At 40.0% G+C, this 137061-nt stretch overlaps 3 protein-coding genes across 19 annotated transcripts; 1 reads left to right on the top strand and 2 right to left on the bottom strand.

Moving 5' to 3' along the window:
• Window positions 1–47929: 47929 nt before the first annotated feature.
• btbd10b (BTB (POZ) domain containing 10b) lies at window positions 47930–56650 on the top strand. 11 transcript variants are annotated; one of them, XM_072380595.1, is made up of 9 exons: window positions 47930–48138; window positions 48568–48770; window positions 50705–50901; window positions 51342–51657; window positions 51834–51936; window positions 52715–52835; window positions 54402–54599; window positions 54709–54819; window positions 55605–56650. In XM_072380595.1, exons 2-9 carry the CDS (start codon window positions 48670–48672, stop codon window positions 55934–55936), a joined length of 1479 nt encoding a protein of 492 aa, XP_072236696.1. In that variant the 5' UTR covers window positions 47930–48138; window positions 48568–48669; the 3' UTR covers window positions 55937–56650. The 11 variants fall into 11 exon arrangements, with proteins under 11 accessions (XP_072236696.1, XP_072236701.1, XP_072236698.1 ...); XM_072380597.1 differs by having other exon boundaries at window positions 48133–48208; window positions 50708–50901; XM_072380593.1 differs by having other exon boundaries at window positions 48133–48208.
• A 20979-nt stretch (window positions 56651–77629) lies between these two features.
• rassf10b (Ras association domain family member 10b) lies at window positions 77630–79197 on the bottom strand. The gene has a single exon (XM_072381254.1). It carries the CDS (start codon window positions 79107–79109, stop codon window positions 77781–77783), a length of 1329 nt encoding a protein of 442 aa, XP_072237355.1. The 5' UTR covers window positions 79110–79197; the 3' UTR covers window positions 77630–77780.
• A 3598-nt stretch (window positions 79198–82795) lies between these two features.
• Window positions 82796–135944, bottom strand: tead1b (TEA domain family member 1b). 7 transcript variants are annotated; one of them, XM_072380589.1, is made up of 15 exons: window positions 135757–135943; window positions 135137–135275; window positions 117994–118246; window positions 98029–98093; window positions 95561–95623; window positions 95408–95470; window positions 92981–92992; window positions 91911–92042; window positions 91582–91628; window positions 91415–91473; window positions 90733–90857; window positions 89500–89673; window positions 87486–87626; window positions 87221–87373; window positions 82796–86017 (listed from the first exon to the last, which is right to left on the bottom strand). In XM_072380589.1, exons 3-15 carry the CDS (start codon window positions 118148–118150, stop codon window positions 85904–85906), a joined length of 1305 nt encoding a protein of 434 aa, XP_072236690.1. In that variant the 5' UTR covers window positions 118151–118246; window positions 135137–135275; window positions 135757–135943; the 3' UTR covers window positions 82796–85903. The 7 variants fall into 7 exon arrangements, with proteins under 7 accessions (XP_072236690.1, XP_072236688.1, XP_072236689.1 ...); XM_072380587.1 differs by having other exon boundaries at window positions 95408–95623; window positions 135757–135944; XM_072380588.1 differs by lacking the exon at window positions 92981–92992 and having other exon boundaries at window positions 91911–92039; window positions 95393–95470.
• Between the last annotated feature and the right edge of the window lie 1117 nt (window positions 135945–137061).

Genomic DNA, 137061 nt, shown 5'->3' with positions numbered 1-137061 from the left:
AAACTAATATGCACAGATGGGGGAAGGAAATACCAATGGGATTTTTATTACATACTTGCCTCTGGCATCTAACATTGTTTTGTGTGTGATTCTCCCATCTTGTAGTGGTAGAATAGCTTTTTAAAAAATATTTTCAAATAGAATACGACAACTATCTCTGTACCGCTTGCATGTTTTGCTGTTTGGGATGCAGACACACTCAAGCTTTGGGCAAAGTTATACCATGCATGTATATTGGACTGCATGTTTGTCTGTCTTTGCCACAGCAGGGCTGTCACTTTTTCCAAAAATCAAGTTTAATGGTCTTTGAAATAAAAACGCAATTCTTTGAAATTATTCAACTGTATTTAAATGTTATCCCTAGAGAAATACAAATAATGTCCAGAACCTCTTTTCTTCCATTTTCTTAGTTACCAAGGTGACAGTTTCAGCTATATGATTGATCACCTGAAAAGTGGTGACAATGATTCCGGCATCTTTCTGAGACGTTTAAGTGCTTGGAGCAGCTACACAGACGCAGCAGAGCACGGTGGGTGCACAGCTTTTTATGTAGGCAGTCGCATGTTGAGCTCGTTTTTCTTCCTTGCAAACAATTAAAATTAGACAGAGCTGCTCAGAAAATAACTCTGTGTGTAAGCAAGCCAAGTCAGCTGCCTTCTGACTGTAGAATCGGGCCATTGTCCTCTGTATGTCCCATTCAAATTGATCCAAGGGGCAGTGTATCAAAGTGACGAAATCTTTAAAGTTAAAATCATATTGGTGAATCTTTACACTTACGGACTATCCAAATTCATTTGGAAAACCTTCTCAGAGTCAGGAATCTAGCTTTACAAATTACACTCACATTATTTCTAAATTACCAACATAAATGGAAACAAGACGATATCATTTAGAAGTCAAGTCATCATGTTTCCTGCCGAGGTCTGTCTTCCACCAGCTGACTGCATATACATGCATGGTATAATGTTCCACATATGGCAAGCCTCTACTCTACAAATCACATCAATCAGCCTGTGCATCTGTTTCTTTACTTGAAACGCGTCACCTGCTAAATGAGAAAGACAGTAAGATGAAGGAATGATGGTATACAGCTGTTGATGTCTCAAGATAAAAATCTTGACATCTTGAGAGTCCATCATTTAGATTTTTTCAGGAATCCTTGTTCCTGTTGTTGGTTCTACAGTTTTTTCTGATGTCATGTTGTGCATGAAGCACATACTATTTTTAGGCAATTATTAATAATCATCTTTGTAATTGTTGACAGAAATGGAGTTAATATCATGTGAAGGGCTTTACACGGATTTTAAAATGATTCATATATCATGTAACTAACCAGTGTTGTCAGCCAGTTTGTAGCATTCTGCAAGTTCAGCAGCAGTGTATGATAGCTGTGTGAGTCTTCATCCCACTTACAGTAATTTCATCCCTCTGGCCATGGCTTTTTTTTCCCCCTCCCAGTTGTTTGCTCTGTATTTAGAAACCAAATAATTTCAAGCTGCTACTAAACACCTCATATGTAGCCTGCAGACTTGAAACATTTATCATTTATACATATATCAGCCGCAACACAAAAAATAATTATATTAAAACACACACACACCAAGGCACACACTAGCCTACATTTAATCTCAGAGAATTGTTTCTCATTTTGTAGATAATCTCAAATCATTTTGACATTGTGCAGTGCAATGTAAACTATATGCTGCATTTAGACTTACACTGTGCACATAAACTGGAACAACCAGCAACAGAACACACACAGTGCACAGCAGTCCAGCACAAGCACAGTGTGGATGAGAACTGCACATGCTTTCCATTATGTTGTTATTTTGTCACTGGTGTAATTAAGAAACATGTCATTGTAAATCATTTGTGTTACGTGGAAGTGAGATAAGACCACATAACATTTAAACATTTTGATTTGGCAGGATTTGTTGTCTCAAAAACAAGCTGATGTTAATGATGCATATGATCTTGATCATATTTTCCACAGGCATGAAATGTGGCAAAATTACAATACTGTGACTATAGTTCATGAATTTATCATGAAGCACAACACCACCAATTTCTTGTGTCTGCATTGCACATAATGTGTTAGAAACATTTAAATGTCACATCATTAAAAAAAACAAAACAACAACAACTAGAATTCTCTATTATTATATGTATGACACTACAACTGCTGATAATGTAGATAATCCATCATTCCTCCAGAATTACATTTTCCAGGAGAGATACAATAACATGGAAGCACCTCTAAACCTAAACCAAAATTTTCAATCGAGTTGAGTTTTTGTACATAGAGGTACTATCAACATGGTGAGATGAGGCATGGAAGGCACAGAGTATTTGCCAGCGTTCGCATGGAAAATCTTTTAAAAATTCTTTTCCTTTTGGCTGAAGTGCTCCTGCTGTTTAGAGAGGAAAGCATAGCAACCGTTAGAGAAGAAGGTGTTCTTAACATCACTGAGCTCACAGCATGAAAATTAAGTCTGAAATTCTCTTCCATCCCTGGATACCAGTGGCTGTCAGCTCTTGGGAATATGAAGCTTTACTTTATCTACAGACCAAAGTTCTTTCTTCCTGCATGAGTGAGAGGATCTACTGAGGCAGGACATTGCAGAGTCTTGCCTAATTGCATTCAGGGATTCTATTGTTCTGGTTTTATCTGCAGGCTTTTTATTTTTTATTTAAACCACTTTTTCATTCACCCGTGGATCCTTACAGACACCACACTTTGACTGAGGCTTGCCAGTTTAAATGAATAAAGCTAATTCATTTGGGCAAACAAATGGTTGGCTGCAAATCAGTGTGACAATTAGCAGAATTTCGGTCATTCAGGGAAAAAAATGTAATGTTTCACTGCAGGACAGTTTGAGTGATGTACATAAGGACGTCTTTTTTTAATTCATTAAGACAGTCCTTATGGGAGAGTGCTGCAAAAATATCACACAGTGTCTCTGATGAATGCAAAACTCCTGAAATGGTATAAGTAAAGGTTTGACCGCTTGACAATTAAACATTCTAATCAAAAATAAGGTTTGAAAATATGCTAATCAAATGCGAAAGAGAAAAAAACATAAAAATATCAGGAACCCAAAGTGACGCAACAGTGTCTAAAGATTCTGAGCCACCTGAAGTGTCGACAATTTTAAGATGTTAAGTGCTCTGAGACAGGGCCAAGGTAAAGAAGGACAAATACTAACACTTCTGCATAAAATGTACAGGCTGTAACGTCAAGATTAGCCCAAGACATACCTGAAGATAGATTTTTTTAAATGGTTTTTCGTGTCGATGAAATGAAAGTGACCCTTGATGGAGCACCGGTGATCACGTGCTGTATTACAAATGAAAAGAGGGCACCACTTCAAGTCAGGCTCCTTCAGGGTAAAGGGTACAGGTGATGCTCTCATTAAGGAAGAGTTAGTTGGAACCGGTTTAAGTTTAAGATGGACAGAGTCAGCTATCGCTTTCTGTGAGTCACTGTTTTCAAGCAGTGGCACTGGAAGAAGGCAGAAACATTCAAGAAGGCAGTGCAGGACAATGCTGCATAACATGAGAGTACTCCACTGCCGACCCCCTTTCCTCACGTACTTACACCTTATACAGAATTTGTAGGTTCTTCTCAGATATGACATTTTATTGAGGGAAAACAACTCTTTAAACAACACGTTGGAGGCTGTGGTGTTGCTTCAGTGAGAATTGATAACAGAAAAAGAAGCGGACAGACTCCAGGGACACAATGACATGATTGTGCTTTCTTGTGCTATTGTGGTTTTGTTCTGAGTTCCAGTCAGGGCTGAGCAGGTATCCAGGAAGTCTGGGGCGGAGGCTGGAAAGCTCCTGCAAGCTGTGCCGTCTGTGCTCGTTAGAGCTGGCCTCTTAAAGATCTGCAGGAGCTCCAGTCTCCAGATTGTCTTACAGTCTCTGTTGGTAATCAGGCTTACCAGTGGTTCTCAGTGTTATTACAAAAACCTTCCTCGTCTTATTGTGCCTTTACTTGTGTTCCCTAGTGTAACCTTGCCTCTCCTGAGCTCTTTGGATACCTCCGCCAACCTCTTCCTTGTGTCCAGATTACAACCTGCATTCTTCATTGCTTTATACCTACCTGTTTGCCCCGCCGCCATCTCGGACAAACCACACCACAGCCAGTGTCATCACTACCCCTCCTATGTCACCTTCCTGGAGACATAATAAGCCCTCCCTGAGTAAAAAGCTATCTCTATTCGATTACTCCTTGGACCCATTAACTGTTCCTCCTCTCTTCCTAGAGATATTGCCGGACTGGACTCTCTGTGGACCTACCTTGCACCATTACAACCAATAAATCAGTTTCTTCCTCCCATCTCTCTGTGTCAGTCTGCTCTTGGGTCCCTCCTTGTGTGTAGCCGTGACGCGGAAGGCTAATTTATTAAGAATAAAAAGGACTTCAATGGTCGCTGAATATTTTCGAGACAGTTTATATAAATGTCATTTCATTTAACGTATTTCTTTCAAATACAAACAAATCTTTTATATACTTTGGTTTCTTGAAAAGAATCCCACTCATTGATTCTCCTGAGGAAAAAACTAACTTTTTCCTTCTAACAGTTGGGTCTGAGATCTGACAACATTTCATACTGACTTGGAGCACTATATTTGTCCAGAAATAAATAACCCTGGGAGAGAAATAATGACCCTGTCATGGATTTCAACAGAATTTGTACACACACTGGTTATTGCTATAGGATTTATCTTAATGACTTCAGTGATACTTTTTCTACTGCCAACATTTTGTCAATTTTTGGTTTATGAGTAGGCCTATAATCAGCATATTTGTAGCATATTAACATCAGGATTTCACTACCAAGTTAACCTCCACAAAAAAAAACTAATCCACAAAGACATTTCCACCTGACTGCATTTCCCTTTTGCTCACAGATCAGTTTAGTAATTTTCATTTAACAAGTTCAAAGCTATTTGGTTTGCTGATGGAATGAATAGTGATTACTGCTTTTAGTTGAACAAACTCAAATATCTGAGCCCCCACAAGATTCCTTTAATCCACAGCTGATTTTAGAGAAAATACCTGTAAACGACCAGCTCAAATTCAAACATCAGACACGTGCCGCAACTAGCTGGTCGCCGTAATGGAGAATTCACAAGCGAAAGATCCAGATAAATCCCTCAGGAGGGAGTAGTTATCAGCTAAAGAGAGAGCTGATATTGGTGGGGAAAAAAATAAGTTACTTATTAAGAAATTTTGAACAACAGTATACAAAGATAACCATAAATAAAACATTTTCTGGCCAAACAATTGCTCTGGCAACAGTAATAATATAAGTGTCACCTGACATATACCTGACTTGTGATAAGGAATGTGCAGAAGAAGTCGTCTTGTGCATGGTCTTTAAACTTTTAATCTGACAGCACTCTCAAACCAATTCCACCTTTCCTGACCTTGTGGTTATCATTCAGCTGGTATGACTGAGCTGAGCAGCTTGTCGTAAAGGACTCAAATGGATGGCTCTGTAAACACTCATGAGAATGACTTCCCTTTGCTTTTCATAAGCTGACTGATACTGAGCTGCTTTTCTCAAAATCTGAAAGTGAATCAAATCAATTTGATTCTCCAATCGTGCAAAAGCCATGCTCGATGCTCAACAGACCTCCCTAATGTTTGGACTGTTGTTGCAGCATTGACTCATCATTTTGGTCTCTGCACCCCCTACCTTTGCTGTAATAAAATATAGTCTTATTATCTTAGTTGTGGCTGGAATTGAATCCAAACTCAATCTGCTTGGGAGGGTATGGATGACAAGTGTAATTTGTTCCTGGTCAAGAAAAGTAGTGCTATTGTATGGATCATTACCGTGCTTATTCCATTGTTACTGCCTGTAGCTTTTGCTGCTTTAATTAAAAGAAAGCACACTGATATGATGTTTCAAGTGACCAAAAGTGGGCTTTGCATACTTTTGCATTGCATTCTAACGTGCTTTAAACCTTTTTGAATAAGTTTCATAGAGACTAGTTTGTTGGTTCTACTGAGGCAGGACATTGCAGAGTGATAGAAAACATGGATGGAAAAAGCAAGCTTTTACATTTATTTCAACAAATAAATACCCAGATTTATTAGGTAAATAAAAAGTCTGACACTGTAGACAGATGGAAGGTTGTACAGCCCCAGAGAAGCTTACCCAGCAACCTTTGACCACAACAGTCTGTTGCAAATGCAGTGCAATCTGTTGGTTTCTTAGCTAGGATATTGTTTTTGAATTGGCTCTGTATGTATGAATTATGTATGAAACTCATTTTGAATTGAATTAACTGGATTTGATTGGATTATGATTACAATGAATTGAATTCCAATTGGCTTGAATTGGACTGTGTCATTGAATTGTCTTGAGATTAACTTAATTGTAATTTGGCAGTATGCATATGAAACTGAATTGAATTGATTTGAACAAGAGTATGTTATGATTTAATGTTAAGTAATTTGATTCTTTTTGCAGGTTTCATGTACTTTTGTGCAGCATAGAACAAAAATGAAACTGCAGCAAGTGGTAATTTTCTAAATTTGGGCTCAATAAATATCCCAGTTCTCCACAGTAGATGTTATATCTTCAGGAGCACAGAGGTTAAAATACTGTTAGACTGGAAGTAATGAAAAAAGACAATGCAGATCAAATTCTTTATTACCACCCCAGGCAACTAAAAATGTAAATTTTGTTCATAAAAATAGCATCCCCTTGAGAGCGTGAATAAATTGAATGTCTTAGACCTGAGGATGCTGCTTCATTCTGCAAGCTGGAAAGAGTTTCAAGGAAATCTTCTCTTTAGGTTTTGCTACTTTTTTGTGTTCATTTTTTTCATAGGTGCAATGTGTGAAATTGTTATAGTCAAAAGAGTCACCTTTGTTTCTGTTGAGCAGCTCTGTGGCAGTGAAGCCACTTTCATAACCAACTACCCATATTTGCGTTTCAATACCGATTCAAAGGATTCTCACCATGGAATTTATCCAACAACAAACAAGCATGATGATCAGGTGGATTTCCAAGACCATCAGCCGTTATTGTGTTTCCTGTTTCAATCACTTTCAACATATTGACAGGAGGTACAAATCGTGGACATCTCTGTAGTGCTACTTATTCCGTTTTAGTTGGACTGAGGACATACTGGAAGCTACACTGACTAACTTTTTCATCTCGAGATATAAAGAGATATAACGCAAAGGTGTAAGACAGCACTAGTTGGTTCCAACTTCTCTCAATCAAACAAACAACTTTGTCTTAAAGTCCCTGCTATTGTTTCCTCAGATTCTGCAAAAGATAAAAGAGAAACATTATTTGCATGAACAAAGCCTAAAGAATCATCACACTGCAATAACACACCTGCACACTACAATATAACTACAAAAAAATACAAAATGGTTGCCAATTAATGCACAGTGTACAGTGTCACTCTAAACAAACCCTTAATGGAACTAAAGAATTCCCTTAATAGGGAAAAAATTTTGAGAGACTTAAGAGACAGAAACCAAGTAATAACAGCAGGGTAGACGATGTTCTGTGCTTACAGTGCACCACAATCTTTTAGACCAGTTATAAATCCTGCCTTATGAGCTCAAATTCCAGGGCAAAGAGTGATGGATGAAAAAAAAATGCATTTCCCTTATTGCTAAAGGAGAGTGCAAAATATATATCAGGGTTATGCTCAAGTTTTGGACACTGAAGAGAAACCGAGGCGCTTTCAGCTGGTAACCTGTCCAGGTGTACTGTGTCTTATGCCCCACTGGTCAGGATGGGTTCCAGCCACCCATAAACCTCAACTGGTTGATGCTGAAATGGAGACTGGGTGGATCATGGATGACTGGTAAGAACTATTTTCAAAAACAATGACAGTGATTCTCAATTGTTTGCTTTTTTAACCTCACGTGTCTATGCAATGCATGTATTAAAGAACATGAAATACATTTTTCGTGGAACTTGGTAGGTGGGTTCTTCCAGGCATCTTGTTACCGTGTGTAGTCTGTCTTAGTTTATTTTGTTTCTATGTGTAATGGTTCACTGACTTCAAGATGTTGAAATCTGGACTCAGTGGGGGCCATACCATCTGCTGCATAACTCATTCAGTCTTTTGTCTGCAGTTTTTGTCATGCTACAGAATAAATCTGAGAACCTGATAGTTTTGCACCACCTGGTGTCACAGAAACGTGAAATGAACACAACATTTTATTCACTTGATTCTTTGTAGGATACATGTGTTAAAACTTTATGTTGGAACAACAAAAAACAACAAGCTTTTCTCCTTTTGACTCGATCATCAGTGCAATGATTCTCGCCCCAGGTGGTGATGACATCATCAACGACTCTGTACATAAGCACAAAAACTTTACAAACAATTCAAACTTTTATTTTCCTGGAAACAATACTTGTACAATCTTTTTCAAAACTGAACCGTTTTTTTTTCCTCTTCAGCCAAACACAGACAGAATCTTTGAAGGATCTCCTCCAAACATGGTATTCCAGTGCATTTCAAACCCAAGAACACCCTCGGACAAAGACTGGTTCACCCTAAGGCAAGGCAAGGCAAGGCAAGTTTATTTGTATAGCACAATTCAACAACAAGGTGATTCAAAGTGCTTTACAGAGACATTAAAACAGAAGAAATAAAAAGCATGATTTAAAATTTAAACAAAAGAAGGAAATAAGAACAATAGATAAAATCAGAAAAAATTATATATATGAAAGATAAAATCAATAGTTAAAACATGATTCCATTTTGAAACTCAAGCTTATTCAAATGCAGCTGAAAATAGATGTGTCTTCAACCTGGACTTAAATACACTGAGTGTTTCAGCTGATCTGAGGCTTTCTGGGAGTTTGTTCCAGACATGTGGAGCATAGAAGCTGAATGCAGCTTCTCCATGTCTGGTTTTGACTCTGGGAACTGATAAAAAACCGGATCCAGATGACCTGAGGGGTCTGGAAGGTTCATAGTGGGTCAGGAGGTCACTGATGTATTTTGGTCCTTGACCATTCAGAGCTTTATAGACCAGCATCATAACTTTAAAGTCTATCCTCTGATGGACAGGCAGCCAATGTAAAGACTTCAGAGCTGGACTGATGTGCTCCACTTTTTTGGTCTTAGTGAGGACTCGAGCAACTGAGTTCTGGATGAGCTGCAGTTGTCTAACTGACTTTTTAGGCAGACCTGTAAAGATGCTGTTACAATAATCAAGCCTACTAAAGATGAATACATGGACTAGTTTTTCCAGGTCCTGCTGAGACATCAGATCTTTTAGCCTTGATATATTCTTAAGGTGATAGTAGGCTGACTTTGTTATTGCCTTAATGTGTTTGTCCAAATTTAGGTCTGAGTCCATCACTACACCCAGATTTCTGGCCTGGTTGGTAGTTTTTAGATTTATAGATTGAAGCTCTGTGGTGACTTTCAATCGTTTATCTTTGGCTCCAAAGACAATTACCTCAGTTTTGTTTTTGTTTAGCTGGAGGAAGTTGTGGCACATCCAGTCATTAATCTCCTCAATGCATTTTCCAAGGGCCTGTACAGGCCCTCGGTCTCCTGGTGACATTGTTATATACATCTGTGTGTCATCTGTATAGCTATGGTAGTTTATTTGGTTGTTTTTTATAATCTGTGCCAGTGGGAGCATGTAGATGTTAAACAGAAGAGGTCCCAGGATGGAACCTTGGGGAACTCCACATGTGATTCTTGTCTGCTCAGATGTAAAGTTACCTATTGACACAAAGTACTTCCTGTTCTATAAGTATGTTTTAAACCAGTTTAGTACAGTTCTGGAAAGACCAGCCCAGTTCTCCAGTCGTTTGAGTAATATATTGTGGTCAACTGTATCAAAGGCAGCACTGAGATCCAGTAAAACTAAGACTGACATTTTTCCACTGTCTGTATTCAGACATATGTCATTAAACACTTTGGTCAGAGCAGTCTCAGTGCTGTGGTGCTGTCTAAAGCCTGACTGGAAGGTATCATAGCAGTTATTTTGTGTTAAAAAGTAATTAAGCTGTTGAAAAACCGCTTTTTCAATGATCTTACCTAAAAATGGGAGATTGAGATGGGCCTGTAGTTGTTCATTTGCGTCTTGTCAAGATTGTCCTTTTTTGATTACAGCTGTTTTTAGTGGCTCTGGAAACACACCTGACGTTAAGGACAAGTTCACAATCAGTAACAGGTCTGACTTCAAAGTCTTTGAGACCCCTTTGAAAAAATCTGTTGGTAGGATGTCTAAACAGCAAGAGGAGGACTTCAGGTGACGTAAGATGTCCTCCAGGTCTTTACTGTTAATGGGTTGAAATAGTGTCATGGTGTTTAAACCGGTTTTCGGTGGACACAGTACATATGCTGAACCTGCTGCTGATGTACCAACTGCTTGTCTAATATTTTGGACTTTGTCTATGAAGAATTTGGCAAAGTCATTGCAGGCCATGGTGGAATGGAGTTCAGTTGCCACTGACACAGGAGGGTTTGTTAGCCTGTCAACTGTAGCAAATAAGGCCCGAGCATTATGACTGTTTTTGGTGATGATGTCAGAGAAGTAGGATTTCCTTGCATTCCTCAGTTGTAAATTATAAGAGTGAAGTTTGTCTTTATAGATGTCATAATGAACCTGGAGATTTGTTTTTCTCCATCTGCGCTCAGCTTTCCGACACTCTCTTTTCCCATTTTTCACCAGTGTGGAATTTCGCCATGGAGACTTCTTCCTTCCAGAGATAACCTTCACCTTAATGGGAGCAATAGTATCCATAACATTTAACATTTTAGTATTAAAGCTACTGACGAGCTCACTGACTGAACCCCCGGACAGGGCAGGTGTTAAAGAGAAGACCTGGTTAAAGATCTTACTACTGTTTTCAGTTATACACCGTTTTGAGATCACTGCTGTTGAGACATTTGTGTGCACTGAAATCTTACTCTCAAAGAAAATACAGGAATGGTCAGACAGGCCCACATCAGACACAGTAATCTTTGAAATGCTTAGACCCTTAGAGATCACTAAGTCTAGAGTGTGCCCCCTATTGTGCGTGGGCTCTGTTATATGCTGAGTCAGCCCAAAGTTGTCCAGAGTGTTACTCAGGTCTTTAGTCCCTCTGTCCTGAGGGTTGTCCATATGGATGTTAAAATCACCAACAATAATTATACAGTCAAAATCAACACAGATCATAGACAGCAGTTCACTGAGGTCTTCAGAAAAATCTGCACAGTATTTATTGGGCCTGTAAATATTCAGAAACAGGACTCTGGGTGAGGCCTTCAGCTGTATAGCCATATAATCAAAGGACTGAAAACTTCCAGGAGATAACTGCTTACATTGAAATGATTCATTGAATAAGACTGCGACCCCTCCTCCTCTCCTGCTCACTCTGGCCTCGCTGATAAAACTGTAACCAGGAGGGGTTGACAAAACACCCAAAAATAAACTGCATGGTGCAGTAGAGCACCCTAAAGTAAAATATAAAATAGATGTTAATGCAGAACTTGACCTTCGAGGCAGCTTAAAGTATCAAAATGAAGAGGCTCGAGGCTCAAGGCTATGTGGCACCCAGTTTGGAAAATGACCATCAGAAGAAGAAAAAAGGTTAAATCAAGACAAAGGGAGTCATCTTGCATAATGTAATGTTTCTCTTCCTCTTTTATCACCGTCACACTGTCATCTAAATAAGATAAGACTAAAAATAGGTTGTTACTCGTTCCTTTCTTCTTCACACATATGTTATGTTTATTGTACTTTGAATGATATGTTCTTTGCAAGCTCATGTCTTTTTTAGGATCACTGATTATACCAGATTTTTACTTTTAGCTTATTAGTAGTGGCCTATGTTGAAATATTTATTCCCTAACACTGTTTTTGGGTGGTAGTGACGAGGTTAGCGTAGGACTTGACATGAGTTTATCCAACACTGTCCACAGCTATTCTCCTCTGGCCCCAAAAAGTGCAGTTTAGTGGCTTTTCATATCACTTGAGTGACTTGAGGAATGACGAAGATGTTGATTTGATTTCTACTAGCACATCATTTCAACAAGTTTTGTGCTTGCTCCATATGTCAAAGAGGTTGCCCATTTCACATTTTTTGTAAGACCTAGTGGTCCTGAGTGAATGGATAGCCAGTTATAGCTAGTTTGACCATGTTTGAAACCTTTTTTCACCCAATTATTACATTGCAACACATCCATTGTGTTGGTAATCAGTAATCAGTCTCTGGGTAAATAATCAGTCATTTCAGTGATTGTAGCAATGTAGTGATAAAGCAAGAAAGTCAAATCAGAGAAGATATCAGGCCATTCTCTATGTTTTTTTTCCCCCTAAATACATGTCTTCTTGATCATCACTTTTTATGATTTATAATATTCTCCCTGAAAACTCACTTGAAGCAGTCACTTCAAGACTTTGTCACAGTTTTGGAAGAAAACTGCGGGGCTGGAGCCTATTCTAGCTGTCACTGGGCGAGAGGCAAGGTTGACAATACGTTGACAATACGACATCTAATTATTTCTATTTTGAAAATGTAAATGTATTGCTGCTTTTCATTTTGTTTTGCATCTCTCCCATATTTAAGGACATTTCTATTTGGCAGATCATGCAAACAGAAAGACAGTTTCTGTTTCTCTTGATTTATTAGTTTACTCTTACTTTGCAGGTTGAGAGATGCATATTTATCCATAATCCTCTCTTTGGAAATGTGGAGCTTACGAGCTGTGATGCTTCTAAAGATTCCATATGGCAAACCCTGCTCTCAAATGATCATTTTAAATATCAGTGTACCCACCATGAATATCTAATAAGCAAGCTATTGCCAGACTTTCACTCTACAACCTAATGACACCCATTTCTTCCCTAGTTTCATATGTGATTAAGTCTCTCTAGTGTGACAGCGTCCCAGTGAAAGCTGATTTCTAAATGCCAGGGCATCCAGTGAACTGCAGCAATGCTGAGCAAACAGCACACCAAAGCTGGACTGCTGTGACACCTCTGGATGACAGAGGATGCAGACTGAGTCCTCTGTCCACTGCACAACAAAATGCGTTGCTGAAATATGGACACGGATCTCTGAGAAAAGTCTTCAGTTTCACTATGGGGAATCTGAGGTATAAGCTTGACAAGCACCGAGCTGTCAGAGTGGTCAAAGCTGTCCATGCTCATAACTGATTCTATACCATGCACCAGTATGTTATGACAAACCTAAGCTTAAGAGACACAATTAGGAGAAGGCAAGAATAGCCAGTTATCGGTTGGAGGGAGAGCAGATTGATGGCTTAGAAGACGCAAAGCAGCATTAAAGATCAACTCTGTCAGGTGGATGGGGACACAGCTCTGTCATTTCTCCAGACCCCTCACTCTATGCTTTTCATTTTCATATCAGCATAGGATATAGGCAGGGGGCCAAACTGCCTAAATAGGCTAGCTTAAGAAAGCAAGTCAAGTTCTTTTTTTATCCTGAGCTCAAGGTGGAGTTAATAGCGGAAAAGCTTTTTTCAAAAACCCTTAATGATGAGCTTATTGAACAGGAGAAAAGGAAAAGATGTGAAGGCAGAGAAATCAGAGAAATTCATGTCCATCTTGACAAAAAGAAATGTCCTGGACTTTTGGTCGTTGCACCTCACCTTTACACACCAACAACACAAATTAAAAAGAAGATGTGTAGGCCCCTGAGCAGATCTCCGTTTGGAATGGGTGGAAAATGTTTATTATTAAAATAACTACCAGTATTAAGATGGAGTGTGGTGGTGATGTCAGTGTTATCAGGGTGTTTGAAGTCAATGGTGGTGGGTGATGGGCTTTTATTGTCACTGGTGTGCAGTTTGTAGAGAAATGCACTCAGTATACAATCCTGAAGTGCACAAGTGTGGGTGGAGTGAGTGTGATCAATGTTAATATGCAAACAGACTATTTGCCATCTGTCTCTTAGGAATTGTGGTGAATCAGATGATGTTGAAAGCAGAGCAAAAATCCAACAAGAGTATCATGGAAACGTCACCTGAGGAGGTGCTGGAGCCAAAGATGCAAAGGGCATCTCTGCCCCTCTTTGCCCTGTAGGCAATTGCACTGTTAGCGCTTTCTTGCCACATTGAACACTGCCGTAGGAAGGCTGAGAACAGCTGGGATTCAGCAACAACCAAGACGCTCATTTGGGGTGAGGGAGAAACCCGGGGAGTCTAGTGCTCCATGGTTTGAGGAATACGGCTGAGTCCATAATTGGACTACACTCTGTAACATGAAATTGGAAACGGAGATAAGAGATGCTATTTGTAACTCATGTAAACACCATAATATTCAAAATAGATTTTAAAGATATATCGTGATGATATATCATATAGAACAAAGTAAATAGTCAGAATATTACTGTGTGCGTACATGAAGCCATGAAGCTATCAAGACATAGTGCCACAAACCTTGGCCAAACACAAAACACTAAGATGCTGATATTTTCCTGGGTTTCCTTTTAAGTTAGTTAATGTTTAACACTATGATCTGCAAGGCTGATATTATAAAATACATAGAAGAGAGGGTAATTAGTTATTCTTCGAGTGTTTGTTGATTAACTGAATTGTAAAAGAAAATGTGAAAAGTCAAGCATTTTTTTCATTTCATGCTCTGGATTAGGGTTAGAGGACCATAAAAATCACGTGAGGAAATAGTCAGGATGGAAGGGATTTCAAGGTTTTATATCTAATAATGAAATAGTCATCCAAATTTAGAAATATCTATGTTTTGCCACCAACAACGACATCAGAACACACGTCGTGTAATCATAAGACCAATCAGTTCTGCATCATGTTACAACACCTGCTCTCAGTGAGATCAGAGGAGAGCAGGTGCATCTCACATGTCTGACAGTTGGGTATGTTAATAAGGATAGAGCATGAGTCTGTGTAAACTGATAAAGAAACAGAGAAGTCATTGTGTGCGGAAAAAGTTGAGTTTGAGGTTAGTGGGTTGGTTCCTCAAGGAGCCATTGTTTATTGTGACAGCTGGGGAGGTTGTTCCCCCATCACTGGAGGGGACTATTATTAAATCTGCAGCTTCGTCTAGAACACTGAGTCTGATAATATTTCAGTAAAAGTTTGAAATACAGCGGAGAGAAGATAAAACCAAATACCATGGTCAGGGTAAAAGGTCTATAGAAACCCTGAACTGTGAATTTATGTTAGAAATAACTTTTGACTGTAAGCTAATCTGTTGAATTGATCTAAGAGTAACATCCCTGTCCAATTATTCAGATTCAACTGTGCATTGTTTTTTTTAATGTAATTTGCTATTCATTGCTCTCATATTGGAGTTTCACTTTATCTGCTATGCTCAAATGCTTGTTTTCCTTTATTTATTCAAGTCTTCTAACAGTTTATCTTCTGTGTAAAGCACGTTTATGTAAATAATGTGAAGTACAAGCTGTTAAATATTGGTGTGAAATCACTTTGTAAACATAAAAGATACATAAAAAAGTAGTCTATGAAAGATGAAAAAGCTTGTTTTCCATTTAAACTATGCCCTGCAAGTGTCTACAAGGATAGGCTTAGCTGGAAAGAATTTTAGATGATGGTGGCTTCCAGGATTAGATCAGACATTAGGATTTTGTTTTCAAGGGCCTTTCTCACAAAGCAGGATTACTGGGTTACCATGCTGCAGTTGGGTTTGGCAACAGTGACATAGTTTCAAGCTAATACGCTCAGGGTATACAGATCAAAATCTAAAATTATGAGAACTTTGTGGAAGGAGGACCATCTCTATCACCAGAATCAGGTGGACAAAAGAGGGAAAGAGACGATTAATTGTCACAAATATAAATATAAAGTATTTTTTTCCAGACTAAAAATTGAGTTGTACTGCTAGAGTATACTTGCACAATAAGATTTGCACAATATGATCTGTTGAATACATCTGAAGTAATGAATTGCAATCACATTCACATCAGCTCAGCCTTGAGGGGACGCACAGCATCGCAAACTTTGAGAAATGATAATCCTACACCGCCTCAGTGTGAAGACATCATACCGTATTAATGGGGAAAAAAAATCCCCAAAGCACTGTAATGACTTGACAGTGATTAGCCTGTTTACTTAAACATGCAGATTTCCTTTAGCCTTCTTTTTCAAGTTTGGCACCAGCCACTGATGTTTTGCCCTGAAGATAGAGTCAATCTTATTTCTATTTGTTCTTTAGAGACAAATGAAGAATTACAAGTTGCACGTGTCAGACTTTTTCTGCCTTCAGAACAGTTTTCAGTAGTAGCCTGGTGTCAGAGAAAGTCATTTGTTTCATGAAATTACTGTTTTTGTCTGAAAGACAGATGTTGGAACATGCAACGTTTTATGGAGGGTGTTATGGCACTGATTCATTCTCATCCCAGTTCAGAGTCTAGCCGAACAGATGTGCATTTGTCGAAGCCATTGTAGTGCAGTTCCTTTGCTTTATTCAATGCATCCATTCATCCTTTGCTGTCTCAATCCACTGGGCTGCATCAGGAAAGGCTGTACGCTGATTTTATCACACAACTCACAGCATATATTCAGCAAGTTTCCATCTTAGTACATCTTGTATTTTATCTCATATATCCTTTCATTTTATTGTCATCACTCTGGATACTCAGACAAAGCACCATGTGTTATGTGCTATTTTACATACATTCATATGCTCTTTGGGGCTTTTTATGTGCATGTTCATGATGTAATTGTGCACTCAAAGTTGTCAGTCAAAGACTTCTTTTATTTCCATTTTTGCTCACATATAAAGCTCTTGTTAGGCATGAATGGGGAGAGTAAATTCAGAGATGTAGGCATCAGATTGTACAGATACAACATGTGATAATTCAGTTAAATTCCTCCCCAAGCTCATAGACTTTTGATTCAGCTTCCACTTATTCCTCAAAAAAGGTAAAACTTCAGAGTCTGAACTCAATACAATGTTTTAGATTGTCCAATAACCCTGTTTGAGTCTGTTTATTCTCTTCTCACTCTCTCTTCTTCCTAACACAGGATTATAATGGTCACTGACTGTTGGGAAGCCAATCTGTGGCTGCATCATTAGTCACTGCCTGTCTACTGTCTGTATGACAGTAAGTGTTGCTTACATAAGATCTCTCTGAGTGTCTGTTCAGCTATCTGTTCATCTCTTCTCCTTTTCAAATGCCTCCATTTCAGGAATTTCTGGTGGCAAGTTTGTAGGATAATCTTCTATTTATCTTATCTCAGTAATAAAAGGTGGATAATTAACATATCACAAATTAATAACTAAATTATCAATATGAGGTTCTGATGAGATGTGCTGTAACTGATCTGATCAGGATTATATCCACCCGTGGAAAGGACAGATGCAGCGACATACTGCAGGGATTATACATCCCATCTGATCTGTACTTGCCTGAGGATACCTCAGAGAATAGAGCATGCGGCTTAGGACAAAGTTTCCTTGGCTACATTTCTGATCTTACTGCCTCAGTACTTCAGGCAATGTACCTGAATAACTGTCAGATCATAAAAAAGAATGAAATTTTAGAGAAAATATTTTGACGATTTTAGCTAAGTAATGTTGGAAAAACCATGATGAATCAATTTATCATGTGAATAAAAATGAAAACTTTAGATTTTACCAGACAGTTGATTCGTGTGATATAGATAAAGGAGAATCATTTTCAACACAACCCTTCTCTTCACATTTCCCCCTATTTTCTCCTAACAGGACTCCAATAATCTCTTTTTTATTGTTTCACATATGATAGGAACTCCCTTGGTGGTCTTATATTTAGAAACAAAACAGATGATAGACAGATTGCTTTAATCACCCCATTTAAAGCTGGCTTTAAATTATCTGGATATATCACCTGGATCAAGACAAATGCATGATTATGCAGAATGTGATGCAGCCTGACTGTATCGTATGGTGAGCGCAAGCCTTCAGCTGTTCTCAATCAGGTGTAATTTTGGTCCATAAACTGTAAGCTTAAAGTCCCATAACTCTGCCTCCTCTTGCCAATTTGAGCAACTTCAACAAAAGCCACAGATGGCAGCAGTAATGTTAGTGCTGCCATAGGAAAAAGTGAGCCCATATGGTAATATGCGGGAGTATAAGTCTACAAGTCCACCCAACAATCGTATGTATTTATGGCCAATCACAAAGTGGGTGCAGTCAAGGAAAGAAAGAAACTTTTTTGTACCAATATGAATGCACATACCGTTTATCCCACATCTTTGCCCAACCTGCCTTGGTTCACCACCTCCAACCCCATCTGTCAATTAATGTATGTGGTGCTGTACTGTAAGCATAAACCTGAAGGAAGGCTGGAGATAGATACTTCAGTCCTGTAATGGCAGTCATATTCTTTCTGGATGCATGACTATCTCAGAATAGGCTTTATTCTGTGGAGGTGATGTAAGAGAGAAGGGTCTGGTTGAAGACTAAGAATGAGCGATGAGGCCATTTGAACTAGCACAGAGCACACATACATTACTTGAAATTACTAGTGTGTGAATAAGTGACATTTACACAGTGCCTCAGACTTTCGGCACCCTAGGAACAAAGGGACTTCAGTGTCCTCATTTTAAATTTTCATATATTATTCATCAAATGGTCAGTCATTACATGTGACAGAAAACGTTTCAGAATCTCAGAGATGGAGATGTTGTGGGTTCTGATGAAAGCTTGTCTTTTAGGTCATTCTTTTACTTTGTTTTGATCAAAATCAAACAACGATTTTGAGAAATAAAATGTTGTCACTGAATTCACTGAACTCACAGAGTCAGCCATGATGTAGGATTCATTTACACATCATTTATATCACAACATCTGAAAAACAAAAAATCTATAAAAATATGTCAAATGGCATTATCAATGTTTAATGCCAGACCTACTTTTTAGGTCTGGCAGTAAAACGTTATTCAAAAAAATATATATATATACAAGAATGACCTTTAAACAGCAAATTTGTGGGCAAGAAAAAAAAACAGTGAGCATAAAGATGGGCCAAGGGCCCTTAGTTATTCAAATTTGTGTCCCCTGTGGACATGACTGATAGAGGTCCACCTTGGAGAAAGCTGAAGCAGCTATTATTACTTATTACACAGGAGGAAAGTAAGTATGAAAAAAAAAGTGAGACAATCCTCTTTTGAAGGTAGCACAGTTGGCTTTAGATAAAGTCAATCATTAGCAGGGGCGGAGTGGCCATCGGGACAACTGGTAGATTTCCGGCCCATGAGCTCAAGAGAACCAGCTTGCATGCAGACTGCTCTGCGCAGTCGTGTGAAGTTCATGAGTGGCCTATTGTTAAGACTGTTATCAAGCATGTTCCTGTGAAAATCTTGTATATTTACAATCAACCAACAAACCAACTTACAAATCCACCTACCAACCAACCAACGAATATCACACTTGTTGTCTCTCCAAATCTCACTCATGGTTGCTGGAGTGTCAAACTCACCCTCATTCATCCAGCCTACTGATTTTTCTTTAGCCTCCTATCTTGATCTAAGTCTTTTTATTCTGACGTTACATAACTTTCATCACCACAAATATAAATTGGCCAGCGATTTAATTTGTTTGTTGTTCATAGATTAATGTAGAATGGTCGGAGCAAAGCCTCATGGGAAATGGAACCTGCTATCGCTCTGCATTTATCCAATGAACTAGGGAGATGAATAAGCGGCTGTCAGAGACAGCTATAGAGTATATAGCTGTGGTCAGAGATAAGTGGGCAAGGTTGAAGTAGCAGATTTTCTTACAGTTGAAGAGGAATCAGATTTGCATGTTAGTTTTGCTCTGTGTTACACCTGATGGAGGGAAAGAAGAGAAAAGAGAAAGGAGGGGCCGAAAAGGTGAATCAAAATAGTCAAAAATCATGGATTTATTCCGAAACCAGGCGACATGAATTGACAGGACACATTGTTGCGAATTAGCATAACATTTGAGCTGAGTTCTACGTCATATTTCCGTTAAGTCCATAGATTTTGCTTGTGCAGTTGATATATGGGAGATCGAGGGGATGGGTTGGGCCAGTTGTGGGCTCGTTGTGGGCCGGTGTTGGGCCGGTGCAGTCAGAATTGTCCTGGTGGATTTTTGTGTCCTACTCCGCCCCTGATCATTAATATTTACTTTTAGACTTGTTTTAAATCTTTTTTTATTTTCAGTCACTGTATAGGTGGTTTTCTCCGACAAAACTAATTTGTTAGATTAAGGCTGGTTTGGTTTTAATTGAGACCTTTCGTAAAGCGAAGGAATAGAGGGAAGATTTTACATGCACTAGTTCAGAAGACTGCAAGATGTAACGTTCCTCATGCAACATGAATGACTTCTTGTTTCTGCGGGATCGGAATGTATAATGCACAGTTTCTGGCCTGTCAATTTGGGCAATCTGTGGCATAATGAGTGGTAAGAACAAATAACAGGTGTGTAATGGACTGAAAACTTTGCTGGCAGCTGAGGAGAAATGCAAAGTTTGAGGAAACCATCATTATTTAGGACTTTGTGATGACAAGAAATCCTTGTCACAAAAACATAGCCATGTGATTGATGGTTGACATATGGATTGTAACCTTCTACAAGGCCATTAATCACTATTCCATCATATTTCACTCATTTACACGTTTTCTGGAGCTAAAATGTCAATCTGGGTTATTTTGAAGTAAAAATTAGTTCAGTGATGGCTTTGGGGCATAAAAATGCATTAAATGTCATGCTGAAGGGCTGGTCCGAACACGTATTTTGATTAGTCTCTGAAGCCCGAGTTTGTTTTAGAAAAACTTTTTTTAACATTTGTCTTCAACTTCTTTTAATTAGCTTTCTTTTACCTTTCCTTTGACCTCGAGTGACACCCTTGAATAATTCCAATTAATGCAAACGCTCACATGGAAAGGTCTAATTACTCCTCTGCTGCCACTGCTCTGATGATGGCTCTATTGTGTTCTCCTGGGCTTTACCTAGCTGACTTCCTGTTTCACTCATCTAAATAGTTCAACTCCAACATATTCTAAAGCATTCATCTCCCTTGTGAATCATACTTGTTTGCAAGCAGCACCTCCCGCCTGAGGCATCAGGTATTTGTTTCCCATATGAGATCTCTGCTGCTGCATCTTCCACAGTGTTCTGGAGCTTTGCTAATTAACTGTTTCTTGTATTCATCCCAATGTTTTCATGGTCTTCAAGGCATCATTGTTGTTACATCCATGTCCTTAGGCTCACCGTTTGAAACAACTGACAGCAGTTTATGGTGAGCATGATGATGAGCGTCTGATTTGAGTCTTTGACTCCACAGCTTCTGCTAAATATTTTGTTTACTTTAATTATAATTTCTAAATAGATTTAAGATAAAACTGAATATATATTTGAATTAAACCAACTATATAAAACCAGATGCTTTGTTACATGGGACAATCAGAGCAGACTTCAGCTGTTTGGATAGTGTCAGACATTCCCAATAAACAGAGACTGTTTATTCTTGTGAGAATTCAGCTGCATCGCAAAATCAATTGTGTTTTTCTAATAACATTCTCATTAAGTTTAAACCCACAATAGGTGCCAATTATTAACTGTTTTTGAGCCCCTCGGGCTCCGAACATATCAATTTTAAAAGTCAAAAGTCTGATTCGCAAAAGAGATGAGTACGTGGTCAGTTCTAAGATGTGACCAGAAGCCTCGAAAAATACAATAGCACCATCTGATGAGACGCAAGATGGTATCATGAGCATGAAGCTGCACATTACATAATTCATACATATAGTAAAATGTGGAATTAATAGGATTATGATCAACAGTATCAGAAAAATCTACTGAGAGTGTAGTATTGTGGCTTTTTATTAAGTGACGTGATAATCTCAGAGATAGCTGTCGCAGCTCTTGTTCTGCTGTGGGTTATACATAGATTGCACCAGATGGGAAATTCAGTTCACTTTAATTCATCCAACCGAAAATAATAGCATAAATCATGACAGGGAAATTTGCACAAGTTAAAGATCTTGCAATAGCAAAGGCAGAGTAGGAAAAAAAAGCATAATGAGAGTTGTACTATAAACATTATAGAGCCCCTTAGTGACCATAGAGGATTAAGGGGTGGATTATTTTTCTAGGCCATGATTTACTGCACTGAATGCAGGGGACATATTAAGTGGTTAGTATCAACAGGAAGCATCTATGTAAATTGCAGGCTCAAGGTTGTCCCATCAGAACATTATTTTGTAAAAACATGATCAGTCTTACTCACTTTATCAGTAGTTGTCGGTGGTTTTAGTGTTCAGGCTAGTTAATGTTAATTGATAACATTAAGTAATGATGTGTGTTACTCCTTTTCGATTAATTCCTGAGGTGTGTAACATGCTTTTGGTCAAAATACTCCGGTGGCCCCCTGTATCTTTTCTTTCACCCCAGTCGAAACGACACAGTTCAGACTAGCTGTTTTAAGTGTGTGGGGTGGGGGGTGGGGGGTGTTAGGCTTAGCCAGTGCTCACCCCCTCAATTCCAGAGTGTGGAACACTTTTAGTACAGCTTTGGTTGACGCATCAGTGAAATGCACACACATATTGTGTACTTGATTCAACTCAACCAATGTGAATTTCATGGCCCAAATGTGACCCATGAAGTAAGTGAACAGTAAATCTTTTTGCACAGTGCAGTAGGTTGTGTTGGGTAATGTTGTCACTCGGTGACCTAATGCTTCTTAACAAATACTGCAAGCAGACACAGGACAGTTCCGTCAGAGCATCAGAGGTTACTTTATGTGTCATACTGTTGTTTACGAGTGTCTCACACTTCAGTTTTGTAGTGAGGTCAACAAACTAGTTTTCTGACAAATATTTGGCAGAACATGAAATAGATGGTTCGCTGTAGACTGAGTGACCTTGACAGGAGGACACAGACTATAGCTAGCAGCTTTGTTGTGCTAAAGACAGCCTCCTATTACAGAACACAAGTTACCCTCACAATGCAAAGCATGCAAGTTAACATACTGACATACTGTACATACATAAACATGTACTTTATTACTTCAGCTGTTAGCTTGAGCTTGTGCTATCTGGCCAAACAATAACAAACATATTATTTCTCAAATACTTACTTTTCCCACTTGTGCAGTTCAGCCATAGACAGTTGGTACCGATCCGTCCTTAAAGCACAGTGCTCTTGCGAGTGCGGTCTTGAGTTGAACTTGGTAGGTAAAACAGTTTGAGGAAAAGTGGCTGGCACTTAAAAACCGTCTGCGACTTTGCCCTCAAAAAGAAAGTCTGTGGACTGGGCTCTTAGGTCTTTTAATTCTGAGGTTCAGTGTAACCAAGCTCCTCTGTGTAGTTCATATGTGAAGCTCACCTCAGGTACAATGCACACAAGATAGTAGATGAAGTGGGACCTCAGAGGGAAGAGGTCAAGTAGTGGTCAGAGATAAAGATGGAGAGGATGGATAAATCTACTCTAAGCCGATACTTTGAAATTCTGCTGTGGCACCAAACAGAGTGACAGGGTTGCGTTGTGTCGGAATTGGTAGACATTTCCAAACATTTGCTCTTATCAAGAAGTGTTTTCCTTCTGGTATATTACATTCAAGGTAAAAAAAAGTAAATTTTTACTGATGAGCTACAATAAACATTGTAGAGTTTTTGCAGAATATGACATTTCAAAAGAAGATGAAGCCAGTCTTTCTCACAGAAGCATGTCTCAGTGATAAGTTTCTTTATTCAAATTCATTTGAGTTTCTGAAGAAATCTTCGGGCTGCACAGCCTTACAGATTAGGCTTTCCTCAAACTCCCTGCTCCTCTTTTCAGTGGGAGCAGGAGGCCTTGGAATAGATAAAAACCTGTAACTTCTCTCTTTTTTTTTCTTTTTTTTTGACAGCAGTCGTCTTGTCTGCAAGGCACATGGAAGGATGTGGTGCACAGAAAGATGAAATAGTGTGTGTCTTTGTGCCTGCGGATAAGCATTTTCACAGCTTCACGTCCAAGTAGAAAACATCAAGGTCATTATTCAGGAGTTGATTTGTAGCCCAATCAGCAGAGGCTTTCTCACAGTCAACTGTGCTGTGTCTTCACATTCATATTTCCACTTAGATAAGACCACATTAAAGGTGCAGACAGACCTGAACAATCAATATAAAGACTATAAAGAAAAACAAGTCAACAAGAACAGTAAAAAAAAAAATGCTTCACAAAGGTAGTCTATCTTCTAATTTTTTTTTCTACATTGTTTAAAGCATGGATTGCATGTCCACCCTCCGTAAATATGAACATCTACTACAAATTGAAGACAAGAAAGCAATTATTGGGAGATAAAAATCCATGAAAAAGAGACAAATCTGATGTGAAGTGATTTAGGCTCGGGTGTAGTTTTATTCCTGTCCACACAGCTGTCATCTGAAGCTCTTATTACATGAAGTCATGCAGCAGACACCCGGAAGCGTGTCTTCCTGAGTGATGGCAATTAATATGTCCCACACATTGCTTCAAATATTCAGTTTTTCTTAAATGTTCTTCTTCTGTTAACTTTTGGTAACAACTGATTTGCTTTCTGCTCCACCTCCTCTTTCTCACCTTGTTCTGAAATAGGCTAAGGGAGGAATAAAACTACGTGTCTGAAAGTTTGGAGGTTTTTGTCCTTTTGTCTTCAAAATCCAAAAGAAAGTCCAAGGGTTAAAAAAAATACATTGCATGTCTGCAGTGTAAACTGCAGACATTAGCCTGCCTGGCTTCCTACCCACATTAGCCTTAATCTCTCCAAAGGCAAAGTGCTTAGCTAATTACATTATTTCTTAAGTTAATAAGGAGTTTGTATTTGGTGTCACTTTTGGTGGGGGTGCATTTACAACTATTCTGTAGTGGTGTTTAGTTCTTTTCACAAAACAACAACATCAGTCCTGATGGCTATTTCTGCTGATGTCAGAAATTCCACAGATTTCAGAATTAAAGAGCTCTGAAAGCAGCTGTGTTCACTGCTGTAAACATAATAAAATACACTTGACTGGTCATTTAAATTAGAAAAACAATCCCTCATTTACAGCTTAAAGCAACTCGTCCACGTGACTTTTTTAATCAATTGTCTTGTTAAGCTAATTTATAAAACCACTGTGTGTTGAATTGAACATTGGCTTTATCCTTCTCTTTGTGGGAGGTTTTTTGCTCAAAGAGCGTAGTTTATGCAGTGGAGGAAAACCATCGAGTCCAGTCCAGACTGGACACCAGGGGCTCACGTGCACTAACATGCACAAATGGCTTTCTGCTACAACAAAGAACACATGACCACAGATTAAGAAACACAGAAGAAGAATGATTTCAGTCCACCACTATGTTCTCGCCTAACATGTTTTTCTGTTGTGTGAAGGTTCAATTTCTTACAATGTACCTTTAATTCTGTTTTCTTATCTTATAAAAAAATATTGTAATTACATTTTATAACATGATCATAATGTTAGATTTAGCAAAAAAGACAATTGCTTCTCTGCCTTTCTCTTCTGTTAGCTTGCAGTCATATAACTGTTTTTTTCATTTGCAGAGTTGGGTTGTTTTGTTTGAATGCTTTGTAAAATGTATATCCATATTTTTGTGACACCCAGCCCAGTGTTTAAGCAGACATGTTAAAGAATGCTTACATCACTGACACATGGCCTGATTCACTGGCTGCTGGACTTCTTATCATTGAGGTTACAACAGGTCAGTGTGAATGGTGTTTTGTTGGAGCTCCTATTCTCTTCCACCAGATTTCCCCATGGCTGCGCCCTGCCTCTAATTTGATTTGTTTTATATACAATTTAAAGCCAAAGCCATCATAAAAGGTGGCACATAATCAGATTTGCTGCTGAATCTGTTTATTGTGTTCCCCCTCAGCAGAGACAACTCTGAACATGATCCTATTGTGAGGGATTTTATTGACTGGAACCATTTATCCTTCTTAAACAAGAAAGTTGCAAAAACTACAGAATTGTGTATCGATTTCAAGAAAATTCTCCTCGTCATCCCCTCTGTTGTGGTACAGGGAGTTGAACTGCTGCAGCAGTACAAATATCTTGGTATTGTAATGGACAACAAACAATAAGTTGAGCCTCACATTGAGCCTCACAAGTTGAGCCTGAGTTGTGTAAAACTACAACTCAGGATATAAATTTTTTATTAATCATAAGCATCGTGACAGTTTCATTAACTACCATTAGACTGTGTTGAAATATGAGGTGTACAAACAGTTACACCTCCCAGCTTCCTGTACAGGGCTCTTTGTGTTCTCTACTATATATTAGGGGATTCATCAATTCACTTTACATTTTGTCAACTTCTCTGATGGAATTCAAACATTAGTTTCTTATGTTTATGCATTTAGCAGACACTTAAAAGCAGCTTACACAGGTAGGGTAAGGGGGTCTTGCCTAAGGAGATAGTACCTTCTGTGCAGCAGATTTGAACCCAGTCCACCCACATGAAGGGTGGCAATCTTACCTCGTGCCTGTGCAACAGAGCAAATGGTCTCTGCTTTTACATTTTGCCTACTTTGTTTGGTTTTGGCTCTGTTTTTGTTTGATTTATTTTAAAATGAATTTTTTTTATTATCATCTCGATCACACAACTGCTGTAGCCTACTTGCAACACACAGCATTGAGATTTGTATTATTCTAGAAACCTTCTAGTCTCACCAATGTAATTTGCTTTTGTTGTTGTCGTCATAGTTTTTCTCAAACATTGAATTGCATTCATTGGAACTAATATGATAGTAAATATCCTATTAAAAATAAACCTTTTGACATAGTCATTGTTGGTTAAAGTGCTATTTTTAAACCCTTCTTCAAAGATTACACTGCAAGCTTCAGTGTAGTTTGACTGAACTGAGAGCATGGGTGAAAGGGACTCTTGAAGGTGCCTTTTTTTTTTCAAAGTTTGAGATAGCAATTACACTTGGGTCTGTTAAACATGTGATATTGTTACACAAACCTGCAGCCCCATAATGCGAACAAATAAATCAATAAATAAAACAGCACTCAAGCAGTGTACACTGCTGTGACTGGATCATGTAAATCAATTAATTCAGATAATTTGTTGAGAGGGGTGCCGCAGTGTGACACCAAATATTCATCTAACATTTTTCAGCTGTTGAGAAGAATAATTCCATTTTGTGAATACTTAAAACATGTGATTAATATTTGTGCCTCTGCCACTAATGCAACCTCGAAGTCCTCCAACTGTAATGGAGTTTAACTTGATTTTGTTAACACAATGAAATGTTGTCACTTTCTGGTTTGCTTTATAAAGGAAGAAAGAAAAGAATAGAACTACTCGAGCTGGCTGAGACAACAGTCCTGGTTGGGGTTAATCATACATAGACGCCATTTTTAAACTTGAAATGCAGTTTCTCTCTCAGCCACTAGGGATTGCCTATTCATTAACCTTTATTATTGACGGTGTTTGCCTGCACAAATGCCACATGAGCATGTTTTGGGGAGGAGGAAAGTCTCAATGCAACATATAATAAGTGCACATGAAAGGGCCGACAAGACTAATCCCATTGTTCAGTCTGTGGAGTTATTGAGTCTCACTGGGTTATACATTTGAGCTCATCTGCTTAATGCTTCAAGCAGTGCAAACACAATGTTGGCACGAATAACAGGTTTTGTTGTGCCCAAGCATATGCAAATAGTTTTATGGCCGATTTAGTGTAGCCAACATACAAAACTGCAGGGAAGGATGCTCAGATCAGTCATTTTACACTCACAATATGTTACAACTGGGAGAATTAGAAGAGAAACACTTGCAAAGGGCATTATTTTTATATTACATAGGGTGATATATCTACCCTTGACAGAAGAACATGTAGGCTTTTAATTTAATTTGGGGCCTATGTATTAGAATTAATGTGTTTTTAAAATTCCATGAAGCCTAAATTCTACACATACTAATAGCATAGCACATGTTTGGTAATGGATCCACAATGTTGTGCTGTGTCATTCACAGAAAAGAGACGAAAGTAAAATCATTCAAATGCATGGGTCCTTTGTATCACCTGTGTTTATCAGCATTCTCCTGCCTGTTGACTAAAATAAATCTTCTCTGGGAGGGTTTTTGTCATTTTCAAAACTGTGAAATGTAATATTGCTATTGATCCATCTTTGCTTTTACAGCACGCAACCACAGGTAGAAATCATCCCTCCTCTACTGAGTGGAATGGACAATGGTCTGCACTGTATGAATGTCAAAGTGCCCCTGCCTCTATTCAAGTCATTTTGCTTGTTCGCGGCCTACAGTTTTTTTGTTGTTTTTTTCTCTCTTCTTGCATGGATGGGAATTGGCTTTGTCTCTTAGCTTGGACATGTTCGTTGATCTCCTGCAGCGTCAAAAATGGTTACTGTGCAAAATTTCTGATTGATTTTTTTTGTTTGTAACAATGATCAATCTCTGTTTAAATGTGGATAGAAGAGGTTTAAAAATTAATTAATTTTGTCCTTTTCAATCTCTACAGTTGAAGACCTACAGTGAGTACACCCAGCCTCTGCAGAATGACAACCAGCTTAATGCAGAGTCACAAAACCACTTTACAGAATAACCATTAAGCTTAAGACTTGCCAGGAACGTAGTGTGAGCCTGTATACAAAGCCAAACTGTAATATTTTTGCGACTTTTATAAAAACATTTTACATGTAACTGATAAGAGATGAAGTGTACTAAGTATTCTATCTTATGAAGGTGAAAACATGCACCCTGCCTAAACAAGGAGAAGCTGATTTTTTTTTAAGAGTGCTGAAACTTGGCCCATAACAAAAAAAAAAATCAGTGATTTAGAAATGTATTTAAAAGGGAATCGGTAATTACTTTGCTTTATTATAACACTGCTGTCAATGAACTCTTCTGTACTGTGTTTGTTCTTTTCAGAGGCACATTTGGAGTCTATCATGAGGTTTTTTAACATTTCCTTTATGTAGAGGAAGTCAAAATCCAACATTCATCATGTTGTACACTTAAGTGTAAAAAAACTGGTGTTAATATATCGAAATTTATTGTTTAAGTGCAAGTTGTGAAGCCTTTAATTTGTAATCTCAAGTCATGACTGTAGTTCTTGTGGCAGGTTTTTTATTTTCCTTTTGGTAGAAATACTAGGTCTGAACCTCTACACTGCAGCTTAAAAGACATAATATGTAAACTTGCACGGGAAGTCAAATGATATACATAGAGCAAAAAAAAGAAAATAAACTATGATAATGATGCTACAAAGATGTAATTTTTACATTAAAAAGCAAAAATGGACGAATTATGTTCTTAATATGTAGGGTTCAGCAGGTCTGATTACTATTACTCACAATAATGACAGTACTGTACTGTGTACAGCTACATGCATGTCAGAATTGTTCCTGTGTTCACAGGAAGTGTACATACTAAATTTAGAAGAACTGAAGTTGTTTGCATGAAGCATCCTACTGAGGCAGCTGAGGACGTTCGTACCTTAACCCCGATGATGATATGCGGAGAGGGTTATCAACTGCCTGTAACTGGGAGCCCACGTCAAGAGAGAAGCAACAGCTTTACTTCCTTTCTGAGGAGGTACGACTGAATATGCGCTCCTCGCGCTCAGTTAGACTTACAGCTCAGCAGGAGCATAACCAGACCTAGCAGGATTCAAACAAATCCTCAACAAGCTCAGCAGCAAACTATTCCTGCTTCCATGCCTCTGCAAGCCCAATTCCTACTTTGATCAGGATGGTGAACTCTCTGCTGTGGAGGCTCAACCTTAATCCTTTTTGAATTCTTTGAATTGTGCTCCACGTTTCCAGCTTGCATGCAAGGGCCCACAAATGTTTATTTGCATTTAATTCTTATTTGTGTGAAATTGTTTTTGTTTTTATACAGTGAACACAGCTTAGAGACATGAGTATCTCATGCAGCATTTTAAGACTTAAATTCTCATTCATTAAACATCATTTTTCATCAGATGTCTAATTTGTTTATTCATTTTTTTAAAGCCGGGCTCAAGGTTCTACCACCACATAATTCATTGCGCGTCTTGTGTGAGCATGTGACGTATGACAAACAGATCTTTCATTTCTGTCTGGATGAATCAATACCCTTCTGTTCTCTTCATTTTCAAAGGTGTAAATTGTACTTGCATGAAGTAATAGTAATAATTCCAGACACAACATACAGCATATCAGAGTGGCATGAAAACATGCTTCAGTAGCCTCTCAGTGTGTTTATACCTTTGGTAAGAAGCTAGGAGTGGTGCAAAAAAGAAAAAGAGTAGATTCTGAGGCCTTTGGGTAGACAGGAATCCATTACCTATTGAATCCATTCACCCAAATTCAGTTCATTTTTGTAAATTGGAAACGTCTGCATACAGAATTAAAGAATCCTGATCAGACACCACATTGGACTCTTCTTATTAAAACACAAACTCCTGTGAAAACAAGAAGAGTGAATTTCTGAATAATTTAGTAATAAAGAAGTTTCCTGGTGATTAATGAAAGATGTCCTATTGCACACTCACATGCAAATTGTAATGAAACATTTCCCCAAAATGACGGTCAATAGTTTAAACCCCCCTTTCTAAACTCGCTCAAAGACTGTTCAGGCAACAGTCTGTTAAAACTATTACAAAAACATTTTGTTTCTTCAGAGTCTACCAATGTAGAACACTTCCTGACTTCACTGCAGACTGCCATTTGGTGGTATTTTGAGGTTGATCACCACCGTGCGTGTTAGGCAGAATGTGAGCATTTGTCTTTTTTTACAAGCCAGAGTTTTTGCCTGTTCGGAGATAATTATAACAATCTCTCCTACAGTGTGGGATTTCTTCTTGAACTATAAATCTGGGTAATCTTAGAAACGAGAGTGTTGGGGAAATGTTTGCCTGTGAGCGCAGCCGTTTATTCTGTCTGACAGCTCTGCAATTTATTTCAGTCACAGCGCTCATCTTTGTCACCTGCTCAAGTCTGCAGGTTGGGAGTATGTTAGAGCACAGCCATTTTTTAATCTTTCTGCAAGGGCCCTTAAACTGGAGCTGCAAATAATCTTTGATCATTCTTGAATTCAGCCTCACCTTTAAAACTTTGCAGTTGGACAAGAATCACAGTTAGAGGACAACAAATGCTTAAGCTTAGTTTTAGTCTTCACTGTATGTCACTAAAAGAAACATTCACGTGTAACTTCTCATGCGGTCACCTTTCAGTAGAGACTGCATGTATGATTATAACAATGCAATTTCACCACATCTATGAATAAGCCCTTAATAATAATCAATTATAATCAACACTTATAGCAGCATACAACATAGCATATTACATTGTGTTAAAACGGACATAAATCACCTGGTGTCATCTAGTACATATCAGCAGAATTACCATCAAGTCATATTAGTTTTTCTGAGGTTATGAGACAGCAAACATCATCTTCTACACTTCACCATTACAATAGCTGACTCAGCTGCGTAACATGACAAGGAAACATGAGGCACACAGAGGGAGAGACACCCCACAGTTTGTTCCTGCATCAAGGTTATAATTTGGAACTGGGCGAAAGCAGCAGGTAGCCCCTTAAATGTTCCATTTATAGAACACATGTGTGTATGGAGAGAACTTGTGCTGATTACAAATGCACAACACTGTATTTTCCAGTTTCGAAATGTTAGAGACACCTGCTCGGTCGGTCTCAGTATCTGATGTTGTTTTTGTACCTGCAGGTTAAACCTCATAAGTTGCTTCTGCCATTTCCAAGAAACCAGCTCAGAAATTGCCTGAAAAGTTTGATCTAAGGTGTTCTGGGATTGCTTGATAAAATCAGATATAGTTCAGAAAGAGCTTTTCTTGAATATATGAGCTTCTGAATTCAATCCCTTGGAGGGCTCTGGTATGATATAAAATGGTCAGAAACAACCATCTGAGTTTGAGAGGAGAAACATTTCAGACCTTTTAATCAAAATAAGAAACTGAAGCTCGAACTGTATGTTTAGAAAATAAGATGCAGCTACAGATAATACAAGAAGTAGAAATAGTAAGGAGAAAATACGGTAATGTAAAACTTTAATGTCCCCAAGAGGCAGTATGGTAAACAGAGAGAAGCGAGACGCTAAAATGAATATGTTTTACATAGAATGCACTACAGTACCCTCCACACAGTGACCAGTATCACTACATAGAGACCTATTCTTACATGTGGACTTAATTGTAGTCGCACAATACGTATATGTATCAACATTTAGTAAGAATAGCAATCAATCTAAACACATACGTGTCAAAGACAGCTAAATGATAATGATGACAGTTGCAGTGACCATATTGAAATGTTCGTTTCAAACAAAAGCATAAGAACAGTGATATGATTTGTGATTTAGCAATAAAGACCCCACCAACATCTCAGAGTTTAAGCTGTTCTGTCTGCTGCTCAGCAGAAACCAACTGCTGTAATGGCTGCACAAAACACAGGCCATCATGCAAAGTACCATGAAATGCTGGCTCATTCTGCACAATGAATGAATTACCTCATATGACATTTTAGACTAATCCCAACAGCTTGATTGTTCTCTCTTTTTTCTGGTTTGACTTTCTTTGTTGGGTGGAAATCTGATGACTTTTCTCACATTTATGCTAAAAGCTTTAAAAGGTCTGACAACTGCAAAGCACCACATGGACTACTACAGTGATGTGAAGGAGAAAGTGATCTCTAATTCAGCTGTAGGGTTTGACATAATAGGACATATTTACACATCTGCTCCTTACCAAATCCTACAACTGGGTAAATATAACCTCAGATGAACAAAAACATATGACAGACCACATTTAGCAGCAAAGACTTGAAGCAATCGTTTTTCTGTGTGATGCTTTCAATCTCTCACATTAGTGTAGAAGAATTTTATCATTTTCTTTTTCAACCATCCTGTTGCAGATTTGCTGCTGTGTTTGGGATTGTATTTAGATTGTATATAGATTTCACATTTGACTCTGGGATACTCATAAAGGCAAAACGAGGGTCATGATACTCTCAAAGACTGCAAGCGGTCCAGGTCCCGATGCTACAAAATGATGGTGTTTGTGCTGATTAACCGTTTTTGCAAGTTTTCCACTTGTTAATAATATTACTCAGTGCAGAAAGATGCTCACACGCTGATGATTATTCTGTCAAGTGCACTTGATTAGCATTAGCACCAGCTGCGACATATATTCTAGATTCTTATGGAAGCAATGAGGTTATACTTTGCTTTTCACACACTGCTTCTGCATTTACATATTGATAAAGTGTAGTATGTGATGTGTTTTTGTTCAGCTGTGGTTGTATTTACTTCATTTCAAGACCTGGTAAGAACCTGAACATATTTTATGTCCAGATATATACAACCTGAAAGATGAAGGAGGGAATAGTTTCTTCTTCACATGATTATAGATGTAACTTATAGTTTAAAGCCTCAAAACTGAGTTGGATCTTGTTTTCACCCCATTTTCTCACCATATTCTTTTTTTTTTCTCAGCTCCTTTACTGAAAAATCTATTTTTAAAAAAAGCTTCAAAGAGACACTTGATTAAACAGGCTTGTCTGTCTTTGGGAGACCTTGAAAAGGTTATCCATCCATGCATCTCATCTTTCAGAGACTAAATCCCTCTGCTCTGACCAAAGCAGCAACTGCAACACTCTGAGCAAAGTCCTAAAATAAATGACACAGTAATTGCAATATTTCCTCTGTTGCCAAAACATTTTTTTCCTGTTTTCTGCCTTGTGCCATTTCATTCTTGTCATTTTCTAATGTTTGCATACATCTTTTATCCTTGATTCTAAAGTATGCTCTCTCTCTTTCTCTCTCTCTCTCTCTCTCTCTCTCTCTCTCTCTCTCTCTCTCTCTCTCTCTCTCTCTCTCTCTCTCTCTCTCGCTTCCTGTTGACATTAATACTTTTTTCAGACAGCCATTAATCGCTTGTTTACTGTAATGATTGCTCTTTTTGTCTTTTAAATAACCCGTTTTATTGCCTTGTTACCTTGTAAAACCTTTTATTCTCTTTGAACAGTGCATTCTCACCTAGCATATATGAAGATTTGCCTTTTATTCCTGTCATTCTAAGTTGTGAAGAGGTGAAAGCCATCAGTGTCATATCATTAAATGAAGGGACAGTAACAGAATGGTATTTTATGTATTATACTGAAATTACTGTAAAATCATCAAAAGCTTTAGAGTACTGAAATTATGAATTTCAATAGATTGTGAGGAATCAAGTGTTTTATTTTATTGTTCATTTGATGTTACATGTGAAACATGTATGTTTACACACTGAATTCATCTCTTTTGATAAGTTCTCTCAAAATATAAACTAATCAAATAAAAAGTGTTTTTTTTTTATGTTTTTTTACCCCACTTCCAGAAAAGCTGGGATGCCGTGCAAGAAATAAATATATACATGCAGAATGTAACCTCCTTTAAAACATTTAACTGAAAACAGTGTAAAGACAACAAATGTCTCTGAAATTCTGAATTGTGGAAGAATTGGAAAACTGTTTGCTTTCTAAACTACAAAGTGTGGTCTAAGCTCATATTCTGAGTTCCCGGTTGCTTAGGGTTCATAAACAGCAACATGCCCCAGTACCCAACTTTTTTTCTAAACATTTCCACAAGAAATCCAAAATCAGGACACATTTTTCAAAAATACGATGGAATCTAGGCTGCCATTTAGCTCACCGAGATGAGCGGGTGGCCCATGTATGGAGGCTCTCAGCCTTGTCACAGCTGTCCTGGGTTTGAGTCTGGCCTGTGCTCCTTTGCTGCATGTCATCCACCCTCTGTCTGTACCCCATTTCCTGTCAAGCTACTTTCAAATAAAGGCCACTAGAGTGGACAAAACTTAAAAAAATAAATCAAATCTGTCAAGTTTAAAAGGCTGTCATGGTCCTGTTTCCCTGAAAATATATATTTCAAATAATTCAGTTCTCTTTTTGTCTGAAGTGTTCTTTTTTTTTAAGTTTGGAGGAAAGGTTGTGACCGAATGAAAAATCATTCCAAGTAAAATTTGAATCACTTATCTTAAATATTAATACTTAACTGGTGCTACAGTGCAAAAAGACTTGAGAGAGTCTACTTTTTAACCTCCTGTCTTGCTCTGACATGTAATTTACATTCAGCTCCAGCTGGGCATTTATTACTGCATGGCACAATGTAAACTGGCTTTCCAATATGCATCACATCTGTCTTATTTTAGAAACTCATTAACTCTGGGAAGCAGTTGCCCATGATGATCAGCTTGCGCTTTGTTTTGTTTAAAGTACTTTCACATATTTGTGTGAAGAGTACAAAACAGCAAGTGGAGAATCAAAAGTGTGAATTGTTGTCTCAAGGTTTTTGCTCCACAGATTACTCTTGGGTCTGAGGGCATGGTGGGTAATGCCAGGCGGCTTTTGTAAAGGCCAAATCACAGTTGTTCCTTGTCGTACCTCCAGTGAGCATCTGAGTGTGCCTGCCAAACACTCGCTGAACTGTAAGTTTGTTATTTGACCTCAGTAAAGTGCTTTCAACTCAATTTAAGTTGGACCCTGCCCCGATCATTGAAAATGCTCCATGCATTATGTAGTTCCACTCCAAAGCTGCTGACCAGGCTTAAAAGTGCTCATCACTTATTTTATGCCATGACAGATGGGTAAAGTGACTGAGAAACAGAGCCATGCGTCATAATCCGTCACGAAATTATAGGTGCTTTAATAACACAACAGATCTGCAGCATAAACAGCTCAAACAAAACAATCTTCTGTCAGAGCTGATTTGAGTTCAATCTTCCCTCATAAACATACAGATGAATCTCTCCTCCCTCTGTCTACCCCTGCTTGGTTTCTGTCACTTTTAGTATTCAGAGGAGATTTTCCTTTCACAGCAAAAGAAGCTCCCCCAAGACACTTTTGGTCCAACACGTCTTTGACTGCCCTGCTAACAGTGTTATTAAAGCAACCTTACTCTGTATTAATATATTCTTCTGCTAGAAAGAGGAATGTTCTTCTCCCATTAAAAAATGATGTACCCAGTTTCATAGTCCAATGTCCCTACCAAGACTTCATATGATTTAATGTTGTTTGGATAAAATTTTGATGTATTTTTTTTTTTTCTTTAAAGGGGTGACACAAACATTTATTTGGGATGTTCCCCACAAGCCATTTCTGCGAGAAAACATGTTTATTTAAGCAAGAAATGCACTGACAGTACAAAATGTGTGTGCTTTCAAGTCCATAAATGTTAAAATGATCAAAAGCTTGGGGCTTCAAATGATGAATCACACACAAGCTCCGTCTGCTTCCAGCTTTGCTCAGTTTAGGGGAGTGAACAGAGGACAGTACCAGCCAATCAATATCAATCAATTGAATAAAATTAGTGCTTAAAAGTCAAATGTTTTACATGGGTCTTACTGTCTGAATTGCATACATATATTAACAACATACAGAATGTTTTATCTAAATCTTATTAAACAATGTTGCATCCTACATAATCAATTTGTAAACTTTCACTCATATTATTTTTTCAATGAACGACCAGTAAAGTCAATCTTTTCGGATGCACTGGAGTATGTATTAAAGGGGAACTCCGGTATTTTTAAACCTAGACCTTATTTCTGGCATGAAATACGTTTATCTACTCACCGAGAACAGTTTGGTGAAAGTCGGTGTCCTTCAGAAGATATTTAGATTCCTCGAGATCCTCGTATTTCCATATAAAAGAGTGAACTGGGCTTAGACGATGCAGCCTAAATAAGGCATTATCTGTCTTTATTTCACCAATATTTTAAGACAAATGAATGAATGAACACGTACTATTGCTCTGTTAGCTCATAGCTGCTGTGTTGTTGTTCTTGGCAGCTATCGGGGGCTTATAGAGGGCTTTCTACACATCGTCTACTAGGATGATATCATTGAGGTGCGCTGCTGCAACACAGCTTATTGTGCAACACAGCTTAAAATTGAGAAATTAAAAAGAATTGCCTTGGAGGCACATAAGGCTGGATACATGATTTCCACTTCTGCATACCTAAACCCTTTAGGACTCTGCAGCCATGCACATGGTCCTGTACATGGTCCAAGTATGGGAGACCATGTGGGCACATAATGGATTCACAGTACATTGCAGAGTTCTGGATGACAGCTACTGTTTGCAAAGCCTCTCCTCAAAAAAGGTTCCAAAAGTTGCTTTTCTGCTCCTTGTCTTTGTCTGTTTTTCAGTGAATGCAGATCGATTCAGGTGCATGCATACTCAGTATGCACAGTATGTGCGATTATAAATAATTCGGGGGTGCCCAGTCGGTCAGGGTCAGCCTCACGAACTGGTGAGGATAATGAAATTTACATGACAATAGGCAATAGTGGACAGAGAAACAGTGAATTGCTTCAAACTTGTCAACAGTGTATCTACATTAACTGATGTAACAACAACAACAAAAAAGTTACCTTGTGCCTTGCAAAGTGAAAGCAAATACTCTGAGTGCCACAGGATTAGCTCATCTTAAACTTTATTTTAGACTGTTAAATACAGTGACATGTTAGTTCCACGTTTGGCTGCAACCGAAGTGCCTGGCTTTGTGTCTGAACCCAGGAAAGAAATTGCCCGTGAAAATTACTGTGCACTGAGGATAGAAAATCGATCACACACTAAATAGTTTTCCAACATTAAACATACTGATCAGAACTAATTACGGTCTTGAACTTCCTCCATTTTCCCCAAGACTCCCATTTTGTGCTCTGAGCAATGCAGTAGTTTTAATACGTTTAATGTGTTAAAGCAGAACGCCAGCACACCCAAAAATACTGATACTTTCATGATTATAAGAAGACCATGCTGTTGTGATGTCGATCCCATGTAATATCAGAAGGGAAAAATGGGTTGCTCTCAGAAAAGGTGACCCAGTAACCATTTTTATCAAGTCAACCAAATATCTCTCGTCTAAGGAGCCTCTCAGAGCTAATTTGCTGCTCAGCTTTAGCACACTGAACAGCATTTAAACATACCTGTAAATGTCCCTTGCTGGTTTGATGCTGCTGTGGCTCCTTCATAAATGCTACAAGCGACGCCGCTGTCCAAGTTTGTTTACTTTGTCTCTTGTTTCCAGTTGTGTGTCACACCGGCACTCTGACAGCCTGTCAGATGCTGTCTGTCAAACACTGACAGGTCATTTCAGCTGTGAGAAAAAAAAAACAACAAGCATTTATGACTATTGGTAGCAGTTTAGTACAAATGGTACACAGAAAAAATATGTTTTTTAAGGTTTTTAACAAAATTTTTATTCATACATATTTTTTCAGTTTAAATTTATGCCGGCGGTCACTGCCATTAGCTCATCTTGAAATTGATGGCATGACAAAACCAAAAATCAATACTGGTGATGTTTAGGCTCTCAGGCAGCACTGCATTAAATATATTCATGGTTCTGTCATAAAAACCACTGCATGGGCTCAAGAACGCTTCCAAAAATCATTGTATGTGAACTGAACACAGCTCATCGTGCCATCTATAAATGCAAGCTAAAGCTCTATCACGCAAAGAAGAAGCCATATGTGAGGGTGATGCAGGACCACCGTCAACCTCCCTGGGCCAAAACTCCTTAGAAATGGACAGAGGCAGAGAGCAAAACAAATATATCAAAGTCTGAAGTGCTAACCCCACATACGGCAGCTATTATAACAGAATGGCTTCATAGTATAGGAGACTGGATGCTGGCCAGCCTGCAGTCCAGACCTTTCACCAAATTAAAACATTTTTGTGCTTTATGAAATTAAAAATACAACAAAGAAAAACCACGACTTTTGAGTAGCTGGAATCTTATATCAGACAAGGGTTCCTGTCCCAGAGGTCCAGCTGCTGATCTCCTCAGAGCCCAGATGTTCACAGACTGATGTTAGAATAGGAGGAGAGGCTACACAGTGGTAAACATGACATTTTTCTGTCATCAAATTCAAGATGAGCTAGTATTTTTCAGGAAATAGGAAAATGTCTCACTTTCAACATTTGATGTTCCCTGTGTTCAATTGCGATTGAAGATTAGTCTATGAGATTTACAAATCAGCCTTCTGTTTTTGGGAACATGTTAAACAACGTCCCAACTTTCTTGTATACTAAGACGTTCCCGTTTGTATGATTAGCTCAATATCTCTGATTGCATCCCACTGCCTAATGCTGCAGAAACCAGATCACCAGATGAGGATGCTCGTGTAAAAGAAACAAAAATGAGATTCAGTAAAAATGTAAGAAAAGTTAAAAAAAAAAAAGTAAGAATTTTTGTAGATAGCTGCAGTTTTCACAGCCAGTTTTTCCATCCTGCCTCCAGCAGGAAAAGTGGGTTAGTGAGCCAGCTGTGGCACTTTGCTTGCACAGCAATTTGAGTCAGGTCGCATTATTCTTATCAAGATAACATCTATGTGTCATAGATCCAAACAGAAAATATGAATAAGCTTCGTGGAAAAGTGTCAGCTGTCAGCATCTTTGTGGAACATTAATATTTATCCAAATCTACATGAACAGAATTATCTCTGCTACTGACACTTTGGTGTACTGTCAGACTGAGGTTTTCGTTATGAACTACTGCTTTTAATTTTCATTTAAAAGAGTGTTTCAACAAATAGGATGAGGCAAAAAGTTAAACTTGAAGTACTTTTTTTTTAAAACATCTTCTGTTTTTTTTCTTCATGCAGCAGCTTTCATGGACTTGGCAGCAACAGCACTAGTGGTGTTATATTATTTATATATATATTTATATATATATAGTGTGTGTTTTTTGTTGTTGGCCTTATATCTTTACCACAATTTGAATGTGACAAAAAAAATTCTATTGGATCATTTTTACTTTCATTCTTAGAATAACTTTATGCTGTAAAGTTGGAAACACATACATATATTGTAAAATGAATGTTTGGGGAGTAACTGCTAGAAAGCACAGTGATTTTAGAAGATTTAAGCACAGGGAGGATACAACAAGTGACAAGTGCCGAAACTCTGTTGGAAACAATCCAGCCTAGTTTAAAAACAAATCTTTACATGTCATGAAACTAAAGTAACTTTCTCATGGCTTTGACGGTTATGTATTTCAGGTGGACATTTGTGCTTGCACCAGTTTTGTGGCGTTACCATGGTAACCTGGAAAACTTGAGCTTTCTAGCCTGTGGTTAACATGCAAAGGTCTATTTCAATCAAAACCTGAATGTTTTACAAGATTACTTACCGGGTAGATTTTGATGCTCAAACCTAACAAAACAATTTAAATGCAAGTAAAAATGGAAGTGAAAGGCAAGAACACAAACGCTAATTATGATGCATCTGTTTGCATGTGAATCCACTTAAATTCATTCATTCATTCTGCTGCGTAATTCAATGGATTTCTTTCTTCTTTAGTTTTTTTTCTTTGGAGTTTGAGTTGAGAACGTTGAAATGTTTTAACATTTCAGTTGGATTTCACAGAGAGGCCATAAGTTGTGCCAGGAAGTTTCATAAGCAAATTAGAAATCAAGCTGACAAACTACGACCTCTGTAGTCACACTGTTTGATCACTGTCTTGAACTCAGTCAAGTGAAAACTTCACAGTCAAAGTGTGAAAATACACACGTGTTTATAGTGTGCTTATTCTACATCACAACAGGCAAATTACCTGGGTGGCCCCTCTGTGATGTATATGCAAAAATTTTCTTAAAGTATAAATGCACAGTTCACCAATTTAAATTAGTTGTAGTTCTGTTGTTGGACAAAAAAAAAATGGCTGTATATTTAAAAGGGGAAATGAAATGTACACAAAAGTAGATTACTATTGAAACTTTGTGTATTTTAACCGATTTGAGCTGACAGTCAAGGGATAATCAAAGATCGAACATGTTTATATGTCTCTGTGTTTCTTGCCAACCATAAAAAAAAACAAAAAACTTCCAGTTGATGCTCGGATTCGCCCTGTATTAAATACATAAGCTACAATGACAAGTTTCCCCCGAGCAAAAATGTGAGCAGAATCTTGACAAAGTAGTTCACATACATCTTAGTTTACATAATGATTTTCAGGGTGGAATGTTCTGGTTGCATTTATATTATTGTGCTTTCTACATTTTATATCATAATGTACTGCAGACTTTGAGCACAGTGTTGTCCAGAGTCCTTTTAGAACTACCCGTTTGAACAGCGACTGTTTTTGCTCTTAACTGTACTGTTGGACCACAGTGACCCCTTGTGGATCAAATCTATACTCATAAAGAGCAGTTGTGTGTTTTCAGTGTAGTTCAGATAACAAAACACAAATAACAACATGCTGCTGTTGTTTCCAAGGTGACTTGTCTGAAGCTGTTTCATGTACAGCAGTATAACACTTGTGATGGCTGAGCTGCAGGTGTGAAAGTGTAACTGTGGAGCACAACTGGATCAAAAAGCATCTGTATATGCCTTACTTCCTCCAAAAACTGCGTGCACTGAGATGTTCCTTTTGCTTCTGCGCTACCCATATATTAGACTTTTTGAACTGACTTTAACACAGATTTTTTTTTTTTAATGGTTACTGGTTATCTCACAAAATGTCCTTTTAAACGTTGCATTGTATCGCTCAAAGAAACACTTTGTTTATTTCTCCAATCTTTCTAAACATTTAGAGCAATTTTTGAAATGCAGACTTGAACAACGTTTACCCGAATATCTTGAAATACTGTTTACTTGTTTTGCAGTGAGCTACTAAACCAAATCATCATATATTTATCCCATCTGGATCAATCACCGTGCAGCACTGGATGGACCGGATTTGGACATCCAGTGGGGGTTTCAGATTTGAACATCTGAAACTGCAGGTTTCAGACGTGTCCCTGCTTCAACACACCTGATTCAAATCAGTGCATCGTTAGAAGGCTTGTGCAGAACTTAATCTTTTGAAGTGATTAATTTAATCGGAATCAGGTGTGCTGGAGCAGGGAAACATTTAAAACCTGCAGGATAGCGACCCTCGAGGACCGGATTTAGACATCCCTGCCATACAGTTACATGACAGATGGCCCATCTTGTGCTAGTGGAAGACCTTAGTGCAATGGGCTAAAACAATTGACAATGGTTGTCAATTCCTGTTGAACAGAGACAGAAATGAGAGAGCAGCTCAGCCAACTATTCTATAAACTGTGAAAGTGTTTCCTGCAATCCAAACATGCCTGTAGACAGAGTCATATTAAAAAGGATCAAACAATGGCTTCGTAGTTACGTAACATACTAGTAACATTCTAGAAACTAGTTAGCAACCTGAGGACAATGCTTGATTCACCGCTCAGCTGTGATAACAGGAGGGACATTGGGGAAAAAAATGTTATGGAGAGCAAGGAGCTCCCCAGTGTCAGGTGTAGGAGGTGGAGAGGAAGGAGGACCCAGGTGCAGACACAGCTTGAGAGCCAGGAAGTAAAATGAAAAAGTATTTATTTTAAACAAAAGGCACCACGAAGCCGGATAACCATTTCCAAAAAGAACAACAGCAGTAACAAAAGCAGACCAAACTAGGAAAGCGGGAATAACACAGAACCGAGCGAGGACAACCTGAAGAAAACAGGATCTGACAGAGAGTGAATGAAACCAGGAGTTTAAATACAGAGACCACTGGTGCCAACAAAAGTAGGTTGAAATGTTTCATCCCACAAAATCAGCCCTGTGGCACCTAATTTCAATCTCTTGCTGAATTTACATTTACATTGAGCTGAATTTAATAAAATAATGAGCAAATTTAGCCCCAGGAACAAGGAGTATTCTCATTAGGTTAATGGCTGTCACAGTGGGCTCTATCTTTGTGCTCTGTGGATTCAAAGCTCTGTGTGAAGACATTGAGGATATACTGAATACTAACTTGACACCACTAGCACCTGTGCCGGCTAGTCAGATGTACTCTGAGAAAATGTGTGATAGATTGATGTGACTGTGGGTGTTCCCCATAAAGTGGCCCTGACCAGAGTGGCATATCCCTACAAACCTGTTTCAAGATGAAATGAAAGATTTGGTTTGGTAAATCAACTGTTGCACAGCTCCAAGAAGACCAGATGGACTCTCGATCTGGAAGATGTGCTGCTGCGGTGGACTCGTCCCACTTATCATGTAATAAACAGTTATCCAGTTGTTATCATTTAGATGTGTTTTACATATGTTTGTTTGGTTTCACAAGCTAAGGTAGGATGATGTCAACCATCTAAATAAATCCTTTTTCGTTATATGATATCTTCAAGTGAGGTGACCTCATTTCATGAAAAAGTAACTCCATTTATAGATTTCAGGGAAAGCGTTATATGGTCCCAATGTCCTTCCATACCTTCAAACACACAATGCAGAGGCCAGAGAAATGCAGCTGTCTCGTTGCGAAAAGATCATGCATGCAACAAGAAAACATACCTTTCGTGCTGGATTAAAGTTTTTTCACAACTAATTACAATGTGACAAAACAGTGAAAAAAAATTGGATAAAAAAGATGACAAAGTTAATGAAAATTCTTTGAGGACCCAAATATGTTCACCGACAGCCTATTTACAGCCAACAAGCTTAAATATAGTTCAAAGAGATGAGTCATTTTATGTGTGTTACTTTCTTTGTGACATGGGGGTGACCCAAGTTAATGATTTACACGCGATTCTTCCCATCAATCCCTGACAAGTCCTCCTGCACACTAGCGGCATATCATAACTGAGATGGCTCACATTGTGAGCGCATGAGGTAATGAGAGCAACTTGGTTGAGTATACTACACGTGTGCAAAAAAATCTAGCCTAGTTGAAAGCACAGCTGGTGCTGAGTGCTGTTTATGTTCATGGCTGAGAAGCCTGATAAAGACACAGCTCATCAGAATGGCCCTACATGTACTTTCGTTCTGTTTCGCTAAGAGGAGGATGAGGCTGATCCCGCTACAATGGTCTGTTACAGTAATTCCTTTCACAGATGTCTGTGGAAACATTTGACATGATCACTTGTTCTGATGATGGTTTGATATAGGAGCTCTTCAAGTTGTGTTATAAAAGCGAACGTACACATGACCTTTATGTAGGTTGTAACTGCCGCATTATAAAAAAGATTAACGGTTTTGGAGTTGAATAATCAAGTGGGATAAAATTACACTCAACGGTGCAGAAAAGTATATCATGCATCGTAAAAGTGTGTGAGACTGCAATCAGATGGTATCATGCTGGAGACATCAATGACAGAGAGATATAGGTCTTTCTGTGGCACATATTCCTTCTGTCATGGCATAGCCATTCCTTTAGCCACATTTAGAAAACGTCTTTCATGGTTACCTAATGCTTCTGTGACACTGGGACAAGGTCATCCACGACTCATCCATCACTCAAATGTGATGCTACGCATTTCAAAGGAGGTTGACAATATGTTTTTTAAATGTCCAGTTATCCTTGGATTGATGTCACGAGTGAAACTACAGATGGGACTTGTGTGGAAATCAGGATACAGGCTTGGATCTCTGATTCCTTTGGAGGAGGAGATTTGTACATGTTCAAATTCTGCAACCAGATGCATCACATACAATTGAATAGACAGAAAGATTACTGAGATTTTGGGTTCATTGAATTAGGAAGAATTAGTTTATCTTGATTTTTTATTCAGACCAATCCACAACAGCTTCATAGATGACTCAAGATATCAATACTGATATGTTCGACAGTGGTCAAAAACTTGGAAAGTGCAGAAGAAGAGTTTCATTCAAAGAAGCAGTGCAGCCACTTGCCTCCATGAACATTATTGCAAAGCCCTAGAGGCAATCCCCCTAAGACCTAACTATTAACCAGCACTGGATGATGGTCTTTGCCTCATTCCCTTGGGGGTGGTCCAGTTGCACTTCTCAGTGACCCTTACATGCTTGCATGAGATGAACCATAAAATAAATTGCATTGCTAATAAATTCAGCTTGACAGTCACTGCCATTTCAAAGAGTATATGTTTTCACTGCAGTCCCACTGCATGAGGCATACCCAATTAAAGATATACTGACAAGAAACAACATCAGGTCTCATAAAATGTATCGTCCAATACACTTAAGTGTCATAACAAAAGTCTCGTTATTTAGTATGATGGGTGAAAATGAAGCAAGTTCAAAAACAGTGTGACGAACAGGGCCCTTTGCAGAGGTGTTGAAAGATGAGTTAGTAGTGAATTGTGGTGGAGGTGGTGTCATGCAGATGCCTGCTCCCATTGATGCATTGGAAAAGTGACATCAACATCAACTGTGAAATTTGCTTATTGATGACCAGGGGAGGGCTATCCTGTATATAAGGGAGAGAGTCTTCCTCACACGAAAGACTGATCAAGAACTTTGACTTCTGTACCCTGACTGATGAAGTTCTTTGAAAAAATTGGACCTGGCAAACTTTTTTGTGGATATAAGGACTGAAAACCTGGTAAGAGTTGGCATCGCCTTGGATAATTATTTTATCATAACATTGTACAATTGAATATGATTGGAAAGCATTGGTTATTACATTCTCAGGGGCAGTGAAATCATTGTTCTGACCAATAGTTCATGTGATTTATTTCAGTTGATCAACATGTTTTCAGTAAGATACGTGGAAACATTGGTTCTGATCATGTTCCTCGTCAGTATCTTCACAGAGGCGAACCCACTGAGGTAAATTCTCCTTTCAGTCTAAGATTTCATGATGTGCCTTTGTGTGCCTTAGAAGAGAAGAACAGAAAATCTATAAAGAACTATTCAAGTAATTGTTTAATTGTTGATAGAATTGACTCGATGATATCTTTCTGTTTCTGCAGAAAGAGATCCATCAGTGAGGTACAGCTTATGCACAATGTTCGGGAACACAAACAAGTGGGAGAAAGACAGGACTGGCTTCAGGAGAAGTTAAAGAAAATTATTGTTTCCGGCTCCAAACCACAACACGGGCAACCGGGAGATTTAAGAAATCTTCTGCCTAAAGATGTTTTTGGACACAACACATAGAAAAGTTAAGATTAAGATCTTACCCAATGCTAAGTTTTATTTTCATGATTGTAATGTCTTATTTGTTTGTCTGTCAACTGTCTATTTATTAACGTGTTCATTTTTTTACTTTATTTTACTATCTATTTATTCTTTTACTTATGATTTGTCTACTTTTCTATTTTTCATTGTAATGCACTTTTCTATGTATTTATATCGTGCTTGTATAAATATCTAAATTATTTTAATCGAACCATTTTTCATTATGTATTTTTGTTTTGTTGGGGTTTTTTTTGTTTGTTTTGTTTACATTATCTTACATTGTCCAGCAACAGCATTACAACAATTAAAGTCATCTCAGGCAAAATAGGGGAGAAAATAATGTTGCATTGTACCCACACTCACTATGTACTTCAATATGATGTTCTTCATAGTATTTTTTCTCATACATATATGTTTTATTGTGAAAATGAGGACCAACAAAACAACGAGTCTTACATATCTTTAACGTTTTATGTCGCTGCATATTCAAGGAATCTTTTCATGCATCTGATGTCAGCAATTTAAGGAATTGGAATATTTGTTTGTATATTAGCAAATTGGGAATTTCTTTTATCATACTTTCTTCAAGATTTGAACTGTTGTATATTCTTCTTGATTTTATTCATGCAATATGCTTATAAAACGAATAATACTTAAGCACCACTCCACAAACCTTTCTTGAAATCTTTGTTTGAAAGCTTTCATTTAATTCTTAGCAAATAATCTCACCAAAGATTCCCAACACAGCAATCAGTTTAATCTACAAAACTTTAATTGGGATACTTATTGAGATTTCAGTCTTTGGGTTGATATTAATATATTGCTTGCATTAAATGCAGAACACTTGTTATACTCATTCTTTATGTGAAATTCCACATCAAAAGTATTTGTGAGAAAATGATGGTGTTTATGCTCCATAATTAAATAAAGAAAGACACATCTGTTGTATAATCAGTTCTAGCATTTGCTTGTTTCCTTCTTGGTTTATATAGATTGTGTCTTTAAGTGTTCTCTTGTAAACTGACAAACATATTTTTGTTACTGATGTCTAAACTGTTTTATGCAGACAACAGATCCTGCACGCCTCAGATTTAGAATCTCCAAACATAAAGGACTTTTTTTTTTAAATTCTGCTTTATTCTCAGATCTTAACATACATATCATCTGACACTTCTGTAAAATCAGTCCAAAAATATTCATATGGAGCTTTCATTTGCCTTGCTGTCTCACACGGAAACAAACTTATATTAGTCTTCATTGATTTCCGCTCTCTCGTGAGAATTTTTACTGCAACGCAATTATGATGGCTACTTTTCTATTTTAATGTTATAAAGCCAGTGACTATTTCATGTTCGGCTATCTAAAGTTACCCTGTCCTTTTTCTTTAACACCCCTTGGTTGCTGCACTGCTCTGCCCTTCTGGATGTCCTCAAGCTTGGCCTGGTACATCCGCCATTTCATGACCCTGCAGTCCATTCACATGGTGACTGATCAACTGATGTTGCAGTGGCAAACCAATCATCTAATTTTCTTTCACTGTTAGTTTGTATGTTTATGAGTTCCTCCTCATCATGTCAGAGGTATCAGGCTTAGTTATAGACAGCAACACAGTACTACTGGACTACTTCCAAAAAAAAAAAAGGAAGTTCATCTATAGAGATTTTACCAAAACCTTGTTCTCCCATGATAAAACGTTTTACAGATTGCCAATTGATTTAAAACTTGCACCAGTAAAAGAGCAGAATGTATATATTTAAAAAAACTGTGCCAAAAAAAATCTAATTCATAACAAATTCCAAATATAAAGTTAGTTTTCTTTGTAAATCATCATTGTACCATTGTTCAAACTTTTCAAAAGCCTTGTTTATATTTTAACTGTTGGGTTTTTCATAATAAAATAATATAAAATATTATATTTATCTGCTTTAGTTATATTAACTAATTTACTCCTTTTCCTTTATTTTTGCCATGATATTTATCTATTGCAAAGTATTTGTGTCTGCACGTTTAAATTTTAAGTGCAGAAAAAAACGGAAAATATCGCGAGACCTATGGGAGTTAGTTATCGCTTGATTTCCTTTTAAGGAAAAAGTGAAAATCATTCTACCAGCTATTGTTCAACCATACGTTCTCGTTTATTCAATATTATTTTCATCCTTCAGAGAAAAGAAACGTGTAACTCGCAGGAGCAGATATAACCAACCTGTAATAACAGCTTTGTAGCTTTCGAGTGCGTCAGTACGTCAAGCCGTCAACGGTTTTCCTGTTTCACGTCATCAGGGTGAGTGTTTTGAAAGGAGATGACTGGTTAGCTGGTGATTTGGATTACAACGGAAAACGTAGCAAGCTTGGTAGATACTTTTTCATATTTTTACTGTATCTGCCGAGAATATGAAAACACCATGTCAACACGGTGGGGGTATCTTCACTACCCTCTCTGCCGTTGATGAATAATAGGTTAATACAGTTATAATGTGCCGCTAGCAAAAACAGCTAACATTAGCAAGCTAAGTATGCTAGCATAGCAAAGTATGTAGCCTAATCGTGGGCTGACTCAGTCTGACAGCAACATTGATTACTATTTGTTCAGAGATTAATAAATGTTAGGCATCCGTTAAATGGTCCTAACAGGCGTGATAGTTGACCTCTTTTTACAGTGTGTCACATGTAGTCAGTTACACATTGTGTAAGGTTGTCCATGGTTTCCCAGGGGCTGCCAGGGGGGTCGAACTAAGTTCTTGATTTCGCCCTTTACTGCTGACCAGATTATGCACGGTGAAAGATCCAGATCGGAGTCCCCCCTATACGGGTGATGGCCGCAGGTCTGCAGTCATATGACAGTAACTCCAGTGACACCGAAAATTGGGAACGCAAAGTAACGAGCCGACCTCGCAAACTCTGCAAGCATTCGAGGTGAGCCAGATGAAAAACTGTGGGGTATTCTGAGGAGGAACATACCAGACATTTTGTGTCACCCACTGTCAGAGGTACAGGCTTTGTGCTGGATTTTAAAGCAGTCAGTCACAAATTTGTTTGTTGAGCTGTGAAATGATTTGCTGTTAGCACCCGCTTCTAGTCCTGTGGTTTAGTGGCACCAACCTATACGGAGGCCTTTAACTTCTAATAGACTACATTTAGATGAGTAGTTTTTTTTTTTTAATAAAACACTTTATAACCACTGTGGGGAGATTTCTGTTTACACGGAAAATGAATAGCAAACATTTGTAATACAGCTAACTGGTAACTAAAATGCCATTGTTGTGACAGCTTTAACCACTGTTAATATTGTTGAAGCACACATAGCTTGCTGTTTTATGGCATTATTAGATGTTTTTGGAAATCTGAGGTTCGCTGGTTTTTACTTGACTGCACTGGTCAAATGCAGTGTCCCACCTGTGTTGTGATCATGATGAAACTCTTTTCCACAATGGCAAAGTGGTTTTGAAATACACTAACTGATTACTTGTTCATTGCAGTATAAGGGTTTTGTGTCTGTCAAAGCCAGTAATTTTGACTACTGTTGAAGATGTTAATAGTTTTCATCTAATTCGTAGTCTAGTTTTCTTTTTTCCCCCATGATGACTTTTCTTGTTGCGTTCCAAGGACATGGAAAGGGTGCTTGGATAGCAGAGAGGTGTATACACAAGTACCTGAGATGTGTATGTCTGGTCTTAGGCCTCTGGTGTACCACCTTGCTGATCAGTGCCTTTGAATGACTAAGCAGTCTGTACGTTCACTTCCACAGTTGGAGTGAGCATGCACAGTTCCACCTCGTGCTACTGTCCTTAACCCAGGATACAGGCACGGGAGAGAAATTCATTTATTGACTGATGTATATCTGCCATCAGTGGCGATATGCCCCCTTTTAGCTTTTTAGTATTGGCGTTTTCCAGTTGACCTGTTACATCACTGACTAAAACAATTGGCAAACAATTTAGTTGGCAGCAAATTTCTCATTTTGAGCAACAAGTTGAACAGCTGGACAGCTCTGTTAATTTTTGCTGTATGCTTTACTTTTTCATATATGAGATTTGTGCTGTCCGTTGTGGTTATTCTCTGTTGTTACTGGCTTCTTCTTCTGTGTACCTGCATTTTCTCTCACTCTCTGGTCAGTGGGGGGCAGAACTATGGAGCATACCCAGAGCCCCTTGGTCACTTCAGGTCCAATTAAATCTATTCATGCAATAGTAATTAAGACTACTAACTGCCTTATCTGAGTGTAGTAGACTGAGTTTGAGGGATTCAGTTTAATAAGAGTCCAGTGAACGTGTTTATATGCATTTAAAAAGTTTGGGTTCAGAGGCACAAACACAATTATTATTTATTTATCTATTTTCTGTCTTTGTCTCGCTCTCTGACATGTAGTTAAATGTACCGACTGTTACCCACTGTCATCCCAGTTTATTTTCTTTTAATGAAATGAATAACAGGAATAACTTGTATACTAGTGTTTTTCTCTTGATAAGCAGTATTTCCTCAGTTCTCACTTTATTTTGATCACTAGCGTTAGAAAACACATTTTAATATAGCGTCAGATCAGGAATTGAAGGTGAGGGCAACGATACTGGGCTGCATTGAAAGCTTATGTGTCACGCTGTTGTTTGAATCCTACAGAAATGGGGTTGGTCCGATTGGTTAGGATATCACATGTTTTCATGGTCTCCTTCACAGTCTTGTTAAAGCACATATATGTTAAATTACAATGATGTTTGACATCTTCTCAGGAAGTAGTTGTGTGTAGAGGAGGTGATTCCATGTTGTGATGATTGTCATGTCGGTGAAATAAAAAAAAAATCCTCTGACTTTACAAAAAAGAGAAGCATTACACGTGCTTTTGTCTTGAAAAGCAGCAGTCAGCCCATAGCTTCTCGAGTGGAGGCAGAACAGAGGAAGATGAGCCTGCATGGTGCCAGCGGGGGCTGTGACCGTTCACGTGACCGCCGTCGTTCCAGCGATCGCTCTCGGGACTCCTCGCATGAGAGAGAAGGCCAGCTTACCCCCTGCATTCGGAACGTCACTTCACCCACACGCCAACACAACAGTGGTGAGTATGCATGGAAAGAATATGGGACTCACATGAATGTCATGTTAGAGCTCTGCAGCTCTCTTCATTAAATGTGGAGAACAGCTGACTGCAACATGAATCTCAGACATGGTTCACATATCTCTGATCTTTTTGGCTGTGAATTGATCAAGGCTGTTATGCACCTGTTTGTGTTTCTACCAAAGCTGCTAGATATGAGACATACATTCTGAGTAGGACCCTCTCCAGTCTGGTTGTTCAGTTGGAAGACATCAAACCTGAAATGTTTCATATGAACACAAAAATAATGTTTGTCAGTAATTAAGTTGTTTCTTCTTTCTAACTTGATGTTTGCTGTGTCATTTGTGACCCAACAACAAAAGGCAACTATTCTTTGTGATTCATTGTTCTTCCTGTGTGTGTGTGTGTGTGTGTGTGTGTCTATGTGAATGGGTGTGTAGACCGTGAGCGAGATGGTGGCCCATCATCAAGGCCCAGTAGTCCAAGGCCTCAGAGAGTCTCACCCAGTGGTTCCAGCAGTAGCGGCGTGGTGAGCAGTCGCAATAGTAGCTTGTCCAGTACTGAAGGCACCTTCAAAAGCTTGGGAGTTGGAGAAATGGTTTTCGTCTACGAGAATCCTAAGGAAGGAGGTGCAAGTGCCACAGTTGGAAACCGAAACATTAGGACCTCAGAGAGAGTCACTCTGATTGTTGACAACACACGTTTTGTAGTAGATCCTTCCATCTTCACTGCACAACCCAATACAATGTTGGGAAGGTAAAGAACACTCAGTATCACTGTTATTTATTATGCAAGTCGCAGTAATTAAAATTGTTCTACCTATTTTTAACATTTTCATTTGGAATTATTTGGTGTGTCCAAACTTTTAAAAATGCAAGCATTTTTGTCTGTGCCTTTATTGAGAGAATAAACCAACGTTTCTTTATTTTTAGAATGTTTGGATCTGGAAGAGAACATAATTTCACACGGCCTAACGAGAAAGGAGAGTATGAGGTGGCGGAAGGTATCAGCTCAACAGTTTTCAGAGCAATTCTGGTTAGTTTCTCTCTGATATTTTTCTCCTTTTCTATAAATGATGGTAGACTAAAAATAAGACACTCACAGCTAATACAGCTCTGGCTCTCCACTCTACTGCCGTTATAATTAGTAACGTCTAAGAAACTGACAGAAAAGGCTAAAATGACTGTTAGACTAAATGCAGAAATGTGTGATTGTGATGAAGGAAACTAGCGCTGTGCAGTTTTCTGAGGAAGCTGCTCTTAATGACTTCTTTGTAACGGTAGGATTAGATAACATCACATTTTACACCCATCTTAAATGCTTCAGAAACTGATTCTGCAGTAAGAGACGTTCAACTCATAAACCAGGACAAATGGAACATAGACTTTATTAGAAACACCTTGTGCTGTAGGTTAAGTGTTTGTAATACACAATCTGGAGTGAAATGAAAAAGTACAATGTTATGAAAAGTTAGATTGATTTCAGTGCTTGCCAGTTATTGCCTGGCATACCTCACCAACTGCTGTAAATGGTCAACTGGTGAGTCTCATTTTGGCTTCACGTTACCTTCTGCCTACCAAGAACCCATCTGCTAACAATTGAACATACATTAACATATGTTATATGAGTTCAGTAACACGTGAATGTATAAATCTTCTGTATGTCAAAATACTTGCCCAAAGACAGATTCCGTCAGTCTTCTTTATGGGCTGATTTTTGAATACTTTTATTTTTTTCTTATTTGAATTTTATTAGTTAATGGAGCGACACTGTCTGAGAATGCTGCCCTCTTAAATGTCTATCTAATTGACAGGATTACTACAAATCTGGGATAATCCGCTGTCCAGATGGAATCTCCATCCCTGAGTTGCGGGAGGCGTGCGACTATCTATGCATCTCCTTCGACTACAGCACCATTAAATGCAGAGACCTCAGTGAGTATTTTTGCCAGGATGAAACCGTTTTTGTTACTCCGTAATAAAAACAGAACAACACTGCTTTGCCATTTTCACCTTCTGCAACCTCGGGCAACGTTAAAGATGTCTTTTAGCTAACGGAGCATGTATTCACCAATCTATGAGTGTCGTTGGTTGGTTAGAGTTTTTACGGGCTGGAAAACGCATCAAAATGTTTTGTTGACTCTTAAGTCGTTCATGTTTTGAGGGGTGATGCCTGTGAAAGGAGAGCGTGTGTGTGAGAAACTGCAATACTTCAGTGCCTGAGCTGGGCTCAAGCAGCTTTTGTTCAGCGCTTCCTGACACTTTACAGCACTGCTTTTGTTGGCTGGTATGCAAATGCTGCTGATCTAAAGAAAAGGCTACAACTTTTATTTGTTCAAATCATTTGCTGGAGTAGACCTTCAGCACAGACACATACATGGAAGATTTAACTATTTATTGAATTTATTATTTTTACTTCAATTGAAAAAGTGTTGCATAGGTTTGTGGGTTTTTGTGGCGTTTCTGATATCATCGTAATGTTAAGAATTATTCAAAGGCTCGAACATGTAGGCCTATATCTTTGAGGGCATGTGCCTTAGTGAATTATTCTCTAGTGTTTCTGCCACAAATCCGATTTGATGTTTCACATCTGCTGCTGCAAAGTTAGCGTTGGATCACACTGGTGAGTCCAGGATGGAGGTCATGCTAAGGAATTTTTGGGTAATCTTCCTTCCTTTTTTTTATCCACCGTGCTTCGTCTGCTGGTTTGTCTGAGAGCAAAACCAGCCCCCGAGCATGAAGCTACCACCATCCTGTTTCACAGTTGATCCAGCATTCCTTTTGTTCACTGGTTCACATTCACCTATTCTAAACATAGCCCTGAACATTGTGGCCAAGCAGCTCATTTGTTGTCAAAATTTCCACCAAAAGGCTACAAGCTCAAGTCGAACCAAAAGATGTGGATTAGGGAACAGGAGTTTGTGTCATACGCGCCGCTCCTCCCAGTCCCATTGTGATTTAGCCTCTGTGGCGTTCCAGCAGCTACTAATTCATGGCAGGCTTGTGCCTTGGGGATTACTGGGCTCTTCCTGACCATTCAAACGAGATGGCTGTTCTGTCGGATCATTGCAAACTGACTGCTCCACCTGATAAAGTGGTCGTGTTTACGTTTATGAGCGTTTTTCAGCCCTGTGTTGATGTAAAAAAGAAATAAATGGAAATGAGTTGAACAAAAGTGATTGAATTTTAGGCCTTTTCTTGACATAAGAACTTTTTTTTAATGTTCCATCCAAATTGATATAAACTGATATTTATTAGTCAAACTGAAAATTCAATGATTGTAATTATGAAAACATCTCACATCGCTCCAACTTTTTAACTGAAAACGTAAAAGGTTACAGCCGAGGGCCAGTTTAAAGCTCACTGCTCAGTGTGTTGTTTTTGTTTTTTTTTTATCAGTTGCCTCAGTCTGTATTTTCTCTCTGAGGCTGCTTGGTTGGTACTTCATAACGCTGCCTTAAATTGGCTCACACTGTCCTACCGACTTGCTTTTGTGAATAGGTGCCCTGATGCATGAGCTGTCCAATGATGGAGCTCGATGTCAGTTTGAGTTTTACCTTGAAGAAATGGTTCTGCCTTTGATGGTCGCCAGTGCTCAGAGTGGCGAGAGGGAATGTCACATCGTCGTCCTCACCGATGATGATGTGGTGGACTGGGATGAAGAGTATCCGCCCCAAATGGGAGAAGAGTATTCACAGAGTGAGTACCTGTTAATACAGACAAACAGGTCCTTGTCTACTGTATAAAGAGGAATTGCAAATGTATGATAAAACTGTTGAAAACCATCTTGTTTTTGCTTTTCTCTCAGTCATTTACAGCACAAAACTGTACAGGTTTTTCAAGTATATTGAGAACCGAGATGTTGCCAAATCAGTTCTGAAGGAGCGAGGATTGAAGAAAATCCGACTGGGCATTGAAGGTACGCTGAACTTTGCAGTCATGAATGTAGATCTTTATTCTGACAGTCCGTTGTACAAGATGTTCACAGCAGAGGTTAGGATGATAGCTGCAAGCTTTATACTACAGCGAAAGTCAACAATGCACACACAGCAGCTAAATGAAAAGGAAATAACGTGCACACGTGTGCCGTCTATGAGATTAGAAAGAGTTAGAAAACATGCATGAGGAAAGGGTTGGTGTTTGTTCAAGTAAATGCTCAGAATGAACAAAGTTGTTGAATGAGGATCAAATCATCAAGTGCAGGGCGTAACAACTTTGTATGAAGATATTCATAAGTCCAACTAAGTTGAGCAATAGACAAATAAACACATGTTGCATCCAGTTTAAATACGTTAAAGACTGAGGCACAAGAAACAGCCGTGTAGGCATGAAACTAACATCGTATTTCACAACACAAGTTTTTGGTTGTTAGAAGATGAAAGGTTCATGTTCTGTGTGAGTCAACATAGTTTTCATACTGCTGTAATTACACCTCCTGGAATGTTTTGTTGTAACACCGTCAAGTAAAAGGAGCAATTTTGAGATTTGTTCAAAATAATCTGGAAAATGGATCGATGGAGAAATTTGACAGCAGTTTGAAGCAGTTCAGCATTTTGCCATCATGAAAAACGCTGTAAATGGAAACCCCTCTAAAATGGGTGGCTCATCATATCGCCTACAGACGAAGGACACTTGCCTGTTGCTGAAGGGGAGTTGTTGTTTCCTCACCCGATTAAAGCTTTTGCTCCCTTGTTTCGTTAACAGGTTACCCCACATATAAAGAGAAAGTCAAGAAACGACCCGGAGGTCGTCCAGAGGTCATTTACAATTACGTCCAGAGGCCCTTCATCCGCATGTCCTGGGAAAAAGAGGAGGGCAAAAGCCGCCACGTGGACTTCCAGTGCGTTAAGTCCAAGTCCATCACCAACCTGGCAGCAGCAGCTGCAGACATCCCCCAAGACCAGTTGGTGGTGATGCACCCTGGCCCACAAGTGGATGAACTGGACATCCTACCCAATCACCCACCCAGTGGGAATCACTACAGCAACAACTACAGCAACGAGCCTGATCCTGACGCACCCTCACCTGCTGTCTGAGGGATCTGGTCCTCTGTCAATGCCTCTGCCCCTCTCCTACTCTTCTAGTCCTCTTCCCAGCATGCTGCAGCATGGAGCGCCGGGGGCACCATAACCATATTGCCTTGACACCTCCTTTGCAGCCTTAGAGCCTCAAGAACCTGGATGACTGTAGAAAGAGACAAACGAGGAAATCAAGACTGGTAAAACGAAGAGTTCACTATTGTTTTCATTTTGTTTTTTTTTTTACTTGACCAAAGGAATTTATTTTTGTTTGGAAAATATTCTGTAAAACACTTAGTATTAACATTATTCTTTACAATGTTGTTGTACCTTGATTTGATGGGTTGGCCGAGCACTGTCGGGGTGTCACTGTTTTCTCCCGGGTTTTATTTCACTCACAATTATGGTTTTCATTCTCGTGGGTGACCTACTAAATGTGCTTTGATGGAAGGATGTTTGACTCACAGAAGGAGAAGACCTGACTTTCTGGTCATGGAGAAAATCAGCCATCACCACTTTGTGTCATGATCTCCAGCTGAACTCCTCAAAGAGGTCTTTGAATCATGTAATGGGTCATTTAGTCATCGGCTGGATCTGAAATGTGATGTTACGCTCCTCCCGCAGCCAAGATATTAAGCAGTGCACAGGCTGTTGTGGTTAGAGTCTTTTTGTGCAAAGCTTGAAATTGTTGTTTAAAAGTGAAACCATGAAATCATGAAATAAAGATAAAAATATAATCACTTCGTATATGCTTCATCCTTTATAAGACGGTCCGAGTCAAACCAGACTGAATTACAACATGATGGATTTCAGAAAGTAGTGAAAAACTAGTGGCTGCTGAAGTCTTCGTTGCCTTTTGTTGTTAAAGATTAACAGGAGTTATGTTTGGTCATGTCCTCTCCTCAGCACAGACACGATAAAGAGGCAGCATGATGCAGATACAGATACAGAACTGGTGGAACTTAAAGCAGAAAACATCTGTCCAGTTTAAAGAGCTTCATCCCAAAGGTTTACCTCATGCCCGTCTGCCTTGATACTGACTCAGACATTGACTGAGGCATTGATTTTAGGCTCCTGTTTGTGGTAGAATGTTACATTTACAATAATCATTAAAAAAAAAACCCACTGTCAATATTTATTTGGTTATAACGGGAACATTCAATGCCAAGCAGCTCAATCCAATCTTAAAAAGGTCAGAAAAACTATCATTAAAATGCAGTTTATATGTACATGTATGTACAGTTTATCTAAATTTATAGATATAACGCTCACAAAATGAATTCATTTGGAGGACAGACCTAATCTGATATTAATATAGTGAATAATTTGTTTTAGCCAGAGGCAGACAATTAATAATTAATTAATTAATTAGCTCAGGCAGGACTGTTTTAGTAACAAAAGTATGTCTAACCATCCGCAGTTACAATATCAATTTATTTTAGACAGTATGACACTGTTTTAGTCAAAGTTAGAAAAGAAGGCTTAAAGAAAATGCAAGAGAATTATTGCTATTCTTAGTTTTTGTTGTCAGATGTGTGGATATTTTTTACCCCAGAACAGAAGGACTGCCATCAACTGGCTCCTTTTACAGGAAATTAGGTGGATCAGTGGACAGGAGAAGCTGTCGTGTGCATGAACAACAACATGCGACTCCTTCTTCTGGAAGAGGTTTTCCTACTTTCAGACATAAGCATTGCAGAAGACTGCATGGTGGCGTGACGGAACAGTCGCTTCACACTAACAAGGTTCGGGGCTCACATCTCGGCCGTGGCCTCTCCTCCCACCGTCCAAAAGCATGTACGTCAGGTTGACTGGTGATTCTAAATTCACCGTAGGAGTGAGTGAGTGTGACTTTCTGTGATTATTTGCCTCCGTGATGGACTGACGACTTGTTCAAGCTGGGATGGGATCCAGCTCCTTCTATTTCCAACATGCAGCAGTTTGTATTGATGTTGCAGTGAGAAACAGAGGGTGGCAGCGACAGATCGTGAATGAACCTGTCCACAGCTCAAATGAACTACACCACTGGTTTTCACCTTTTTATATTCTGCCACAGGGAATCAATCGAAGAACTGTCAGACCGCCTCACATATCTGTGCACAAGCAGAGCTGCACTTATTCCTGGGAGGACCTAGATCCTGTGTGTGAAATAAGCACATTGCCAGTAAGACGCACACGATAGCTCTGAGGAGACAGTAAAGCAGATTATCTTGCAAGTTTTTGCATCTTGCAAACTAACCCAATTATTATACTTGACCCAATTAAAAACCAACTGAAAGCAAGAATTCAGATTTAGTTTTTGCAGTGAAAGCAGCATGAGCCTTTTAGCAGCTGGCATTTTGAGATCAGGAGGATGTCACAGAGGCAGCCACGCTCCTCTTATCGTGTCCACCTGCTTGATGAAGACATGATAAGACACCGTAAACCGAGGAAGCTTTCTCTGCTTTGATTAGATTATTGGCTGGAAAACATGATGTAAGAGGGCCCGACGCATTTGAAGACTTAACTTTCTGGTGGTTAAACTCAGTCTCAGAGGAGAAGATGCATTTCATACACATTTGATATTAAACAGGATCTCATGTAACTGGACCCTAATGTGTGATAATGACACAAAGGCTGCTGCTCAAATAACATGTTACACAAGTTTCACGTCTGTTTTGTACGCTCTCTGTTGTCTTTGGGGATCAAAAGATGGATTTCTGACACAACATCCTCTTATTATGAATATGACAATCCCAGTTTTGCATCCCAATATCCAGTTTCAGCTACTTTGACAGTGTAACAGCATATCAAAATGATCTACAAACAGTGTCTTAAAGATGAAATTGCATACATTTCAAAGCCAATTTAAGAGCTGACGATTCTTATCTGACAAAGAAAAGAGCTGATTCATTTTGGGCCATAACTTCAACCCACCACATGCTGGCAGCAGAGCACAACACATCGATTAAACCATAGGACCAAACACTCAGTTCATGCCACGTTCAATTTGATCCAGAGGTAGCAGAGATGTGAGGTATGAGTGAAATGATGTACTTAATCAGCTTTTTCGTAATGGTGCCAGGTAACATGTGCTGACTCTTGAATGTACTACATGTATTAGCAAATCTGATCTTTTACCTGAACCCAAAAATACTGACAAGTTGTCCGTAGCCGTCCGATCTGAATGCGGTGCTTTAGGAGAACACACTCGGATACGCCACATGTGTCAAGCTGAATATAATTACACGAATTAACAAAACAATGGATAAACAAGACGTCGAAGGGGGAAAATGTTTTGGGTTTATTTATCTCTGCGTCCTCTCTGGCTGCCATGTTTACACCAAATGTCAGCCTGATCACTCTGACTAAGCTCTGAGGCTTCTCATCATTAGCGATCAGGCAGATTTATGTGGGTCATATTATATTTTGATACTGCCAAAACATTGGCCAACAGTTTAGCCAAATCCTGCAACACATACTTTCTTGTCCCCCTTTCAACATCATTGTGCAACATTCAGGCTTCAAAATGAACTCCTCCCAAGGGTCAAATGCAGATGCCTTGTGCATCGTGCTGTTTGTTGTTGTGTTCTGAATACAGATGGTGCAGCCCCTGCAGTCTCACGATTTGCTATATATGTTTTTTCTGAATACTTTGGAGTCACTGACGATGTGATCGGTAAAAAAAAGAAAGAAAACATTTGTGCTGCTTTTTTATACTAATAAAGCGATTATCACAGTTTTACATCTACCTTGACTTCAGTTAATCTGCCCTCTGATGTTACTAAAAGCCTATAAAACGGGAGAATATATCTTAAAGTACAGTAATGGGACTCGTTTCATGGCGTTTCATACCATATACGAGTGGGAACTTTCCTGCATTGTTTGTGTGAATGTACATTAGTGAAACCGGTTTAACACTGAGGTTCTGTGATTCTCGTTAAAGTTGGGTTTCTCTCAGGTGCCAGGATCATTTTGAGACACAGAAAAGTGGAATTTAGAAGAAAGGGGATGCATATTACGACTGTAGGAGACTACATTTTCAGACCTACATGAGTGTAGCTTGTATTTGTTTGCATCTTGTGCTTCACGTTTATTTTGAGAGACTTGTCGAGGGATAGGGAAGTTTGTTTATTGGATCTATGGTTCTCCTTTAAGTGTAGTTTTCTGATTAAAGCAGAAAATTAATCTTTTCAAAAAAAAAACAAAAAAAAACACCTCACAGTTACCTGACGGGGGGGGGGGGACATTTTTCAGAACACACGCACAGCAACACCCCTCAAATGATTTGAGGACACGTTAACATGTGCAGACAGCTTTCAAACAATTCGATGTGGGAAACAAAGTGAATTATCGCACGTATGGACTGTCATCTTGCTAGATCATTTTCAGTTGCTGTACACCACAGCAGATGGATCAGACATACTTTACTCACATAGTTACAGTCTCAGATTTTGGCTACGCCCACGGGTCACTGGGGTTCAGACCCACTCATTCTTTTGTTGGTCGTGTCTGAGAAGCACAGGACTCCACCACAGGGACTCTGTGTGGTCCGATCACACAGATTTGACATCGTTGTTACGTTACATTTAGTCAATTTGGGAGATGCTTCAAGGCACATGCTCACATCATGTTTGTTACCTTGAACGCTCCCACCTACTTAGTTTAACTCAAGCAGTTAAGCAGGCTTCAATTTTATTTAGCTGCATCAGAACTTTTGAGGGTGTTCGATGTCTCAAATCGCATCTGTAGGTTTAAAAATCAACACAAAATGAATGCTACAAGCACGTCACAGAACAAATACGGCCTCATAATCCTTTTAAACAGCTGGGTGAGGACAGGCTCTGATGTACTCTAATTCAATTTGATTGGAACATTACACTTTGTTGAACTCCAACCATCTGCTCTTTTTGCAGGATAAAGTGTCAGTGCACCGTGTGATCACAGGTCGAACTAAATGACAAGAGCGTGGGTGGTTTTAAAGCAGCACAAACATCCATGGTTTTCATTTGTACTTTCCCAGGGATTTGCATCAGTGTTCACTTCAGCAGTGCAAAGAAGCTCAAGAGAAAATAACTTAGAAAGTTTTCAGGGCGCATACGTTTTAATACTGGTACATAAGACTTTATTCCATAAAAAAAATCTAATACTTATTTGATGCTAAATTCTCCCAGATTTTTGCTACTATTCCTACAGCAACAGTTTTATTTCTTCTCCTCCATCATCTGCCTCTGAGTACTTTTAGATATCCCAAGACTTATGTATCCGGTGCATAAAAACATGTGCTCAACTTTATTAGATCATGTCTTACTTTATATTTCACAAGGACCATTGCAGGCAACACAATGTTATTGTGATTTCCTGACTGGAATCATTGTGACAAGCAATTTCTTCCCTGAGAAGAAGCAGAAGAAGAAAACAATGTAGCACAACAATGTGAAACCGGAGAGGAGAAAACACAAAAGGTCAAGTGTGTAAAATCTTACAAAAGTAATTTGAGATGTTATTTACTAATGGCAGCCTAGTTGACTGCATCATAGCCCAACACCCATCATAAATGCCTTTGCGTAGAAAACGGATTCATTGAGTTAAGAGTAAAAGTATTTCACCGCCTGCCTAGCATTGAAAATGACTGGTATAATGAACCATCTGTGTATCCACAGAAACTTAGGAGTGATTCAGAACAAAGAAAAAAAACAAGAACATTTTTGGTAAGTCTAGAGACATGCTGTTATGAAGTTTGGGTTTTGTGGTTCTTCCAGATGACCGAAATACTATTTATCTGATCTAAAACTAGTCATAACAAGCTCTACGACTAAACATTTTTGTTCACACAAGTCCCTGTTGCATATTCTTCTGTCTTAAGGGAAACAAACTACTGCTGATTTAATGTGAAGTTGGTAATTCAAAACACACTTTATCATTCCAGAACCTATAGTGGCCAGCAGCAGTAACAATGACTTGGCGAGATGAATAAGCCCAGCAGAGTCTAAACAGAATGGGATTAGTCAGAATTCAAACCAGGTAAGAGTTTGATCAGAAGGGAGAGAACACACACATGTGGGAGTGAAAGATGTAGAACCAGATGGATGATTCAAAAAAGCTCCGGGGACGAGGATATGATGATGCTGCAGGGGTTGGAGAGGAAGGAAGCTGAAGGTGAGCAGGCACGACGGCTATTGGGAGAGGGAATTTGTCCAAACGAAGATCAGGTTACTGGGCAGATCTGTGGATCCTGGCTTGTATGAATGAGAACAAGTTATGAGAGGGGAGATATAGAGGAAGACAGGGGGCTTCAAATCCTATTTCCTTCAAAAAGAATCAGGTCAGAAAGTGAGGTGAGGCAGATGCATAGATGCAAACAAAAGCCATCAGAACTCACATCACTAATCCTGTTCAGTGAAACAGAACTGGATCACTGAACATCTAAGTGTAAACAGGCGACAGAATAAAAAAAAACACTTTAAACATCCAGTGATCCAAGAAAGGTAATAGTTAAGGGGTCAGGTTTTCCTGAAATCACAGATAATTGGAATGACAGGGATCAGGGTCAGGTTCAGAACAGGAACTGAAACTGAAACTGAAGTCAGGAATCAGGTACAGACTGCTGGAGAGCTGCTAACTGAGGTCAGAATAGCAGACAATCTGTTAACGAACTGGGCTGGTAGATCTGCTTAGAATGGTCGAGGAACAGGTGAGACTGATCAGGTAATTAGTGACTGATGCAGGAACTCTGTGCAGGAAACAAGTAGAGTGAGAGGAGAGAAATGACCAAAACAAAAAGGCGATTGTAACAGTGTAACTGATTATTTGAAAGCACATGGCTGCTGTGAAACAAAAAGCAGGATCTCATTAATGTCCACCATCTTCCAAAAACAAATCAATCAAGAGTAGAAGAGTAGAAGTCATACCACTACACTATCCAGGGACTGGATATCCAGGGACATACACTATCCATATGTACACTATCCAGGGATAACATAAACAGAAGTCCAGATGAGGATAGAGTCAAACCTACAACAGTGAAGAACATGCCCACAAGCATATGAACTTATCATAAACATTGGAAAATGTTATGCAACATGTAGAAGTTTTGCTTGGCGTCAGGTCCAAGAAGTCCCTCCGACTCCAAGTCTGGTCCTTTTCGTGGCCTCGTCAGAACACAGCGTAACTAAAGCGCGCCATTGCACTCTTACTGTTTAAACCGACTTCAACTATGGCTGCAAACACCTGTTATATTCTCATAATTTTCCTCAAATTTTGTCTGCAAAATAAGTCAGGTGAAGCAACAACTGACAGTTGGACGGGGTTGGTGTGTGGTACTGTCAATAAACAGGACTCCAGACTCCACCTTAATCTTCAGAAAGTCATTTATCAGACTGTCAGAGTTAGCTTTTCAGTAGTTGCTGCTGCTGTGGATATCAGCTCGGCTTTAGTACAACTAGATATCAGCAGACTTGTATTTATTGGTTGTTTAGATTTTTATTGTCAGTGTGTCTCTGCAGACTCTGATTTAGGCACGAAACAAACCTCCTAAAATACATTCGTTTGAAAGCTGTGCTGGCTGTCAGGAAAATATGGACAATTCATCCTCACAAATAAAAAGCATTTTATTTATTTATTTTAAGGGCTTTCTCTCATTTTTATGTAACTGCTGTGTGGATTTTCACCTAAATTACACTCCAGCCTACTTATGTCCAAATCACTTGGTATCTCAATCTCAAAAGTCATGCACTTTGTTTTTGAGTTGATTCGAATATAGTATAAAGGATCAACAGCTCCCAGCCTGGGCCCCGTGGATGGGGTTGGCAGGAGCCACCATCCAGCTTCTTCCCTACACAGGTCTTTTCTTCCAAAATAATCTTGAGAAACACTAAAATGCTAATTCACTGTTAGGACCTCAATTAAATTTTTTTTTCCTGTGCCATTTAAAAGATAAAATGAATTCATGTCTCAAAAACAAAGAACCACCACGAATACGAGCTGAAAGACAACAAAAAGGCAAAATATATGGTAATTCGTCCCTTTATTAAACTTCAAGACCTTCGAGTCTTGCCCTAAGCGTCTCTGTTCCCACACTGACTGGTCCCAGATGACTGGTTTCCGTGACAACACTCCTTTTCTCCCCAAATATGGCTCCACCTTTTTCTTGGGAGGTTTACACTTGAGTGTGACGAGTGCTCTCCAGTCTGCACATATTGATCTGGAGGAAATTCCTTATTTGAGTCGACCTTTTTTTTTTAATGAGGTGCAGTGTTCCAGCGTTTATTTGGCATTTCTCCCTGGAGCAGAAATTACGGACAAATCCTAATTTAAACCAAGACACGTCCGGGGTGATATAGCACTTTTCTAACGTGTCCTCCTTTAGACCAGCGGAAAGAGAAATGTCACATCAGGTGTTGATTTAACCACACTTTGCCTGGTGGACATTTTTTTAAATCAGAGTTTATTTAACATAACATACTAGGAAAGCCTGTGCAGATGTAAGTAATAAGTGTTGCAAAGACATCTACAAGGTAACTCCCACCCTTTGTTTTGTTATGATGTTTGTCTTCTGGTTCTCACTTTTGACCCATTTTTAAACAAAGGAATTACTATTAAAACATAATAATAATTTAAAAAAAGCTTGGATTAGATGCCACACTGTTGTCTCTTTTGGTTGTTGACTGAGACCAGGGTGGGAGTCTTCACTTCAGTTTCTGGACATGTACAAATGACTCCAGAGGAGAATCTGATCAAAGACGCGTATAAGATGCATCTCTGATCAGAATCACCTGTGCAGTAATTTGAGGATGCACGAGGAAGAGGAAAGCCAACCGGCTCAGTGAGTGCCGCTCCAAAAGTCTGATCCTCCCTCAAGCTTTGAGTGGTGTCCAGAGTGGGGAAGGGTCTGCGCTTGGAGTACAGAGCGGGAAGGCTTTGAAAGAAAATTACACTTTGAAGTTTTATTCTTAGCAAAGCTCCATCTGCTCCTTCTCTCTTCACATTTTGCTGTCTGATATTCTTCTTTTAACTATGGAAGCTGATACTTTTTTTCCCCCTCCATTATAATTTTGCATTAAAATTCTACATATTGACCGAAGGAGGATGGAAAAGGGCTCGAACAGAGGAGCTAAAACATAAGCCGTGATGAAGTTGAAAGAATTAACCTGAAATATAGACTTGGTTGCTTAAAGCTTTGATGTTTAAACTTGTTTTAAACTACAAAAATGAAATATGCAGTGTGTGGGTTCATGGTTAAATCTTCATGGTTAAATTGTTTTGTTTAAAGTTGTTACCTGCATGCATTTAGTTTCAATAAGTTGTATTTGTATTATTTCCTGTCCTGTCCTGGTACTTTTTATTACTTGGTAATGCTGAAATTTCCTGTTGGGGCACCACATTTGTGTCTCTTTTAACTTTGCTTTTGCTCCGTAAAGCACCTTGGGTTACTCCTGTGTTTGAAAGTGCTACATGAATAAATCTGAATTGAGTTTATCTTCTGTAGCCCTTTTTTACATTGATTAATAAACTTTTTACCCTTTTTACCCATCTGCAACACAGCCAGTAGTTCACTTCCTGCTGTCCCATCAAAAAATAGAATAGAACACAAAAAAAATGGAAGAAAATTAAACAAAATAGAACAGAAAATCAAATAAAATCACATGAGAGTTGTGATTTAACCTGCTTGTTTGAGCAGGCTTATCTTTAAAACCTCGCTACGTGTGGTGCAAACATGATCTAAGACCGATCCAGCTGGTGTAGTTTCATTGGATGAATCATGAATCTCATGAACCATAAAAAAATAAAATAAAATAGCAAAGATCATGGAATTATATTGAGCAGGAAATAATTATTTTATCGTGCAGTTATCTTAATTCATATTGTAAAAATTCTTGGACTAAAACTGTCTAAGACAAGATTTTTGAGGCACACTTGGTGCCAGTTTACTGAATTCATAAGATAAACAAATCTGAATCTTCTCAATGAGCTCATGCTCCCAGTCAGTTTCCCCAAAGAGCAGCTGAGCGTCATGATTATGAAAAGAGAACAAGAAACTGCACATGGGTTCATTAGACTCAGCAGTGAAGGCCCAGAGGCCCCCAGCATCCCAGACATGTATTGTACACATGATCCTGACCATGGCTGAAGAGCTTTCAGCCCTTTTCTGTAAGGATGGAGTGTTTTGTATGACTGAACTGTGTTGTGGGCTCCTGTCAGTTGTGTCTAAATCCTTATCGGTATGCACTTTATTTAGAGTTCAACAAGTGCACGAGACATTACTCTTATTTTTCCGTTGAAGAAAAACTGGTTAACAAATGTTTTTACTCGTTCACTGAGGAAAGACTTTTTTTTAATGGAATGGTAATTTCTCCCACTCCTATCAACCAACTTGCAAAATAAACTCGTGATGATATTGTCCCTTTAGATTGTGCTTATATCCAAAATGCAGTGACATGAGGCAGATGCTGAAAAGGCGTAAGGTGCAACATCACAGATGCCCGCAAGACAAGTTCAAAAGAATCTTTGACACCAATAGGGTCCCATCCATTATACACTAACTTCTCCCATATAATACAGAGTCCATGAGAATTTCCCACAAGCTCTTATGCTGTCATAAGCTGGAGACCTTTTCTTCCTACTGAAAATAATACCGTTATTTGATAAATATTCAGCCTTAAAGATATTAACTTTTGTCCAGTCAACTTTCAAGTATCACTCTCCAGCTGCACCCTCTTGTCTAAATATGACTCTTATCTCATTTCCTAATTTGTACTTCCTCAGCTCCTCTCCTTGACCTCTCTCCTTGCATCTTAGTTCCTCCCAGCAGTGATGCGAGTGGAGGAGGCAAAGACAGATGGGAGGAGACAGGAGACGAGCGAAACAACAGCAGCCGAGAGCCGTCACTCTAAACCAGAATGTGATGTGTGACACAGCTGAATCATCTATCCATCCATTATATTCCATTTACCCAAGGTCAGGTCGCAAAGACAACAGGTCCGGGAGGGAAACCCAGACATTCCTCTCCCCAGCAACTCTCCCCAGTTCCTCCGAGGGGATCCTGAAGCGTTCCCAGGCCAGATGGGGTCTATGATCCCTTCAGTGTGGTCCGGGTCTGCTCTGAAAAAACTCCAACGGAAGGCAACCAGGAGGCGGTAGCAGCTCTACTCTGAGCTCCCTCCAGATGGTCAACCTCCTCACCCAGCTCTAAGGCTGAGGCCAGCCACTCTCTGAACGAAACTCATTTCCGCCAGCTGTATCCTCGACGTAATTTTTTCAGTTACTACCCACATCAGTGAGGGTTGGAACAAAGATGGACCAGTAAATTGAAAGCTTTGCTTTCTGGCTCAACTCCTTCTTCACAATAATGGATTGGAGCAGCGTCCTTATTTCTACTGATGAAGCCTCAATCCGTCCATCTCTCACTCTAAGTTACCATCACTTGTGAACAAGATCCTGAGATGCTTAAACTCAAGGTCAAAGACTAAAGAAAAACTCAAAGATTTCATCCCAGCCGCTCCACAATCAGCCGCAAACTGCTCCAGTGTGCGCTAAAGGTCTTGGCTTGAAGAAACCAACAGAACCACATCATCTGCAAAAAGCGGAGCTGCAACTCTGAGGTTCCCAAACCAGACACTCTCATCATCCCAACGATGCCTTGATGTCCTACCCATGAAAATCACAAACAAAATCAGTGGCAGTCCTGACAGAGTCCAACGCACTGAAAACGAGTTCAAATTTGTGCCAAGATCACAAACAAAGCTCTGGCTTTGGTTAAACAGGGACAGAATTGCCCGCAAAAGTGACTCCTGTACCCCATAGTCCCTCAGCACCCCCACACGTATGAAACTCCCAAGAGCCTCCCAGTATCTCTGTGAAGGTGAACATCTGTTCCACAGCATGCATAATCTAACCATTGTTCATCATGGCATACTTCTGTAGACTAACATTTCTGTCAGATGACCACTAAATGCATTTGCAACAACGTATATGTTTTAAATTAATTCAGTTTGTAGTCAGGGACTAATGTATCCCTACCCCATCGGAGGTGAAGGATGCCGAAAAGACCTCTGCAAAGGAGACATCACTGTGTCCTCCCTTACAACTCGTCCAGTAACTTCTTCTCTCCTTGATCCTCACTCCTTAAGGTGTTTTTGAGGAACTGAGACATTCTTCAGGACACTCTGCTGAGATTGGTTTCCGGATGACAGGCAGGAGGAAAAAGGAAAGAGGAGAGCCGGAGCCACAAATGTGATCAATTTGATGAGCCAAGAGTCACCTCTGGCTCCAGAGAAACAAAGATGGCAAATTCAAGGCTTCAGAACAGCAATTCTAAAAGCAAGTGGTGATGTCATGGCAATCAATAGTTCAGGGCAATAAAAGACCACACTTTCTCACATGTCTGCACATATATGGCGGGGGGGGGGACTATAATGTGCTAGATGAAACTATCGATCTATGTCACTACATTCATAATTATTGTCAATATCAATATATGACAATTATTATGATTATATGGCAACAATCATAATCCTGATATATTGGAAGGTTTTTCTTTGCCATGAGTATACATTTTGTTCGATGAATGACTGACAAAGACTGCTTTTTTAACCACGTGTAAAATCTTGTCCAAAGTGCTTTTAGGTCATTTCAATCTTTTTACACATTTTGCAACTTAATGCAGCTTTTATTAAACACTTTGTTGTTTAACAGAGGATTGCTGTTATATTGTTTGAATACCCTTCATATTGAGCGGGCTGCAACATAATTGGAAACTTGACACATCCTCGTTGTTTCCGTGTTTCAGTCTCCACCGAACAGGGCATGCACGTTTCCAAGGAGGAATAGTGTGACCCACTAAGTACTGCAACACAATCCATTCCCATTGTATGTGAAACCAAACTTTCCCATTAGGTGATAAGGAGATGGGAGAGTTTGAGCAATTGTTCTGGAGAGGAAGATATTGTGATTTTTTGCCTGGGGCAGAAAACACTGACTTTTATAGAAAGGAAGACAATTCATGGAAATTCAGAAACACCCAGACATCTTCAGCTTTTTCTGTAACTGATATAGCAAACACACCCATAAACTCCTCTGTCATGCTTGATAAAAGAATATAGCGTATCCAGGAGAAGATACAAAATACAAAAAGCTATCCCTTCGCTGTCTGGTAAGTTTTGGCACAGATTAACAGAAGTTGACGAACACTTGAACACTGTTGATGACAGATGAGTACCAGCAATTTAAACAATGAAACAAGTCACCAGACGAAACCGGGCAAAGAGCTACGGAAAGCTACCTTTACAGAGTTTGGCCGGAAGTAAGAGTACTTAAAACTGTTTTCCCCTTACTGGTTAATGCTGCTCTTGCAGATGTGGTGTCGGTCAGCAGGTCAGTTTAGTGCAGATTGAAATATCCTGAGAACTGGAGGATGAATTGGAAATAAAAAAAAAATTTGACTATCATACAATTCCCGTCGAGAAAGGTGTAAAGAAGATTAAATCAAAGAAAATAGAAACGCAAATAAAAAGGCAGATTATGCATTTATGCATCCAAAAGGAGCCTCCTTTCACAAAGTCAAGTAAGACTTTGTGCTGACTCTGAAAATATAAAGATATGTAACATTCAATAATGAAGTGTTTCTTTTGTCCTACAAGGACACTTTTTATCTGATAGTTTTAGCATTCTGTCATGTCAGCTGGTGTTGGTCGTGTTTAGTATCTACAAACAGAAACGGCTGTTTCCAGCTCTTAATGTGTTTGAACTCCTTTCTAGAAAAGGAAAAATCAGCTCAAGTGACCATGAGAAGTTCTCCAAATGTTGCCCTTTCATCCACCTTTTCAAGCACACAACTCCAAATATTGGCAGCAAAGTACTGACGGAAACATATATCATTTGTGTGTTTTTGTGGGACGAATCATGATGACCTTGTGCATATAATGATTTTCAAAACGGCAAAATATCAAAAGCAGCAGATTCTTTCTGAATGGCTTCGAGTGAGTCAAGTGTCTCTCAGATCTCCGTGACCCCAGCTATGGTTGTGGTTTTATAAGGTTGGGTAAGCAGAGAGCAGCATGATTTCGCCTTTCACTTCTGTCACGGCGCTAGTTGTGTTTTAGCAGATTATTGGAGGGTAATGAACCTGCTGGTGACAGATTTGGGCTATATTTGCTCCAAAAGGAGGTGACAGGCATTGAGTGTATTGAAAAGAGACTGTACAGTATCCCACAGGCGAGGTCCTGGGGTCACCACCCACCCTTACAGGATTAACACACCTGCCAGCACCACAATGAGGTCTAATGAGCGAACACTGGCGGCTTCCGTCTGCTAGCAGCAGGCCAAGTGCTCTCAGAGTGGCTTTCACCTCAGCACTGGTATTGAGGTCCTGACTCTCAAGTCAGTACCTTCATTAGTGACTTAGTGGCAGATCCCTCTCTGAGACCAAACAAAGGCTGCCAGGAACACAAAGTGACACATTCCAAGGATTAGCGGACGCTGGCGAGTTAGTGCCATTAAGAGAAGTTCATTTCTCTTCCTGAATGCAAGGAATGTGCTTTGACAACAGAAAAAAATAGTACATTTCAGTGTAATCAATTTGACAGCGTGATTTCTTTTTTCCACTTTTCACTTTGATGCTGTTTAAAGTGGTGGTGACATATTTCACCCTATCATATCTGTGCCAAAGACGTGTGTGGAACTCTGACAAAGTGGAAATTCTTAATGGAAAATTGCCAGAAATGTGAGTTTGCTTTGCTTCATGTGTTGAATTTTGACTTTGACAGTGCTTTATTCTTCAGTTATGACCATCCTGTCTTCATAATAATCGATACACAGCAGCGTCACAACAAATGGTTGATACAAAATGTATTACTCACTTTTATTTGACTAAAAGTAGCCTTAAAAAAAAGTAGAACAGATTAATAATTAAAAATGGTTCTCACAAAATGTTATATTGTATGTTGTGAAAAGTAGGCTTTTAGTAGTGCATTCACACTCAAGCTGACTACCTATGGGGTAGCAAAGTAAAAGGAAAAGAAAAAGCCTCCCTTCTCTAATGACACAAATGGCAAAGGACACATTAAACACATCTCCATGACATCCGGGTGTTTGACTAAACGCAAAAATTCAATGCCCTCGGAACAAAATTAGGTTGGAAACACTCATCAACATTTGGGGAGCATAAAACACATTATACTTTCATTCAGACTTTACTGTATGTGAAGTGCGTTTGAAATGGAGAGCAGTAAGAAAATGTGCAATTATAATCAATAAAACAACATACCAGTTACAGTGACATCAGATTTATAAAGCAAACTAAGACAGAAAAACTGTTTGTGGAGAATGAAATTCCTTCATCACCAACATATGATGACAAAATGACCGCCATGGATCAAAAACAATCATTTGTCACCACAAACCATGCATAAGTATAGTTTCAACTCTTCTGGACCTCACACTGAGCTGAAGGAGGTATTCTAGCTAATGGAGACGGTCCTCCTCCCGAAAAAAAAAAAAAACAAGAAAACATGGTCATGGGTACTTATGTTCACTCAGGTGAATACTGCCCATGACATTCACACTCGCATTTGTAGAATATGCAGCCTCTTGTGGCCATGAGAGCAACAGGAAGGTGGTAACTGCGATGTGAAGATAATGTTTTATTAGTCCCAACCATGATTGATTTCTAACCCGAACCAAACCAGCAAAACGATGTCCATGGGATTTTAGACCAAAGCATAACCGCTTTCTAACCCTGATCAAGTAATGTTACATCCACAAAGAGACAAAAGTATTTCAATACGGTGTTGTCATCATCTTAATGACTGAGCGCGAGTCAGTGGTGAAAAAACTGTTGGTCTGACTTGTTAAAAATGGTTTGAGAAGGACGCTAACACGAGTCAAGATCACCTTTTGCCACTGCTTAGGAATGGGTGAAGGAACAAAAAGGGAATGACAAAAAAATAATGTTAAAGAAAGGATCCTGGAGGACATTCTTCTTATGTTCTGTCAGCTGTGTCTACATGCAGCAACAGACGGTTTGGCAACAGTAGCTCACAGTAGGAGGAAGAGCAGGTGCCAATCGGAAGGCTGGTTGTTCTACTGCATGCTACAGCTAGCTCTACCAAACTCCACTACCTTTGGTGTTAAACCAGTTCTTTTTTAAATTTCTTTTTATGAAACTTTCATTCAAATTGAGCTTTAAGATAACTTTGCAGATTGTTTCCCAAGTTAGGTTTTAATTTAGTTATCAGCAGTTGTGTAAACACACCACCATCTTGCTTCCGATGGAAGACAGAATTCTTCAGGATGTCGGTGACTCATTCAGGAAGGCTGATGCTCTGGTAGCAGCTCATTATTGACAACTGAAATGACATAATGAGTCAGTGGCTGTGCAGAGACCTTTGCTCCGTACTGCCCACGTCCCATCACAACAAAACCTCAGCTCCAGCCACAAAGAGACTGTGTCCCTTTGCCTTAAGTGGCCATCTCCACTTGCTTCTACTTCCCCACTGTTCGCCTTCATGACCCTCATCAGAGAGAGTCAGCTGACAGCACTGCTTCAGTAACTTTAACCTCTGATAACATGACCTTTGAACCCTGCTATGACCCCTCAACAAAGGCCGAGACATTCTCTTTCTTCAGGCCTGACATTGTTTGTTTGCATGCACAGGATTGTGATGCATGCATGGTTATGGACATGCTCGGAAGTGGTAATAAAAGACAGCATATTTGATATGTTTGCGTGATAACAGAAACAAAAAGGCTTCTCGAGGCTCTGGTTGCTCACCCCAGAGAAACATCGTCTAACTTAAGACTGACATTCCTCACAGCCTTTTGTCTCTTTAATCAGGCCGGCTCAGCAAAAAGCTTTGAAGAGGAACATTTCAAACAGCTAAAGAGCTCTGGCGACTCCACATGATTAAAACGTGACGCGTATGCAGCTAGGAAACCTTTGACAGAGACTTGGCCACTGAAACAAAACTAAAGTGATATGTGCCTGTTTTCCTCTGAGGGCACTGCATGCACTATCACACCCTTTTTTTTGAGATAACAGTTTTTTTCAGTCAGGTCAGACTAATTTATGTCCTCTGTGTTACAAAGCGGCAAAGTTGAACACAGAGGTGACTGCTACTGATTGTCAAGGGACAGGAAGGCTGCCATTCACACAGCATGTAATACAGCACCTCCCCTTGTTTAACACTGATGTTGCCCTGAATTCAAAGAATAAAGATACCCAATGTGGCCTGTGTGAGTATGTTTTTTTGTTTCTTCTGTTGACAACTATTCCACACATTGATGTTTAGGGAAAATTCTTCTTTTGTTGGTCCTTCACTGTTTTACAGGTTTGTTTGTGGCTCAAGTCTTGCATTTGTTGTATATTTAAGTTCCTTTAATTTTACTTGGGGTAATAGTAAAGCAACCATGATGCGGAGTTGGAGCTTGCCATTCTTGACCATGTGTGACATCACAATACCTGACACACATGGAAAATGTTGTGTTGTTTCAGCTGGTTGTGCCCCGACTACTTTATGTAATCTGTCTGTACATAATTTGCCTCCTGTATAACATTTTCCTGCTGTGTGACAGTGTCATTTTCTCAGAAGTGATGCCTACAGTTCACATTAAAGGCTACAGTAAGTCCAGTGTACCTAAAGCACTGATATAAACTGTAATGGAGCTGTGCTGAAGTCATAATTTGGTTTCATGTGGTTCTATTCGCACAACAGCTTGGGTCAACAGTAGCCAAGATTTCAACGCATGTACATGAATTACTCTACAGTCTTTGTGTTCTTTCAATGGAGAATGGCAAAGCTGTGGCTCAGTGAATCTGTCCTTAAGAATAACATCCATGCTGTTCTCCTTCTTTTGCTCTGTGGCTTCTTTGTTCGGTGAATGTTCAGCATATTTTGATTCTTATGTTAATCAAGGCTCTTTTGCACTGGGTATTTATTACATAATACTGTGAATTTAACCTGTTTTTAGTCTGCTAAAATAAGCTCTCACTCTTAGATAAATAATTGTAGTGAAATGCATCAGCTTTAAGATTTCTTTAAACTTTCTCTTTGTCTGTTGAGTCAGAATGATTTCAGAGCAAAGTCTGACATGTATTCTGATACATGTATTTACAACTAGTGGGATAAACTTGTCACTACTTTGTGGAGGAGCAGGTAAACAGTAAATTTATTTGAATCTATTATTTCCACTGAGAATGAGAGGCGCGTAACCCCTTACTTTTGTTGTTTCAGGTTGACTTCCCCAGCAAAGTCGCTGAAAACAGGTACTGTCCAGCAGCCATCATTTACGTAATTAAAGAGAGGAGTTGATCAAAATGTTAACCATCCGAGTCGCCTCCATATGTTCAGAGCAACCAGCACAAATGACAGTGGCGCATTTCACCTCTCAGGTTTCCCACAAAATGTCCCATCTGGCAAAATTTGTCAGCATTGTGCGAAGACTGAAAGGAACATCTGCAGCCAGAACTGAAAAATCTGTGACTTTTGTCATTTGTTATCATCTATTATAGCTTATATTGGATTCTTCAAGATGTTTATGGAGGGGCACATGAAAGAGAAGCCGAAGAAAGTGAAATCTTCCTTGTGAGGATACAAATGAACAGAATCAAAGGATCCGCTGTTGCTAAGGAGACTGGTCATTATTGTGTGGTGTTAATTTGTGACCAATACAGAAGTTCAGCCGCCACTTTAATTTTCTTATTCTACCATTATTATGAACCACTTTTGCAGAAAAGGTTTTAAATATTTTATTGACACTATATATTTTTAAAAATGAAATCTGGATACATTTTTCTGTTTGTTTACTACTTGTTTCTTTCTGAGACGTGAACTCTTGTCCTCGACTGACATGTCTCATGTGGACAGTCAAACGTCTGGATGGAGGAAAAGTTAAACCACATTCTTAACATAGATTTTTTCAGCAGATTTTTTTCCTTTCTTCACGCACTCTAAACACAAAATCACATAGACAGTGTATCAGCAGGTCATGTAACATTACTGTTATCTTTTGGCTTGAAATGTATCTTAGCAACAGCAGGGAAAGACGGCTTTGCCGTCGGACCGTTTCATGCTGCTGAGTCCAAAGCTTCATGGGACTCTTTCAAGTCATTAGTTTAACGGTGTTGGTTTGGTTGTTGTGGATGTGTAATGTAGTTATTGGTATTTGTGAATCCAAGAAGAGTTTTAAGATAACTAGCACCGAGCCACTCGGAGGGAGGTTACTGTGGACAAGTGGATTTTCACACATTTGTTTATCACACAGGTTTATGGTAGCATGTAATACTAGAAAGTTTTAAACTGTGTTTTTGTTCATTATTTCTTATTGTGACACCAGGTTAGAATATATATATATTTGTTAGTCACATATTTGAAATGGAAACACAACAATGACTAAACTTGTCATGAAAATATGAGAAATATGGGAAGTAACCGAATCTCCTGGGAAAACCCATTGAAAAAAACTGTTGAATATTGAAGTGATTATTTCAGTGTTGGCGTTTATTTAGAGGAAAATGGGTTTTCTGAGGATCGATGTCTTCTACTAGTCCCTGAATTTAAAGTTTTATTTTCCCACAGTTGCAAAAATGACTTGGAAGCACAGGAAGAAATCTCTGACCAGACCCAGAGTTTATGATTACAAAGATGATGGTTATTTTCATTTATTCATGCGGTGCACAGTCCCCAATGATATTTTGTCGATCCACAGTTGACTTTTGCAGGACATCCTTGAAAACTTGTATAATTTCCTCATCAAATCTGGAAACACCTGGAAAACTGAAAAATATAGAGTTGTAGTGGTCTAACTTTTTCACCAGGCACCTGAACAGACCTCCCTACACATCTCTAATTAGTTCTACTGGAACATCGATGTCCTGGACATGAGGTAGTATCTTCGAAACTTATCAGAAAGCTAATTCAGTTTGTTGGAATGGACACACTCATAAGAAGCACATTTTTGTTCATCATCCCTCTCTGACGCCTCAGTTAAGACAGAAGTCAGTATTTAGGCATCTATAGATTTGAAGGACCCAAACTTTCTATGTCAGCTAATTAGGAAAAATTCAGAGAAACGCTGATGCAGGGTTTTAAGGATCTTTAAATAAGTTGGAAGAAAGGAATGTTTACCATTGAGTTACACCACCCAGGCTTTGAATGAATCTTTCAATCATTTAGGAAGTAGGGATAGGAAGTGTGGCACTTCTGCAAGAAGAATCATTGTGAGGGTTCGTATTATAATGTGCATTTTGTCATTTTATATTGAGCTGGTAAACCTGCATCACTGTGTAAAAATGCATGAGAGAACACACAGTATCACACTGAATGATCCTACGGTACTCACACATTTCACAGTTTAAAAAAAAAACATTTCCTTTTCCGCAGTGACACAGTCACTGTATATGCTGAGAAAGCAGCTTGTTCGTCTTTTATTGTCCTCGTGGCTTAGAGTGTTTCAGTGCACCTGTTAAGTACTCTGAGTACACAACTCTGGGGACGCAGGAGGTAATGTATACTTTTGTTCTGTCTTATGTATCGCTGAGTTTTGATTTATAATGCAACGCATGGGTGGTTTTGTCAGGGGTGGAAACTTAATACAGCCTCTCTCAGCTGAAGCCAGCAACTAATAAATGTGTATGTGTGTGATTTTATTCTTTGGTAAAGTCTTTCTTTCTTGAGAGAATTTGATCTTGGGGAAATTCTCCAGAGCTCAATATTAAGCTCAACCTCAGGTCTCATTTATTGATATGGACTGCTGTGTCTTAATCTTTCATTTGTGTTTCTTGACTTGATCTTCAGCTGTAGACAGCAGATTTAAACTTAAACACTGAGATGCTGTGTGAGACTTCTCACTTGATCGTGAAACAGTGAACGGATGTGATGACTTAAGAAGGAAAAGTTAAGGCCAGTTTCTTCTTCTTGACAGAATTGCAGTCACCAGACTGCATCAACACATGTCTTCAAATGTAAAGTCTTCCAAAAGTAAAATTACTGTAAAGCAATCAAATGACTCCTCATATAACCCAACCCACATCCAGTAGAAAAAGAAATTACATAAGCACAGTTCCCGGTAAAGATTAGATTTTTTCCCTATCAGCAAGATACAGTCAGTCTCTGCAGGGATTCAAAAGCCATTGAAGACTTTGCTGTGTCAAGAGTCTGACTGCAACCTTCAGCTGTGAGTGTTCAGGTTCAGTAGCAACAGCTGCAACTGAAGAGACGCGTGGGAGGCAAAGCACTCACACGTTTCACATCTGTGTGCACAATGTCAGCTCTTATCGTCTGATAAAGAGAGGTCATCTCTGTTTTGACTTCAGATGCTTGTTTGACTTTATGATTCAAGGCAAAGGTTTTTTTTTGTTTGTTTTTTTTTCTCATGGGTCTAGGCTTCTGGGTCATCGTGTTAAAGCTGAGAGGATGTTGTTCGACGGCGGCAGACTTATTCCAAACACCTTTGTCTGGTGTTTTGGCTGTGCCACCGTGCCTTCTCTGAGCTGTGCATCATGGCAGAGGTCGTGAAATCTGCCTTCTCCACTCACTCATCTCTTAGCTGGCAACTGAGATCATTAGGTTTTCATTTTTCCCTATACACCAGGATCATTGCAAAGAAAGAAGACAAGCAAGTGAACACATTTTAAGCCTCAAAACCAGTTTTTATTTTCATGTTAGAGCATCAGCTTTCTTTGTAAAAATAACATGTATTACATAAAGTTCTGAAACCTGTTTAAAAATGCTGCTTTGAAAATATGATGTTGTTATGATGCCATAAAAAGGTTATTGTAGAAATATAGACAGAAATGTTGTTATTTATGCAGAGTGAACCACATCCCTGAGTCTGTGAAAGTGATCTTTCTCGCGTTATAGAGTCAAAAACTAATTTTCCGGATCAAATCTTATACCAGTGACTCCCACACCGGGAGGATGTCTGAGTCCTGACTGTGCAGAGAACTTAATCCAGTGTCCGAGTCGTCGTCATTTACACTGTGAGCTTTGGACAGTCCTCTGGCTTGCTCCACCCACCCACTTTTCCTCTCCAAAGTGCTCTCTGTCGTCGTCTTATCTTCTGTCCCGTTGCTGCATCTCTCCTCACCATCCGCCCCCTCCTCCACGTTCAAACTGTTCACTTTCTCCTGCAAATCCCTCATTTCCTTCTCTCTCGCGTCACAAATCTGCTGGGACAGCTCTAAATCGCTCCTAATAGCTTCTAAATCCGCGTTGAGGCGCAGACCGATGTATAAACTCGCATCTAGTTGCGTTTTTATCCTCTCTTCCTCCATAAACAGCTCGTTTTCTGGTGCGTCTGTCCCAGCGCGGGGATGGGATGGTGAACCCCCGCCGGCCTCAGAGTGTTTGCTCTGTTGCTCCTCCTTCCTCCGCCGCATCCAGCGGTGGTTCAGCTCCTCCTGAATCTGAGCTGTGATAGTATCAATGAGAGCTTCCTGCTCCCACAGCTCGTCTTCTAGTCTAATCACCTCCTCGCACTGCCGGACATACAGCTCCAACTTGGCCAAAGTCTCACTTGACACCAGCTCGTCCCCCGCTTGGCTCGGAGCAGCAGCTGCGTCCACCAAATAAGTGTTTTGCACATAATTAATCCCATGTCTTTTAATTCTGTCAGAATGAACCAGGGCTTCGCACATTTCGATCTCTGCATCTAATTCAGTAATCCTCTGGACCTGCTGGCGGATTGTATGGTCCTGAGAAACCACAAGATGAACCAAAGTTTCCATCTTGTCCACACAGGACGTGTCTCGCTGCGCCGCGCGCGTCCTCTTTTTGTTGATCTTCTCTAACTTTCTGAAAGCTTTCCGGACGACCCGACGCTGTTTCTCGGGTGAAATGCCACCCATGGGACACCGTGCGGTCCCCTTGGTAACACAGAGGTTCTGTTTGCTGGGCACCACGCGCGCCTCTGCGCTCCGGGCGCCGTGGGTCGCCAAAGACGCCTCGCTTTTCACCAAAACAAACTTGACATTCCTCTGCTCATCTCCCCATGCGATCCAAAGCTTTAAAATCTTTGTTTTTTTTGGCAAAATCCTCTCGAACCCTCTCCACTTCTCCACGATGCAGTAAGACTGCTCCGTGGAAAGGCCGTGCTGTGAGTTCTGGTCCTCCAGAAGCACTCTGACAACATCAGCGCAGGTTGTGCGCTTTGACAAGCCGAGGACCAGCTTCTCCTCCCGGCAGACCCACACTGATATCTTACTCTCCTCCGCGTCCATGGTTGATTCCTACTAAACCCTGTTTCTTAAACACAAACGAAGGACACAGATGTTCTTAAAATTGACCTAAATCCGCATGTGTGAGTGGAAAAAAAAGAGCATTAAAGTCCACGAGCGCTGCGTCCCCGGACGCATCTGAGGAGTCCGACTGAGATGCAGGCTGGAACCACCATGTGTCCTCCTGTGTACGTTTCTGAGGCTGAGACGTGAAAACACTTAGTGCCTGTTTATACTGCGTCCTGACTGCCTCTCCTGGGATCACATGACCGCCAAGAACAGTCAGTGAAACGACTCCATGTTGTGGTTAACTGTGAGATTTCGTGCTGATGATATAATCCCAGAAGCTATAATGATTTCAACATTAATTTCCCCCTTTTTGTGTGTGTGTTATTTGTAAGTTACTTACAAATGTGAAAAGTATCAAAGTGAATAAAAACTAAATAATACACAAAGATGATTGATATGAAAATAGAGCTTAAAGTGTAATAAGGTTCTTTCTAATGACATGGTTTAAAGATAAATCTAAACTGGATCTAATACAGTAACAATACACTTTTTTTGTTTTCAGATTTGAGTTGCCAAACCCAAGAAATTGGGTAGAAAATCAAGGGCAAAACAGAAAAAAAAACTTCTGAGAGTCATTAATTCCCCAAACATGAATAAAAAAGCAAGCCAGGAAGCCCAACAACACGCCATAAAACAAAGTAACCAAACACAATCAGGGGAGCAAAACATTTTACCAAGAAAAATTCAGAAAACACAATTTCTTCTCAAAACTAAATGTTTGTTGTAGTTGCATGTGTTGTGTTATTGTCTTATTGTGTATTTTGTTGGTGGTTTTTTGTTTGTTTCAACTTGTTTGTTCTCTAAATGTTGTGTTCTCTAAGCTGTGTCTTTTACGTTGTTGTTTTTTGTGCGTTTTTTATCTCCACTTTGCATTCGGTGCCAGATTTAAACAACACACAAATTATAATGAGGCAAATCATGTTGAAACTACACAACTGAAGGAAACGGTCAATCACAGCAGATCTGGAAAATAAAAGCATGGGCTGGCCTTAAAAAAGGGTTTCTTTAAGGTTTCAAAAGTAAGACACCAACTGTGTGCTGTTCTTGTTGTAATTAATGTAGCTGCAGATGTTCTTGTACTTTGTTTTGTGTCCCGTTTTTCTGTGAGCTGAAGTCTTGCAGCTTCACAGGAAGCTCAGATGAATCGGTTTACAACGCCCTCAACCGCACATCAGTAACAGTGTCTTACTCCAGCTTTGCCCTTCAAATGTTAGTCTGTTGTTCTCTCGGCACTCAGAGTTTTTCCAGCAAGCATATCTGACCTCTGAATATCCCTCTAATCGAATGCAGGCACATTTTGTGACTCTGTAAACTGGAAAAGTTCAACAGTGACACACACACACACACACACACACACACTGCTCTGACAGTGTGTTCAGTCAATGTTCTGATTGCTTTTGGTGAGTGAGAGACGGCACAAATCCATGACACCTTAAAAGTAACACTGGAGAATTTGGCACGTTTTTTTAACCCTACTTTTGTACGATGTAACGCCACTGTGAAAAAAAAAAAGACAAATATCGGTGCGAGCCCTGCAATTATACATCCGTACACACAAATCTGTTGTCATGTCGAAGAGGCCACAAAGATGCCATCAAACGCTCCCTAAAATGTCAAGAGACGAAATAGCACAGACATTGTGGTGAGGGACTGGAAACGTACTTTAATGTCAATATTAACATTAAAGTACTTTAACAAATGTCAATGTACTTCAAAATAGTCAGAACTGCATTGTTTTAAAGGTTCATAAACTTCCCAAGCGTTGATTTAGGGGGATGTTCAGCTTTTTTCCTTCCTTTTTTCTTTTAGGTGGGGTCGTACCAGCAGCTGTCAGAGCACTCTCAGTTTGGAGAATCAGAAACAAATCCTAACTGGTGAGCCGAGCTATAAGGCTTCCTACGATGAGAGCGCAGTTGACCTCAGGAGGGAAAGCTTCGAGTCATGGACTGCTGCACATAGGGTCTCTTATAAAATATTTGTTATTAATTGTTCCCTCAATTTATGCAAAGGTGTTTAGGACCTGAGGTAGCAAAACATTCCCCCCCAAACCATGCTGCTCCCTCCATTGTGCTTCATGCTTTGGATGCGGTTTTGGTCGGTTGAACTTATTTTTCTCCAACAAAATACAGCTTCTAACACTTTTTTTCCCTCAAGTTTCTTTTCTCTCATATGTCCACAGGACATTTTTCCATACAAAGTATTCTGGAGTTTTTTTCAGCAAACACCACAATACTTAAGATCAGATGTTTCCTTTGCAGCTTCCTTCTTAATCACAGTGATAAAGAAGGTGAGCAAAGACTGAAGTTAGCTGTTAACATTTCTGTAGGTGCTTTGTTGCCCTCTTTGGATGCATTTTAATTCATCTCAGCACTGCTTGATGTGCTCTTGGTGCAATCTTTACACAATGTCCACTCCTGGCGAGAGCACCAGCCGCCCTTCGGTCCCTGCATTCATAGTTTGTGTTGTCGCGGATTAATTAATACCTTGGTATGCAGCTTTTGTGGCCTTTTCCTGCTTCTTCATCTTCAGAATGCTTTTTCTGAGGTCTTGGGAAAGTCGTGGTGGAGACACGGTTGAACCCGACGAATCTCTCGTGAGAAAAGCAGATTGTTAAAGTCACCAGACTTTTATTCATAAGGCAACCAATCCCTTCCGATCTCATCTCCCAATCTCCCAAACACATGATTTCAAGCATCTTTGGGAGATGTCATGAGCAGCCATAAAAATTTTGCAACTGTTCATGTCCACACAAAGGACTCGATTCACACACTTTAAGACAAACATCCACGACTAACTGAGGCTTATTGTACCCGTGTTGTTCCGAGTGTTTAAAATGAATTTTGTGATTTTGCAGCATGCTTGAGCCTGTTGGATAAGGTCGTGTGTATTTGAGAGAAGGGTTATACATTTTTACTTAACTCAGGCCATGCACACACGGACATGAGTTTTTCTGCAATTCAGTTTTGGGCTCAGAAACCAAACTCTCTGGAAAACACCCCCCAGGTCAGTAATGTTCTTCGGACATCTCGCAGAAAAACGTTGGACCTTAAACGCCTGATTTGTACTGGCAGCAGTTTCAGAGATCCTCCGGGCCAGGCTTAATGATCAGATTTGAATCTGTGTTCGCTCCCCTTTGGACAGATCTTACAGCCTCCAAAACGTTCAAATGACAGGCTCAGAGCAGGGTACTGCTCATTCACTGAAGAGGAACTACCTCAAAATGTAGCTTTGTATTTGGGCCTTCTTTCAAAATCAAAAACCCAATTATTTTTCAAGTTTTCATGAACTCATGAAGTGCAAAACCCAAGGTTTGCTTCAAACGCTGAATGGGATTCCATTTTAATTTGCTTGGGGTTAATCTGACAAGGATACAATTTGCTTCCTTTAAACTGTGTCTCCCTCTGCTGGAGGTTTATTACACATTAAACACTTGTTATCTCACACGTTAAAAAGGAGGGAGAAGTTCAAAGTGAAGCAAGGGACAGGCGCCATCTGCTGTTCATATGAGGTTCTTGCAGTTCAGCATTACACAACTGGCACCTTTCAGTGTGTGAGAAAACAGCAGCGGTGAGTGAGTCAGCCCTCAGGTTTTTACTCAAGTGACAAGGAGGAGGAAAGGCTTTTCAGATTCATTGAACTTTAATATTGCATACATACAAAGTATCTAGAGAGCTACAAAATATGTACTGTTGTCAAGAAGGCATCAGAATGTTACGGAGCAAAGACAAGACCAAACGGACACATAGCACAGCTTCTTTTCTCGCCGTTGCTCCAACACATTACGGTCATGGATATGAAAAGATATCACACATCTGTACCAAGAAAAGCTAGGATAAACTTTTATACAAAGCACCTTTTTACAAAAAGAAACCAAACGAAACATCTGCACACAAAAACCCAAGTGAGTGAATGACCGCTATGGGTGAGCTATGTCAAGAATCACTTTAAAGCCACCATCAGAGATGGTCATAAAACAGAAAGGTACCAGTACCTAACTCTGAGAAATTTACAAATAACAAGCGCTAAACTGCTGATATGTTTGTAGCATGATTGAAATTAGCCGCTTTTGTGTGCCCGTGTGTCCATTTTCCCTAGAAAAATGGCCCACCAGTCATTTGTGCCTTTAAAAGGCATCAGTCCTGCTGTTTTAGTGTTAAAATGTCAGAATGTAACAGCAGTGACAACATTACCATCTTACTGGGCTTGCAATATACAGACAATGTCATCACAAAACCAAGTATACAAATACATTTAGTAAACAGGAACATCTCACTACAGTATGTAATCAATAAATGTCAACAGATACACGGGGTAAACATGAGAAGGAAAAAAAACAAAACAAAAATAAACGTTACAACTCGACGGTTTCCACAGACCTGTGGCAAAAATACTGAATGATTGAACTCTTATCTGTGTCCTCCAGAGACACTGTCTGCAGTTATTTAGAGATTCTTTGATTAAAATACTTCAGATGATTATAATCTCTGTAAGAAACAGTGAAACGATTGCGTAATTATGAGCCTCGCAGCGGAGGCATTAGCCTCGATGCCCCCGTCCACGCTACTGTAGTAGCTGTAAAAGAAAAAAAAAAAAGCTTAACTTTGTCAAACATTTCAGATTTGTCTACCGAAAACGGTCCTAAATGCGATTTCATAGTTTGCGCTGCAGAGCTCCTGGATTTAAGTAAATGATAAAAAGCTTGAGTCGGTCCCTGCCTCGTCAGCTGTGCGCCCGCGTCAAAGGTAGCATCTCTTAAAATATTCTGAGGTCGTCGTCACGCGCGAGTGCGAGGTCACGGGAGAGAGGAAACCGCGAGGTTTCAAAATACCCTTTTTACAAAACACTTGAGCCTGCAAGTGTGCACGAAGCAAGACGGCTTCAATGTTTCTGAGCTGGCATCCGGTCAGCGGGAGTCTTTAACCTCCAGCAAAGAAATATTTTCTTCAAATATGTATCTTTATTTTTTTTTTCCAAATCAATTTACATTGTTTAAAAAAAAAAAAAGAATATATGATTTATTCATTTAACCAATGTCTATCCTTCCCCTGCTGTCAGTCAGTCCTTAGTCCTTTAACAAGGCAATGTGGTGGTTGGTTTCACTTGTGTGTCATTTTTGGTCGAGCAACATTTAAACTTGATTTTTTTTTTTTTTTGTTCGATGTTTCTGAAGCTGGAAATGTGAAACCAAAAGGCACTTCCTCGCCATCACGCCGGACATGACAAAAGATTCTCCAGATTTTTTTTTTTGGTCTTCTGCAACAGGAAAGGCAGTCGGTCTTGTGTCTGTAGTACACTTGTACAAAACCAATACAGCGTTAGAGGAAAAAAAAAGAAGAAAAACAGCCCCTCTGAGCTTAGAAACTTATTTGAACATAAGCGTACTGCGTCTTGAAAACAGCAACAAAAACTGGATTTCCAGGAGTGCACAAATTTTATGAAGCATCATTCCTAAGACGTGAAGATGCACACCAAGTAGTTCACTGGTATTTTTGCCTGTTTCATTCACAAAACTGATTTTAGACCTAAAACAAAGGGCAATGCGTATATTCTAAGGCACTGTACACTTACACTTTGGCAGATTGTATTGTATACACACTGCAAACAAACAGAGTCTTTCCATGTGGAGATCACAGCTTTAGTGGCGTCTTTTGGAGTTCACACACGGCTTTAACATGTTTAAGGCTTGGGATGGGTGTAAGCCACACAAACACATGAACATTGTGTGAGCATGAAGGCAGCAGTGCTCTGGCTGGAGTTATTACACCATGATCCCGAAGGGGAAATATATTCAGGGCGATTCAGGGGGAGTTATCGTGTCACAATAATTCAAACTGTGGTTTTAAAGCCACACAGCAAACGTAAGCATCACAAAGGCGAGCACTGGGAGGTGAGCAAAGTGCTTTTGGACCAGATGAGTCCGATTCAGAGTCATTTTAGCCATACTTTCACCTGTCCAGAACCTAAAAATTCTCTTGTCAGTTGTCACAGAGGAAATTCGACAGCACAGAAAAACTCTCCACATTTATGGAGCAGATGCAGGCAAAGTGTTTTATTTTTCACAGTCCATTGTTTCTCTTGTTAGTGTCTAAGATGTGGAGTGCTTCACCGGGGATAAATATGCGACTAAAAAAAAAAGCAGAGTTCATGTTTTCAAAAGACAATATTCCTGTAATATTTCCAACCGCTTGCTTTCATCTACTGTGTGTATGTAAACGTAGCGTTAGCTGCGTTTCTTTGGGAAATCTGTCTGCTGTGGGTGTATGTCTGTATACCTACAGTGTGTATTCCCACAAATCATGAAGCACTGACGAACAAAACACCCTCAAAACACACTTTACACACCACGACAGGCCGCTGCATCCTTTTTTTCCTCTTAGTATACAGAAGAGAGACGACAGCAGACATCATTTCCATTTATCAGATTAATTAAGGTAATTATTTTAGAAACGGCCACATGTATACCCAACGGAGACCAACTCGACAAATCCAAAAATGAAAATTCCCATAAAAGTTCCCATTGACTCATAAAACAACTGTACCGCAATTCACAGCTGCAGTCAAATAACAAACACCTATATTAAAACAGATTTTTAACAACAGACTTCACCCCCGATACCTTGACCATAAAGCATTGAAGGTATGACTTTAGTAGAGGCACTGCCACTTGTTTTGAGGTTGGTAAGTCTATGAAAAACTGGAGAGTGCACGTGGGCGATGGATAAGGGCAGTCATTCCTTTACCAGTCTGTAGATATGATGCTGGGCGCCATGCTCGCTGTTTGAAACTTCAAATACGCACGCCATACATAGCAGCGTCTCCTGGGTGTCCCTATTCGTCACCACCTGCGAGGGGAAAACACAGTGAGCGTTAAACTCTGTAAACTCTTCGTTTGTGCCGTGTCCCATGAAGATGTAACCTCAGAGCACACTGTGCTCTGATTGAATGCTTATCTTCATCTGACACGAGGAATGTCTTCATCGCTCATGTGAGTCACAAGTGCATTCATCAGCTGTCATTAGAAAGACGGTTAACTACAGTTTTGGTGTCAATACTCATGTGAGACAGACTTCACATGACGCTTCTTGTTATAAAAGTGATCAAATATGCAACAGAAATACATTTCAGACTGGAAATTAAACGGTCTTGGCTCAAAAACAAACCGCTGTATTATTTAGGTTCTACCTTTCACCTCGTTCCGTCTTTTCTTATTACAGGAACTATAACACACAAACACATCTGATTTGCTCACTGTTACATGGAGCCAATAACATGTGTGGGAGTTTCTTAAAATAGATTGAGAAGCAAACTCAGAATTGTTAACTTCCTGTTGGGCTTGGCTTATGGGTCCAAATTAGTTTTATTTAAATCCTGTGAAGATGGATCAGTGTGGAGAAGTCCATCTGGTACCGATTCCTGGGGGCCACATTGCTCCGTGGAGAAGTGCAAGAGCCATAAAATATGTAAATGTTAGCCAACCCCCGATGTCTGCGCAGCATTTCATTCAAAAAACACCACAGAGTGTTATGCGTAGAGTTTCAATTTGCTAATTGGACCCTAAAAATAAGGTAAAACGCGTTTTTGTCTCATATGCTTTCATCCATTAACAACTGAGTGGGAGGTAGGCTTCTTCTTAATCTAATTTGTGGAAGCATATCAGTCTATCATTTTGGGAAACTCCTCTTAATCTTAAGAAGACTTATAAAAATGACTGATTTTGGAAAAAAAGAGGCCAACTTTCCTCAAGCCTGTATTTCTAACATTTTTTCTTCTGCTTTAAGAACTCGTGTGATGGCTAACGACAGGGGTTCATGCCCTCTCTCATCCTCCCTTTCCTCTGCAGATAACGAGGCTCCTCGGACGACGTTTCATCCTTCGTGGAATGACAGGAATGTGAGACCAGCAAGAGGAACCCATCTCAGAGCCCCCCCCCCCCCCCCCCCCCCTTTATAGCCAGCTGGAGCCACCAACACATCCCAGCAGAAAAGAGAGGAAGAATGAGAGCCCTGAAGAAGGACGTCATCCACTCAGGTCAGCAAGGTGATTACCAGTAAGATGGTGAAGTTCTCCAGTACGCTGTTCATCATATATTTCTCCGGCAGATGTTTTAGCTTGTGGATGAAGTTGATCATGTATTCACACATGGGAGACCTGTTTATCCGGTAGATGAAGCGCCCATTCTCAAACCGTGCGTATTCAGTCTGAGGGAAAGAAGAAGCAGAGACGTTAGAGAGAAATGCACCGGGCACATTGGCGCTGTTCAGATTCCAGACGTTTTTTTTTTATTCCCCGGACTGAAGAATGAGTCCATACCTCAACTTTCTCGACCACCTGCTTGCCGAAGGAGCAAACCTTTGTTGAACACGTTATGGTCATGTTCTCTGAACTCTCATACTGGCTGGTGACTCCATAGAAAGACCCAGAATCATCTTGAATGTTGCAATTCAAATCAGCCTGAGGAACAAAAGAAAAGCGAGAATACAGAGTATGAAAGCAACCGAATGTTTAGGGTAGTCAGTTACAGAAACATCACTTTTGTCAACTTTATTCATAAAGCACATTTGAAACAACACAAGTTTACCAAGACGACACTGTTATTAAATAGCCAGGTTTCCTTGTTTTTGACTTTCATGAGGAAGATGTGAATTGAAAAAAGCAAAAAAAGGTCAAATGAAAAAGTTCAAAGGTAAATAGATAATTGAATAAATAAAATAAAACACCACACTTGAGGTGATTCTTCCCCATTTCAAAGAAGACTTGAAGCACCATCAGGGGAGAACAGCTTTGTAAATTTCATAAATACCTTCTGAACTAGCAAAGATGACGACTCACCAGCTGTTTCAGGAAGCGGGGAACAATGAAGCAACGTGACTAACCAGCGACTTCCCAGATATGGTACAATATCCCAGATACTCCCTGAGATAAAAGCAATTTATGCAGCAGAGCTTTTTCCATTTTCTTGCCGCGGATGCGCACCAAAATAATTGTTTTCCTTTTTCAAGGTTTCTTTCCTCCTTCTATTGCATTACAACCGTCTGGGGACACTACGCAGCCTAGTTTCTGCACTTCAAACCAGACGATTGACGTTGTCGGATTCATATTTCTTTATTGCAGCTTTTCAAAAGGTCGCATCAGAATGTGCTTTGACAGTGGATGGAAACCCAGGCATTTACACACCCAGCAGTTACAGCGATGGTGTCTGTGAAGTGGAGCTGTGTTTTACTCCCCCCACTGCTGAGAGTAAAGTTGTCTCTTTTAGCACTTTACAACCAAACACCTGATTGGAACATGTGGCTCCTTATCAGCTCACGATCCACCTGCTATTCCCTGCATCTATATGCAGTGTGGAGCTGCAGGTGTCTGTGTTGATGTTTCTGTTTTTATCACATCTACACTGACCTCCATTGTTCATTTGCGTTCAACAAAATTTTGCTTTTAGGTGTTGCATCTTTTCCCGTTGGAATTAAACATTTAAAAATGACTTTCTAATACCAAATAATGAAATTATAAAAGGAAATGGCGCATGCTGTGTATGAAACAGAAACACGGCACATACAGAATCTATCAGATCGCAGATCAGTATACATCGCACATCAAATCAGACGATCAAGGCCACATCTGAATGAGCATGTTAATGCGTCCTTATTGGGGGAAAAAAAAAAATGCTCTAAAGAAAAGAAAATGAAATGAAGTTACATTGAAAGACTGATTTACAAGGTTGAACGGGTCTGCTCCTGGAGGGCAGCCTTTCTGCGCCCCTTACATCCTGTTCATTATGGACATAAAAAGAGGAGACATCCTCCCAACAACATTCTCCTCCTTCATTAAGCAAAGTAGTTACACATTCATTATTGTGCAGATTCTGTCTTTCATTTGAATTTTAGATTTGTCGGTCACTTCAAAAGGAATTTGAGGGGACTTGGTCCAAGTGCATGCGGGGCCTACTTTGTTGGCTGCCGCTTGTTAGCATTTTGCATCAGGGAGGAAATACATGCAATGTTTAAACAGCCATTAGGAGTGCAACCAGGTCACTCCATTGTTTGGGGATATTAGACTGAATTAGCGAGTGCTTTGATCAAAAGCTCTCCTGCTATGCCAGTCCAAATATAGCAGAGTGCATTCTGCAAACATTAAGAGAGCAATCTTCTCTGTGTAGCCTGATTACTCCCAATCACTAAACACTAACCTGAGCTCACTCCTACTGAACAGGAGTCTGCCATCAAACATTGCACTGTGTTTGGAGGGTTATGGTGATATTAAAGCTGGTATGTCTAAAACATTATTGTATTAATCAAAGTCACTAATTTGACAGATAAACTGCACTCACCCAAAATTTTATGAGGAAGAATGAATTCTGGGGGCCTTTTCCGTACAGCTCCTTCAGTCCTCCCTTCTTTTCTGGGAATTTGTCATAAATCTGACGGATGTCCACCGACTCGAGCAGGGCGTCACTGTAGGAATGATTCGTCTGTCCGATATGTACAAACAGGTGCTTGTTGTACTGAAAGAGCAAATAAACAGCACATCGCTAGCTGAAGAAAAAGCCATCAGCACAGAAGGTTTACTGAAGCAGAGTAAGCCTGTTCTGACAAATAACCAACATAATAAGCAAGTGATATCCAGGATTAGATTGGTAACAATACACTGTGATGAGGAGAAACAACCCTCTCCAACGTCTGTCTGGATAGGTTTAACCAGCTTCCATATTTCGTGATGCACAAATGAGGCGATAATGTTTTTTAACAAAGTTGAGGGTGCGAGAACACTGCGACCAATTTCAATAAACTTGGGCTGTGATGCCACAACCTCTGACAAAGATGGATGTATCTCAATGCTTGAATCGTGAAATAATTATCCCACCCGCTAGCTAGCAGATGAGCTCTGCTGGGTCTGGAAAACAGCATCTTCACAACAAAGACAACGAGAACCAAACAGAATAAACCATTCTAAAATAACAGGCGAGCTCTTTTGGTTAGCGCTTTTTCTAAAGCTTTTAAATGATAACATCAGCGTTCGGTTTTATCATTTGAATGAAAACCGTGGTCTGTTAAAGCAAATGCACATGATGCTTAGCATAAAGCGGTTAAAGAGAAACAGCGAATCAAAGAATAACATTGTTTTCAGATGTTTCACGCAGTCACGTGGTGGTCCATTTCAATTCAAAGCAGCCTCCCCAGCATGTAGCCCTGAGTGCAAATGCACCATTTAAACATGCTGCATGTAAGATGAATGACTATCGTCATGCGATATCAGAAAATGCAGACAGGCGATAAATTGCTAAAGCAAACTGGAAACAAGAGTTGGCTCACGCTTAGAAAGTGTGTGCATTGTGTATAGATTTTAGCCTTTTAAGGAACCGATTAATACAGACATTCCTTATTTTTGCAGGTGTTCATGGTGAGTGTCGCTAAGGACCAGCCTTCACCCCCTTTCAGCTTGTTTTGGCTTCCTGTCAGCTGACTCTCAGCATGGGAAAGTGTCACAGTGTGAGATGATAAGAGGTGGGAATGAACACCATGGGATGGTGATATTTCATGTTTTGGTGCAACGCTCCACTCACCGAGTCCGGGTCTCTCTGTTGCTCTAAGAAAGCGGAAAACTCCACCAGTCTGAGTTTCGAAGTACCGATGGAGCGGCCCTGCCATGCTGGTGCTGTGGGTGCTGGAGCTGCTGTGGGCTCATAACCTGCAGTAACACCACAACAACTACAGGTTTATCCTCTGTCAGCTTTGTTTTACGACGCGGCCGGAACATTTTCATCTCAAAACACTAAAACATCTCAGGCATAAGGCTAAGTATCTCTGAGGACATCTGTTGGGAGCCAGGTGGGCTTATGCCAGCATTAATGTTACCCTTTGCTTCCAATAAAGCCAATTCACAAACTGCACAAGCAAAATACATCAAATGAATATGTGCAAATTTAGAAAAATTATCATATAAATAGGAGCAAGCAGTGGGCCGTGCATATCTTAATGTTGGATAATAAATGTTGGATTTGAGCTGTCTGCAGTTAAATTGATTGTTCCCTTTTCATTTATCATATTTGTGCAAACTTCAGATAAACACATTCTCTCACAAAAACAGAAGTTGCTGGGTTGGGTAGAGATGAGAAAGGGGTCCGAGTTTGGGTATTTATTAAGGGGTTAGGCTGGACGTGTGAAAAAACAAGTTTCGTGTTATAATTTTCACAACTGCTTAAATGGTAAATCTGCCATCATTCCTTAATCAGGTTAAATTCTCACTTGAAATGGTTGTGACTGCTGGCTGCATGGGGTAGGGTTGCTGGGTAAAAGGCTTGATACTGAAACAGAAAGAGACAGCCATTAGATCAAAAAAATCCATGCAAACACAAAATGTATCGCCAGAGATTTAAGGATTTACTTCACTAACAATAATGTATGACACTCACTCCTGTGAGGATCCTGGCTGACCAGTCGATATCATACCCTGCCATAACTGGACAATTAGAAATAAAAAATTCACAACAATGAACAAACAACAAAGAACATCCAACTGTGAGCAGCTGTTAGTGGAAAGATCAAAATGGCTCTTAGTGTTCAGTGGTTGTAGTTATCTTGACTACCACTCCTTTTCATCATGAGCTTATCAGATAGGGGCAGTTGTGCAAAGCTGTGGTGTGTAATGTGATTTGGCGCGGGTGTTGCTGTGGTTGGCCCTGCTGCTCTGGGTGCAGCTAGACAGAATGGATCAATACTGGGGTGCCGGCAAGGCTCTTACCCCTGCTCCAGGGAAGGCCGGCCGAGGGATGCCTGGCAGCCCAAGCTTGTTGTGTATAGCCGTGGCAGAGACGATCTGAGCCGAGGACATGGAGGCCATGCTCTGGAGTGCTTTGTCCTTCACGGCTTGGTCCTTTAACAGCAGTCACAAAAGGCTTAGCACTCACACAGTAGAGACGGAGGGGGGGGCATGTTGCAGTGGTAAAAAACAACCAGGCTCTAAACAACACACTGAAAGCGTCATCGACCTTTCTCACAAGAGCCAACAGCAAGCAGGTTAAAAGAAGCAGCTTTAGCACCGCTATGCTAAAGGGAGACCTTTTTTTCTTTAAAGGTATGTGCTAAAAAAACGACTTCTGAATTCCAATATGCTGCGGCCAGCAGTGGTATGCACTGAAATGAATGTTTACGTGTTGACTAATCTCCTGAAAAAACGTCTTTTTAAAAACTCATTCAGAGGCACTTCCCTCAAGGCTGCATTTGTCTGCATGTCAAAACTCATCACATCTTAAGATCCAAAAGAATGTCCAAACTTAAACTTAAAAACACCAATTTCACTTTGTTAGGAGTCACACGACTCCAGCTAGTTGCTTTTGCTTCATCTTTGTAAAAAGAGGTTCGCAAATCATCAGGAAATATCTTTCTTTTTTTTTTCCTTTTTGTTTTAAAGGCCTGGTCGTACGATCAATTTGAACATTACTGGGAAAGTCTGAAGAGGTGCACTTCCTATCGCATGACATTTCTTCCGTTTTTCTTTTTTTTTTTTTTATTAAAACCAAATGGAGGTTATCCAGAGGCCGTAAATACTGCAGCAGACGGCTCACACAGGCAACCCATGCAGACCCACTGGTGGCAGAAGTTACAGGCAAGCATGCTGGCAGCAGAAGTTCACAAAGCAAATTCAAGCTACAATGTGCTCGTAGACGATGACACACGCCGACGGCAATAAACACAGAAAACACGAAGCAGCAGCTACTGTGTCACTACGACTGGAGCAGATGGAGATGCAAAAGTAGCAGCAGAAGAAGAAGCAGGCCCTAATTAAGACAAAGCAAAGAGAAAAATACTTACCATACTTGTAACCTAAATGTAAACAAACAGGGTTGTATTGTCAATTTGCAGTTCAACTACTGTTAGTAATTCAAGTGTGAGTTATGCATGAAAAACCCCTCCAAACTACATCAGGCAGATTAAACAAAAATCTTTTTCACACTAGAAAACATGTACAGATGTGTAATAAACACTTGATAACAAATGGACATTTACATATTATCCCTGGTCAGTCTAGTCTATAATGTATAATGAATTTCCACAATCTGGTCGGTAGTCATCACGAGACAAAAGCAAACGGCAAAGTAATGACAATAATTTGACTAAAATGCTATAGAGAAGACCAGAAACAGCAGGTTTTGATGCCGCCCAAAATGAGGGGGACACTTGCATTTCTCTTTGCCACTGAACTCTAATTTGCTTTAAATGAGAAAAGACAGGGATTCATACAAAAGCTGTCTGTTTTTCTTCAGCCTGCCGCCTGTGCCACTGAAAGACCAGGCATTCATGTGGCTAGCTGCTTGTCTGACTCAGTCTCTCTGCACACACACACACACACACACACACACACACACACACACACACACACACACACGCGCAGACACACACACAGATTAATGACGGGTCATTAATTTGGGTTGAATACAGGGAGAGGAGCGAAGTGTGAAAGTCAAAACGTATAGTCAGTTACACAAGAAAAGATGAAAATGACACATGGGGGAAGTGTCCTTTGATGTAAAAATACCAAAAATACAGGTCAGTAAGATTCAAGATGACTTCTTTCACAATGCCCCTCTCCCATTTTAATCTGACATTCTGAAAAGCTCTCCTCCGTGATTTGAACAGATTTCACAATTTCTGAAATAACTGACGAGAACGCTCCGAATTTACGACATCTGAATGGGGAGGAGGGAAAGTGACTGACGGCCACGGCATTGTGACAACCAGGAGTTATCAACAGGCTGTAAAAACAGAAGAAGAAGAGAGCAGAGAGGGCATTTCAGAAACAGCCAGCTTTACGGCCATTCTCCACTCTAAATGTGCACCACTGAGCCTTCGACAGCCGGGAAAAGTTGGGTTATGTTGAAAAGAAAGTAGAGCTGTAATATCAGCTTCACTTTTTTGTTAAACACAGACACACACCCCCCCCTCTCTTGCCATGCCAGTTTTCTTTTTTCATGAAATCTGCTTAGTAAGAGATGTAAGCAGACAGTTTTCCAGATCATCAGCGCTCAGCCACTCACCGACAGCCAATGCCAGCATGTTCTGCAGCATGTGCACACTTAGGCTAAACCTACACAAATAACAGATAGCATGAAACATTTGAGCCTGACCACTACGTGAATATGCTGGGATGTATTCTGTACAAGACAATATTTTATGATAGTTGTTGTTTTTTTTAAAAGCATGTATATTTGACAAGTTCTCCCAATCGACCACATTAAGGCTCAATCTGTCCACCGCTGCGATCCAGATGCAAACATGGACAACTTAAATCTCTTAGCACGTCATTTTGATCAGGACTTTATTGTCTCCGAGTTGAGAGTCCGGCTGACTTAAACGACTGAAATGTTTAAACATCTTTAGCTCCGCCTCACTCAGGATAAAATGGCTAACTGGCTATTCTTTTCTATGTGGTTTAAAGTCCAGATTGTCCAAGAGTTTGGTTTAAGAACAAATACCTGAGAAACCACCGGAAATCCCTTCAGACTGGTCCGTTCTTTGTCTTTAGTGCTTATTAGCAAATAAAAGGAAGAAAAACATGCTAACATGCTAAACGGAGATCCAGAGCTTTATTAACTGTAGACATTAGCGTGTTACCATATTTACGATCACAAAAATTGGCTTTCTGATATCAGCGCTTTTACTTGCGGCACATTTATGAGAAAGTCTGAAACACAACTTTGTCTTGTTTGACAGTAAACTCGTATTTTGGTCATAATTGTTTTAATAAATACTAATCTACAGGATGTTAGAGAGCATCTTTATGTGTTCTGCATTACGTGCACATTGGCTTGTGTACATTTTTCATCTACGACTATCAGCACAAGCCTAAAAACATCATGCACCGGTCAGGCTCTTAAAAATAAAAAGTAAAAAGTAAAATAAAGCTACGAAATAAATGCATTCAGCCATTTCAATAATGAAAATAAAACCATTCTTTTTCCTTTCAGCGCTTTATATTATCATATGTATGACGCGCAACTGCTGATGCAGCAATGGCTTGAAAAGAAAAGTGAACATGTGAAGATGGAACCAAGCAGACGGTACAGTGACAGCATGTCTGAGTGAGAGATGAATGAGGGTTAGAAAACCTGAGCAGGCTACGGACAGCAGAGGGTTGGGGTTAGAGGGAATCAGAGCACCAAGCATTCACTCTGTCACTATAGGGACCAGGAAGTTCAGACGCACAGCAACCAACAAGCCCAAAAGCAGAAAAGCGCATACCTTTAGCTTGGAATGAAACTCACGAGATTTTCTTCTGGCAAGAACCTGAATGTGACTAGACACCTGCGGGGTAGGGGAGGGGAGGAAAACAAAGGAAGAGCCTGTAACCATGGCAATGAAAAGCCCCCTGCAACTGGGCAAAGCCAGACGTACCTTAATGGCAGCTTGGATTTCTCGAACTTTCTTTCTTGCTAAGACCTGTATGTGACTAGACACCTCCATTGAAAAAAGAGAAAAGGGAAAATAAAAAACAAGAAAAAGCCGAAAAAGTACAGAGAGGATCACACATTTTTTAGATAAGGTGCATAACTGAAGCGTCTCCAGACCACACACCAAGCTAACAGCCAGTAAAGCGTTATGCAGTGTGTTGTCGTCACTTAAGTGACCTGATTAAGGAGGATGCAGGCCCCTTTAGCACACATTAAGAGCACACAGATGCGATCTGCTGTGTGCTGAATGAAAATTGGCTGGTCTAATATCCTTATGGGAGCTGGGGGAGGCATTTCACTGGCCAAGTCTACCTTTGCCATTCGTCCAACTGAAAATGATATTATACTCTTAGATGAAACTGCGCAAGTAGCAGCTTGAGTGAAAAGTAATGTGTGTTTATGGCAGCTTTGAGAGGAAGATTCATAGTCTACCCTGACTCTATTCACATAAATCATACTTAAGGTGATATTCAAATGCTTTCACAGAAAAGTATCATCATCATATGGTGTATTTGCAGCTAAATATCTATCTAAGAAACTATCGGCCCTGACCCTGTGGCGCACAGTCCACCTGTCCAAAGTGTACCCGCCTCTCGCCCTGTCACAGCTGGGAGAGGCTCCAGTCCCATGTGACCCTGAACAAGATTAAGCGGGTACAGAACATGGACGGAAGTGGGAAGGACCTGGGAACTAGACCCGGAACAACTAGTTGAAAAATTAAGCAACAGGTAACTCATGTCTTGGGTTTAGTTTCTTTAATTAAAGGACTGAATTCAAACTCAGCTTCTTTTGCCAATAGATTTGCAATTTAATTGTCACAGAAGAAAAACATAAAGCTAGAACTAGTGAAGCAAAGCTCACTTATAAGTCATTTGAACCCAACGGACTAATACATGAATACGTTAAATAATGAGCACTGCCAGTCAAAAGTCTGGACATACCTGCACTTCTCTGTAGGGGTGGGCGATATGACGATATTAAATCGTGAACGATTGCAACGTGAAGACTATCCGTAACGATCTGTCAAACTGCAGAGATCGTGGGATCGTCTATAAATTGCAGTTCTATGCTGATGCACCAATGCACCAGACGTATTACGTCGTCAACCTGACCGACCAATCACAGCGAATTACGGCCAGTGACGCGCTTTCTTTCCCGCCTCCTTGCTTGTGTGTGTAGCAGTAGCCGCATGGACAGCCATGGCTGAAAGCCAAAGGGAGGAGTTGGTCGCTAAAAATTCCACCTCCATTATATGGAATTGGTTTGGATTTTCCGCAACTGATCAAGCGCAAGCAAATGTAATTTGCAAAGTTTGCACAGAAACGGTTCGCACGTCGGGTGGCAACACGACGAACCTGTCCAATCACTTGAAGAGGAAGCATCCCAAACAGTATGCTGAGGGCCAAACGGCGAGGGGCCCGGCGGCACCGGCACCGCAGGCGGAGGCAGCAGCTAACGTAAGACCAAAACAGACATTAACACAGGCATTTGACAAAGGCACTCTGTGTGAAAAGTCAAGCAAGTGATAGAGAGAGGTAACAGAAGCAGTTACCTTTTATCTTGCAAAAGTTATGGTACCGTTCAAGACGGTAGAAAAGGACGGGTTCGAACGTCTGCTTCAAGTAGTTGACCCGCAGTACGAGCTGCCCAGCCGAAAATACTTCTGCAGCACTGTCTGTTTTTCACGTGATAAAATCGAAATCGCGGTTTTATTTTTAAAAAATCGTGACATGATATTTTTGCCATATCGTCCACCCCTACTTCTCTGGTACTGTACACATAGACATAGATTTAAATAAGCAACAGGACCAGGTGTGTTTCTGACTGTAGGTGAGGTTAAACAATTCTGGGGGGGGGGGGGGACGACGACTTCCTGTTTAGAAGGAAGGTCTGTGGGCTTCACAGTTTTACTGAAACACCCATTAGTTTTTCAGGAGTGAGTCCGAATTTGGTTTTAGTACCAAAGTTCATACTCTACTCTTTCTGAAAGTTGTCACCAATGACCATTTGTACCTTCAGAATAAAGCTTAAATGCTGTTCAGGTCCACAACCTGCATGATTAAGTCGCAAGGAGGGACATTTTTTGCTCTCCAAATGACAGGAAGACCTTTAAAACCTCTGTCAGCACTTCCTTCTCGTACATTAGCTGTACGTTACAGCTTCTGAAATAAGATAGTTCTTCAACTTGAACAACCATTTTACAACAACACTTTTAAGTGTACGTAGAAGTGCTAGGATGACTGAACATAATTGGGAAAGCCAAAATGGCGGGACGTCTACTGATGCTACACAGCAGCAACGGGGGATATGTCAGACTCAGCCACCCCCTCGACAGCGTAGCATCATTTCAATCGGCGTGGCCCCGGGAGCCCTCTGACACCTGTGTGACAGAGATGTCTCTTCTCGTCTTACCTGCTTCCGAGTCCTCGTCTTCCCAGTCCGCAGCTTGATGTATCTGGCGATCAGCTCATTTCGACCTGCAGTGACAGAAAAATGTGGGATTTATTTTTTTTTATTATTATTATAAAAACATTTTTTTTTTTTAAAGTCTAAATATCCACTAAAATAAAATTAAAAAAAAGAAAAGAAAAGAAAGCTATAATCTGAAAGAGTAAATAGAAATGTGTGTCTGTGGCTCTGTATTGATCAGTTAGCGTGAAAAGTGTCTTTATGGTCACATCGCTGCAAAGGTGGAGGACACAGCAAGGCTTTAAAATCTTCCACTCGAGTGCTGCCGCTGCATACTTCATATCACCTCACATTTTCTGTTTCTACAGCAAAATACCCGGCATGCCTACTTTGAATGGAAACTGGTCTCCAAGATAGCATTTTACTGCTAAGATATTTTGGCTCGACCTCAGATGAACAACAAAATTGTCTCTTCTGCTAAATGACACACCTGTACCGACTGTGTGATTTTTTGTTGTTTTTTTCTTTAACTACAACACACTGCTACCATCGCAGAAGTCCGTTAAGCGGCGCGCTGCTCTGCGAGGCAGTTTTACAAAGCGGCTTTAAGACCACAGTTTCTTTTCTGTCTCCTTCTGTTTAAAAGGACAATTAGTGTAAACACTTGTCTCAGCAGCCCTGACTGCCTCTGGCCTTAGAAACACGGAGTGCGAAAACATCAGACGCACACAAAATAGCCGGCATTGTTTTTACATTCTTCGTGGGATGCTTTGGAAATGTCCACAGCTGTTACCACCGCTGTAATTGTTACCAACTGTTCCAGACAAAAACGTAGGGGAGATGTTCATTTGCCAAAATTCAGACAAAGTCAAATGTAAAAACTGTACCCTGTTTGTTTAAGCTCACTTCAATTAGTATAATTATACTTCTAAAAATGACCAAATTGATATAGCCAATTATGACAATTACGGCTCATCTCACTTAGAATCATTCACAAAGCTTAAAATATGTAAAGTTATCTATTTTTAACGCATATAAATGAAGAGGTATGTATACCTCATAAACTAACCGGATCCACTGTCCCTGTGTGACATTAGCATGAAAAAAAAAAAACAACTCAGCAGCAGCAGAGCCTTTAAAATTAATCTAATTCAACCTCAGTCTCTTCAAAGCCCACTGTTTTGAAAGGAAACAGACCTAGCTTTTCATACTGTTATAGAAAATAATGGAAATGGAATATATTGGGTTTAAAACAGTGCAGCTCTGACTAAATTATAATTAAAGCATAGCTTTGTAGAAATCTCCAATTAACAATGGCCCCAAACATTCTTCCGCCCTCAGCTCTGCTCTAATTGCTGTAGCAATGAACATGACCCTGTTTAGCCCTTTCATATGGTAATAACATGCCGCCAACCAAAACTATTACACAAATTATAGGTAGGGAGGCTCTCTAATTATGTGTCCAGCTGTAGCCAACTAATGCCATGGAACTGCTCTAACTCCTCTGTGAAATTTGCCAAAGCCCTCGTCATAATGAAACATTTCTCCACCTTTACTTCATTATCAATTAAAGGCCTTCCTGTTGTTACGACACTATGGGACCACAAAGTACCGCACATGTGCTAATAAGCCCGTATCTTGGGGAATCAGAGGGAAAGGCATTTTCTGTCAATGGCAACACATCAGGGATCATAAAAGGAGAGAGCGCAAGCGAAAAAATCTCAGCGGTATAAACGTAGATAACATAATAGACACATCAGATATATCTAGCGCCTGCAGGGCAAACTTATTTCTATAATGGAAACACAAACTATTAAGGTTTGTGTTGTGAGCCACTAATGCTTAAGTGACTAAAATAAATACATCTTAGGTCTGGACACAGAAGCATCAATTATAACCCCCAAGACCAGTTATGACCATACTACTACTAATAATAATAATAATAAATTTAATTTCTAATGCACTTTTCATCAAGAAGATCTCAAAGTGCTACAAGTTAGGACAAGGTTAAAAATCAGCTGGAAATCAGCAATCATATGCCTTTCTGAATGAAAAGGCCTGTTTTAAAAGAGTCTTGGCTCTGAATAGCCCTCAGCTGGGTAGGGAGGCTGTTCCAGAGGCGTGGTGCGGCCGAGCAGAAGGCTCTGCCCCCCATGGAGGAGAGCCTGGTACTGGGGGCCTGGAGGAGGATGGTGTTTGTGGATCTGAGGGTGCCGGTGGTGGACTGTAGGGTGATGAGTTCTTGGGAGGTATGCGGGTGCATGTCCGTGGATGCATTTATGGGCGAGTAGCAGAAGTTTGTAGTTGATCCTTCCACCTACTTTCTGGATAAATCTTTTAATTATTTGATCAACAAGATTTCCGAAAAACGTAAAAAGCCTCAATTTCTTTTTGTCTCCCTGACCTTTCAAAACCCAAAGATGTGAGGCTTTCTATCACATCGAGGACATAAGAAAATAATACTGGAAACAGTAAATCAGCTTTTTGCCTAAAACTGATCAACAAACCTTCCTTTTGAAAACAAACCCACTGTCCTTGTTCGTACTTTTATTCATTTAATCAATTAATCGTCTAGTTGTTACAGCTTACAGCTGTGCTTTGAAAGAGTGGACACACTCTTTCCCAAAGTTCAAACTCACCCCGAGAGAGTCACCAATGAACCTGACATGCATGTTTTTGGGCGGTGGGAGGAAAATGCAGATATCAATCCAGCAAAAACACTCAAATGTGCTTCTGAAGAGGGCATTTCTTTCATGATGATATACAAACTTATGATAACAAAAAGGGTAAAGTCAGCTTTTATCAAAGCGGTGCAAGTTAATATGAAAACACCCACGTATAGTCCTCAGTGACACGAGCTCTTTGATGGTGGAAACACCTGTCTGTGTGCCACATCTGCACAGTTTCATGCGTAGGTTTGACTTCAAGCTGTAGTTTGTCAGTTGACCCTGAAGCTCTTGTCACGCTGAACATTTAGGCAGTCCCAGTCTGATTGAACCCAGTCAGGTGACCTCGCGCTATAAATAAACAACATCTGGGGATTTACAAGTCCGGCATTCCTGTCCAGCGCGCCCGCAGTGTAAACTTTAGCGGATGAAGCGGGGACCGGCACCATTTTCAATAATTCACACAGTGGAAACACAACATGACAATACAGGCATTCATGCAAACTCCTGATTCCTACATCAAAGCACACAAATGGCCAGCTGAAAGCTTGCTTACTGTTGAATAATTCATTCTTTTCACCAGGCTGGAAAAAAAAAAAAAAAAACAGCCCAGTGAGTCCTGGCTAGCCTGTGTGCTTTCCACCCCCCTCCTCATTCTTACTGCAAAACAAGACTTGTTGGAAAAAAAAAAAAACCAAAAAACAGCAGCAGCAACAACAAAAAAAGACGACGCACATCAAAGATAAAAATGTTTTACACAGCTGTTCTTTACAGCCAAAACTCTGAAAACGCTACATTTCTCTCAAACTGTGTGATCTTATTATCATGTGAATATCACACAGAATAAATTCACTGCCCAGTTGTGTTAATGTCCTTTGCACTGAGGAAAGCTTATTACATAAAATCCCCCCCCCGAAACTAAACATCCTACATCTGAAAACTATTAGTAAGGTAGCAAAATGTTAATTGTTAATTCTGCTTAATGTTTCTTCTTCTTCCTCTTCATATACTTTTGTTCTATGAAATGTTACCACCTTGTGCGCCGGCTTGTAGAACGAACCCATTTAACCGCGAACAGATCTGAAGCAGCTCAAATGTGGGACATCCATGATGAGTTTTACAGGAAGGCAACTGGAAAATTTTACAGCAGGGATGAAAATGGGATTTTCCTTTGATGGTTGTTCAACAAGGACCTTCCTCTGTTTACATCGTTTTTTTTCTTACCAATGGTCTCAAGACTTGTGGGGTGAATGAAGTGCTGAGAAAATGAACCCTTTATGGGATGTTCCTGTCAACCCAAGCAGCAGGAAAGGGATTAAGTATTGATAGTGTTAGCCCTGAACTGTTCTGCATCTGCAGGAGCCCCTCACTTGGTCCATGTGAACTTTCCCTCTGAATCTCATTGACTCTGGAGGACCCGCCACATCTGAATGGCTGATTCCTCTTTCAGTCAGAAATCCCATTTGTTCCTTTGCATTCCCCTTCCAGCAAACCTGGGATATAGGCTCCCTCTGTGAATAACAATGGTGCATAATGTCACAGTTCCCTGTGGACCAACTTCAGAGATGCTGAAAACTCATCAAACCTTTGTAAAAAGACATCGGCATGTAAAGAACTAGACCGTAGTAACACAATATAGGATCCTGAGTACAGATGTATCTGTTAGTTTGTGTAGTTTTGGCTTTGTCTTTTCCTCTTTAACTGAAAAGCTGATGGAATTTCAAATGCCTTCTTACTACTCGTCTAACAGATTATTGCCCTGATTTATAAAATAAGACTGGAAGAGTGGAATTGCTTGTTATTGTCTGAACACTCAGATATACCGAGCGATCACGTAACACAAATACAAATTACAAATACTGCCAATCTGAACACTCAAAAGGAAGAAAAATACAAAGAAATCTCACTCATTTACGATACTGGGATTCATCGCAGAGGTAGAAAAACTGCTCTCAGAAGTATCAGAAGATCACACTCAAAGTAGGAACTGAGATAAGCAGACAGACAATGCATCATGTTGGTGGACAGAAAACGAGCGTTTCTAGATCGCTCCAACGTGAATAATCTCAGTCAGACTGTTTTCTGTGTGTGTGTCTGTTGTGTTGATTATCATTCAAATAAATCTGGGCAGGTTTAAAAAAAAAAAGAAAAAGAAGAAGAATCTGTGGTGGCAAAGGCACCAACTTTGAAAGTGACTAACAATGAACAGAACCATCCAAAACCCAAAGAATGAGGTTCTTTGTCCTTGACCTTCTATTCTATCAAAAATAATGATAATAAAAAAAAAACAGATAGAAAAGGATTGCAATTGTTTTCTCTACAGATAAAAAGGTGTGCTTTTGTGTAGTTGCGTACAAAACAGATTCACTCCCTAAAATTTTGTGTTGAAGCCCCAACCGGTTCAAACGTGAAGAGCCCGTCGCTACAGTTTCTTAGCATGCAAACTCTCCATGTTACCCAGCTGCTGGTGAGAGCCTCCCAGTACAACAGAACTGTGCAAAATACAGGGTTTTTCTGTTCTTTTATTAAAGCAAGGGAGATGTTTTAGGTTTACTTTGCATTCTGGTTTATTGAGCTTTCTCCTGGTGAAGAAACAGGTGTACCCTCACATTCCTACAGAACATCACACCCTTTATGATTGTTGAACATCACCAACAAAGCGGCAAGTCTGGACAGACGCCAAAATTTCACCTTTACAGGTTTAGACGGATTAGATAGCTTAGGATGTTCTGCTATCAAACTCTACTGTAAAATCTCATCGACTGGTTGCTGTAGTATCACATAATATATATTCAAATGTCCTGGCTTACTTGGCAAACCTTCTGCATTGGTCAATTTATCATCATATAAGCTATTAATAAACTAATACACTGATACTATAAGCAACTGATTCTCATTGGTGAGGTTGTGCTGAACATCCACTAGTATTCAAACAAAATTCAAGCGTTCATGAAGCTACCCGACAAAAATACTGGAACTACTCCAAGTGTTGGCATATAAAGCTATTTGACTTGGTTTGGTTTGGTCTTCTGAGCATAAGAACAATAGTTTACTGCTCTGCTTCCCTTTTCTCCTCTTTCCTCCGTTTAAAAGCGTCCATTTCCTGTAACAGCACTTTTTTTTCCCCCCATCTAATGCAGGCACAACCGCAGTCACATCTGGCCCAGCACTCTGCCATGAGACAGAGCCGGGCCTGGCTGAGAATCAGTAAGCAGATTGCCTGCATGTGTTATTCTGCCTCCACTTCCTCTGTGCAGGGCCTGACAGGCAGTCCAACTAAACATGTGACGCTGTTCTGCACATGTAGGAGCTTCATTGTCCACTTTTCATTTAGTTCAGAGTCTTATAATCAACACTTACATGATACTAATATAATGTGATTAAACTGAGGCTTAACATGAATAAAATGATGACGTCAGCATAATTTACACTTTGTTCTTGATGTGTTTTTTTCAGATTGTAGATCAAGATGCTACACAGTTATTGAGGAGCTTATAATAAAACTAATACTGACATTTATTGTGATAAACTGAGGACTGCAAAGCATTTTTCGCACACAGACGTTAGACATCTGGGATGTGAGAACTTCCTCCCTTTCCTTCTTTGCCGACTTCAGATTGCAGAAATCGTAACAGGAAAGCAATTAATTGGTACTCCAAAGCTAGCGTCTCATAAACAATATGCTGCTGAAATATTCAGTTATATGAGAGATCAAAGCTACAGCAAATAGCTGATAAACACCTGAGTGAATCTCTGCTCCTCTGTTTTTATAGGAGTATAAATATATGTTCTTTGGGTTTTGGACATCTGGACAAACAAAACATTTTTTTTCCACTATTTTCTGTTTCTTTTAGAGGTGTAAAGTTTAGAAGATGTATTCATATCAGACGGCTTTGTCAGTAAAAACCAAGCCGGTCGTGTCAGCGGCAAAGCCAAACGTAAAAGTGGGTGCGCAGCATTACTACAGCGGCCCGAGCTGCACAGTGTTTTGAACAGCGTAGTAGCTGGATGCCCCGCTCAGATCCGGCAGTGAAAGCAGCGCTTACTACAAGGTGAACACAAAACATGTCCGATGACTAATAATGATGCCTTTTACAATGCACAATGAGATCTGAAATCCCTTGGATTTTACACGAAGCAACATTGAACAAAAGTCTGTGGAAGTCCAGAAGTTGCACAGCAGAGCTGAACAGTCATCTTGTGAGAGACCGGGGTGACTCCCTGGATGCTAACACAACTAGCACAGGCAGCAAAGACAACACACACGGTGAAAGATAAGGATACAGAGAGATAGATCAGCACTGACACCACTCTGTGAGGTACAATGTCGTTACAGCATCTTTTGTTTGAGTTACTGTCAGAGACGTAGGACCTTACAGTGTGGCTGAGAGTGACAGGTTTGGAATGGGGGATACTCTTATATTTCACTGACTAATGAGTGTCAGAATGGCAAAGAAGAGTAAAGAATCAAGCGGAACAAGTTTAAATGCAGTGCTTCCTGTGCTAATACATTATTCTGTTTAGAAATGAGTCGTTGCTGAACTGTATCGTTCCCCTTGTCGTTAAACCTGCATACATCCCGAGTTTTCCTTTATGGCTGGATATATACATAATATTCCTTAACCTAAGGAGTCTTGGCATGATTATTTTAGTCTATATTAACATTCGATTTAATCCATTTCACAATGGATAGAAAAAAACAAAAACCACTCCATGAAAAAAAGCACATTCAGGATTCAATGACTGTGACGTAGTCGCTTGTGTTTACTGGCTACAGCTTTATCGGGAGAGATGGAAACACATTTTTACTCATGGCTCATGCAGGGTTAGTTCCCAAAGGTCCTGTCAAAAGTAAACAATTTTTTAAGACAAAAAGTCACGTTCAACAACTGCCTGTAGGACAGCCAGTATGCCGAGGGCAACCATGCTGCTAAATAAATAAAAAAACTAAAGAAAAACAGTATGACTGCACTCGTTTTGGTTTTAAAGGGTATTAGTTATGTAGATCACTATTTAGTTGTGTTTATTTCCATTTGTGTGACTCTCTCTTTGTTCATGCACATGTGTGTGTGTGTGTGTAGTTGACTGACACAATGGCCCCAGCGTTCTTGTCATTCGTGATAGATGACTCAAGGGTCTCAGGCAGACATTAGCATCACAATACACAAAACCAACAACACGGAGGCATCCGTCCCAGGTTTTGGGAATAGGAGGCGGGGGCAGCGAGCTATTTACTTGAACTATCAATGGAAAACCACAGCTTGCCAAGTGAAGGCGCACCGCTGACTTGTGGCTTCAAAAGAAAAACTGACAGCACCCTTTTTGGGCATGCTGTCAGTTTAGGATTATGATAACCATGGCTGAGAGGTCGTGGACTGCGCTGAAAACTTGTTCGATGACTGATCTCACGGGAATAAACGATGCGCGACTCACAGGGTAAGAATACATGACAATATGTCATTGATGAGGCTCAAAGCTGGTCAGACCCTGCAGGTGTTTCCAAAGGAAGGAGAAGTGCAAATATTAACAAGTCTTTTATGCAATATAGAACCAAGCTACAAAGTGTTTGAACAGTGAAATTTCTAACATAAGTAGAAAGATGAGGTCTGCTCATAGTAACATGTCACTGGAGTCCACCAGCTGCATGATACAAATGCTTTAACTTCCTGTATTGTTGGCCCCTCGTGCTTGAAGTGTGGGACCATAAGAAAGACTTCAAGGCCAGATGGTGAATGTGAGACGCCGCGGTGATCACAAACACTGCTGCTATTCTCTGAAACACAATAGAAATCCCTCCTCCTACACGCTCACACGCTCTCATACAAACCGAATTCATCCTAAAAACGGAGAGCTTCAACCTCTGTGCTCTCATGAGCTGGCTCTCCATGTGTGCATCCTGATTCAGTCACTTCCTATGTAAATGCACACTTAAACAAAACTCTTTACTGTTGTACTTATGACGCGTTTTCTGTAGTACTTTGGATTTGAACACATCAGACTTTTACTCTGGAAGGCAATTATTACAGCAAAGCTACACCATACTGGCATTTACGCACAGCGGTCTGCAAATGTATCCCAGGGTATTCTAGCTCTGGTTTCACAGCTACATGGTGGTTACTTTCATATCTACGGGAAATAAAATCTATTCAGTCATCATCTACACAAGAACAAAAATAAGACCTCGAAAGCATACAATTAGGATCAGTTCATTCACTTCAAAGCATGAGGATATTTGAAGACAATAGACAGAGAGTTTTCCATTTAGTGGCATTCTATTCTGCAATTTTGTGAAAAACATTTGTCAAACACAACACAGAAGCACTTCTGAGGATCTCTGCCCGTGTGTGCTTTTATTTACACAGAGGGCCAGTGTCTTTGGTTTGATAATACCAAACATTAAGAAAGTAGGAAAAAAAAGGTTTTAAATTAAATCCTCTGATATCAATGCTAAAATTCACAACAGCGAGGATACATTCGACAGATCAGGACCACTGTCGATTCCAAGTCCCTGACCAAATTTCAATGCAAATTTTCTCCAAAAATATTTCAACTAAATCATTACAATTCCAAACAGAATTAATTTGCTCACTGGATTAAGTTTATTTGTCTAACGAGGGGGGTGTTAATAAAACCAAAATCTTAGTTAAATAAGCATAATTACCAAACAACTTATTTTTTTATTTCAGGCAAAATATTTAGCATGCTCGATATTTTGGAGGAGCCAATGGGGGAGGAGATAGTTATGAGTCATCAGCTACAGGAAGCAGCCAATGAGAACACAAGTGATGGGGTTAAAGGGAATATAAGGGGAAACCCGGAAGAGGAATACACCAACAAACAAGCATGACTGAAAGCACGATGAGGGAGGTACAGTGTTTCCTGGGCAGGAAGGCCACAAACCTTATACAGCACAGCACTTCAAGTAGTCCACTACTTATGAAAACCAGCAAAAGTCCTAAAAGAGAAGACGATACATCTGTTTGAACAGCTTACGAGTGGATGTGTTGTCGCATGGGTGGAAGGCTAGTGTCTGAAAATGGGTTGAATGTTCATGTTGTGTTTTCTATGGACAAAACATAATTTGTCATTTATTCGCCCAATAGCTCTGCCCTATTTGTGTAATAATTGCGCATGTTGCTATGAGAAAGACAAAACCCGAGAGATTGCAACTGGATGATGTATAAAAATACATATATACAAAAATAAATATAAAAAAGAGCCCTGTTCAATCCTCAAAAATAAAAAGTGTGGAAAGCACACTGAATATGGAACCTTTCCGTTACAGTCTTATAATTCCACTCAGGTGTTGTATTAGTTATTTATTTTCTACATCGAGGTGAGACTATTCACATTTGTGTGCTCACTTTGTTTACATTAGTAGGTTTCCCCACCTCAGAATTTTCAGCATCTGTATGCATTTTTTCTCTCTAGAAAATGAAGCTCTGCCAACAGATGTAACAGATTCTAAGACTTAAATGCAGTCCGTTGATTCTGAGACGATCACCTGGAGGCTTTAAAAATCCAGGCACGAAAAATTAAGTTCTTCATATAATGCAGTGAGCAACTGTAATTAACAGCTCTTTAAAAATCCATTTTTCTCTGAACACCAAAAGAAATCAATACTTAACTTGAAATGACCTTATTGAGCTGGATAAAAGGCTTTATTGCAGGGGCTGGGTCAAGTGCAGTTGAGCTAATGTGTTAGCTGAGCAGTGGGGGATTAAAGGTGAGGCGTTCTCTCAAAATCTTACAAGACATCACAAAGCAGCAGGTCACTAACCTGAGCCTTCCTGGAGACACCGAGGGGATTACAGCAGCCAACCTCTGCTGAACTGTGCCTGTATTCAGACGGAAAGACAGCCTTTTTATCACTCAGCAGGTCCAGCCCATTCCATTTCCCCTCTTCCAGCTCTGCGCCTCTCAAACAAGGCCAGATCTAAAACCTACTAGTCCCAACTCTGTGCGATATAGTCGCAGGGGACCAATTTGCACAGCTATGCCTCGTCTGAATCACTCTATCAATTAGGAGCCACTGTGTTTATCATCACATACATTATTGTAGAGGCTGGCCAGGTCATTCTGCTGAGGTCTGCCTCTCAGGAGAGGGAAATGGATGAAATAAATGACTAGGGAGCGAGGCCACAGTTGGACAGGCTACTGGACTAATCCGAAAGGACGGCTGTAATTATAAGTCTCCTGAGGAACTGGCAGTGTGGCAGGTCCAATGTGTGAACACAGTGCTAAACAGTCAGGAAGGTGCCCCGGCCTCCTTCTCCACAGCAAAGTAAGACACAAATCAATATTTTCAATCTCTGAGGATCAATTCAGCATCTGAGCACAAAGGAAGACATGCGGGCTGTCACCAACATCTATAAATGAAAAGTCAAACTTTGTGGTCATGATGGTTTCGTACGTCCCAGGTATTTTTGTACCTGTGAACTGGTGGCGTCTTGTCTGAATGTTATGACTGAATCCAAGCAGGGAGAGAGGCAGTGCTACTGAAAACGGTTACTGAAAACAATCCAAATTATTGTATTATAAAATGAGCATGTTCTTTACATGATATTACAAGGGGATGGTTATTAGAATCATAGTATGGTTTTTATGACCATGGATTTGTGTCCAGGGAAGCTGCTCAGAGCTGAAAGACCTTTCACCAAACCGGCAAAGAAAGAGATGACAGTCCATGTCAGCACTGGAGTGTAGTCCCTGTGCTCTGGATGAGAGCATAACAGTGGCATTCAGATTCCATTCATATGTTGATTAGAGAAAATGGTCCCATCAGTGTGAGATGATCTCATCAGAACCAAAGGGTTTCATCAACGGAATATGATGTAATCAGCACAAAAGAGATGACCCGTTTTAGCAGAACACAAATAGTGACACTGCATCTTTAAGAAGCCCGGAGTCTCACTGTGTTTTTGTCAAACAAAAGCAGCCAATTGGGAACATGCAACCTGAAACCAGAAGCCTTGCTCAGAGGGCCTCGCACAGACCTCAGAGCAGGGACACACCCCGTGTACTCCTGATTCAGACGGGCGAAGAGCCACAGCCTGCCATCTAACCATTCAGTGCAAACACTTCCACTCAGGCAGAGAGAAAACGTCGAATACAGGCTCAAGGATCACTTTGTGTATCCTCCTCTTAACACACATTTGGAAACCTATAGTAACAGGTTGGACAATATTTTTCTACCATTGAAATGTAATAAATATAATGATGATGAATTAGCTCCAAATGCTTGAACTCCACAATTAAAGCTTGTCTAACCCTTTCCTGATCCGGTGAAGTCGAGCTTTACACCTCCATTTAGTCTGTCATCACCGTCTGGGGTCAACAGCCACGTGATGCATGAACCCACCCCCCCCAAACCACTAAAATCTTACATGGAGTCACAACCTGCTTGGTCACCACAAACACGGACACGAGTAGGACCTAAAATCAGCCCCCTGAGCAGACAGATAAGGAATAATATGCACTTCAAAATCAATTCTGCTGCTCGGCAACAGAGGGGCTCTAAATGTAGATCCATTTTGGGGCAGAGTCTAATTAACTGCAAATACGCAGACACAACAGAAACACAAATGGATCGTAGGCTAAAGACATGCAGGAAACCGCGTACAATGAAATAAACGGCACATCTCAAAACCAGCACGTGCAGATCAGCAAAAGGTTTGTCGAAGAGACGCAGAAGAAAAAAATGACAAACAGAAAAAAGAAATAATTCAATGACAAGGCAACTGGTGTGTGTGCCCATTGGGCACCGAATGATACATCAGGTGGATTTCAACAGTGTTTCGTACCAATGACAGCAAGAAACACAGAGGATGATGCTGCGTTCGATGCTGTATGGCCTGCCCGAACTGACTTTTTTTTTTTTTTTTTACACAGCGTGGAAAATGTTATCTTGAATTCACTGTCAGAAAAATGCACATTCGGTTTGCATAATGTTCGGTTTTATCTTTATCACTCACATTATTTGGGTCTTATTTGTGTTAAAACACCCAATTCAAAAGATCTGAAGATGTAAAGCGTAACTAGACTCCAAGTTCTAACTACTTCAGGTTGTTCGGTGACAGTTCTCTAGCAGAAGGGAAAAGAAAAACACATTTCTGTATTCGTATAACTAAACTTTATCACTTTCATTAACTCAGTATTACCATGTAGAAACTTCATCCCATTTGCGGGTTAATGTCTCCATTCAACAACGATTCTTCACAAAAACTTTAGATTAAAAGATCAAATGTCCCAGTTTTCAGTTGAAGGTGAACATTTTCATTTAATCATTTGAATCCAGGCTTTAAATTGACTATTTCAGCCACAAAAAGAAACGTTTAAGGAATTCTATGAATGTCTTTATTAACACTGGGTCATACTTGCATTTATGCATCTGCTGCTTCTGCATCATTCACACACCAAATTGTTGCTCTGCATGAGGATTTTTGTAGAGCAAAAGTTTCCTATATGGAAAAAAAATAACCTGCAGTGTGTCTGGGCTCATTTTTCAGATCAGCTGCATCGGAAATCAAGATGAAATGTCACAAACTCGCCATCGACTTGCGGCCCCAGTGCATATCTGTTCTCGTAGGATAGGAATAATAAAGAAAAGTTTTGAGGTGGGAACCGAGGCCGATCCTCCCATCACTGCCCAGTGACCCAGGATAAAACACAGCTCTTAAGATTTTGAATACGCAGGCGACTCAAAATGACTTCTTTTCCATGCCATACCTGCGTTAATGTTATTCACACTTTCAACAGTTGCTCCTTTTAAGAAAAAAAATTAATAAATAACATAATTGGACTTATTCCCGCTACCAAATGTGTGACAACACACTGGTCTTCCACTGACAATGGCAAGGGAACAAATGAGGGATTATTCTGGAGGTGTGTGATGCCTCTCCTGCGATGAAGTTCCTCACACTCTATTCTGAGTGAATGCAGGTGACTCAGGGAGCCTGAGCTGATCCCAGAATTCCTCATTATCTGCCCAGCAGGGAGGATCAGGTCCGCTCGCTCTGTCTCGGAGCATGCTCGGTTCGATGAGACGAGCCCCGGAGGAGCACAGCGCTGGGCCATCGGGGGCAAGCCAGGTCTGCTCATTATATCTAACTCATCCTTGGCATCTCTGCAAACCAAGTGCCACTTAGTTCCCACAGGAGGGGTCTGAGCTGGACCACTGATGAGAATGCAGCAGAATGGTAATAGGAAAACCTTTACATCAAAAAAACACGTGCAGAAGGAAGCATATTTGTTTAGGAGTCAACCTATAAAACACATCGATCTGTAGCACTTGTTGACTCCGGATCATTTTTCTAATACTACATAACTAAAACGAACCGTGTGATTACTGCGCGATTATTCGTAACAAGTTGGGTTAGAAGGCATACAAAAAATTATTTCAAGGCAGGTAAAATTATAGCTCCATCAAACCCTTGAAAAGAGTCCTACACTGAAGCACCGTGCACGACTGTTGGTCCTGCCTCCTCACAAGCTAAAACAAGACTATCAGGGGTACGACAGCAGCACAGACTGTAGTATTTATCAGCATATCTATCTGTCAGTAGACGGAATAGAATTCTGTTCTTCTGTGGTTTTTTTCCCCTTAACGGTAACAGAGAGAAATTCACAGATGTCATTAAGTTTGCTGGGTAGAGCAAATACATAACTCAATGAATAAACATACAATTTGAGTGAAGCGTGTTGTTTCACTTATCAACTCTATTTCGAGGATAAGTGAATGCAGTCTCGCACAGCAGGTGAATTATGCAAGTGTGCAGTCTTAGGCCTTTGGCTAGGGGCCAGTGCCGTCCATTTCACTTTTTAAAAACATTCTCTGGGAAAAAAAATAATAATTTAAAAAAAAAAAAACAACACTCACTCTGGGGCCATGGCAAATGCTGGAGATACAGCCTATTTAGATGTACTGTCTTCCATTGCAGCCGCAATTAACCTCAGACAATGGGGACAGGTCCAGCCAAGACTGGTCTCAGCACATCCAAAACCCTCCAGGTAAACACCACAATAGGCTAAGAAGCAGAAATTAGAAATTGTTTTGTACGGCAACACAGTTGCTATAGAGACTGTTGCTAATTAACTAGAAACTACCCCAGGATAACAAAGGGCTTAAGGGCACTCAGGGCAGCTCCTCTTGTGATGAGCTCTGTGTATGAAACACTATGCCATCCCCGGGGTCTCTCAACTACAAAATACCTGTCTTCTTGTTGCCAGCTTTCACCCCAGATGCCATGAGAGGCTTTGTGTGGCGTCTGCCTGCTCTATCAAATCCTATTAACTTAGCTAACGTCATCATCAAGTTCAAAAGATTGCAAAAGTGTCAGCCGTCTATGAAAGGTTTGGGCTTTTCTTTAAAAAAAAAAACTAACAAAAAAAACAGTATGACGTTGCTATTAAGAATTAAAACAATGAGGCTTTAAAGGGCTTTTGTGTTCTGCATTCTTGCTAACTGCACTGGCAGTTGTGCTGCAGCTGAACCCTTCACTTTGAAGACGACCAATTCTTTCAGGTGTAAGACGAATCGGTGTTAGCAGAAACGAGGAGCAATTCGTTTGGAACTAAACTCTGATTTCAGCATGGAGCTCAATGAAAATCTAAAACCGAGCCAGTTTGTGTGAAAATGCCATTTAGATGGCATTTATAGATATTCAGTGTCATATTATTTTTCCATTATACTTTACTCACTTAGAATAACACAGCTTGTACTAGTTTTAGTCTATGCCAAGTTTGGAGATTTTCACCATAAAATGATGCGCATGCCACCATATGATCTTCATAGCCACCGGATATCAATCCGACTGAAATACTGTGGGAGACTTCTGACTGACGTGTTCGACGGAGATCTACACCACACTCATCACAACACCAAGTGAACAAATATCTTTATGGCTGATTATTGCGTTAGCTCACTGGTTCATAAACACTGTTCTCAGCAGGGCTATACCGACTTTTTAATTCATACCGGGATTTTATACTGAGATAATCTAAGGCTTTCTGTAGTAGCACATACTGGACAAACTGTGGCCAAATCCCATGAAAAAGCGTCCCTGAAACGATCCTGCGAGCATGCGCACCAACCCAACACAACGGCTCAAAACACGATCATGGGAGGAATACTTGCTGGGTAGCATCCACTTAAAAAAAAAAAAAAAAAGAATCAGCCTTTTGCAGTAACCTTAGTTACATTCCTTTCTGCGCAGCGAGTGCAGGCCTAGCAGCATGACGGTCGATGCGAGTGAGAGAGGAAAACTGAGTCATGCTGTTGCTTCTAATCCAATAATGAGTGAAAATTTAAGTAGAGGCTAAACCTTTGTGGAAAAGCACCAAGCAAGTTTTAATTTGACTACAGTCTTTGAATAATCTAAACTACTTAAAACGCTTGTGACGTTTACGTGGGACACTGATTATAACTGAATATTTACCCAATTTTGTATAAAATATAGCTATGAATCGTATATCAACATTCAGCCAAGAAATACTGGGATATGAGTACTCGTGACACAACACCTCATAAAGAAACAAGAAACACACTCTGAGATGAGGATTGTTCCCTCACAATCTATTCTTAAGACGACACAAACCTGAACTATTATCCTAATACGTCCTTTGAACTAATCATGTAAATATCAGGAGCCGATGATCATACGGACTTCATGTGGAATCCATCAGTGCCCTGGTATATATTTCCTATTAAAATGCAAACAACCCCCCCTCGTCCTCCCATCAGACAGATTCCTCATGACTAACTCTCAGCATGATACAGGACTATTTACTGCTCAAAGGCTACACAAGCATTTAATAAAGGGCTTATTTCACACCTCATGCAGGCCACCTTTGATTTCCTATAAAGATCTTGTTCAATTTTTCTTTTACAAATGACAATAAAAGAAAATTCTCTGGCTAGTGATTTGACATTTCACTTGGCAACACGCTGACAACTTGACATTCCATAGTAATTACCAAACCCATCATCATCTCTTTTGTTTTTACCTACTTTCAGTGCAGTGCTCGTTTGTCCCCTTAAAAAAAAAAAGTTAGTTTCACATATTTGGCCGTTGTTATTTTATTATATACAGCAGATATTTTTCAGCCCGTTTGAATCTGTATGCCGTCCATTCTATCCCTTTTTCAACTGGATTTTATTTGCTTTATCAAGGGATGGTTTAACAATAACCTTGTGAAGCCAGAGCCAGAGACAGTATGATCCCGCCACCTTTAAGAGTTTTTTTCTATTTTTCTAATCATATTATCAAATTCAGGTTAAAATGGGATGGATTAAAGAAGTCAAGTGATTAAAATGCGAGTTATGATGTCATATATTTAGTATCATGTGGGTAAAAAGAACAGTTAAAAATGTGGTGTATTTTAAAAGGTTCAAGCTAAAAGTAATTTGATAAATGTTGATTTTTGTGTATTTACAAGAGTTAAAAGCTGCTGAACAGTGCTTTAAAACCTATTCAATTTTTTTTTAGGCGTTTTAAATATGGGTATATGGGTAAAAATTAAGTATTTGATTTTGGGTTATGGTGAGTGATTGTGGTTTCTCAGGGTATATTTTCATGAACTTCTATTTGTGTTTGTGTTTTAAGGTTTTTCAACCTGTTATTGGCCTTGACGTCTTTCAAAATAAAAAGAAAGAAAAGAAAGAAAGAAAGAAAGAAAGAAAGCAGAATCTTGGTCATTGAGTGAATTTCAGTCCAATTTTCTGAAGCAAGTTGCCTTTTCAAGTGGGGGAAGCTGCAGGTTAAACCTCACAGGAGTAAGAACCACTTGAGAGGCAGTATCTATCTGATGTATTGCAATCCAAAGTGTAGAAACCGAAATGTATGCATGTTGAAAAGATTAACTGCCATAATGGCAGCCAAAGTAGACTTGAGTGCAAAGTTCCTGCTTCTAGAAATCTGCAAATTCCCAATGTTAAAAAAAAACAAACGGCTGCTCCATCCAGCTGCAGTAAGGCAGAGACTAACTTTCATCCTTCGGTGTGGACAAAGTCGCCTCTGAGAGAAACCTGAGGCTCTTTATTTTAAGATCTGTTTGAGTGACACAAGATCCTGTAAAACGATACATTTTTAAAGAGTTGGTTAATAGCACCTGAATTTTGCATAAAAAAAAGAAATATAAAGCCTACATACCAGTCAACAACTGCTGGAGATTGTTTAGGATTATAAATCTATAAAAACTTCCAAACGGAGTTCAGACTACCAATAACTCCCGTTCTGTACATACAGTGAATACAACCAGCAACATTCTGATTAATATGATAAATATTCTCCATAATAAAGCAAATTTCTACTCAATTCTGGCATATCTAGAAATAGGTAGCTGATCAGAGTACAGTACTAATACAGCTTTTGAGTCAGTCTAGGAAACATACTGAGGTCATACACAACATGTGTAACAGCTGCTCACCAATATGTCAGCGGAGTTAAAGAGAGGCGGGGCATCAAAATGGAGCACAAGTCCAAACTTGCAAGGCTCCCAACACCGATTGCACTGTAACTTTTTAAAGAGGCAAGTTAACTTGGTGACTCAGAGCGATGAAGGCATCAGCACCGCCCTGTTTGATAGACCTTAAGCATGTCATGATTTCTACCACTAAATGACAACGTGCCTTACTATTCACAAGTGTAACTGGCAATTATTGCCTCGTAACTATCAATCACTACTATCATCCCAGTCAATTCACATTAAAATGCCCCTTTTTGCCTTTAGGACAGAACAATGGCACCTTTGTGGGGTTTTTTTATGCCATAACAGGACCAGCGCTAACATTCAGCTGCAGGACTGAGCGACAAGCACTGTTCCTTGAAAAGTCCCCCCAAAAAATGTACCATTAACGTGTTAGGAAAGAATATTCCATCTGTTCTGTAGGAACAGCAAACAGCCCGTGGTTTCTGCTACTGGTGAGACATCTGTAACCAGATACATAGCACATCTGGCAGAACAAAACTCTGTACAACCGTGCAGCTGTCTCGTCAGCGCCATAGAGTCAGTATCTTAAATCTTTTTAAAGGCAAAAATGTCTCCTAATTAGGGGTTGCAGTGTGGTATTTCAGTAAGTCAATATAAATCGACAAGGGACACTAAATGTGCTCCACATTTCACCTAAGAGAACATTTGAGAAATGCTACGGGATTTCATGACATGTCACAATATGTAATAAAGTTAAACAGCTGATCTCGTATTGAGAATGTCTGCAAAGCAGAAAAGAAGCCCGCTCTTAGCCCCGTTTATGTGGAACTCCAGAGGAAATGCATTTTCCTGCTTCAATCCACAGCAGAGACGCAGCTCCTTGGGCAGCTTTGCTCTGTATGGGGACGGAGAAACTGGAGGAACAGACAGTGGGGAGGGTGCTGTTGTCTGAGCCCACATCTTTGTAGTGTTAACTGAGTGGTTTCAATGCACCTCCTGAAATTTACATTTTACTTGGCCGGAGGGGTCACATGACAGCTGCAAGCAAATGCTCAGAGGAGCTCGCTGCTTTCACTTCACACTGACAGGCTGTTAGACAGTCCAACACCACAGAAAGAAAATATTCCTTCTTTCCATGACATCACCCAGCCAGGAATTGGTAGGCAGTGGAGGGAGGAGAGGGGGCACAGCTGGTGGCAGCCGCAGTACCATCTGCTACTGACTAATAGTTCATGTTGCTTTACTTATAAACTTGCACTTCTGAGAACCAGTGTGGTGGGTGTATGGTCACAATCGCAGTGTTGTAGTATTTTGTTACTCAGCAAGACCATGTATCGCATGGCTTCAAATTTAGAAGAACAGATTAACATTTGAAAAGAAAAGAAGAAAAACCTTACTTTGCTGCCATCAAAAATAAAACTGCAGTCAGTAGAAAATCCATACATAATTATCTTAAGAACAATCATGCAGACTATTTGGTCTATGCCTTTGACATGTGCAGGAGCTTCCAGGAAGCCAAGAAATAGACCCCAATTGCCTGTAAAAACACAACTTGTCAGTTCGAGACTTGTTCTTTTCACATATTAAACCGATTAGACAATAACTGCTACTGAAGTGCTGCTTGGTGCATCTCGTCTTCTGACAGAGCTCAGCTAGTCATTTTCATATCATTCCAGTTTTTTCTGCTAAGCGAATCAACAGCTGGCATTAGATTTTTCAGAATTTTTCTTAAAAAAAAAAAAAAGGGTGATGTTGATATTCTTACCGAGCTTCAGAGTAAGCAAGAGGAAATACTCTCCAGAATGTCAAAACAGTTTATTTAAACTTTTAAACACTTTTAAAGTCCATCTTAAAAATGCACATCTGTACTCACCATACATCTTTCCCTCATCGGACAGGATGATCTTCCTTCGGCCACATGGAGGATAGATGGCCAGGGCCTCCTGAAAGCTCTGTTCTATGTCAGGGCTCCACACCCCTTCTGCATCATTGTCTACGGGCTTGTCTGCCGAGTCGCTCATCCTCTCCATGTCCTCGGCAGGGCTCTCGCTGCCGCTCCAGCTGCTGGGATCAATCTTGGTGGCTGAGCTCTCCAAGCTGAAGCTTGGAGCAGACTAGGGAGAGACCTGGAATTCCCACACAAACAAACACAACACAAACGAATCATCAGTACTGCAACAGCACAACAGAGGCCTGCCTCCAAAAACACAACTCGGTACACATTGTCAGTTGAGAACACAATATGGAGCGGGAGCAGCCAAACAAGCTTGGACATTGTTATTTTCTTGTTAAAACGAAAGACACAGAGTAAATGGTAACATGTATAGCTTGTTCAGAGATCAGATAAATGTATGAGACAGCACGATTACATGCAATCCTTGTCAGCAATTTGGATTGTGTGAGAAAACGTTCAAGACATTCTGCTACTTCTAACTTCATCATCATACATGTCAGTACAGCTGAATTCACTGGAAAGATGCTGTCTTTGAATGACTTGAATGGTGATTTTGTCCAAAGACGCTGTGGTTACAAAAATAAAGATTTTATTAGAGCAGAGCGTCGGTCTGGACATGCTTTAAAAGCAACTGCGAGTTGACATTTAGTCTGAACGGGCTCCTTTACAGGCACGGTCTCTGACGCGTTTAGCGGTGTGACAAGAGTAACTATGTTGGTACGTGAATGAGAGCCGTTTTATTGGGAATCCAGCTGAATTATTGTATACAACTACACTTGACCTTTTCCGTAAAAAGGATGCAAAAAGATAAAAATCTGAAGCGTATTTACGTCAAGTGATTCCATCCACAACTGCATTGTCTTGGTGTTTTAGTCCTTCTTTGACGAGCTCAGTTTCGTGTGATTTCATGTATTCTGACGTAGAGACGGAGAGTTGCTGCTGTCGCAAGAATGAAAATAACTTATCATTGTTATTGTTTTAAGGACTCCAAACTGTCAAATTCTGTGACCTTTTTTTTTCCACTATTTCACAGCAGCGCACCAAGGTAACCTCAAAATATGATGAAAATATGATCTTTTTCTTTTTAAATCGTCATCTGACTTCTTGTGAAAAACCAGATGGGAGTGGGAGTGAGTGAGTGAGTGTGTGTGTGTGTGTGTGTGTGTCTTCTATGAATGAGAGACCACAGACTTGACCGCAGCCTAACAATGTGGGTGGGAACAATTAAAACGGTCCGACTCATCATCAGTCCCTGTCCGTCAGAGCAGCTCACTGTCTTCTAGCTCCACACTTAAAGCTATAGGTTCATTTTTCAAAGAAACGAGCATTCAGACCCTGCTGTGACATGACAGTCCAGAGTACAGAGTGATGATAAGATGTGGAAACAGTAAGCGGAGATCTCATTCTGACACAAAATGCTCACATGCTTTACAAAGGTAAAGATTCGAGTGAAGGCAGGCTGCGCATTTCATGTACAACTGACGCCGTGGCCCAACATCTGTGGGGAGAACTACTTCTCTGACTCGACCGCAGACTTTAAACTTGTGACTCACTTAAGGGGGGGAAAAAACTGCATGATGCATAAAGTAAACTGGCGAACTACAGCCGAAGGGCCAGCAGCTCGTTGGCAGACCCACATACAGACCCAAGGAGTGAAAGATCTGCCATTCACTACTTTTACTTATAATTACACATAGAATGGAGTTACAGGTGAATGTCTGACTCAGAAACAACAAACTGTGTGTGCAGCTCTCTGGAAGTCAACATGCAACATTTATCCCAACTTAACATCATTACTGATACATGTTTTGGTAAATGGTTTAGCCTAAAAAAAAATAATAACCATTTTATTTCAAAGGATGGAATAAATATTAAGGGATATTCTTCTTCTTTTTTTTTTTTTTTTAACTTAAACGGTGAAGTTTGTTGAATTTTTCCTATAAAATAAAAGTTTGGTTTCTAAAATTCTTCTGTTTAAAAAGGTCAAACGCTTTGAATGTGTTGCATTCAAATGGATGAAAGCGGCTCTCCTTTTTGCGCCGCTGCTCCTAATTTCAGTTAAGACGATTGCTGCCGAGTGGAAAAGGTCTTTCTGAAGCCGTTTATCAAAAACATTTAATATCTCAGAAACTGTCAATTCTCCCTTTGTGGTATGAAAAATGGTATTTTAACTTAACGGTATGTTAAGACAGCTGGTTTGACCATCAAGTCTGAAATTCCTGTATAGTGACAACAATAATGAAAAATTCCATCAGAATTGTTAAAGTTTTCACTTTGATTCTCGAGACACAAGAAAAAAAAAGAAACAAAAACTTGAAGATGCCTCATTACCACTGCGGCAGAGGTGCCACTGACCAAAGTTTTAGTCTTTGTGGTTAAAAGAAGACCTTGGTTGTATGTGCAAACTTCCAGGAGTAAATGCGTTTAAGAGGAACTATGCCTGTTAAAAGAGACGGTTTGTGAAGACACATCGACTGTGCAATACAAAAGGACAAAGAAATAAAAAGATAAATGTCGTGGTGAATAGTCTGTGTCGCTATTATCACCAGTCACAACGCACAATATGATGACGTAAAGACACCAGACCCTCAAGCAGCGCTGAGAGGTCTGAGCCAAGCAGCTCAAACTATACAAAAAAAAAAAATGTAATTTCATAAGTGACAAAAACAACAAAGTGAATCTGCAGTACAAAAAAAGGGGGGGTTAACAATTATGCAGTGTACCACACGTCTTTACTATTTCACCCTATAATTCATGCACTGAACTACAATTTCACACCCCCACCCAATACGGAGAACACACACACTGTGCTTAGGGTCAAATGATCGGTCCCTCGTTTTTACACGCAACTGCGGCACAATTACGTGCATCGCAGTGTCACAAAGTGCGAGCCCTGAAGCCATCGCCCCTGATACTGGCACACGAGCGCAGTGACTTCCAGAAAAGAAGACTCAGGTCGGTCATGTACCGCACCACACACGTTGCAGCAGTAACTGACAGTCAACAATGTCAATGCCCATCATCGATCAGAGCGGGACAGTGTAAAAAAAATAATAAAAATGTTCCAGTTTAAACACCTCCGCTGAAGTTCACCACCTGACAGAAGTCCAGTCTTCACACATAAGATCCTCGAGATTCGATTCGTTCCAGCGGCAGACACTGGCCTGTCAAGAGTGGCGGCTGGGTGATGTCAGAAGGAGGGCGAGAAGGATTAACTGAGTGCTAAAACTGACTTTCACTTCGGGCTGCAGGTCCGGACAGCAGTCCTGACAGTACACTGCAGGTGACGAGTCATTCAGGGTTAAGTGAACTGACACTTTACAAGACCGCCAAGAAGAAATACAAGTCAGATGAAGTCGACTTGTTTCAGCAGCTTTTTTTCCCCAAATCAATGCCGCCGTCTTTGCTCCATTTTCAGTCAAACTGTGCAAAATTAAACATTGTTTAGGCTTCCTATCCATTCTTTCCACTTAAGCATATCGAGCAGCTAGCTGTATATTCGGGTGTGATCTCAGTCGAGCAATTAGAAACGCTGCAGCTGAACAAATCAATTACCTACAATGAGGAGGGCATGCTAGAATAAATCCCCACAAAGTTGATGTAATTAGGCGATACAGTCTTCCATTGTGTTTACGTGCAATCAAAGTTTATTGTGTGTTTGAGTGACTTTTTAAAAAAAAAAAAAGTTTTTTTGGCTCAAATCCAAACAGACACAAAGTGAACCTTCAACATACAGCGTTCCCAGCGTTGTATGTGCGATCTGTCAAACGGTTACTCTCTTTACCCTTAAAGCTCCATAAAAATGTGCCTTTACTTTATTTGCAAACCGTTCACGAGTTTTTCTTTCTGTACTTCATCTCTCCACTCTTCCCAGACAACTGCTTCCTGCCTGAGCAAGACCCTATTCAAGCAGCACAAGCTGTCAGGAAGCGGGAATAGCAGCATATGTTTCTTCCAGCATGTCAGTTCACGAGAGGGAAAGGGGGGGATGGGAGCAAGCTGCTGGGGGAAAAAAAAAAAAAAAAAAAAAAAGAAAAACTCCCATAGAGCAGAGAGAGCTTTTACTGAATTCCGTTTTTGTGCGCCGTCTGCTGACACTGCAGAACGAACTCACAAACTGATGAGGGAGGGGAAACATTCCCGTTTCAACCACTAAAAGGCTTTCTAGATGTGCACCCCTCATCCAAACAAAAATGATGAACTGAGCTCATAATCACAGCCAGCTTCATTTGTATGAAATACATTTGTTTTTGTCCTCGTCAAGTCCAAACACTTAATTAGCCCTGATAATGTCTGGCCTCATAAAACATTCTTCACAACTTCCTAACAGCAAAAATTCACCGACAGAACTTTGTAAATGGAAAATCATATACCAAAGCTCAAAAAACTACAAGTACCAACAAGTTAAAAGTATCTTCCTTCTATATATGAATGAAATATCTTAGTTTTCTATGAACTCTTGCTGTCGATTATGGTATTTTTAGGTTGATAAATGCGATACTTTAAGCAGTCTCTGGCAACTTTGTCCATAATGCCAGATTGATTCTTGCAGACTGATGCAATCTTTCATCTGCACACATTTTTTTTTAAGTATACTTTTGCACCACAGCTGACTGGAGAGCACAAATCTATTGCCAAAATTTGTAAAAATCAGAATAACGATTATCTGTCATGCGTTTACACTGGCAGCTCTCTCACACGGCATGATCGCAGCATCGTTATTTTGTCACAGCCAAAACTTTTGTCGGAGCCACTGAGATTCAACAATTCGGACTCAAGTGAATTTAATGTCAAACGGCGCGAATATATCAGGAGAGAAAGTTGTCAAACGTGTGCACCGAGCAGAATGAACAACAGTCTGTTAGGTCATACCTTCATGTGTGAATGTAAAATCCAACTTTTGAAGCAACCGATGCAAGATGCTCGTTTCAACTGGTTACTTTTGGCGCATCTGGTCAGCTTAATTTACTTATTTCAGACTCGTTACAAAATATGGAAAGTCATGAGTCCTTTTCACAGATCATCTGTGCCTTATTGGAAAAGAAAAAGGAAAAAATGTTCTCATTACTAGCCGCTGTTCTGCTTCAGTAATTCAGACATGCTAAACAGAGGCGACTCAGCGCCGCATTTATGCGTGTGCTTGGACACGTCAAAGGAATCAGCTGAGTGACATCAGCATCATTGGTTGGAGTGGCTTATTCCGTGATGATGGCTTGCCCTTGTACATATAGACCGTTTCACTTGGATTACTCTCTCCCTTGCTGGTTCAGAGGCGTAACTTCAACCTAGCTAGTGAGCTATTAATAAAAGGTCTTTGTAGAAAATGTTTAAACTGATAGAAAATTTCCCTACAGTCATTCACAGAATCTAAAAAAGCAATACCCATGAGGTTATATAAGAAAAATGCATATGTATGGTGTAGTCGCGATATAGAACTGAGAGACTTTACAGTCAGGCCAGACCTTCCTGTAGCACCACCTTGTGATACTCGGCGGGAAGTGGGACCCCAAAGTGTCTATTCTGCCCTGGAGCCAATAGAAGAAAAGGAAGCAGTACCCAGGACCAGGAGGAGAAGACGGACAAAGTGCCCGCTAACAGAGGATAGAGACGAGTGATAGTAAGTAAAAAGCACAATAATTACAACTATAGTGGAAGCTTCAGGAAAGCGAACGTTACCGTCACCATCCTCTCCTACATGGAAACCACATTCAGTAGCAAAGACACAAAATGAGAGAACAAAAGAGCCAAACAGTTAGTAAATAGTGATCCTCCTTTTCTTTGATGGAGGCAGCTTTTAGGTATTAAAGGACTGAAATCAGATGTAGAATCTATAGATCCTCTAAACTGGTGAACTGCTGAAGCTTGTTTTGTTAAGGTTGTGGATGTGTCTTATGCTGTATGCAACATCTCGAGTGATTCTGTAAAGTCAGCTGTGTGTAATCATATGAGGTGGGAAGCCTCTAGTTTTTCCAAACAACAGTAAGATAACAACAGCGATAAGTCCGAATCCATTTGTGAAAAGGGCCACAGCGCTGGCTGCCATGTCTGTGACAAAGACCAAACACCAGATGTTATTGTGCTCAACCAGCACACTTTTATTGTGTGTTGTTAATTATCTATTTTTCTTGATGATTTTTCACTTATAATAAAGGGTGCCGGTAGTAACCAAAAGGCAACAAACCTGACAAAGCAGTGTTTTTTTTTTTTTGCCTCTCGTTGTCACAACTTAAGACATCTTAAATATGAATGGAAACATACACCACATTTGGTAAAACTACGCCCCCTTGAGGTGATCACTTCTGAATACCAAAGTTACCAAAATACACCTTTAAAACAGCTTTAACTCCTCATATAGTAAAAAACAATTTATCAAAGTTGCAATGCAGCTAATTTAACTTATACATATGAAATCTATTAATATCAACTAATCAGGCTAACCTATTCTTATACAATTCAAATTATGGACATCTGGTGTATCAAATCTACAATATAAATATAAATACCAGAAGGCTGAACATTTCATGGAAAATCCATCTGTGCACCTTGAGTGTGCGTTTTCTACTTGAATGCAATAACGTATATTCACATATATAATGTTTAAACTGTTAAACTACCTGTCCCATAGCAATAAGATTCCACATGACTAATTTTGTGATCATTATTATTCTCAGCAGCGACTGGGTTATTTGTTGTTTAAAGGCAACGGAAGCTATTCATAAAGGGGTTATTTAGCTGCATGTGCAGGCAATGCTTTCGATGTCTTAAAGATCTTGTTTATTTTTTAGTCTTCAAATGACATTTAAAGGGATTTCTGCAACTGTTATTTTCTTTTATGGTAACTTTCTGGAAGACATTTCTTAGTAATTACCAGACTTATCATCATTATCCTTTTTTCCCCCCTTTTTTTGAACTGAGTAGTAAAATCTGTGCTTGTTTTTATAACTTATATGTGGAAAAAAATACCCATTTCACATGCGCAAGAAAAGAAAATCGAAATATCACAATAACACTTAGAGATAGACAAAAAAAGAGCATGTGGATCCATCAGTAGCTTATGCTTTACCTAACCCCTCACAGTAGATTAAGTACCTCGAAGCTGCTGAGATAGTTAAGCCTGTCCGATTATGCATACCAACAATAATACTTCTTTTCCACTGCAATTCATCTACAACCAGTGTCTATCCAGTATTAGATAACATTTATCTTCTTAAAGATGATCATTCTCAGAGAAGAAAAAAATTAGGCAAGTCAGCCAATGAAAATCACACCTGACCAACCAAACACCCAATCTTTTTTTTAAAGAAACAACTCACAGCATATATGTAGATGACTGACTAATATATATATATATATATATATATATATGCATGTGTATTCATTTAAACTAGCTGTATATTTTAGATGACCTAATTAAATGCCCTCATTGCGGTCTTTTAGAATTACTGAAAGAGGCCTGATGCGTTCCACTTATTCTTACATGTTTTACAATAACAAACTGGTTCTTTCTTTTCTCCGATTTCGACACGAGAGTCCTTAAAGATGCAGAAATGACACTTTTGTCCCTTTAGTTTCCAACATGCATGATTTAACTCCTTTAATAAATACTTTAATTTAATACTCCTTTTTTTTTTAAACTTCAAGTTCAGCTTGGTGGCTGCATATTTAGCATTACTTGTCAATGATCAATAAACAGATTAATAATTATAAGTTATTAGTAAAATGAAGCAAATTGTGTCTACAAGAGGTCTCTGAAAAGTTACATCTATTAATGTTAAGCTCAGTTTGAAGTGATGTTTTTCCTTTCTACGATCTGACAACACATAATTCTGGCTTATGTTATCGCCATCAATGTTTCATTCATTAAAAAAAAAACGTTTTTATTACCAACATATAGTTTAATGTGGAATGCAGCAGAATAATGAAGAGAAATTAAGTGTTAGCATTAAAGGAAGATGATGAATGAAGGCAACTAACCAGCGCAGATCAACCACAGAATTAAAACTACTAACACTGATCATTTTGTACATTTCTTTTAATAAACCTCGGGCTCTGGCATTCACATTGATGTTACTTTGACAAATAGTTTAAGACTAAGCACATCCGTCCATGGCAACGGCACTACCCGCCAAACAGGAACCATCCCCAGCAGGATGCTGCACCCCGCCATGCTGCAAAAACTGCTCAGGACCCCACCCCACAATTCCCTGTTAACTCAATCCACTGCAGGACACTATAGCAAACCCCCAAAGATGAACAATGATGGCTGATCCAGCAACCGCTATAGAAAGATATCAGTTCTAAAACGTTTGATTGGTGGTCTCTACAAAGGCCAATCAGGTGTGTCGACTACAGCAGAGCAAAGCAGAGAAGTGGGATAAAGGGGGGCTGGCTTATCAACAGACAAGATATGAATAATATATCATTTTATGCTCTATATGCTTCTCTCAGGACAACTGACGCACATGTAAATAAGGTGTGTCGACTAGAAATTTGGTGCTTACCAAATAATGTCACTACAACTACTGTAAGAACAAGCACTGAAGCAGGAATTCAGGATCATCATCAGCCAAAAGAAAATCAGACCACCTCAGTGGGGCTAATTTAACTGAGTTGACTGAAACTTCCCAATGAGCATCAATCCACCTACCTAAAATGTATTAGAAATTATCAACAGAGAACAACAAAATATTACCCAATAAAAAAAAAAAGTTTAGATATTTGTAACCTTTGAATGATTTACTATGTTAACTAGTCTCACCTTTTGTTAATTCTTATTGTTTTACTCCACAGATAAGCTATATTTGTTACGCTCCAGGCTATTTCCAATAACCAAACAAAGGCTACTTTGGTTACAGTTGTGTTTATAAGGGAGTGAAACCTGTTGCACGTGTTGACTGCCACTAAAAGAAATTACCTCTTGAAAAAAAAATCTAGCAATGTCAAAATACAATGTCATTAGACATTAAGAAATTTGAAATTTCCCCATCAAATGAAAGCCTTGAAGTAGCACATGTGATACATAAAGGCCAATACCGTTTCCAACAAAGGTGTTGCTTCAATATGAGGGTGATATCAGAGTGGGGGGGCCTTACTTTTGTGCTTGATTGGTGATAATCAGGTTGGGCTTATCTTCAAAATGGCATTTGTAGACTTGTTCTCCACAAACAGACATAATAAAAGACTGAAAGTCTTTGAAGGGATCAGATTCTTTGCATCAGATGCGTGCAAAGGAACGACGTCAACAAGATGCTTTTGCTGTGTGAAACGTGAATAACCTGGCAGTCGTCAATAAGGGTGGTCTCTTAGTGCCTTAGAATCTGCAGTCTAATTATGTCTGACAAAAGAAGGTATTAATGTCACCCACAGAAACACTTGGGGTTAAAAAATAATTGCATACTTCTGTCTTTGCAGGGTGCACACCATAGAAATGGGCTTATTTGTGAGATGCGGAGTAAAGACGGCACGCCATGTGAGAAATGAATGCGGTAGCTAAGCAGAGTGGTAGGTGTGACATGGAATTATGTGAAATTACGCTTACTGTGAGATTACATAAACCACTCACCAAGCTGGAATCCAGCTTCTTAAATTAAGAGGACCCATTTCACCCATCAGACAGAGCAAGGTAATGAAATAGCAGATGAGAGGCCTCAAATGTAATTTTCCATGTGGAGTTCTTTTGTGCCGTTATCTCAGAGGGTGCAATAATGATTCTGTGAATGACTTTTGTGGACCCCATAATGGCCCAGAGTAGCTAAGGCCACAATCTGCAAAAGTGTAATTACCATGTGATTTCAAAACTCAAAATTTTGAATGTGTTGTGAAGACATACCCTGGCCTTTGTATAATTACAACAGCAATGTCAAAATTACTCCTTTTTCTTTAACAAACGCAACGAGCTGCGCACATTAACAATGGCAGATGTTATTAAAATTCCACTTTCTGTCTTTAAAAACAAATTAATTACCTTGAGGAAGGCATGTTTATGGAATGCAGTCTTTGACAGCAGGTCTTCGAGGACCTTGAGATGCATTTCTATGGAAGCGCTAAATAAAACCAACCAAAGATTGATTGGAATACTCGAATTAATTTCGGCTCAAAGTAAAAGATGAAGCGTGGAGCGCCTCTTTAAAAAAAAAACTATTTCAAGTAAATCTTTACGAGTTAATGAGTGAAAAAAAGAATTAAGAGAAAATGGGATGGATGACAAACAGCTGACCGTGAGCTCAAGTTTCATGAACAAATCTACAGTTTTGTTAAAAGATTGTAAAAAATGAACAAACAGGGCTTGCTAAACCAATTTCCAAAGGCCCCGTAGAGGCTAGAAAGCTTACTTATGCCGCCTCTGTTATTGGCAATAGCCTAGTGTTTATTTCATGCCTCTCTGAACTGGCAGACTTAAGTGCCATGAATCTGTCCAATATTATCTCTCTCAAATCTGAGGACAGCCTCCTCCAGTCCAGAAACCATCAGGCCACTGTGGGATCAATCTTTGTTTGAGATTGATTTACAGGTTCTGTCAAAGCAGCCCTCACTACCTGCCTCAGCCTGAAAAACAGGTAACAACAACAACAACATGATCTGGACAACATCAGAGACAGCGGCAGCCCGGCAGATCGGCGAAGCTAAAGGTCTTCCGCTCTAAACAACAGAGGGGAAAACTGACGGTGAATCTGAGAGACAAAAATCTCTCCTTTTGAGGAAACGTCCCTGCTCTGGCCGTAACGCCGAAGTATGACAAAAAATAAATACATACATACAATTTACCATTCAAATATGAAATGTAATGAAAGCTCAAAAGGACATTTGCCTATCAAAAATTTGCAGTGCATTCCAGGCAGCATACGCCCATGTCCACAGCGGTGTGGAGTGCCAGTGTAACACATAAAGCTCAGGAAATTAAAGCTGTAAATAAAGGTCCGTCAGATAAAAGATCTCCTGACAGTTATGAGAGCAGAGCAGGCCGAGGGCTGGCTGCTGGCTCATTCAGGACGCGTGCGGAAGGGCATGGAAGAGAAAAAAAAAAAAAAGAAAACAAATCACAGTGATGGGCATGAAGGCCACCATTTGCATTTGACGCAGCCAATTCAAGCTGGCTTTCATCTCTACTCCTCTGCTTCTCGAACCGTCATTTATCCCCTTGTATACCTCTTTATTTGTTGTTATTTCCTTGCTGCCATCTTTTCCTCTCCTTTCCTTTTTTCTCCTCAACAACACGGTGGACTCACCTGTTAAAAGTGAGTGTCCTTAAGATTCTGACCATACGGGTGCCCCTCACAAAACCTAATCGCATGACCATAACACAGGGTGCAAAAGTAATATATTTACACACAAATATTTCAAAAGCAGAATGAGTAAAAATGCAATGTCTCAGATAGCTGTTGGTATGTGATGACAAATCCCCGGTTCGTGCGGTTAAGTAGTGGCTTTCCATGTCGAAGCAGAAAAATGAGGACACAAAAGTGACAAAAACGGTTTAAAGAAACCAATAACAAATACACCGTGAGATAGATATCAGGCACCATTAGGGATCAAAGACACCCACTTTCCAGCTGTCCAAATATGGTCATATCTGACTCCCAATCGACCAGGAATAAAAATGTCCGACATGACTGCAGTGTTGGTTTCAAAGACATCGGTGAGCCAATGCGTTGCATTAGGTCGCATTTCTATCTTCATTCTTTCAAAGCCTCTTTCAGACGTGTGCTACTTTCCATTTATCTGACGGCAACTGAACGTGTCGCTGTCATGTGTGAAGGACCTTTGTGATACTTCTACTAAAGTCTCTGACATGGTCAGACCTAGTAACATATAGGCGTCCCTTTCAGCGTGATGCGAGTATATAAAGTGCTACACTCACACTAAACTGGCTTAGGATCAGCGGTTCAGGGGAATCCATCAAGTAACGTCATCAGATAAACAAATGACGGCGCCGTTCAAACCTTTCTCCTCCATGGTTTAACCTGTGTTAAGGAGCTGTATCACTGTTTTTTTCCCCCTCAGTATCTGAGCCAAATAAAAAAAAAAGAAATTGTGCTTAAATGTGTTTGAGCCGCAGCTGAGGCTTCTGCTCTCTACTGGCACATATAATCAACATTTTCAACATGCAATCCTCTGTCGTTTTGTTTCGCTGCACGTTCGTTAGACTGATACGAAGCCGTACAACTACAACTCCAGAAGGGCAGTGTTTCGTGATGCTTTGGTGAAGCTTCTCATCCGAGATCCAGACGGTCTTCAAATGAAGCAAAAGATCCCGTTGATAAAAACCGCTGCGTTACTCGAGAGAAAAGAAATCCACTTTGTTTAGAATAACGCCAACTCTTTAATAAGCTTGAACATGTAGAGAAGTGATATTTTCAGCTGCTTCTATCCACCACCAGTTCGTTTCAATACAATGTGAGCTTGATCCCAAATAAAGCTGTAATTAAAACCTTTGATATTTGCCATCTTGTGAAAAGGCCGACTCCTGCGCACGTGCCACGGCTCTCAGTCTCTTCCCCCGCCTTGTCTGAACGAAGCCGTGAGAAACATTAAGGCACAAGCTGAAATTTGTCTGAATTCCATCACTTTAACAGATTGATGAGGCCATTATTGTTACAAATCTCATGCCAGAAAAGGGCTTGAGACTACGGTTCATATGCACTCATGGAATAATGATGGACGACTGTTAACACAGCAGCCAATTCGAGCTGGGTTCGTTTAAAAATCAACAACTCCTTGTCGAAAATGTCCACTATTTGGGCCCACTTATCAGATTCAGAAAAATAAAGTTTTGATGACACAGCTCTCCACTGCACTTTCCTGGATCAGATTCCACACTAATATACCAGGCACAGCCAGCACGGGAGTTCACCCTCCGCTCTGTCTGTGCTTTGACTGAAACCAGGGCACCTTCAGGGCAGAGAGTGCCTCCCTGATCTTTCTCAGCCACGATAACAATACAATGACCATTGATGAAAGCTCTTGCGGGAATTTAGAACAAGCAGTGAATGAGGTATACGGTTCAAGAGAGACGAAATAACCCACATTTCAATATAAGCCACAAATCATGCACTGTTTCCATAAATGAAGTGATTGTGTGCCTTTGCTTCATGGGTTTCCATTCACTAGTGAGCAGTTGAGCACCACGGTTGCTTCTATGGTCAGCACTGAGAAGGGAAGTTGTTGAAGCCCAGATTTCCTGCTTTGATTGTGGTTAGAGCTGAAAATGCTTAAAGTGGTTTCAGTAACTGACTCATCAAATGATTCATGGGGTATACATATTGCTTTCTGCCTGTGTGTGAGCATGATGCAGCTAATTTATTTAGCCTCTTTTTTCCAAATAAAAATAAGAGAACATTTCCAAGCATCTAAGACATTATGAAGCACAGCACATTAATAATGAGTGGTTTGAGAAATAATGGAGTTGAAATGCTCTTTTCCACTGCACATGATTGAGGTTGCCATATGGTAAACATTATAAGGCTGCAATAATAAAGTGGTATGACTTCAAAAGACAGGCTCAACATTTGGTGCTTTATTTAAATCCAGAAAGGCCAAACTTGGTCCCTTTTTTAAGAATAGACAGTGTTTGCTGCAACTCGAGAGAAATGGAAATATATCTAAAGACGGCTTTCCATAAGTGTGCAGAAAGGGAGAGGTAGGGAAAAATAAAGAACAGTGTTGCTCTAACTAAGGTGGTTGACAGGGACAAAGTGCATTCGGTAGCTGGCAGTCATTTTATAGCTGCAGTGCTGAAGCAGATTTACTTAGATGACGTCAGTGGCTTTGAGCCAGCTTTTCCTTTTTGGTGACACTCTCCACTGGCCTCGGCGAGCCCCACTCAAACCGCTGAGCAGCAGCGCATACTCTAAAATTCCCTTTCTAGATCAGGGTTTACCTCAGGGCACACACAAGACTGGATGCCTGCGGGAGTGTCCCTCTTCTGCTTTGACTACGGAGACCACTGATGTTTTGATGTGATTTAACCCCTGGTGCATATCACATCTGATCACACATTTAATGACTCAGTGTCACAATTCAATTACAGACAGCGGATCCCTTTTCCTGCCAAAAAAAAAACAAAGAGCAATATGCTGTACACAGTATACAGCTATTTTAAACAAATCAGTTGACACCTACAGCTTTTATCTGAAATGCAGTTTGTGACCGTGTCAGTTTTATGGCTCTTCGCATTAAATCTAGACAAAAACAGAACAATAAAGCTCAGCGCAAACGTATGAATGTAGTTGTGAACATAGAGCATAGTTTACATTACAACTCCAGGAGGAGGAAAACATCTATTACTGACTAATACTTGTCGAATTTAAAAGCTCTTTGTAAATTAAAAGCCATCTTGAGAAGTTTAATATATCTCTGTGCTCGATTCTCTCCTGCAGTCAGATGGGAATGACTGTATTTCTTAATATGCTAATTATCAAAACAGTCAGCGACCATTTCAAGTCACTGCAAAATTTAGCTAATTACGATAATAAGTGATTAGAGGTAGAATTTATGTTCCCTCTTTAATGAACAGTCTTGGTATCATTTCAACTGTCTGTGTTGCTTTATTATTCCAGGTAACTGAAGTTATACTAGGTGTACAATTCCAATTGTCATAAGTAATTATGGTCAGATAGAGCCATTACTGTGTGCAAAGGGTTCCCAAAATGAGACCTTATGCATTATGCCAAACTGACGAAATCCCCATCGCTGACAGGAGAAATCGCACCGTTTACTCCCAGTGAAGAAACAGACTGGACAAAAAGAAATATCTGAGCAAAATGCAGTTCTCTTACAGTTAACAGAAGAAAAGAAGTCTCATTTGGCTCCAAGAAGTAACACAGTCCACTCTGTGCTTCACAAAAGCACATTATTCTGTCCACACTTCACCACAGATAGACTACGCTCTCTGCAGTCCTGCCCTCTGACCTGAACGAGGCAGAGTGAGGGAAGACAACCTGAACAATGAGGCGATATGTCCACAGGCACAATCCTTTCTCACTCAGACAGTTTAGACAGTGCTTCTGTAGACCATGATGCAATTCATCCCCGTGACATTTCTTAAAAATCCCATTTCTTGTCTTAATGTACAGAAAATTGCTGACTGGCTTTCACCGGAGCTGTGTTGCACTCTCCTCAACGCCCTGCAGGTAACGCTCACTGCGCAGATTCAGAACTCAAATTTTAGAGGTAAAGCCTCGCTCAGTCGAACAAACCCGACACGCTAGTGTTGTACTAATGCTATGCAGGCTTCAGTCCAACAAGTCCACTGGTTGCATAACCTGAAAACAAAGCAACTATTTCTTTTTCCTTTATTTGTCTAAGCAAGCAGATTTACACTGTGACATGCGTGCTGTTGTGCATGACTGCTGTCGACCTCTCAACCAGGAACCTACAGCAATCCTTGTACATTATTTCAATCAAAGAAAAAATGCCGCATTGCCTTCGTGTCTTTTTGCCATGATAGTATACGACGAGAAAGAAAGAGCGCGCTACAGAAGTGCAGAGAACTTGCGCACTTGTGGTGACCAGCTGCTTTCAAATTCAATGCTAAAACAAAAAAAAGGTGTGAGGCTTCAGACAAAAGCTTAAAGTGGCCCACAGCAGGTCCTTTCTGCTTTCTTGTTTGTTTCTTGGGAAGAGACAGTCCGGTCACGAAACACTACTGCACCCATAGATATTGAGCTGAATCGAATAGCATGATTGAGACCAAACCGGGACTCATTTTGAAAGCCTTAGCTAAAGTAATGACTCATTGAGACCACCAGAGCGATGCAAACTACGGCCCGGCTGTGAAACGCAAACCGAATCAAAGTCAATCAAACACGTATCCAACCACTGATCCTCTTTTCCACCACGAGTTCCATCAAAGCTGGAAATAATACTTTTCGGGTTACATATATACAGTCAACAACAGGCTGCAGCCTTATTCCAACGCATCTTCCCTCAAATTAATTATTACTAAAGAAAAAGGAAAAAAAAGAAGGTAAATGAGCATCATTGTGTGTGGCTTTCAAGAGGTCCAAAAGTACAGAATGAGACTGCTAACACGTCGCAAAAAACGTCAAGCTTTAAAAAGAAGTTTAAAAAGAAGTGACAGCGGTCAGAATCTGCATCCATCTGTATATTATGGCAATATAATCTTTTTGTATAAATGCAACTAATGTTTTTAAAGATGGGAAATGACTTGAAGAGGCTGTTGGGAGTTTCCTGTTGGATTTGTTAGAATTTTTAGTTTGTCCTAAAGCTTGTAAAACTGTGTTAATGTTGTATTAGTGCACACTGTTTGTGTTCTCAGTGAGCTTATTTGCTTGTCTGCCTGCCTGAGTATTTCTCTGCTATGTGTGTATAGTCTTAAAATACAAGGGGAGGCAAGCCTGGTACAAAAGAGGTCTTCATATAGCTGTATCTGTATAGATATAATCTATCTCTCTGGAGCCAATGAAAGCTTATTTCGTTTGGTATACAAGTCATACAGGTTTGTGGATGAAATCACTGTCAGGAGTAAAACTTTTTGACACTCAAGAGTTGGTGTGTAGCTGAGTTGGGGGGCGGGCGGGGGGGGGGGGGGGGGGGGGCGTTCAGTTTTAGCTGAGCATGCATTTCCCAAAGCAGAGGAAGGAAAAAGACAACAATACAGGAATCCCCAAATAAAAGCTCCATAAAGTCAACTAAACAGCTCCAAATTGAAAAACAATCGGCATACTTCCCTTCCCATCATCTTTCACAGAGGGATAACCGGAGGCGGCTAATATAAGTTCAAGCTAATTCGACAAACAAAATCACGATAGGCCCTTTAATGCAGTTTTAAACCACCACAAATTATCGCCGAACTCGTACAGCAGCATTTAACTGCGGTGTTTCCTATCAAATTAGTAGGTTTTGGGGGGTTTTTTGTTGTTGTTTTTTTCCAACCCAGTGAGTTGGCGGAGAAGAGCTTTAACGGGAAAACAGCACGAGAGTTTCGGCGAAGCTCTCCCTCCGGTTCGGTCGCTTTGGTTAGTTACAGTAACAACATGGAGAGCGGCACACGGGCTGGTGAGACAAATCACAAACAAGCATAGAAACAAAAAAAATTACTTACAGAAAAAAACTTCGATGGCGGCTGAAAAATACAGCACCGTCAAACGTGCTGAAGCAACAAGTCTCCCCTCCGTGTCGCTTTCTTCGAGGTGGTCCACAAATGCTCCCGTGAAATCTCCAACAACTCCAGGCTGAGCCAACTACGGAGAGGAAAACGGCAACGTTTTCAACCGTCATCGTGTCCAAAAAACTGTAATTTGTGTTGTGTATTTTTAGTTCGTCTCGAATCCCAGTCCGAGTTTCCCCGCTGCTTCACACGGGGCAAACGGCGTCTGAGGTTTTTTTTTTTTTTTTTGGTTTTTTTTTAATAGGGGCGTACGATCAGGCTTCTTTTCAAAAAATGTGAAAAATGTCAAAGATTTTTCGCTGCCGTGTCAAAGCCATGGGCTACAACAGTGTGTTCAAAGTGAGCACCCTGTTGCAACAGCGGCCATCAATCCACGCGAAGGAAACAAACGACCTAACGTTTCTTTTAAAAAATAAAAATGGGATATATGCTAAATACCTAAATATGGCAACAATATGGCTACAATGTGCAGTTTATCCAAAATATCTAAACTAACCCCCTTGAACAGAAGTCCACGACCAGTTTTAATACCTGCAACTACCATTGAAACTTACCTCGTTATTGATATCTCATTTACAAATGCCCCTTTCTTTTGATATTGTGATGTTACTGAGTATTTTGAATACTATGTCAAGTTTTTCTGGTGTTTCTGGGCCAGCCAGGAAGGTGTAGGTAAATCGCTTCGCGCACTGTCAGAGATGCGAAGAATGCACGGAATGAGAGCAGGAATGAAATGAACGCAGGGAGCGAGTTTGCGCCGGGGCGGAGCGAGAGGTGGCGTCATCCCGAGCCCAGCGGCCAGCAGCCAGCCTGGGCAGCAGGCAGCAGCGAAGCGGGGGACTGGGAGGGCACTAAACATCCCGGGAGCTGACGCCTTCAAGGACACGACGGAACTCCGATTTTACAGCTTCACAACCTTCTCGTCATAAACTTAAATCAACTATGATCCAAGACTCTTTTTTTTTTTGCGGGTTTAAAGGATTGCATGTGTTTGGGATTACACAAAAAAAATTAAAATAGATTACAACTATCAGCCCAGGTTACTTTTGAAATACGTGTCAATAAGAGTGTAGGTACAGTTTTGGCCGTGCATTACCTGGCTGCGTCTTCAGATTGTGACTACAAAAACTGAAACACAAGAACGAGGTGAGTAGTAACAGAAGGCTGTTTGATTCTTGGCTTCCCAAACCCACTTGTTGAAGTGTCCCTGAGAGAGAAAGACACTAAACACATTGCATCTGATGCGTTAATCTGTGTGCGCGGGTGTGTGCATGATAGAGGATAAAAGCACCACATAGGAGGTGAATAAAACTGTATTGACAGAGAATTGCTGTAAGAACGTGGGTGAATGTGTTATGTCATTCAAAAGTTATTCAAGTGGTCAACAAAACAAGAAAAGTGTCATATGTAGTCTATTTGCCACTTAACTGCTCCTCTTGCATTAAATGAGTAAAACTCTTCACCTGATGTCAGATTAAAAACAGCAGCAACCATCTATCTATCTATCTAATCCAAAAATATTAGAATGCATGCTTTTGGTAAACTATTGAATTGCATTACCAGTAACAATGCAATTTTTGTTACCAGTAACAAAAGCTGATACACCACCATGTAGCCCCTGTTTTTGTTTAGGATAAGCTCAAAATGAAAAAAGTGAGCGATAAAGAAGTTGCATTTACATTAATTGAATATAATAATGAATCATACAGTGTTGTACGGTGGTGTGATGGTTAAAATTGCCACCTCACAGTGAGAGGCTTCCTGGCTCAAATCTCAACGGGTGCTTTTATGTGTGAAGTTTGCATGTTCTCCCCATGAATGCATTGGTTCTCTCTGGCTACTCTGGCTTCCTCCCACAG

Source organism: Leuresthes tenuis, unplaced genomic scaffold (genome assembly GCF_036924035.1).
Source record: "Leuresthes tenuis unplaced genomic scaffold, fLeuTen1.0.hap1 SCAF_2, whole genome shotgun sequence".
Lineage (NCBI taxonomy): Eukaryota > Metazoa > Chordata > Actinopteri > Atheriniformes > Atherinopsidae > Leuresthes > Leuresthes tenuis.
This window is presented reverse-complemented; position numbering and strand designations above follow the sequence as displayed.

Bases quoted from the DNA above. Each gene is read 5' to 3' on its own strand.
- btbd10b (XM_072380595.1), top strand. From the start codon at position 48,670: ATGGCCGCAGGTCTGCAGTCATATGACAGTAACTCCAGTGACACCGAA. The intron at 51,658-51,833 runs GTAAAGAACACT...CTTTATTTTTAG, and splicing joins CCCAATACAATGTTGGGAAG to AATGTTTGGATCTGGAAGAG. The intron at 52,836-54,401 runs GTGAGTATTTTT...TTTTGTGAATAG, and splicing joins CATTAAATGCAGAGACCTCA to GTGCCCTGATGCATGAGCTG.
- rassf10b (XM_072381254.1), bottom strand. From the start codon at position 79,109: ATGGACGCGGAGGAGAGTAAGATATCAGTGTGGGTCTGCCGGGAGGAG.
- tead1b (XM_072380587.1), bottom strand. From the start codon at position 118,150: ATGGAGAGGATGAGCGACTCGGCAGACAAGCCCGTAGACAATGATGCA. The intron at 91,474-91,581 runs GTGAGTGTCATA...TTTCTGTTTCAG, and splicing joins CAGCCAGGATCCTCACAGGA to TATCAAGCCTTTTACCCAGC. The intron at 87,627-89,499 runs GTGAGTGCAGTT...TTTGTTCCTCAG, and splicing joins TCTTCCTCATAAAATTTTGG to GCTGATTTGAATTGCAACAT.